Source organism: Parasteatoda tepidariorum, chromosome 10 (assembly GCF_982258835.1).
Source record: "Parasteatoda tepidariorum strain Cologne lab strain chromosome 10, Ptep-v5.0, whole genome shotgun sequence".
NCBI classification, from domain to species: domain Eukaryota; kingdom Metazoa; phylum Arthropoda; class Arachnida; order Araneae; family Theridiidae; genus Parasteatoda; species Parasteatoda tepidariorum.
Window position 1 is genome coordinate 37,892,804 of NC_141764.1, and position 141,812 is coordinate 38,034,615.

Consider the following 141,812-nt stretch of genomic DNA (forward strand, 5'->3'; position numbering starts at 1 on the left):
CATCAATCTATATTATATAAAACTCTAATACGTATGTATCAATAAAACCGATGATATTTCTTTTCTCGCGTTGGCAACAGTTTTCATTTTTGATTGATAGAATTCGGCGCGCAAGAGCACGTAGTGATCATCATATGGCTAATCTGTATTATATAAAACGCTAATACGTTTTAATTGATAGGCTTCGGCGCGCAAGAGCACGTAGTGAGCATCATATGTCTAATCGGGTGAATTCTCACCGAATTATGTATCAGAAAAATTCTCACAAAATTACCTTCATCGAAGCCGATGCTTTACATCCGGCGTTCAGTACTATTTCATATTGTTTTACAACACATGGTTTTAGCCCTCTGGTGGGAAAGACTTTAAAACGAAACTTACAACAATTACTTTTCTCAACAACTGAAGCTTAGAATAGTGTGATTAAGAAAAATATGCGAACTGTTTGCAATTTCAAATTAATATTGAAATGCACAGGTTTAGAATTTTCTACAGTGAAAAGTTTTCGGAACTTCAGTGTTCGAAAAAGTATACAAAAGCTAGACGTTAAGAACGTATCCAATGAGCGAGCAAAGCGAGCATCGAATTGCGAAAGCAGCTCCGGGGGTTGGTGAGCGCCAGCGAGCAGGAGGCGAAGCCTCCTAGTATTAAATAAAACAAGTATCTTTCCACTTTACTTTTAAACATTTTTGAATGCCATGCTTAACTAAAATTTCTAAAATTTATGACATTATTTTCTACATTTCCACATTTATATTTGCAGACACACGGTTACATTATTACAGAGCAATAATTGGAACGTTATGCTGGTTTTGAAAGCAATCTATTTTCATAAAAGTTCTCGACTCTTCAAACTTTTTCTATACTTTAACGTTACGAAAAAAACATTATTTAAATACACTACTGCCTTAGGATCTGATTTTTCGCATCCATCAGCATTAAGGAAAAACATCTTTAAATGGAATTACTTCTTAATTAGCTACCCTGCAACTTTTTCGAAGGTTACGTTGAAAAGCGATCTAAGTCCAGGAGATACGCTCCTGCATTTTTTTAATCATTATAACCTTATAGAGACACGTTCGCTGACTACGACAATTTATTGGGCTCGATTTTTGATAAATTATGGTGGCGAAAACGTGGTAAATTAGATATCTTCCGCATCTGTATCTTCGCCTTTCAATGACGAACGTGGGCTGAAACGTTATGCAGGTTTGAAAGCTACTTTCAATAAGTTTCTCAACAAAAAGTTGCTCAAATTTTTTGTATGCTTTAATGTTTACGATAGAGCATCATTTAAATACATTACTGCTTTAAGAGCTAGGAAAAAACCTTTCTAAATGCCATTACTACTTAATTAGTGGCGTTTCAACCTTTTCGAAAGTTATGTTGAAAAGCGATCTAAATCACAGGGGAATCACTCCCGCATTCCTTCAGACAGTATAACCTTACAGTGACACACTCAAAAAAATACCATTCTGTCGAATTATCCATTTTTCTTGTCATTGCGAGCCACGCTTTACGGCATGTTCCGATGACAACGACAATTTTCTGGGCTTGATTTGTGATAAATTATGGTGGCAAACATGTGGTAAATTAGATATATTCCACATCTGTATCTTCACCTTTCAATGACGAGCATGGGCTGAAACGTTATGCAGGTTTGAAAGCTATTTTCAATAAGTTTCTCAGCAAAAAAAATTTTTAAAGTTTAAGATAGAACATCATTTAAATACATTACTGATTCAGGAACTAATTTTTCGTATCCATCAACATTAGGAAAAACCATCTCTAAATGACATTACTACTTAATTAGTGGCGTTGCAACCTTTTCGAAAGTTGTGTTGAAAAGCGAACTAAATCACAGGGGATTCACTCCCGCATTCTTTCCGACTGTATAACCTTACAGAGACACGTTCAACAAAATACCATTTTGTCGAATTATCCATTTTTCTTGTCATTCCGAGCCACGCTTTACGGCATGTCTCGCTGACAACGACAATTTTCTGGGCTTCATTTTTGATAAATTATGGTGGCAAACATGTGGTAAATTATATATCTTCCTCTTCTGTATCTTCACTTTTCATTGACTAACGTGGGCTGTAAATTAATAGAGCTAATTTTTAATACAAAGAATGGAAACAATAGATCCGTTGATGGTTTGAATTTATTTCAGGTGTACGTGGGATTTTTTTATAGGAAGATAATTTGGCCTCTAGGGTTAAGTACGGTGCGTTTTGAAACAGAAGTTAAAGATTGGAGGAAGGTGATTTATCAAACTAACTTGTTAAACTTCAACTTGTGTAAAGCTTCGACTATTTGAAGAGGATGGAATTCGAAGGATGGCACAAAGCTGATTAATGAACTACGATCTGGAAGAATATTTTAGGGTAGGGGTAAGCTGGAGAAGTTTTGCAACTAAGTTTAGTTTAAAACATGGATGAACGCAATTTTTTTTTAAAAGAAAAAGCTCAGATTGGAATTTATTGCGTTGGTAGAGGTACATTGCAATATGTTGTAATATTATAAGGAATTTTTTATGTACTATGTATTAAAGAATTTGTGCCTTTGACAAAAAATTTATTAATTCAATAATGAAAAACAGGAAAAACACGCATGCACTTCAAATACAGGGAAACTTAAACAACTCGGAGCTGTATTAAAAGTAAAAAAGAAATCAATTTGAGAATCGTGTTAAAAATATTTCTAAAAGTAAAACTATGCGATGTATTGTGGAATATAAATTGTTTTCAGCATGATATTTTAACCAACACGATATTTTAAAACGTTCCGATATATTCGATGATTTTATAATAAATATAAAGTACAGAATAATTATTTATCACGATAATACCACGATCATTATTGGTGACGATAAATTACGATTACGATGGTATCGCTAGTGTTGATAAATTGCATTTGGGTAATTAGAATACTAACCAATACAAATATAATAAAAATTTGTGAAATTTGAAAAATGTCAGAAAGCATTGTAAAATATCTATATTTCTGACGATACATCGTGATATATAAATTGCCCACACCTACTTAAAAGAAAGTAAGAAGAGTCACAGTTAAGATTAAAAAAATCTCAAAATCTAAACTTTGTTAACATTTTTTAAGAAAGTACTTCATTATTCAGTTATCATTCGTATTTATAAAAAATGAGATCTTAAGGTTTAAATCTTTTCAAAGAATTCTAACTTTTAGATAAACCATTTATATCGAACTATGCACTTCATTTTTTACAGATCAAAGCTGATGAATATAAAAACAAACGAGCTCCAATTTTTCCTTTTTAATTTATTATCTCAAAAGCTTTCAAACTTAATGGTTGTTATAATTATTAAATATAGAGAGAAATTTGCGATACGTTTCTCAAGCAAATTGCGAAGTTATTAGTTTGATTTTATTTTTGAATACTAAAAATAGTTCGTAATTGCCAAAATTGTTTAACCCTTTGAAGCAGAATTTTTATTAAATATACTTTTTATACATTTTTTCATTATTTTATTTAGGTCAAAATAAGTAAAAATTATAATATTTAGCATTTTAATAATTTAAGGTTATGAAATACCGGTGTTTTTTTCTGCTTTAAAAGTTTAATCATGCCAAACACAGCTCGATTACATACTGTAATTTTTCAAATTTGCACTTATCTGAAGTTATTTAGATCTGAGAGAAACAGTTATTCATCAATGAAACTTCTTTAATTTACAAAATCAATTATTAAAGTTTTTTTTAAATGAATGAAGAAAGAATTCAACCTACTCTTAGGATTTTATATTTTTATACAAATATAATTCCGATAATCGAACAGATTTTAATCGTAACTACTAGACAGTCTTTCATAATTAAGAAATACCGAAATATATTTTTGTTTGGAATAAAAGCGTCAGAAAATAACTATATACACCGGGGTCCTATCTTCGTCAAAGGGTGAAGTGTTATTTTTGTCTTATCGATGAGATATTTTGTCGATGATATTTTAGTTTGAGAGACAAAAATAACTTTGAATTATTGAAAAAATAAAATACCTAACGTTATAGAAAAATAGTCGATTTTAAAAGGTCTGTGGATTTTAAAATTACCTCGATTTTTTTAAAAGCCAAGTTTTAAGATGCTGGGCTTCCGAAGTCAGACTGCAATGTAAAAGTTTTCCCATCATTCTCTAATCATCATAAAAATAATTTAGCATTTTTCAAAAACATTATTTTATCTTTCATCTTTTTCAAGCTCAATAAATAAATGTTATTTTATTAACCAACTATGACAAACGTTATAGTTAACTATAGCAATTCCGCTAACTAATGACGTGATTTTTAACACAATAATAATGGAATGGAGATTTTACTTTGGTTAGAGAAGATTGACTGCGATGTAATCTGTACTGTTAAATTAATTTCTCAGAGAAAAAATGGTTAAATAAAGATTTATTTAATTTTATTTTATCACATTCAACCAAAACAGTAAAATAACCATAAAAATGGTGTTCAAATGTAAACCATATTGTCCATTTTCAGCTAATATTGTTAAACAACCAGAATTTCATCCGCGCCAACTACACCCTCAGTCAATGAGAAGCGAGCACATTTTTTTAAGGATCACGAATACCTATTTTTATTTTCCATCATCGGATACCTAACCCAAAAGCTGAAGTTTATACGGCGGACCAATTCATACATCCATTCATTCATCCACAGATCGTAATTTTGACCTGAATCAAAGAACGATCGATCTCCAATCCAGTACCCTCAGAGGTATTGATTTGTTATGGGAACATGGAGGACTTTTGCAAGTCGACGGATTTAACGTGCATCAGTCACTTCACTACACGGGGAGTCTTCGGCCGACGAGGTTCGAACCCATGAACTCTAGGACATGGGCCCAGCACCCTACCGACCAGGCTATCCCGGCCTTTCAAAACAGTGTAGTTTGGTAATAGCTATTATTTTAGCCATACCAGTAGTAAATTGTTTCAAACTCGTAAAGGTAAAGAAATGTTCTTAGCTGCTGTTAATTGAATTGCTGACGATCATTATACAGTAAATTTAGATTAAAAATTCTCAACTAAATTTCTTTTCGGAGTTTATTCAACGCTTTCACTTGTCATAAACATCGTAATAGTATTTTTCAAAACCATCATCATAGCTATTTAAATCAAAATTTCTGGATATTTTTTAAATTTTCTTTAAATAAATAAATATGTACGATAATAAATAAATAAATACTTAAATTAATAAATGCGATGGTATTAAGCAATAATAGCGTGATTTATGTTGAAAAACATGATGATATAATGACACAAATAATATAACAATAATAATGATAATCATAATAAACAAAACAGGAAAGCGAAACAGTTTTCTTTTTAATTCTTAGGCAATCAAATAGAAAAACTAAACTCAATATTGTACCATTTCTTTCACGGATCACGTGTAATTTTGTTTTTAAATAAGCTTCTGACAGCTTATTGCCCTTTTAAAAAAAAGATTTGAATCCTTCTCTGATGGATGGGTTGAGCTGAAATGCAATCATCCGCAGATGTATGTGATTAATAAGAGTTGAGTTTAGCTATTCTCACTTTTAAAAAACCATTGTCAAATGATTTTGTAAGAGCCAGCTGTTCGAACTACCTGTAGGAGTTCCGCATATAAAATCGATTCTTTTGTAAAACTGTAAAACAATAGGTGCATCCTTGTTCTACTTAAAAGTATCTTTTTTATTTCTTTTTTTACGTATTGAAAAATAAGCAGTTTATGTCAACAACAAAATAAAAACTTGGATGATTTCTTTTTTACGAAATGTATTATATCACATATGATTTGGTTACAGCTACTGTACCACCAAGGAAAGCACTTTAAGTCGCCAATCGAGCTGCATTTTTATATATTAAAAGAATTTTGAAGTTAGGAATAAAAATATGAGAAGTTTTTTTTTATTACGAAGATATTAATTTTACAATTGGAAAAATGAAAAACTTTTTAAAATCAGTTTTTCTTTGCGCACTTTGAAAAGAGTAAATTAATATGAAATTTTTGTCAAACCTAAAAAAAAATGTGAAACGCATCTGTTTCGAAAATACTAATAGATTTATTTGGTGATGAAAGTTCATTGCTGTTCATTGTTGTTTTGATGACATCATCCATGTATGCATCAAATCAAAACGCGCTTAACTCAAAGGCGGAAGCGTTCTCAATTATAAAGACCGACAAATTTAATTAAAAAAGGGGGAAAATGCTATTTGTTTTATAATTACATACTTTGTTTCTCAGCTGTTGTGTCCGTTTAAAAGAAGAAGACAAAGATGACGATTGTCTAAAAAACGATTTGTTTTTCTCAGTGAAATTTAGAACAGCACAATAGTAAAAACACTTTACTATACTCAGCATTTAATTTTACATTATTCTATATGCTTTGAAATATATTTAAATTATGCCTCTATCACACGAGAGAAAAATAAGTGCAACCATAAGTGTAACTGCAAGTGTAAGTGAAACTCTAAGCGCAATTCCTCCGTTCGGAATTGCCGATAGGGTTGCTTAATTGCCTGAACGGTTGCATGTAATTGGGTTACCATATTTTGTTATTTATCTTTACTTTTGGCTCATATTTAATTTTATCATATAATTCTATTATTCATAGTTTCTCAACGATGTTCGTAAAGGGAGAAAAAAGAAATCACAGAGGCAGAATATTGATTGATTTTGATTTAATTTTTTACATTTGTATTTGTGTTAAGTCTTTTTTTCAGCAGCAAATTAAAATTCTGAAAACTTTATTTCCTCATTAGTGAAGTAGCATAGTATAAAAAGGATTATGATTTCTACCTTATAATATGAGATGATATTAAGATATCATTGAATTTCATGCTGCGTCCCTAAAAAGATAAGGGGGTGAAAGGGGGATGAACTTAAATACTATCTAGAATTTTGACGATTTTTTTACGTTGATTTGAGTGACTAATGCATAAAACATGGTGCGTAGCATTTTTAAAAAGTGCTTTTTAAGTGAAGTAGCATAGTATAAAAAGGATTATGATTTCTATCTCATAATATAAAATGATATTAAGATATCAATGAATTTCATGTTGTGTCCCTAAAAGGATAAGGGGGTGAAAGGGGGATGGACTTAAATACTATCTAGAATTTTGACGATTTTTTTTTTTATCTTGATTTGAGTGACTAAGGTATAAAACATGGTGCGTAGGATTTTTAAAAAGTGCTTAAAGGTGCTTATTTTCGATTTTCATTTTTTAAAGGCCCTTAAAGGTGCTTTTCTTAATAAGTGTTTTTAAAAAGTGCCTTATTTTCCTTTTTCGAAAATGAGATTTATGAAAGAGAATGTCGATTTTCTCCACATATTATGTAAAAACGTACTTTTCACATTTTTCTATTTCACGTTTTCAGAATTCATTCGTCCCGCAGTGGACTGATCGTTAAGATACTGTTCCCAGCAGATCACCGAAGTCAAGCATCACTGGCTATGGTCAATGTGCGGGTGGGTGACCACTTGGATCAGTCTGCGTAGGGACCGAGGGTGTGCGGTATTGGTCCTCGTTAAACTGTGCTACCGCAAAGTGCTCAACTTCGCTCGCAGGTCGTCGGGCTACCGAGGCGGGGGTGCCATCCCCTCCGCAGAGGATCAAAATTGTGATGGCATGTCTTCGGATCATCCTCCGAGATGTTTCCCAGACCATCGCCAATAGCCCATTGTGCAGCTCTAGTGCGACTTAAATTAACAACAGCAACAGAATTCATTCAACCATGATCAATTTCAGCGTACCGTCAGTCCATAGCGTATGAAAGCGCCAATCATTTTACGGGTTTGGTGAAATACTTGCAAGTCCGCATGTGCGTCTAGTGAGCTGGGTTCGGTGAGATTCTTGCTCTCTCATGCTGCATTTTGCTGCACTCTGCTGCATTTTGCAAGATATTCTCAATTTCAGTTTTTATTTTCCACCCTCTGAAATCGAACCGAAAAATCTCTTGGTCATTTTTTTAATGGCTAATATAATCAAGAAAACCGTTCTTTGTCAAATTCTAGTTATTTTATCATGATCATATAAAGTCTGAGAATTATTTTGCATTTTGTCAATTTACCTAGTGCTTTAAAATATTTTTTGAGTGCCTAAAATGTTCTTAAAAGTTGCTTATTTTTTATTGAAAGATTTGGCTCCGCACCCGGTAAAAGCATAGTTTATTTATATATATTTACTATCTAATATGCTAGCTAGGCAAGTGCGGTATCATTATCTATGTAAACACTAAATCGAATGTGAATAAAAACAAGCTGTCTGATTTAATAGTTTAACAATTCGAAAATTTATAAAAAGTTTCATGTGTAGAAAGGACAATTTTATGACTTATACCACTTTATGCAACTGACATTGCTATCTAATCAAGTAAGGCATTTCTTCAAATTTAATTTTTTAAGCTTAATTCAAAAACATAGTCCTTTGAAATAATTCTTTAGAAGAAATGATGGTTTAATGTATGAAATATAAAATTTTTGAATTACCTTTCACTCATAAAATATTTATAACATCAAAACTATTAGATCTATCAAATCAATTCTATTTTTTTAATTGAGTCTAAAAAATACATAATAAATAATGTCAGACTTGTCTATACTACAATGTCTCAGAGTTTTATTTTCATCAAATTAATTTACATTGCATGAAGGGATCATCAATTTTATTCATTTACACATTGCATATCAGGAATATCACTTTTATGAAAATTATTTTTTCCAATTTCTTAGTAAAATTGCTTTTTAAATATAAGAGTATTTTCAATGTCATACTTACATTTTATTATTGTAAAATTTAAAGTATTCATTATTGGTATAAGATAATTTAATTAAAAATTATAGGATTTATTTTAGGACAAATTTATTGTAATATACAGTATATAGATTAAAATCTATTAATAACTAAGAAAAAAACAATATTTTATTAAGAACATACTTTTTATGTATCATATTATTTTGTTATAGCCTTTTACGTGTTTTGTTTTGCATTTTAAATAATACAAGAATCAATTTAAAAAATAAAACATTTATTGTCAAGTGAAACATTTAGAACATTATTCATTTTTATTTCTTATTTTTTAATTTCTTCCATAAAAACAGTATTACATCTCTTTCCTTCTTTACCAGACAAACCTTACAGGATTATACGAAATATCTGAAATAAAAGAAAGAAATCACTTTTATGATAAAATTTTACCAACACATTATTAGAATAAGGAAGATTAAATGCCATTAATTTGAAATCATTTAAGTCCTTAGGTATCCCTTTTAAACTTATTTTAAGTTTGACAGATATTTTGATTATAGTTCTAAGATTATTCTATACACTAATGAAAGATGGCAGGTGTGTTTGGTTTTGTAGTTCTTATGTTTGGATTGAAATTTGTTTCAAGAAAAATAATTTGTATTTATAAACGAAGACTCTTAAAAATGTAAGTAATATTGAAAAATTAGTAAGGTACACTTACATACTTACTGTCATTATAGAAAAGCTAAGTATTAAAAGATAAATGTGAAGTATAAATAAAAAGTAAAGTATCATTAGTTAACTTTGAATAATTATAAACAAAATATTATGCAAATCATCATACACAAAAAAAAAAATAGAGGGGATGAATGTAGAAACAGACAAGGAGATTGGGAATTTGCATTTTTAATAATTACTTTTTATATATAATATACTACCTTTCTTGTAATACTTTTCAATAATTACTGGAAAATGGGGTAACTTTGTGAGAAACAAGGTAAATATTTACTACACATATTTTCTAACTTGTTTTAAAATGAGATTTTCAAAAATTAAAAGAATTCTTAGGGAAGAATAAAATAATTATTTCACTAATAATTATAATAATAAAAAATTTTCAAATAATCGGACACATGCTTTTAAAATCAACAGAAATAAAGATTAAAATTTAAAAATAAAGAAATATAATCATTATTATATTTTATGTTATAATAATGTAACAAAGTTTGGCGAGATGCTTGGCGAATATTTCAAAGTAAAGCTTTTCGCCAGTATAATTCTTTACATATATAAAAATAGAAATTATTTCTATTTAAAGTAATTAAAACTTTGATCTGAACAAATTATAATAAGTTTTAATTTTATTAGCTTAAAATAAATAAATATTTTAAAAGAAAATTTATCGCAAAAATAATGCACTATACTCACCGATACTAAAATCGTGTGCAGGTTCCTGTTATGGTAGTACATCAACTGCATTGAGATGGTCATCTCATAGTGCGAAAGTATTTTTAATGCTTTCATTTTAAAGGAAATGTTATTATTAAACTTAAAACTTGTTCCGTCTCATCTATAAAAAAATTTCATCCGATCATCCTCTTCCTAACGTCGCCACCATTTTTATTTACATTTGTATATGTCATCACATAAAATTGAAACGTCATAAAAAGCAAACGATCTGATTGGTTCATGAAAGAAATTGCCTGAACGGTTGCAGATATTTCGTGCAACCGTGATTTCCATATCACACGAGGATATTTTTGAAGAAATTTAACTTACAGTTGCACTTACACTTACAGTTACACTGGCAGTTGCACTTATTTTCTCTCGTGTGATATAGCCATTACTCTAAAGGAGAAAAACTGGCGAAAAAGTGTCAAAAGTAGAGAGAAGTGGATTCGAATTCAAAGGAAGGCACTGGCCCACCCAGGGCTGTCAAGCCAGGTATGATGATGATATCTTCATTTTGAACTTATCTAATGAGTTCTGTTTACTTGCAGCTTAAGCGCAATAAATGAAACTTATTGTTTTTCTTAACTTTCTTCGTGTTTTCTTGTATTTATATATATATATATATATATATATATATATATATATATATATATATATATATATATATATATATATATATATATATATATATATATATATATATGGTGTCAGTCCCTGAAAGCTAAAAGCTAATCCCTGTTGTGAGAAGCAAGACTAATCCTTTAGACACCTCCAGCGCATGACAACAGAAACAGCACAAGAAGACGGTGTGGATTGGAGATAGAAAGACGTACGTACTTCAAAGAGAAGTACAGGCCCAATTCTAAGATGAACACTTTCGAATCTATCATTTGTTTGTTATGTTATTCGTCCATATTCGTGCAAAGTTCTTTGTCAATATATAATTTTGTTTACTGGTAGAATTCCTTATTTTCATATTCTGACCACTCCTGCCATCCCACACACACACTATATAAATATTGCCATCAATATATGAAATACTGCCATTCTGAAAAATGATCAGTCATTTTATTTTATTTTATTTTATAACCGGCACTGAACAGCCGTCCCAATTCTGAGTTTACGACTATTAAACTTTAAATCCATAGCCTTGTAATTTTGAATCCTATCCAGAAGACATCCTAGATCAAGTATCGAGACTAACTAGGCTTCGTGGAAAACATTTTTACGGAACTAACCCTCATTTGCATTACATGGACAGACAAATCATAAAATCTCTCACGGTTAGTCTCACGGCAACGGGATTCTAACTCATGAACTGGCAACCACTGAGGATATTTTACACCAGCTGTGTGGTCAGTATGAGCCGGAAGCAGAATACGTATCGATCAGCCATTACTGTGATTCGAACCTGGGAAACCACTTTGGCAGGCAAGTGCCACCACAGCTCTGCGACTATGAGAAAACAGTCCGCATCTATGTATTACATCATATTTAGCTTTATAATACATGCATTAAAATTATAATTATTTTCCTGCAAGCCGCAAACTTGAAAATTCTAAACAAAAATTTTAAAATTTGCGTTTTGATAGTTTTCTGGTAAATAAAATTTTTATGACTGTTTTCTTAATTTTTGATTGATTGTATGATAGAATCAACATTTCGAGAAAGAATGGTTTGAGTTATCGTAAAAATGTCTGTATTTGTATCATGAAAAATTTTTGTATTGGTTATTTTGCAACACCCGCGTAAACATTAAAAACCAAGAATTTTTCTTAATTTATTCTTTTATTTTTTGCGTCATTTGTAATGGAAAAAATATTAAGCTATTTAGTTCAATTACTTTGGAGTCCTGGGACCTAAAAGATTATTGCTTATTCTACTCACAAGAATTCCTTTTTTATTTGTTTTCTTCCTTTCCCTCCTTATTTTGCTTTCACAGATGGTTTTCATTGAAAACGTGTTGTCAGATATCCTTATCATCTGCCAACTTTACAAATAAGATAAAATCAATAAGAAATAAATTTCAATCAATAAAAACAGTTTACAATTAATTTTATTGATGGATTGAAACTGACGATAATTTTATTTCAGAATTAATGTTTCCAGCATTTTTTATAATCCTGAAAAAAACAGATTAATTATTCATATTCTTTTTGTTCCTTCGAGCTATTGAAAATGCGAGAATATTGAATTGAATGAAGAAATTAGTCAAAAAATAAACAAGCTGTATTTTTGTTATATTAGTTTATTAATAAACTAGAAACAATTACAATCATATTACTATAAGTTATAATCCTATACATATACTTTTGTTTAAATGTGCTATTTTTTGTGTTATTAACAATTGAAAAAATCAGTTTAATTTGTTTTGAGCTTTTTGTACCTTCCATTAATTAAAAGTCTTATAGGGAATTGTTGAATAAAAGTAATTAAAGAATCTATTAGCAAATTGAATGTATATATGTATATTTTATGTGTATTATTAATAGTTACCTTAATCAACTAATAAATTAACTACATTTATTATTATTATATATATATATATATATATATATATATATATATATATATATATATATATTTCATCAAATTTTTAATTTTACGTTGAAATAGTTGAAACAAATATATAAGTCAATAAATTAAACAATTTAAAAGTTGCAAGTGTTTTTACATATAAAAATGCCACTTTTAACAAGTTTTAGTACACTTTTTACTTTTCTATTTAGGAACTATCAAAAGAATGTGAGGCGCAATTTTGTGGATTAAAATTTTATACTAAATTGAATAAGATAAAATTCGAGTTAATAGGACTAATAGTTTTGAAATTATAATAGTATTCTTCTTAAGAAGCGCCAATAAAATATGGTGCATTTACTACAAAAAAATACATTTAAATTTTTATAATATAAGTCATTTCGATTCGCGTTTGGTCTCCTTCAATTAGACTAGAAAAAATACTAAAGCAACTGTAAAGTATTTGTAACAAAATAAGTTACATAAACAATTGCAAGTACGTAAACGTGTTTTATATAAAAATCATATAACTTTTACATCATTAGTCCGATTACGCACGAATTATGGCATTCAATTTAGATGCATAAAATGCATCAGAAAATACATACGCATCTAAAGAAGTAACATTTATATGTAAATACTATTGGAAATATATGTTTTTTTTTACATCATGTATAGTCTCATTCAATTCGGTTGGCAAAAATATATCGAAAAAAGCGGCTCACTAACATCAATTGAAAAATTCAATTTAATCTTAAAAATCATGTGATTTCCCTCAAATTATTGGAAAGTGAACAGAAGAGAGTAGATTCATTAGGTTTTATTTCTACATAAAAACACAATTAAGTTTCCCATAAAAAAAGTCTTGGGTATTAAATTTCCGAAGATAAAATCTTATTTTTATGGAAAAATAAGCAGTTTTACAAAATTTATAAAATTTCAAACTAAGAAAAGAATTTATTTACATTATGATTTCATCTTATTTAATCAAGTCAAATCATGTACAGTGATGTGAAATAATGTCATGTGCATTACATGAAGAATATCAATAATAAAACAATAATTTTGGTTTTTTTTATTTTTTATTTTTATTTTTTATTTTTATTCTTTTTTTTTTCAATTTTTAGTATTATTTAAGAAAAAGCTGTAACTTATCAAACAGAAAAGTATAGAGAATTTTTTTTTTTACAAAAATTGTCGTTATAAAAGTCTATCCCTTTAGGGGCTCATATCACGCAATAGTCATAAGTCTTTCAAAATATTAAAACAATTTTTCACATTTTTGAACAGAGTCCACCCTTTTAGGGGCTCAAAAAAAGAGTCCACCTTTTGTAAGGCCTCATATCACACAATCGTCATCAGTCTTTCAAAATCTTTGAACAATTTACCAACTTATTAAATAGAGTCCAACCTCTTAGGGGCTCAGAAAAAAGAGTCCACCCTCTTAAGGGCTCAAAAACAGAGTCCACTCTTTTCGGGGCTCTTATCACACAATAGTCACGAATCTTTTAAATCCTTAGGATTTTCAGAAAATATCGGGAAAGCTTGCAGGTTCAGAAGTAGAGTCCACCTTTATAATGGCTTTTCTCATACATTCGTCATCAGTCTTTCAAAATCTTTAAACAGTTTTCTAATTTTTTAAGAGTCCAGCCATATAGGGGCTCAAAAAGAGAGTCCACCCTTATAGGGCTCATATCACACAATCGTCATCATTCTGTCAAAACAGTTTTTTAACTTCTTAAACAGAATCCACCTCCTCAGAGGCTCATGTCACACACAAGTTTTACGTCACATTCCTCATATGCCGTCAGAATATTTCTCAAAGGCATTGATGTTCAATGTGTGGGCAATTTAATTCTGAAAGTCATTTGGATCCTTTTTGATCTCAGAACCACCAGTATGATTAGGATCACCCAAACTTGTATTAGGAACATCAAACGCATCAAGATTTTCTGGCTGTAAAAAGACAATAGAATGTAAATAATATGATATTAAGCATATAAGGAAAATTTTGTTTTAATTAAAAGGCTAATATTTAAAGAGAAAAAACTAAAAACAAAAAACAGTGAACCAATTAATTTTTGAGCAACTACTTAGTCGAATGCGTACATTGCAAGAATTGTGGTGTAAACCCATCCAAATTTGACGTTGAAATGCACTTTACTCTCCTAGTGTGGTTATTGAATGTCGCGTAAGTTTAACTAAATAAAAATAAGATAAATTGCGATTTTTACTTAAACTATAAGAGATATAATCGAAATTAGAATACTTTAGTTGCACACAAAGAATGAGCTTACTTAATTAGAAACTACATTTCTGAAGATAAGAATTTTTTAAGTGTTTGATGTTTGAAAGATTCCAAGTATTTCTCTTTATTTAACAGGAATGTTGAGAAATAACGAATTTAAAAGGCAAAAAGTAATTTTAAAAATAAGTTCTTAATAATGGTACTTATAGCTTTTTTTATAGACTGCATGAAGAGTAATTTCATTTTTAAAGTTTCAATTATTCAATTTACCTTTCATTTAAAAGTACATAAAATATTTTAATTAAAAAAACTAGTTTCTCTTTTTGTATAATTTTTATCAATCTTATATCTGCTAATTTTACATTGTGCATTTTACAATAAGCTCTAATTTTTACATTAATAATAATCTCTCTCTGGTTGTTTTAGTTGGAAATTTAATTAAGATCTGTAGCACATTAATTCGGTAAACTTATCTACCTGGGTAACATGGATATATAAAGGTGGAGCAAAAAATCCATTTGTTGAGATTTATGAAATAGAATCAAGAACTGAAATTAATTTTTAAATAAAATAAACATGCATGAATAAACCTTACTAAATTACCTGTGCCAGATTGAGATCCAGAAATTCCGAACCAATTCGTCCCACGAATGGTTTAATCACATCATAGTTGTCTAAAACAACATCTTTGAAATACGATTTGTGATTGAAGGGTTTTCCCTTCTTTTTCACAACTCCATCATCCACCAAATAGTCATACTTTTTGACGCCAGATCTTTTGACGTTGACTCTAAAAGGGAAATTAAAAATGACATAAAGTGAACTCATTCCATCCATTTATCCCAATAACTATGTGATTTCACATTTTAAAATTTTAAATAAATAGTATGCACTAAGTACATAAAAATCATTTGAAAAATGACCTGCGAACCGAGTTTTCAGAAAAATGAAGCAACTTAAGATTTTCAAAAAAATTTTCCGGGCTTTTTTTTAAAATTTAATTGAAAGCTTTTTTAACTACTGTGTCAAACATTCTTCTTCAATAGTGCAAAATAGCTTCGCCAATAAAATGAATTTTTGACTGCTCTCCTCCCTGACAGCAACCCTATTTTCCCCATATTGATGCAATCCCCAAATACACTGTTAGAAATTTCTCTGAAAAAATGGTTAAATAACAATTTGTTGAATGGTTAATTCACCATATTCAATCAAAACAGTCAAATAACCATAAATTAAATGGTAATCAAACTTTAAAGTTTGAGAAAAACTGTTTATTGACTGCTTCCACCTAATACGGTTAAACAACCAGAATTTTATCGCATCAACTAGAACCACCTAATGAATCTACTTTGTTCTTTTCAACTGCGTACTTATCATAGCCGCTTATCTGTCAATCGAATTACCGGCAGAACTGGAGTTCGAGTCCTAGTGTTGCTACCACACTATTTCCTTCAACACATGAAGAATTTCCAGTGTTCGGCGCTCTCCAATGTCCTTTACCTAACGAAAAGCCGATCTCCCATGTCTAGTTAAATAATTATTCTTTTTTACGTTTTTGAAAAATGCTAGTAGTAAATTTTTAAGTAACCGTATAGTTTTGTATTTATGGTTTTATAATCATACTTTTCGTAAATCGTTTCAAAATCATAAAGGAAAAAAATGTTCTTTACCGTAAACAAAACGGTTAATCGGAGGGACAGACAGCTGCCATTTATTTTACCATAATTTTAGAATGAAAATTTTAACAGTGTAGGTTGAGGATCTAAAATGGAAACTAATCTAACAATGATATGCTTATTCAGAGAAAAAATGTTTTTTTACTTCATTTCATAATTTAAATTATGATTTTTAATATTTGTATATCAAAGACTAACATTGAGATTAAAAATTATTCACTGGTTTATTTTGTTCAACTCTTATATAAATACTTCCGAGATAAGAGAATGATATTTTGGTATAGAAATATTGCCTTTTTAAGTTAAGAATTTAAAAAAAGTCTCGAGTTATTTCTTGATCTGAAGAGAATTACAATAGTTGATTTCAAATTTATTAAAATAGTATACCAAAAAAAATTTCAATCATTTAGTTTTTATCACCCATATTAGAAATGCTTTTTATTAAATGTTTTACAGTTTTTAAAGATCTTATGTAAAACTTTTTCACTGTTGAAATGATTTTTCTTTTTCTCTTATTGTATACACCAGTGCAAAATCATTTCTTCTGTGGTGTATTTTAAAAAAAATAAAAAGTAAATTAAGTAAGAAGTGAAAGTAAAGAAGTAAATTAAATGCTCTATGCACTAATTATTGGCATCATATCCACTGCCCTATACAATGATATTACCACTAAATCAAGTGTTTCATATTCAGAGTACTGGCACTTAAAAATGCCCGATACTATGATACTGGTACTATACCTAATCCTCTATACTCCGTAATGTTCCCTTCTCAGATTGTGGTACAAAACCAAATGCTCTCTAATTTGCTAATACCACTAAATATAAAACTCAATATTCCAATATCAGGTCAAACTCTAAAAGCTCTTAGGCGCATTAAAAATTACATCACTTAATTTGGCGAGAGTTCAGCATTATTTTAGAAATTTTTTTTAATCATTTAAATAAAAACAGTAACATAAGCTCCAATAATAAATTGTTGTATTTTTACATCAAATTTCATAGTGATAGGGAATCCAATTAGGGAAGAAACTGAAAAAAATTATAAACGTGGTTACTTTTATTAAATTCATTATTTCATGAGAATTAATTAAGCATGTGTTAGAATTTTTTTTTCAAAGGCACTCATGAATTGAATTACCTCATATGCAATTATTTGGATTTCAACTGAAAAATAAAAGTAACGCAATATCCTAAGCACAATAGATAATATTATATACTAGATTATTCAGAAAAATTTTTGACACTATTTGTATAATATGAGACTGTAATACAAATAAATATCCCAAAATATGATAAAGCATGTAATTAGTTGACTTACATTTGCTTTCTTATCCACTTTTTTACACCAAAAGGCATTTTGAAATATATCAAAGCACTTAATCAAACCTCTTTTTATAGCAGTTCAATCAAGAATGACAGTTTTTTTAGAATATCGCAATTTCAACAATTTGATTGTTACAATAATTACTTTGTTCAAAATTGCATATCATTGTTTAAAATTAAAAAGTTGTATTATTGAAGAAATACCATTGTTGTACTATCCGATATAACAATGAAATATTGTACCAAATACCTTTAGTTGCTTAGCTATTCTTAGGCAATATATATATATATATATATATATATATATATATATATATATATATATATATATATATATATATATATATATATATATATATATATATATATATATATATATATATATATATCCAAGTAGCACTAAGTCTTGTGAGGTAATTTCTTATTCTAATCACATGAATTGCCGGAAGAAGGAAGAAAATTACTGTAATGATATTATGGTAATGATATTTCAAATGAAAAAAGAAACAGAATATCTATTAAAAAATAAAATCAATGTGAACAATAATCCCATATCAATAATAAAACTAAAATATACGGTATTTAAACCATTCATTTGGTAATTTTCCCGGTCATATGGTAACTGCTTACCAGATATTTTTATTTTTAAAATTATAGTTCTCATTCCAATACATTTAATAAAAAATTCTAAATTGAAAAGTAAATTTAAATTGAATTTTCATGCAATGTTAAGGTATAAAATAAAATTACCTAATTTTAACGCACATTATGCAACAATATTGTATGGTTAATTTTTTTCCAAATCATTACCAAAGCACTTCGATAAAATTTACCGAACTTTTTTGTTCAACCCAAACATTTTAAAAGTAGAGGCAAAAAATGGGGCTTATTATCAATCAAAATAAAACGGAAATTTATAACGCTAATCCTAAACAATGAAATGACATATTCTTAGAAAATAATATACTAGAGTAAGCAGTTTTACCGATCTTGGAAGTATAATTAACAACAGCGGAAAAACGAATGAAGCTATACTAAATAGATTGAACAAAGCCAGAATCAATTACACTATTCTCAATGAATTCTGAACTGTTGTGTCCGCATAAGAGAAGAAGACAACAATGATGATTGTCTAAAAAATGGTTTGTTTTTCTCAATGAAATTTAGAACAGCACAATAGTAAAAACACTTTACTACACACAGCATTTAATTTTACATTATTCAATATGCTTTGAAATGCATTTAAATTAGTTAACTCCAAGTTGATTGTCTAAAATATGGCTTGCTTTTGTTAATAAAATTAAAAATGACAAAACAAATGAAAACAAATACAATACTCGTTCAGAAAAAAAACGTATGGTGAAAATTACCAGAATTTACAATCCTGGTTCCATGGGAACACCGAAAAACATAGGATTTCTTACCGAAGTGCTTTGCTAATAGTTTTGATAAAATCAACAATTAAACATGGTTTTATAATATGAGATAAAATTTGGTAACTGTGGTAAAATTTGGTAGTTTTATGATGATACCATAGTGCATAGCATAAAAAGTATATATTCAATTAAATTTAATTTTAAGTTTTGTATTTTTTACTCAATGCAGGGCAATAAGAAACGTAATTTTGAAAAGTAGAATTTCCATTAAGCCGTTACTATTTTAAAGGAAAAATTGACAAATGAATGGTTTGAATACCTTAATTTATGGTTTTTATTTCCTAGATTTTGTTTGTTTTTTCAGCAGAAATGTCATAACCATACAGTACATTATATTTACTGAAAAAAATTTCTCTGTCCGTTTTTACATTTTCATATACGTTTTGAAATTAATTAATACAAAATAATTCTCTAAATAACGACTAGTTTTTTCGCAATGAAATTATAAGGAACATAATTAAAAACATATACAATGTGTTGATTTAACATTATTCTACTTGTTTAGAAATAGATTTTAATTAGTTGTTCAGGCATTTTATGTAACACATAATTGCTACATGGCCGATAATTTTAGACTTCATTTAAGAAATTACTGAAAACGTAAGAAGAAATTTCCATTAATTTTTATACAATTCGTATCAAAATTACAGAATTCTTTTTCAATAAATCGCTGTTTTTGTTCTTTTTTTTCTTTTTTCTTTTACAAAATGGCACCATATCGTGTAATCTCTAAAAATCAATGTAAACATTTTAATATCAAAAAGTATAGAACCAATAAAGAACAATACTGCGACAAAAAGTAACTACATTAACTGTATTCATGCTAGGAAATTTTCCAGTTAATCAAATGAAAATTGTTGGAGTTATCGTGTTTGTGAGTACAAAAGCGCTATTTTCGGAAAATTTGAATATAGCGAAAGCCAATACCATATATTCTATACGTCAAAGCGATAACTATTTATATAATTTATATGAATTCTGACTTAAATTTTAGACCTAAATAATATATTTATGTGTTGATGAAGTTACATCAAAAGCAATTTTGTCAATGATTCACTTATGATATTAATGTCATTGAGTACTTATAGTCATTTTATTTTACAGAAAATGCGAAAACATATTCATTTAATTTTTGTGTCCCAATTAAAAATTCGAGAGTTTTTTTTTAGTTCATTACCGAAGTAAATGAATAACTTAAAAAAACGTATATAAATCTTAATTGCTCTTCATGTTAAAAAAATCCTTCACAGCTTTGCTTCCCTTAGATAATTTAGACAATCTGTTTTTTATAAAAATTAATTTCTTTTTTACTTTAATGGACAACATAACAACAAGTTTGCAGTTTTTAAAACAATAAAAACGCTTGTAAATATATGTGAGATTCGTTTCGTAAAGATGCATAGAAGAACTAAGATTTACATTCTGAATAATTCTTGACCGTAATTGAAAACATATGTTGGAAACGAAATTAAGTTATTGTTATCATTATTTTAATGTAACTGAGTATTTAATGAATCTTAACCATGTAACTGAGGTTCTTTATGTAAAAATGCATAGAAGAACAAAAATTTTTATTCTGAATTATCCTTGAGCGTAATTGAAAATACATGTTGGAGATGAAATAAACTTCTTGTTTTCATTATTTTAATTCTAATTAAATGTCAGAGTTTATTGATAGAATGATTGAAATCCATGGCTAGTCTGTTTAGATTATAAAATATTTTCGTAAAAAGAAGTTTCTGGAATTTTTGCAAGTCATATTTTGATGAGAAGAGAATTTGATACATAATAGAGATAGTTAGAAAAAAATATAATTCTTGAAGCAATCCATCTTGCAAGAAATAAGATTCAAGGTTATGTTTGACACACTTGAAATCTCTATTAAGGTAGCTAAATACTGACATGAGCATCTTAATTGTCAGATCAGAAACAATTGTAGCATACATTTTCAAACCAGCAAACATACTATTGATATCAAAAAAATTCAATTTCCTTGCTAAAAAATTTAAAATATTTTAATAATAAAAATCTGATGGAATTTGTCACATATTTTGGTATTTGATCCGAAATAATAAATTTCAAAAATATTTTAGAAGCAATCAATTTTATGTTTATTATATAAAACACTATATCAGTGGCACAATATCAATAATATTTCCTTACTCGCTTTGGCAATGGAAAGCTGGCACAAACTGGGTTATAATTTGGGCAGAAATGAAAGACTAAATGTGAATTTGTTCATTTGAACAAATATAATTCTTTATATTTTAGTTTTTTAATTTATTTATTAACTAATTAACTCTATTTTTAAATTTTATGATATACATTTATAATTTTTTTTATCTTTAGACATTAGAGTACATGGCATCAAAAAGATTTTTTTCCAACTAAAAAGCCCAAAAACCATAAATTTCATACTTCAAATATATGAAATAAGAAATTCAAAACAAAGTGAGACTTTTTGTTCATCTTCAGACAAGAATGTACGTAGATTAAAAGAAAAATATCCATAATTCCAATGCTAATAGTTTTCGCTCAGCCGAATACATAGTACAAGAAATAATTGATAGGTTGATGTAATGTTGATAGGTTTGATGTAAAATGACTAAAGAGCCAAAAAACCATCAATTTCATACTTCAAATATATAAAATGAGAAATTCAAAACAAAGTGAAACTTTTTGCTCATCTTCAAACAAGAATGTACGTAGATTAAAAAAAAAATATCGATAATTCTAATGCTAATAGTTTTCGCTCAGCCGAATACATAGTACAAGAAATAATTGATAGGTTGATGCAATATTGATAGGTTTGATGCAAAATAACTTAAAGCTGATCATAAAAATTCAATGTCAGGGTATTTTTAAAAATCTCTCCTAAAATGTTCTATATTTTCTTTTTTTTTATTTCCATACCGTCATGTGGGGCTATTTGGTGCAAATTCGAATTTGGCACTTTTCAAGTGCTGATAATCAGTATTATGTTTTTTTCACGTTAAAAATGTGTGGAATTTGAAGATAAAAGTCTCCTTTATTACTACAAAAAATTTCCGAATTTTAAAACAATCTCAGAGTGTGTTTTGTTTATCCAATGTCAACAACTTTCAGAGAACGTTGGACGTCGAAAAGTGTGCGTGGAAACTTTAGCTGTGAAATGAAAGACGAAAGAGACAAAGAAATGCAAAGACAAAAACAGTTGTAGTAAGTGCAAAATATTTTATTTATATATTAATAAACAATTATATCATGTTAGCGTTAAAAAAAATTGAAAATGACGGAAAATGAAAAAAAAATTCACTGTGGGGCTACTTTGTGCAAAGTTTTATTCGTTTTTTTTTTCGACAGAAAAATTGTCAGACGTTATAAAAAAAATACCTGGAACGAGAAACTACCGTGATTACACTTTAAAAAAGCTGCAACAATGTTTGCAAGCAGTTGTTGGTGGTATGTCGATTGCAGAAGCTTCTCGGAAGTACAAAATCCACAGAAATACTACCTCTGGGCAATTCCACGAAAGTGTCAACTTTTAAGTGAAATTTTTTTTTTACGAATTGCATATTTTAATTTTAAAAATATGTTCAAAAATAGCCAAAGTCTACATATTACTGTTTAATTTTTGATAATTTTAAGTTTTTTGAATCTGGCAGCATTCTAAAGTAATCACATGGCTGACAAGTGAATTCTTCACATTTGTGCTCAAATTGTTTTCTTGAAAAATACTTATAAAATAAAAGAAATGTATCTTTCTTTTGCAATATTTTGATAAAAATATGCATATAGTACAAAATTTAAACATTTAAAACATAACCTTTAAGTCATTTTAAGTTTAATATATTAAATAAAAGTAACTTTTTTTTGTGTCATTCCGTCACATGTTTTAGTATATTTTTTTAAATAGCAACTGCGTTTTTGAATGAAAATGTGTATATTTTGGAATATAAAGCAGATGTGGCATAAGAATCAATGAGAAATTGTAAAATTCTATGCATTTGATTATTAACTTCCAATAATTAGCGTGACGGAATGACACATCTTCGGCGATGGAATGACAAAACGAGTCCTTGAGAAGCTTAGTCAAAAACTAGGGAATTATTTTTTTTCAATTAACCTAATGGCTAAAACAGCTGTTGAAAGACAGATAAAATGTTGAAAAAGACCAAGATCCCCATGATATGATGAAGAAAAAAAACATAGAAAGAAAGGAAGAGAAGAAAGCTTCCGCGACAAATGTTGGACTTAAAAAACTCAGAAGTGCAAACGCTGTTGTGCAGAGATTGTGTAAACAAAGAAAAAATCAAATTCTACCAATCTCTTCACATACAAATAATTTAAATTCCCCATACAAATTCCTGCGGAGTCTTGGTAAAGCCATAAAAAAATTGTACACTCACCATAAAAAAATTGTACACTCACTTCCAAAATCACCAATAGAGGTAAAAAAATTAATTCAGTCTTTATGTGAGAAGTATTTAACATCGAACTCAAAAGAAACTAAGTGAGAAAAGTAATGTTGATGAGCTGTTTAATTTGGTTAAAAAAATTTTACTTTTAAGATGATGTTAGTTACAAGCCCCCAAGTATGAAGGATTCAGTCATAATACAAACTCTGACAGAGTAACGAAGAGTGCAGATGCAATATATACTTATGGCCTTAAAAGAGGCTTTTCATAAAGAAGCATATATTGATGCAAAGTGTGTCTTATCTCATTTTTGGTCTTATTCTCATTTTTGTTAAGTGTATTTCATTAATACCTCACAGCACATGCACCTATAAATACCATGTAATTGTGATGTTGTTCTAAAAGGCCTACCAAGATGTTGACTGCTGTAAAACGGCACATAATATGTAAAAGAATTTTACGATTTTATAAAGTCGAAGCAACAAATCGTTGAAGTTTTGTTTTTGTCCAGCTATTCTATTTAAGAGAGGGCAAAAGAGAATGACTTCAGCTAGACACTTGCTACATTAGCATTGCCAGGAACAAGAGACCTGCACTAGATGCTCATGTAGTTGAGAAGCGAATCATCAAAATTGGAATGCTTTCTAATTTTAACCAAAACCAAGTGTATGATTTGAAAAGCCACTGTTTTGAAGAGGAAATGGAAAATACGATTGAAGAGTATGCAGTCGGCTCTTTAATCATTGTCCCATACTGCGAAAAAAAAGAAGGCACATTTATATGCAGCGCAAATTACTTTGATAAACCAAGACGATTTAGATGTTAAAGTATTTAAAGAACATGGGACAAAAATTGATTTATGCATAAATTTCCTGAGAACGAAGATAAAATGTGACATTGGCAAGTTAGATATAAAACCTCTTCTGAGACAACCTAATTTTCAAATTGTGGAAATTTTAACTGATTCTTACGTAAATATTAATTCTGTTTATCTGTTACATTCTGTTTATCATTTACATATTAATAAAACATTTTTTAAATGAAGACTTTCTTCCACTAAACTTTTTGTCATTCCGTCACGGTCATTCCGTCACAGCAAATAGATGTTAATAACTGCTAGCCAACCTGAGGTTAATTTTCCAAATTCACAATTTACATTGCTTACACATTATACTAAAAGTAAAAAATAGTTCAGGAAAATAATAGTTGCAAAATTCACAGAAACTACCAGTTCTAAGCGGCATGCCGAAAGCTTGGTTGCCAAAATGTCATTCCGTCACACAAGTAAAAAGTTCATAAAATTAAAAATAAAAAAAATACAAAATTCTTTTTTTTTTAGTTTATGAATCACATTATACCAATAATAATGATATGCATGAGAAAAAATCATGTTTATTTGAAATTAGATGCATAGAAACTTCAATTAATTGTCATCATGCAAGTCAAAATGTCATTCCGTCACATATGGAATTGCCCCTCTAATAAAATTCACAGGAAACACGTGAAACGTGCTGGTAAACTACTATTTTTCTTCTACAAAGATTTTTCTAATGAATTAATCAAACGATTTAACACATAAAAATATATTTTATAGGACATCAGGTGATTTTGACAGAAACTGAAGAGCAAGTTCTGTCATGTTCATTCAAGCATGTTATGTTCAAATTTATCAATATTATAAATGTTAATGAATATGTAATAATTATTATTTTTGAAATTTCATCCATTTCAATGTTCAAAATGTATATGGTTTCCTTTTGTTTAAACTTTAATGTTTTGAAACAAACATTCTTTTTAAGAAAAAATTCTTTATAAAAAATGGTTTTTAAAAGGCTGAAAATTATTTTTCAAACTGTTATCTTTACATATCTTGATGTTTTTGTTATTAAAAATGTCAACAATTAACTTTCTTAAACAATTTTATATCAATATTTTACTAAACACATGATTATTAAACTGAATTCCTATCACTGCACAATGTAGCCCCTCTTGGGGGCTACTTTGTGCAAGGTATGTTTTGATTTATTATTTTTAAATATTACATACAAATAATGCCAATATTGATCAAATTCCCTAGTCTGAGTCCAGTTATGGATATAATATTGATAAATTTTACTTAAGTTTGAATTAACATAGTTTTTTTACATGTCAAAGTTCAAAGACTGCGAAATCCAGCACAAATTAGCCCCACATGACAGTACTACAAGTTTTGCTTTATGAGAATGTGAAGTGCGCGAGGTGTAATTTTTCTGAAAGAACTGCATTGACAGCGTTGGCAATAACTCTTCTTGCTTTAATCAGAGATTTTTTTAAATTCAAAACCACAACTTTCAATTGCTTATAATGCTTCATGAATATTGGTTTGTTAGGAAAAAAATCTCTCAGCGAACTCACGAAATTGCAGCACACCAGCTTGCAACAGTTAATACTTCTATTGCGTCTTCAACAGCCTAAACTTGACGTGGTGCATTTTAAGCGAAATTTTGCCGGATCGGCATTTTGCAAACCAGTTTTGTTACTGGCGTACTGTCAATGCATCTTCTTCATACACATCGGAAAATTATTCTCTTTCTTGATCAGCATTCTTACATTTTCGATAGTAAATAAGTAAAATATGCCGATAGTGTTGTTTTTCCCGTTTTATATTTGAATGGGCAACAAACAGAAACTACTGAATAGTATCAAGCGATCTTTTTTACAAGTGGGCCTTTCTATATCAGCATTCAACATTTATCATGATATTACTACTTAAGTGTGAAGTTGAATGTCAGAAAATACAATGAAGGCATCTGTTCAAAAAACACGAAATTTCTTTTCGAACAACCCAATAATAGGATAAGAAAACAAACATGAAAAATTACAATTAAATAAAAAAAAGTGCGTGGAGTCCCTCCGCGTGGAAGAAGTTAAACTTCGCAACCTGCGACGTTAATAGTAGAAGAATCAGCAGTCGTAGAAGGATCACTAGTTCTATTCAACGACTGTTTTTCCTGCTCCGCTCGCTTCCGTGCTCTGTAATCACGTTAACATTGTACATTTTTCCCTTGTGGTTGCCTCATCGCCTCGCCCAGGAAAATATATTTGTATTAATAATGTTTGTGAATGCGTCATAATGTAATTTCAGAAGAGAAAACCTAACAATCAATTGATATTCACAAGAGACGTACCATGACATATCCTTAAATCCGTCGCATTGTCCGTGGGATTGTTTTCACTCATTTTTTACAATTGTTATCCACTAAATTTGAAAATAAAAAATACTACCCTATTAAATTATATGTGTATCAAAACAAACTAAAAAAATATTTATAGAAAAACAATACCTTTATTATTTTTATGCTAGTGAGAATCAAAACAATATGGAAATGAATGAGGGAAAACTGGATCCTACCACGTGGTTTCCCGGCCAATAAAAATGTAGCGTTAAACGTTTAACGCAACCTTGTTGGAAGTTGCATAAGAAGTATAACTTCAAAAAAATCACCTCTTTATTCGGACTTTTAAGAGTTTTTTTCACATTATTTTATAACAACAAAGAGATAACCTCAAAATGTATGATTGGATCAAACACATATGATATAGGTCTACTGTACTTTTAATACCTAAACCAATCCACATCTTTGGAATCGTGATTCATATATTCTTCTAAAACAGTAAAAAAAAAAGAGTTTATTCCCGTCAAAAACAAGAACGACTCAAAAAAATATTTTCAAATATCGAAAACAAACAGGCTTGCACGCGGAAAGAACGTGCCGTTAATTTAAACTGGATGCAAAATTAGTCCAGAGAGAAAATTGAATAGCGTATGTTAAGCGTTTCAAGCGCGTTCGTGACTTTTTGCATACAATAAGCATTATGAAATCCAGGTTGCCGCTTAAATTATGAGATGCCATTTAAGGATAATTTGGCTTAGAGACCAGTTGAAAAAATACACTCGAAATAAATACTGACAGGTTGTAGTTATTGTGGAAAAATGTGTTGTAAAACTGTTGCATACACTTTATGATGCTATCGGAGAAGTATATATAAAGCATGTAAAGTAATAATTATTAACTGATTTATTGTTTTAAGCAGTAAACTCTAGATTTGATTTTCGCAGTTGTAGTTCCGTATTCTGGTAACAATTTGTTTAAAGTAGTAATAAATGATACATATCGGCATGTCCAGAAACAATGTCATCGTTCATGATAAAAAAAATTGAAAAAAAAAAAATATTAAAGCGAATGACCTAAATTATTTTCCATGCATTCAAAATTAACAATTTTTTTAACTACAGGTATTCCGCCAACGAAGCATTGCTTTTCAGATTTAACTAAATCAACTTATTGAAGATTTTTAATTATTTAATTCATGAATGCCCAATGATTACTTAAAAATGATTTCTTAACAATGTCTTCAAAAACTTCATTAAGGAAACCCACCTCTAACTCTCTGATCACGCCAAATCACTAGACTGTTTTGTAATTTCTTGTGGATCTCTCCGCAATTTGAATTCGCTCTCTCATTTTATACTTCTGTATTTTAGTCTAGCTGATACTCTTAGTAAAATAAAGTGCTAAAATTATGCCTCAACCTTTGATTTATTAGTATCTTCAATTCCTGTACATTATGACTTAATTTACATTCTACATGTTAATGTTACTTGTAAATTACATATAAAACAAATTGCATATAAAATTGGAACTCGTTATCTCCTTGTAGTCTAGCTGATACTCTTAGCAAAATAAAGTTCTAAAATTATGCATCAACCTTTGATTTATGAATATCTTATTCAATTCCTATACATTATGAATTAATTTATATACTACATTTTGATGCTACTTGTAAATTACATAAAAAACAAATTATTAATATAATTTCTCGACGCAAAAGAATAACAGAATCCAGTATTTGGTGCTAAAACAGCTTTAATTTATTTTTTCTGATGCAAAAAAAACGAGAAAAATGTTAGAAACGAGAAAAAAACAACATAGCAACAAAACAAGTAAAAATAAAAGAATGAATATTAATGAAATGAAAGCATAATGCCACTTTTAATGAAAGCACCTTTTTTTGCCTGTGATTTATTACTGTGTGCTATCAAAATACGTTTACTCGTTTAGCCAAATGGCTGATTTTTAAAAAATTATGAGCAATAAGAAAAAAAAATAATTACGAATTCTTCTTTTTCAACCAATAATATTGGCGAATTATTAATGTCACCAATATGTCAAAATAGAGGAAAAAAGTACTTTTACTCCATTTATCTGGTTTGTGGAAATACGATGAATAGAACATCTTTTCCGCTTTCCTGTCGCCAATAAAACTGGGTGATCTAACGCCCCACTGCTGTAGGTCTTGTTATAACCATTATTTCATTTATCTTAATTTTGAATTTTGAAAGAGATAAAATATATAAATAATAGAAAATAGTACAAATCACTTAATAAAAGCTACTATGGAAGAAGATATTCCTTAAATTAAACTTACAATAAAATATAAGAGTGACAGATTTTTAAAAAATAAAGACCAAGAATTTTTTTTTTTTTAAATTAGGAAAATAATTTCAGAAATGCTAGTTTAAGTCTTATTTAGACGCAATATACCATAAATAATTCATACAGACACTAATTGAAATATTTCTTCCTAAAGATAATATTTAATCAAAAATTAATACGAAAAATCAGGTTACCTTAATATTTTTAAACAAATCAGAATATGTTTTAATATCAAAATTCTAATCATAACTTGTTTTTAAACTTTAAATTTTGCTTGTTCTCAAAATGTTACTTAACATATTCCTCGTATTATGTCCTTAACTAAATATGTTCATTATGATTTGTAATATTGCATTTTTAATAATTTATTTTACTAAAACGCTATATTCATTTTAAATTTTAATGCTTCTTTAAATTATATTTTCAACTAAATAAATTCATTATGATTCGTAAGATTGTATTTTTAATAAGTTATTTTACAAACACACTATGCATATTAAATTTTAATACTTCTTCCAATAATTTATGTCACTTAATAAGTACATTATGATTCGCAAGATTGTTTTTTTGGTACTTTTTTTTCTTAAAACCATATGCATATTAAATTTTAATACTTCTTCAAATTACGTTTTTACCTAAATAAGTTCATTATGATTGCCAATATTGTATTTTTAATAAGTTATTTTACTGAAGCATTATGCATATTAAATTTCAATACTTCTTCCAATGATTTCTTTTTTTAATAATCTCATTATGATTTGTAAGATTGTATTTTTAACAAGTTAATTTACTGAAACACTGAATAAGTTCGTTTGTCATTTGTAAGATTGTATTTTTGATAATTTATCTATTTTAAAACACTATATGCATTTTAAATTTCAAGGATTCTTCAGATTAAATTTTAATACTTCTTCAAATGCTTCTACAAATTTTTAACTTAATAAGTTCATTATGATTTGTAAGTGTGCATTTTTAACTATTCATTTTTAAAACACTATGTACTCCCTAAATCTAAATGTTTCTTGAAATTAGGTCTTTAATTAAGTAAGTTTATTATGATTTATAAGATTATAATTTTAATCATTGCTTACGACTTATAATGGAAAACAATATAGAACTATTATGTCTGATAAATCTTATCGGATCTAATTATTATCAGTATAAGAACAATTAACAATGTTATTAAACAAAAATAATGATAAATTTATTTAGTTATTATCATATATTAAGAGTACATAACAATTATAATATCTGGCCATTTTTTGAAATTATTTTTGTTTTAATATATGTTTGATAACATGTAATAATTAGAACAAGTATAAATTTATTAAATCTAATTATAACATGTTAATTAGATTTAATAAATCTTTATAATATTTATATAAAAAAGTGACACAATACTATTCCAAAAACTATCAGCTGCTATTGCTGTTATCTAATAAAGCTATAAATTTATGGTATGTTCAAACAAAAGACATTTTATGACGCATTATTCTTTATTTAAGACGTGCTGAATTAAAAACTCTAAAGTTATCTTTTATCAAATTAAGACTTTTTATTCTAATCATGCATTCTAAAATTAACTCTCATCAAACAAAAACTTCGCATTTTACTCGTGTATTCTGAAATACTAACAATGTCAATGCAAGCAAATTAAAGTAAATGTATTTCGAAAAAGTAATTAACATTCTCATATGGTGCTAAACGTGAGTAAGCATGTTGAGTTTCTTCAGTCAATAATCTTGTAACAATAGTAAAACGAAACAATATGAATAGCACAAGGTAAATCGTAAATAAAAACGCAAACATCTGAACTGTTTTCAACTAGAACAACGTTTACTGCCATTTTCTTGTTCAGATAATTTTTTTAAATTATTCCACGTGATGTATGTACCGTTGAAACGTTTTATTTTAATATCTTTGTTACAACTTTTCTGTTATGAGAAAGTGGTTTAAGGATTGTTGATAGTAATTTTTGTGTGCATATTTTCTTTCAGCTAAGGAACTGAAAAATACTTTTATTTAAAATATAAAGATATTTCAATGCTTTTTTCAGACTTATTCTTCTTAGTTATAAAATAACCATTGGTCTATTTTCCATAGACATAATGACTACAAAATCCTCTTGCATCATCGATTACTATGTATTCCGTAAGGACGATTATTGGTCAGCTCTTTTAATTTTTTAATTTGTATATATTTTACGACATTCGGTTCCTCATATATTTTTTATAGAATTTACAATAAAATCTCAGTCTCTAAGAGACTTCGGGACATAAATGTGTCTTTGATCAACTTTTTTAATTCTCCTATTTGCAGGCATTTTACGACATCCAGTTCTTCATATATTTTTTAAAGAAGTTCATAGTAAGATATCTCCCTCTAAGAGACTTTGAGACATAAATGTATCATTGATAAGCCCTTTTAATTTTCCCATTTGTAGATTAACGACATCCCGTTCTTCATACATTTTTTTTACGGAGTTCATACTAAGATGTCCCCCTCTAAGAGACTTTGAGACAGAAACGTATTATTCATCAGCATTTTTAATTCTCCCATTTGTATGTATTTTACGACATCCTGTTCTTCATATATTTTTTACGGAGTTCATACTAAGATGTCCCCCTCTAGGAGACTTTGAGACAGAAACGTATTATTCATCAGCTTTTTTAATTCTCCCATTTGTATGTATTTTACGACATCCTGTTCTTCATATATTTTTTACGGAGTTCATACTAAGATGTCCCCCTCTAAGAGACTTTGAGACAGAAACGTATCATTCATCAGCTTTTTTAATTCTCCCATTTGTATGTATTTTACGACATCCTGTTCTTCATATATTTTTTACAGAGTTCATACTAAGATGTCCCCCTCTAAGAGACTTTGAAACAGAAGCGTATTATTCATCAGCTTTTTTAATTCTCCCATTTGTATGCATTTTACGACATCCTGTTCTTCATATATTTTTTACGGAGTTCATACTAAGATGTCTCCCTCTAAGAGACTTTGAGACAGAAACGTATTATTCATCAGCTTTTTTAATTCTCCCATTTGTATGTATTTTACGACATCCTGTTCTTCATATATTTTTTACGGAGTTCATACTAAGATGTCCCCCTCTAAGAGACTTTGAGACAGAAACGTATCATTCATCAGCTTTTTTAATTCTCCCATTTGTATGTATTTTGCGATATCCTGTTCTTCATATATTTTTTGCGGAGTTCATAGTAAGATTTCCCTCTCTAAGACACTGTGATGCATAAATATATCATTGATCATGTCTCTTAGTTCTCCCACTTGTATGTATCTTACGATTCTGGTTCTTAATATACTTTTTTACGGAGTTAAAAAGATCTACATCTTTAAGAACTTTTGAGAAATAAATACATCATTGATCAACTTTTTTAATTCCCTTATTTTATGTATTTTACGACATCCGGTTCTTCATGTCCCTTTTACGGAATTTAGTGTAAGATCTCCGTCTCTAAAAGACTATGAAACACAAATATCATAGATGAACTATTTTATTCTGAACTTAGCTTAAAATGTGCTTTTTAAGAAAGTTGACATCAACAAATGCGTTTTTGAAACAATGGTTATATCTCAAAAAACGCTTAAAAGAAATTAAAAAAATATTTTGATATTCGTGTTTAAAAAACAAACAGAGCATAAAGCGCGAACATAAACGCGTAAAAAGTAAGAATCAGAAATTTATTTTGCATGCATATGCTAATTCTTGAAATAGGTTTGCAAATCACGAGAATATTAAGACTAATTCGAACTAGAAACGACTAGACTGATTCGAACATAGAGCAGGAGCGGACAGAGATTATAATATAATGCATTTTGAAATAATTTGATGCAATTTACATAGACTTGAAAACTAAGACATAAATATCATTATTAAACAACTAAAAATATACGTACATGTTTTCAAGTTGTTTTTACAGATAAAAAGCAACATTGAAAACAGTCACAAAAGCTCGCCAACTCGTTATTGATTGTAAGCAATATTACAGACGAAATCAAAACGCGCCGGGATTGAAGTTTTTGGAAGTGAAAATATTTAACGTATAGTATAAAGGCGCGTGATCTCAGTGTAAACCTTTTGCATTTTTGCTGTATCGAGCTTTCTTACGCCTTTTAAACTATATGTGAACGCTTAATTTGGTGTTAACTTGAAAAAAAGTGTAACGTAACACAAGTGTCAGTACTGCTTAACATCAAACTCGGAGAGATACTACAAGGCAGTTTTGACCGTGTACATTAAAAAAAGGTAGTAAAAATGTGTTTATATTTAAGTGAATATTCCTTTCTATTGCCTGCAACTTTAGTTTCCAAAACTCAGGTCAAAGATTAATTATTTATATTATTAATACCCATCAAGTTAAAGCTAAATTTGGTGTTAACTTAAAGAAAAGATGTACCTTAACATAACTTATAAGGTAGTTTAACATTAAACTCGGAGAGATATTACACCGCAGTTTTTACAGTGTACATTTTAAAAAAAAGTAGTTCATATTTATTTATATTTAACGAATATTCCTTTGTTTGGGATAATACGCATCAAATGAAAACTCAATTTGGTGTTAACTTAAAAAAAGATGTACCTTAACACAACTTAAAAGGTAGTTTAACATTAAGCTCGGAGAGATATTACACCGCAGTTTTTACAGTGTACATTTAAAAAAAAGGTACTACATTTTTATTTATATTTAATGAATATTCCTTTGTTTGGGATAATACGCATCAAGTGAAAGCTCAATTTGGTGTTAACTTAAAAAAAAGATGGACCTTAACACTATTTATAAGGTAGTTTAACATTAAACTCGGAGAGATATCACACCGCAGTTTTTACAGCGTACATTTAAAAAAAAGGTACTACATTTTTATTTATATTTAATGAATATTCCTTTGTTTGGGATAATACGCATCAAGTGAAAGCTCAATTTGGTGTTAACTTAAAAAAAAGATGGACCTTAACACTATTTATAAGGTAGTTTAACATTAAACTCGGAGAGATATTACAACGCAGTGTACATTTAAAAAAAAGGTACTACATTTTTATTTATATTTAATGAATATTCCTTTGTTTGGGATAATACGCATCAAGTGAAAGCTCAATTTGGTGTTAACTTAAAAAAAGATGTACCTTAACACAACTTAAAAGGTAGTTTAACATTAAGCTCGGAGAGATATTACACCACAGTTTTTACAGTGCACATTAAAAAAAAGGTAGTACATATTTATTTATATTTAATGAATATTCCTTTGCTTTGTCTACAATTTTAGTTTATTAAAAACACTGTTAATTGACCTCAGTTCCAAGTTTAAATATATTGTTAAAATCCATCATAATTCGAATCACAGAAAAGTGTTTTATTTTTGATTTTAGATTCAATTTAATACCCATCCTTAAAAAAAGCGTTACACATGAATGCGTAAAACTAAACAACAATAAACTAATCAACAAAATTTTTGAATATTTATCAAAAAATATTGGAAACGCAAGAAAAAAACTCTTAACAAATGTTTATTTTTTATGATGGACAAAACTGAAAGGAAGAAAAAAACTTATCACGTTTTGAACGTGCGACCTACAACGACACTCAACCGTTCAATGATCCGAAGTTTTTTTACCTTCTGTTTTTTCAGAGATAATGTATAGAATGTACTTTACGAACTGCCTTACTTATAACACTGGAAAGTGTCATAGGTATTAGGGTAAATGAGGTCTTTCGAAAAAGTGAAAGTTGAAGGTGAGATTACCGTCATTTTTTTTTTAACTTAATCGTGTTCTTACGGACAAAACTATATTTTTTATGGGGTAAGATTTTTAGATTAGAGCAGTTGGGGTTTTCCCATACGGAAAAAGTTAAACTTGTCATCTGTCTTGAATTCGCGAACGTAAGATGCATTTATTGTAAACATTTTAAAAATGTATTTGTAAGCATTTTTTAAAAAACAAAATATATTTTAAATAAAAGAAAAAGGGTTGTATGGTTAAAATATTTATTGTAAATATTTGTAAATATGAACCATTTCCAGGATCTTGTTTTTAAATATTAATAACCGATTCGTATTTTTTAAATTCATTTTCAGATTTAAAAAAAAAGGGGGAAACTTGAAATCCCTATCTTTTTCATCATTAAACTTTGTTTTACATTATTTTTCTGTGTCATCTTTCATTAACAAACATACGTGGAGAGAAATGTTGAATTCATAAACAGAAAGTTTTTGTAATTATTGCTTACATATACATATTATGCACACTAAATTTATAAGACTTTGGAACTTTACAAAGATTTAAAATATTAAAGTACATAAGAACAAACGTCATTTTTTACTTTCCTTCTTTTCACTGTTTCTTAATTTTGTTTTCTTGCAATAAAGCTAATAAGGGACGGGATAAAATAGAATAAAATCTCTTTGATAAAAAGGGTAATTCGCAATTTAAGTAGAAAATGAACAGAGGTCAAAATTCTTTACGCTATTTAGTGATGTTACTATTTTTATTAAGAAGAACTAACTGGACAAATATTTTTAAAAAATGTAGTCAAACTTTCATTGTTTCCTTTATTAATTTCAATGTACAATTGGATGTTAAATCTGCGGCATATCTTGTATTCTCATTTATAATTAACTTATTTTAGGTTATCATAAATATTAATTTATTTTAATTGTCTTTAAAGATTATGGGCTTAGGCAAATCATTCACACGTACATCAGAAAAAAATTTTAAAAACTCTCAAACGATTAAATTTAAAAGAAGAGCTTGCGAAAATGTAATGGTAAGACACACTTTGCCCAAAAAGGACCAATAACCAAACTGTTCTTTATTGTTTAAAGGTAGATACTTTACAAATTTCAGGAACTTATACTGGATAAAATTACAATACGCAGAAATAGCTTAATGTTCTCACAGAAATCATGGTGTTTACATCAGAAAACTTCCATCGGAAGAATTGCAATTTTTGTGCTATAATTGCTAAGAATATGAATATTTTTATTCAATTGAAGCTCTTTCGTAGAATGCGGGATAAAATGTCACAAAAGTCGTTTGGGGCAATATTACACCGAAAATATCGAAATGATCTTTTGTACCCAAAATAATTGCACCACTTCCGATATCACGTATTCAGCGTAATGTGACAAAATTAAAAGAGGCTTAAACTATATCTTACGCGAAAAGCAATATTTGATAAAAGAAGACACAAACGTCGTTCCCATATTTAACTATTTGCAGATAAGCCTAACAAAATGATGCTCCTCCAAAAAAAAGAAAAAAAAACGAGTTTTTGATGTAATGAACTGAGCATGCTTTTTAAATCACCTTTTACGAAAATAAAATTACAATGCTAAGAAATTATAATGCTTACAAACAATGCTAAGAGCTTGCTAATGTATTCCAAGAGCAAGCAATGCTTTTAGAATACATATTTTAATACTGTATTTTATACTTATATTTAAGATAACTTCATCAGATCATAAATGTATAACTCACATTTCTTTAATCATCAAACTCAAAATTTTAAGTTGTACTCTTATGAGAAATAATTTTAAGAATAATCTCAAATAGTCTTTTTATGTTTGATTTATTTCATTGATTGCATTTTTTATTCAAAGCTGTTTCGCGTAAAGGTTAGCAAAGGCCAGAATCTTCGAGTTTATTGTGGAAAATTAAAGGATAACTCTTGTAGGCTGATATTATTCTTATTTAAAATACAAAACAGAAAAGTTAAACTTTTAATTGACGAAACAATGTAAATCATTCCATCTATCAAAAAATATCATAATGCCCTTGGGTTTTAAAATTTATTAATATCTAAACTTCACGAAACATAAATATTTTTCACTTATTACTGAAAAAAATTTTACTACATATCTGCACTTATTTTGACCTTCTGTTACCCCATCACTAATTTACAAAAGCCAAATATTGAATTTTTACTGCAGGTCTGAACTACTCAATATTACGGAGTAACCTATGAAACTTTATTTTTACTCCTAAATATATATATTTAGATAACTTTAAGGCATCCAAAATTTTACAAGCACTAATCAGTCTCTAAGACGCCCAGTGGCTGAGCGGTAGCGCTTCGCGCTGACGTTCCACAGGTCCGTGGTTCGATCCTTGGGCCGGGCAAGGTTGAATCAGCCTTTCATCCCTTCAGTGGGTCGATAAATGAGTACCAAGCATGCTTGGGAACTAAACACTGGGGGTTTCGCGTTCGGCTGACCACTTAACCGGAACATCTGCTCCTGCACCCCAGAGCCCAAAGGTCAAGAAAACTGAGATGGACGCAGTAGGCCTTGGCCCTCTATGGGCTGTCACGCCGCTGAGTTTAGTTTAATCAATCTCTAATGTAAATGCTCTTAAATTGGTAGACATTATAAATTGAGAACTGACATTTTTCAATTAAATAATAACACAAAGCACATTATCATTTTATTCTGCAAGGGGATCATATTTTTTCACAAAGGAAATAATTTGCATATTTTTTGAATCTGCGTCAAGAAAAATGCGTCTCCGTAGAATTGCAATTAAAAAAAATTTTAAAAATCAGAATAGTGTATCAGTCACTATGCAAAACAAAATCGCATACCAAGTATTATTTAAACTACTCCTTAATATATTACTTCAATGGTAAAATTTCTCAATTCTTACCCAATTGATTTCACTAAACCTATTTGTGGTGCTCAACGAGTTATTTTAATCACAAAGGATTATCACAACAGTTTCTTTCGACACTAAAGAAAGTCAAAGAATCGTGAATGAGCAGTTATTTATACGAAAAAAAGCTGCTTATGAAATAACCTCGACTCAGTCAAAAATAGAGAGGTAGTTTTAAAACGAAACGTATTATTTGATACTCACAAAAGAAAAATGTCCCACTCATCCGTGTCTAATCTGAAAACAAAGTAGTGACTGAAAATGCTGACAAATAATCGTTTTTCTGCAGAAGAATTGAGGTCAACCCAATAACTTCTGTAAATAGAATTATAAAAACCAGATTATTATAAATATTAAATTTCTTTATTGTAGTAAAAGCATGTTTTAAATTTTTTTGAAGTTTAGTGGTTTTTCTATATAACTTTTGTTTCCAATTGACGATATCCTTAAAAAAACTCTTGATTTAAGAATTTTACTCTGATGTTGATAATTTACTTTATTCTCAAGTAAATATTCTTTATTTTGAGTATTGAGTATAGTAAAGTGCGGCGAGCTCTCTGCTTATCGCTTATAGCTCTGCGTTTCAATAGGTAAGGCTTAATGTAGCCTATCAAGATTTATATGAGCTCTGAGGCTCTTCTTCAAATTCAACATGCTTCCACCGAGTCCAACAGCAGAAAAACCTATTCCTTATTTTTGCGAATGATGTAAAGATGAAAATAATCTAATTGAATGTAAAAATAGCTTAAAGAGCCTAATAATTTCCGAAGTAATTTTTTCCAAAAAAAGTGAACAATAACATGCTCGCAAAACAATCGAATCTTTCTTACAATAAATTCCACTACAATTTACTTCAAATTTCTTTTAACAAATTTTACTATAATATTGTCACTTATCATCACTCAAAGATTCCAATTCTTATTTGAGTTTCTGAGTTATTTGGGAATAGACTTATGGCACCGTTAGAAAGATTATTTTCAAAGCACCCTAGTCTTATAATCTATGTAATATATTGCATAAATAGCTTAAGTGATAAACACAGTCTTTTTCATTGGGAACATATTTTTTTCTCCAAACTGTTTCTAAGTATTGTTACCCGTAGGTATTTTACTAGCTTACAGAATTATCTTTCAATGTTATTATCATATTTGGCATGATAGTATTGTCATATTTTTCACTTTAAAATCAGATTCAACAAAAACGAACCATCGTAGTTTTAGCCTTTCTGGAACAGGGAAGGGTTTTTAACTAACAAAAATTTTTTCAGACAGGATAATTTTCCATCCACTCTAACAAACAACAAGAGAAGCCTAATTAATTTTCTTTAATACTTTCAGTTGTATAGGGCAATAAAAAACAGCACAACCTATAGAACATTTTATTGCCTGCCTTCAAACAGTGTGTTTTACCAAAATTCTTTAAAATATTCAGTTTAATGTTCAGCGCTTAATATTTCCGAAAGTTTGAATGATGGATCTTGAGAAATAGGGTGCGTGAAGACTGTATATGATGTCCTCTGGTGGTAAGAAGAGTTTTAAAAGTGCAGTTAAAATGTCTGATAGATGAAAATGTATCCTGGCGAGAATACGGTTTGGAGAAAATTTTTCATTTGGTTTGATAGCCCCGAATATTTATTGATCTTTAATGAATTAATTTTATGTATAACACAGATAAGTATCTAGCTATATTAGAAGTTCAGAAGGGCCACGGTTTGAGCCGTCCATGTGTTGAGTGTTCAACTAAACGTTGTATTTCATTCTGCTGCGCAAAAGCTATAGGACTTAGAAACTTGAAATTACTAAGGTGTGTAGGAAATCGTTAAAGTAGATCGAGGGAGTAAAAAAAATATGATCATGGGCCTGCCAACAACTACGCTTTTTGTAAAAATATTTTATAGAATGGTAGATATTTCAAACCCAAAGTTTTCAGAATTTTTTGTAATTCTGCTATCATTTTAAAAGCCTCACCACGAAGAAGATAGAAAAAAGTGACCTTGCATATGAACTTTAAAATCATTTATATGTAGTGGTGTAAAAAATAGGATTAAATTAATAAAAATATTACATTAAGACATCAACATAACTACCACTAGAATAAATTTTCACAAAGAGCGTGGAAACTTCACAGTCCTGAGATTCGATTATTTTAAGAATTATTAACTATTAAATTTTTACTATGTTGGTCGACCGACCAACCGCTGAAATAAAACTACTGGAGTTGATTTTTAACGCGCTGGTGAACCTTTTATATAACAAGATATTTTCAAAAATTCCTATTAGTTTCAAAAATTATGAGAAAAAAAAATTACTGCAAAATTAGGTGCTAAGTTTTTTTTTTTTTTTTTTACTTTAGACATTGACTATTACGTCGTTTTAGTAAATAATTTTGCCCTTAATTATTTCCCTCAGTTTGTTTTCCACAAGACATCCTTATTTTATAAGCTCACACTCAAGTAGATGTTAAAAGTAGCAATAAAGGGAGACTACATGTTACCAGTTATAAATCTTAACATTCATGCAGTGAAATTTTAAAGAATAAAATAGCGATAAAAAGAATTCCATCTTTGAATTGTTATAAGTCTCTTCCACTAGTAAATTTACTTCTAATGTATTTCATCTTATTGAGCCTCTTTAAGTACAGATTATTAATTTTCAAATCCAAGTAATCATCCATTTCATTACGATTAACGTATTTACAAAATGATCTTACAAAAGATTTCAATAATTGCACAGTACGAAATCAAATTGTTCTGAGCTTTGTGAAAAATGTTGAAAAATATCTAAATACATTTAAGAAATAAAAAATTATGTATGAGATTAAATTGAGAGGGTTGGTAGGAAAAGGCAGCAGAGAGGCTGTGCTTCGAAGTTTTTTTTAAGTTTTTGCTCAGAAAAAAACTATGCCCATTTTAATATGCAAATGTATATCTGTCGTACACTGTTTTCCGTAATCATTCTTTTTCTTAAGTTCTCATGAATTTATAATTTTTTTTAAATTATTGAATATTTTCTTTTTTACACTAAATTCTACATGGAATCAAATTTTAAAACTCCGAAAAAATTAAGTTTAATTGAAGAGTTTGTGGTAATATAAAGATTAGTCACGCTTTTAAAAAATATTTATGAAGCGGAAAAGTGATGGAAGAATATCAGAATAAGAAATCAACTAAAGCTCGAATTTTGTTCAATAAATTAAGTAGCTTTGGTTTTCGAATTCTTTCAAAGCACGAATTTTAAGCCAGATTGAGAAATTAACAGTTAACTTACACTAATATTAAATGTTTATGCAAAAAATATTCTAATTTCATACCAAAATATTAAATACCGAACTAGTGCAGGATGAGTGATATAAATAGTATGATAGTAAAAAAGACAAAATATAAAAATTTTAGTTTATTGTACATGAAACAAATGCACATATACAAATATAATGAAACGTATAGAAAATTAAGCCAATCAGGAACCCAACCATTACCGCATGCAGTAAAACTTCATCAAAAATGTCTTCGATTAAAGAATTAGAAATACCATTTGAAACTACATTAAACATTATTCAATGTCTTATAGTATCAATTGTTAAATTTCTTAGAAGGTTCACTGTTCCCAATCTTAATACGTGGATTCTTTAAGCATGTCTAAAACTACATCATATAAATTCTTTAGCAATGTTTTTGAACTTTCATAAACAAGTAACAGTTATATTATAAAAAATAATTTTTAAATTCTGATATGTAGTTTTACTAAAAACTACATGGCGTAAAATGTCTTACATTACATGTTAACAATATTAAAAATATCGTATATTACTAAAAATGTCTTATATTATATGTTGCATAATTTTGATATTTTTAACTTACACCTGTCAAAAAGACTGGTTTTTGTATGTTGTATTATAGAGTTTTGGTACGTTCAGTGCTAATTCAATGCAATAATTAATGTTACTCAGGACATTTACAATGTGAAGACATTTGTAATGTGAAGACATTTTTATGTCAAGAGATTACAAATGTCTTGACATATTACATATTCAAGATATTTACAATAATTTCAGACATTTATGATGCAGTTTTAATGATCAAAAGAAATTTTTGTATACATGTTCTTACCAAGCGAAAAACCAATTATTGCACAAGAAAAAACTATGTACACAAATCGAGAATTTATATCAGCCTCTAATATTTGTGCAGATATACTTGTCATTGCCCTTAGAAATAGTCATGCACACAGAATACTAGTTTTATTTTCTGCTTAAAATAGACTTTCTTAGTTATAGAATAAGCAGAAAATAGAAGCAATTCTATAAATGACTATTTTTAAGTAACGATTATGTACAAATGTACAAACAGAGGGTTAAAGCACAAAGAAATCTTAATAAGCAAACAAACAAGCATAGAGGATAGTGTTAGTTTGGCACTTTTTAATCTCAAGGGTATTAGATAAAAGATTCTGTCTTAAGAATTATCAAGGGATACAAGAAACATCTACATTAAAAGTCAAAATAATCTTTTAATTCTTAATCTCAGTCATAGTTCCAGATAAAATTACTATAATTTCCCATATCAAAAATTGGTATATACTACGTAACTTAATACAGTAAAAGATGTATGGAGATGTAACCTATAAACAGTTTTGACGCTGAGAAACATTTAAGGTTTTCTATGTTCCTTAAAAAGTTTCAATTCAGTTTTAATTCAAAATATGAATAGTTATCTATTATCCCTTTTTAAAGATGCACATATAAATATCTACAGTTTCTTAAACACTAAATATTAACCAATAAATTATTTTTCGCTTGCTAAGAGTAAACAAGGTACAATTCATAAAAAGCCACATTAAAAGATATAAAAGCAAAGAGTTTAAAATCTAATCCAGTGTCCTTGTGTTCCAGTCAGCACCGTAAGTTCTTCTTTAAAAGCATATTTGCTTCCTGCAATTAATCCCTTAGAAAGTAGCAGTCCCAATTGCTGTTGCTGAGCAACGAAGTTTGGCAGCACCAGAAAGTTTGTAAAAGCAAAAGTTTGGCAAACTGAAGCGTACTAAATAGTTTTAACTTCTGCTCATAATTTTTAAGTTCAAAAATTTTTAGTTAAGAGATAGTCTTGCGATGTAATAACTTAAAATGATTATCAACTGTCCTTGTAGATTCAAAAGTTAAAACAAAATAGTACTCGTGGAAAAAACTTCAGCAAATATTGGCGAAATAAGACAATAACAATGACGAATTCAATCTACAAACTATATTATGGCAAAAAAAGTGGACTCTTTTTTTAGAAACATGAATCAGCCAGACATACATGTTGGCGTTTTATCGTTTTGTCCATTAAAGTTTTGAGGAACAAGTAAGGTGCAATTAAATAAGGATCTTCATCACATTTTATGTTGTTCTTTAAAATACGAATTAAATTAATAACACTAAACAAAAAATCTAAATCACATAGTTTCGCTATCCACGACCGCCGGCAGCTTCGTAACCCGTGCTACCGACCCATGGATATTTGGCGGGGCATGGTTGGCAAGTCTTCATGTACCTGACACCACCTTGGTACCAAACATTGCACACCGTTGGAGAAGGACACGGGGGTGGTCTTTCAAATTTCCTGCAATCGAATGGTTCGAAGTTCTTTAATTGATTGGATGGTCGTGGATTTCGCATCCACTGAATAAGTTGGTGATTTGTAACAAACCACACATCATCCTTCTGGAGAATTTCATCCAAAAATTTCATAAAACCACGCCTATGGTGCTGTGTATTAAACCAAGCAGAATGGTAAAATAAACCAAATGGAGCTCTGTTTGTTTTATAGTGACGGTTAAAGTTCTTCATCAGCATTTTTGTAACAGCTTCTTCATCTGGAGGGTTAGAACAAGCATCACCCATAGAGCAGCGTCCACCCCTAAGGTCGACCCACATGACCATGCCCACTTCCCACAATCCAGGGAAAGACTTCGTGGGGCAAGGGAAAATCATGCATTCATGACTTTGGGCATAATCGAGTGTGTAAGGCCAAAAGGGTGGATTGTTCTCGTATACCGGCATGGAGGAGTCATATGTAAAATTAGCATCGTAAAGCATTTCGAACATTTTGTTCCCGCCAATTTGAAGGAAAGGTGCACGCATCCCACGTATGTCTTCCATTTTGACGCCTCCGTACAGGTGCAGAATCTCCCGCTGTCCGTGAATTTCACGCATCCATTGATTCTTCGAAAACTTTTCACCGTAGCTATGACTGTAAAAAAATATAAGCAAATGTTAGAAAAATGTAGAGGAAGTTAAAAATGGTCATAAAGCAGATTGATTAGTAAAAAAATTAGTAAAAATTTTAAAACAATACAAGTAAACATTAGTGCAGATTGATATATAACATTTAAATTGTGGTATTTAACTTTAGAAACAAGACTAAACTCATTGAAACTGAGTTGATTTATTAACATTATGTGCTTTTTAAAAATTAAACACCAAGCCAAAATAACTTGTTCTACAAAGTTATTTTGGCAATCTGCAAATCTTTTTTAAAATACTTAAGTGCAAGGAAATATTTACAATGTATTATACAAGGATTATTTAAATCATTTCAAAGAACTTTATTATTTTAATAAATTTATTGCAAAAAGTAGAGATAAAATTATAGATCTAAAGATCCAGTTAGTGATTTTTTTTCTTCCGTACTTATGAAGCTAACAAGCCTGAAACTCAAATTCGAATTCAAATTTACTGAATGAAGAGGATAAATGCTAACTCGTTCATCTTAGTAATTTATACCTTTATAAACTAACTTTTGAAAGTGTTAATAGTACACCACAGCTGCCAACTTTAAACAGCTGTCTGACTTTTAAACATATAAAGCATAATTTTCAGACTTTTCAAACCCAGAGTAGTATATCAAAGCATGAAATTTGCAAAAAGTAGAAAATATCGTTCTTAAAAATTTTAAAAGCTGGAAGGTATGCTATACCCATTCGTAGCTGTCAACTATTCTTAGGGCATTTTTATTTCATTAATTGATGGCTAAATTTATGATTTGATATTTTCTCCCCGATCTAATAAATTTTATTTACGAATGATAATGACCACCATTATATCGAATTAGTTTAAACATATAAAAAAAAGCTCTGGTAATCACACAATGTGGTTTTAAGCGCATTAGAAAATTTATGCTTACATTTATCACTACTACAATAAAATCTTTTTAAAGCCTAAATGTTGGGAGTTTTGTATATTTAGCTCCAATATGCTGGATAAAATTCACATTTGAATGTCTCACAATGAAAATACTTAAATTAAAGCACTTACGTGATGGAATGTGATGCTATTTCATGTCCTTGAGCATACAGGCTCTGCACTTGACCATAGTCAGTCCATTCATGTGAAACATAGAAAGTGGCTAGGATGGGGCAACCATTAGGATTAGCTCTTCCAGTGTTAAACAATTCGTCATACAAGTCGTTGTTGAGGTCATTTACGGCATCGTCGAAAGTCAAAAGCACAAGTTGTGGACTTTCACTGGGCCTTAGACCCTCGGGGATGTCAGAACCTCCGCAGCGACAATCTGGCAAACGGCACTTCCTAGGATCACACTTTTGGGCAGTTGTATACGGTTCTGGAGTTGGAAACTGACTTGGTGGTCTCGATGGAGGAGCTGCATGTTTGGATGAGGCAACATTTGCGGGTTTAGTAGGTTTTGTAGCTTGGTTTATAGGGGCTCTTGATCTTATTTTAATTGGTGCAGGTGTAGTGGTGGTTGTAGTCGTGGTTGTTGTCGTTGTGGATTTTCGAGGTCGAGTAGGGCGAGTTCTGGCTATTGTGGTCGGTCTAGTTGTAGCTTCTTGAATATCCTCTTGAGTATTATAACCGCTTGTAAATTGTCGTTTCAAATTACCAAATCCATCAACCACGTCACTGTTGTCTGGAATTTCACTTTTTGATTTCGGTTCTTCAAATATTTTCTTATCAGATCCCGGTCGAGGTCTATTAGGATGTCGCTGTTGCGTTTGCTTTTGAATGTCTATTAAGCTTGCAGAGTCTTGCAGGGCTGAGACATCTGAAGGAGTATCTACTTTCTTAGCTTGGCGCTGATTTCCAGTATAAACTCCAAAATCAGCCTCTAATGGTTGATCAGGAAATGTTAATTCATGATCATTATTTACATTTACTGGATGGTCATCATATACGTTCTCTTCTGACACAGAGCTCCCTAAATTAAACGAATTGCTATTTCCTAAACTTGAAGGGATTCTTAAATTGTCCTCTGGTATAGCATCATTCTGTATTCTAGAGTCATCAATTATTATGCGACTAGATTCTTGAGGTGATGAAGGTTTGGGACGGTTATTTCTTGAGGGTTCCCTATTTCCTTTTGGCTCAATTAATTCTGCAGTGTCAATAATTCTAGTAAACTGTGTATTTGCATTGGAATTTTTATTTTCAGAAATATATGCTTCCGTTTCCTTTTTAGGTAACTGTAAGCTAGGACTACGTGGTCTTGATAGGTCTATTACTCTGATTTCAGGACTTTCCCTAGAATCATATCTAATATTATGGGGGGCGGATGGAATTTCTTTGCTGGAGAGTTGATCATCGAAAAGAACAGAAGGAAGTGAAACATTTATTTGAGGTTTCCGATCATTGCCGAAGTTTAAATTTTGAAAGTTTTGTGTATTAGAGTCAACTGGATTTCTCTTTAGCGTGTCTATCTCTTTAGTGAGTTTTTTCTCTAATCTAGGTAGATCTGGAATTGATAAAGGATTGAAGAACTCTGCCTCAGGTTTTGAATCTTCATTCTGAGTTCGTTTTGGAGAGTCGCGATTTGGGCTTTGCTCTTTTCTTAGAGGAGTTATGATGTCGAAGCCACCGTAATCTTTGTGATCTGCATTGTCATCGAAAATCGTTGGTGGAGGTGTTCCGAAGTCCTTTCGATCAGAATAGTCATATTTTACATCTTTGTTTTTTCCATTCGAGTAGTCTATTACCACATCTGGATCTTTCAAATTTTCATTGCTGTTTGGATAATTTTCTAAGCTTCGAGGTTTGGTTGAAAGCGTCAGATCTTTCTTTCGTTGATAATCTTCATCGTGATCTTGATTCCCATTATTTCCATTGTAAATTGGTTTTTCAAGTACGCTGAAATCGCCAAGACCAGGAAGATGCGCCAAACCAGCAAAAGCATCCAATCCATGTCCACCATCTGCTATATGGATTCCACCTTCTGAATCTACTAAAGGAGGTGCAGCTTCTTCATATTTTGGTTCTTGAGGATCATAATTATCCAGTAGTATCTGATAAATAAAAATATGCTTACTAACATGAATTAATAAATACTAATCTATTTTCAAAAATATCATAAGAATATGTAATTTGATTACTTATTTTTCAGTTCAAAAATAAACTTAGAATCTTTCCTTTCTATGAAGGATGTTTTTTTAATATATATTCGATGAACATGACCTTAATCAATTTAAAAGTGGGCCTTAAGAAAATGTTTTCTCTTGAACGCAACATAATGAACACAAGCGTTGAGCATAATGCAGAGATGCCAAATGCTCCGGATTTGTCAAAATTTATAAAACAGTAAGAAACTACAAACTAGTATTTAATGTTTTTTGGCTAATTTTGTCAACTTTTTAGAATGCTCACCATGGCTTTACCATAACAAAGCGTCGAACCACATTAAAAGCAGTGGTGAATAAAAAACCTTTAAATAAAATTTGCTAAATCGAAAATTATACATGAAAAGACAACCAGCCGAAAATATTTATCCGTTGTCCGGAGCAAATTGGCATCTCTGATAACATAAGCGAAGATCATAATTGTTCAAAAAGTATAAATTTTTGAAGACCAATACGCCAAGGAATATCCCGAACTCTTCGATTAAGGAAATTCCTGCATTTTTATTCCTGCATTCCTACAAATTTGCATGAGTATTTTACTTATACATCCAAAATAGGAGCTGCAAGCTACTATCACGAGCTGAAAAAGCAACTATCACGAGCTGAAAAAGCACCTATCACGAGCTGAAAAAGCAACTATCACGAACTGAAAAAGCACCTATCACGAGCAGTAAGTAAATATCACGAGCTGTAAGTAAATATTACGAGCTGTAAATAAGTGTAGGGTGATAGAAAAATTACGGTGAAAGAAAATTTACGACATAAGCCAAAAAAATAGTAATACATACTTTTCTGTCTTCATCACTTCCATACAAAGGATCGTCAGACGAGCTATCAGACTGATCTTGATCTTCAGACAATGCTTTATCAACAAACTCAGGCCGGCTGGTTTGAAAATGAGGAGACTGTGTCGTACTCTCTGTTGGAGAAAACCTCTGTGAAGTTCGGCTCTGATCTGGGCTTTCAGTTCTGGATCTAGACTCTTCCTTCTCCAACTCAGCACTGCTTTGCGAGTTCTTCGATTCTTCACCACTATTGTCTTCAAATGATTGGTAGTTGGACACTGGATCACTTTCGACTATTTGTGGCTTCAGTTGAGGAGGTGGGTTTTCTTTAGCCAGTGTGGACGAGGCTCTTCTACTTGAACTGAATACTTCGTCTTTGATTTCTATCACTTTTTCCTCCAATAGACTTTCATCTATAAGACGAAGTTTTATATAAACGTCAATGAAAGTATAGTATTGTATGGAATATCTAAAACTGACAGACAAATTACAATTTCCCACATTGACTAGGAATTCTAAATTATTATTGAATCACCTACATGAATTTCTTTAAAATAACTAGGCCAAGTATATCATAATTTTCATATTTTATACTCTACCATCAGAGCATTTGTCATTCTACAGGCATTCAATACCACGAGTGAGCAAAGTATAGAATATTTTTCATACATTGTCAAAAATCGTCATTAATTCTAAAAGAATATTGGCATTTCATTCATTAACAATAACCTACGTAAGAATACATATATACAATCGTCTACATATCTAGAAGAATATATAAAATGCATAAGAATAAATATAATATAATTAAGAACAAATATTATATGTAAAAATATATATTCTTTTATATATGTAAGAACATATATAATGAAAAGTTAAACCGAAATTCTGCTGATGCCCACAAATTGGTTCTAAACATACCTAAACTACAAACCATAACTTAAATATAATTTTAATTAGGCTGATGTTCATAAATAGATTTTTACAAAAATGGAAATTAAAATAAAAAAAATGCATTAAATTACAATGAATTTAAAATTGAATCAAAATCAAAAATTAATAATCTTAGCGACTTGTTTATCTGTAGCATTGAATTACCCTGCTTATTTTAAAGATATTCCCAGTGAAGCATGAAAGTTAACAAAAATTTAGTACCTATTAAAATTTTCTTTTAATTTTATGGAGTTATTTTTAAGTAAATTTAGTTTTTCAAGATGTGGAAAAAAATCTTGTATGATGCAATTACTTTCAAAATTACAACCAGATAAATATGAACTTATAATAGGAACTACGAGGACATAAAAAGTAAAGTTACTTATGATCGTACCAATTCAAACAAGCTACAAGAAACCCTTATTTACGCTGTTATCGGTGCATTGTGAATAAAAACAATTATGAGTCAAATAAGACTCCAAAGCTTGTCAGCATTATCTTCACTGTGCTATAATATATCATTTATCTAGAGTATAATGTGGAGTTTTTTAAAAGCCTTATTTACCTTTCATGCAGTTAACATTCCTTGGCCAATCACATGTCTGTAATTCTAGGCTGAAATGTAGACCACCGGTACACTTCTCGTGAAGGGCATCTCCAAAAACGCAGACATAATACTTTGAGCAATCATTAGAATCCCTGTAGTAGCCAAATTGTTCCGGACATTTAAAAAGTTCCTCAGCAGAAGAGAAGTAGGAAAAAAAGCAAGCTGAAACAAAAGAAAAACATAAGTTTCTCTAATAATTATCAAAATTACATGTTTCAAAAAATTGCACCTTATACATACAGTAAGGAGTTTCGTTTCGTAATCAACTAAACGCTGACACAAAACAAAATAATTAAAATTAGTTGCACATGAGAATTAGTTCTAAGTGATTGTCTCACCGCATGGAAGATAATAGCAGGTTTCGAAACTAAAAATATTTCATTCTTAGAGGTTTTACTACAAATACTCTAAACAATATATTTTTAAAACTTCATGTAGGATAGAACGAGACATTTAGTTTCAAATTAAGCAAAATATATCCACAAAATAACAGTTGCACTAAAAAATGTGTAAGTTTTTAACGTTTCTCACAAAACATCACAGTATGGAAGTTGAATAGAAAGGAATGGGAATTGAGCAATTGCTAATATTTCCTCAGTCAAAATACAAATAATCTCTTCAAAATCGTATTTATTTGTGACACGATAAGTGTTCGTTTTCCAACATATCTGAAGGACAACTTGCAAGTTAAACTTATTTTGTTTTCTATTAACTGCGACACAGAAAAAATAATTTAAGTTTCAAAAATCAATTAAGAATATCAGCTTTTTGAAGCAAAATTTACACAAACCAAATACTTTTCCGAACTCCACAAAAACTTTACTCTTCATTTAGACATAAGCTAGCAAAACGAAAACCATTTTAAGTGTTAATGCAAGGCTCATTTGAGAAATAATTTTAAGTCGCCTGTATTCGGGAGGAAATTGCAATCACTTATGAAAAATGAACTTATTCTGAACCTTGCTGGTCGAATTAATTTAATTGCACATTTTAATTTCCCAAGGGGCTGCATCAGCTATACTTTTATAAACAAAAACGTCAAATACGTATTCTATGTAAGTTTTTATTGGTCCTATAAACTAAGTCTGATGCTAAAAAGCGTAAAAAAAAACAACGATATCTGAATAATAGATTTAAGAATAGTAATGACTAATCATTAAAATGCTTGCAAAAAGAAGCTAAGTTTTATCTCAAATAGTGTGCGGGTTTAATACCTATTTCAAACGGTGCGTTAAAGTATGAAAGATCCATTTCACTAGATCTTATAATCTACAAAAAATGATAGAATACGCCTAGAATTGATAGTTTTATTTGTATAACTCAACATCAACCGATAGTAAAAGTTCTTGGTACTTCTTTATGTGGCCGATAAATATGTTGAATACAGGACTACATAGAGAGATAAAACACAAAGAAATGAATCATAACAATAAAACATACGCCCAATAAAACAACTCTCAATTCGATAAAACTATCTCACATCAAAAACGTGTAACTGAAGTTATCAAACTGACAAATCTTCATCGATAGAAACTAGTTTTTATATAGTTTAAAAAAAAATTCCAGTAAGTTGTAATCAAATGAAACTGATAAAATGTTTCAACAGTTTCAAATTGTGATTTGCAATTCTAAAATTTAACCCTTGTCCATTAAACAAAAAAAATCGTTCTGATTAATGTGAAACATGTTTTCAGACACACAGACGTCTACATATGTCACTATCGTACATCGCGTACGACAATCACACAAATCGTATGACATTTTTATTGCAGGCAAAGCATTCCACTTTACGTAGCGTAGGTAACTCTGTAGGTAGTTTTAGGTAAATTTATTGATGTACTCAAAATTCAAGACGAATTCGTTTTAGACTACAGATGTAGGAGTCGAAAGTCACCCAGACACTGACATTTTAATGACTCAATAAATGCTGAGACAGTCTGGTTAAACTAGATAATGTTGCGAGCGGAACTGAATTATTTTCTTTTTTAATACCGAGAATGTTTTCTCGACCCCCCCCCCCATAGAATTTATACATTTCATGTTCAAAATTGAAATTTCACAAATAAACTCTTTTAAAGCATATTTTAATAAAAATAGTTTAGGTTGTATTTTATTAAAACAGAAATACGCAAACAAAAACTTTTTTCTGGGAGAATTAAGGATCTTTACGTGATCACGCCATTCTCCCTTCATTGTCCACGGCATCATAAATTGAGCCTTTCTGATCCTAGAGGTCCGGAGTATACTATACTGGTCAGGGCATACGGTACTGGTTGTTGTTGCCGTCGGACATTAAGGCAAAAGGGTGCGATTGTTCTTATTTTCCAGTGGCGTCATTTGCGGCCAAGAATTTGACCTTCTCCACACCCATACGTCACACCCGTTTGTAGGGTGGACCCAGTCATACATCCATTCATTCGTCCACAAATTATAATTTTGATCTGAACCGAAGAACGATCAATCTCCTATTCAGTACTCCAGAGGTATTGATTTGTTATGGGGACATGCAGGATTTTGTGACCCGACAGATTTAACGTGCTCCTGTCACCATTTACTACAAGGGGAATCGTGGGTCGGCTGGATTCGAACTCCCGTTCTGACAAACGTGAGTCCAGCGCCCTGTTTATCCCGTACACTAGAAAGCCTGGTGAAGCGCTTATTTCTCTTTCGGACTGTCCTGAAGAAGTTGTGAAGTTCGATAATATCGGGGTCAATGGTCATTTATTCTCCTTCGTGAATCCATATTTCGGTAATCCATATAAGATGGGCGAGCTGCATTTGTTAACGCCTTATGATAGAAAAATATATTTAATTACAATAAGATTGAATGATTTTAACTTTACAGTGTCGGAATGGAATCTAAATATTAATTAATAGTATATCACTATACAGAGGGCGATCTGTAAGAAAGAGAAATATTAGCATGCGTTAGCAAAATCGGAAAGGTGCAGATATGTAATTATATACTCAAAGAGTAAGATAAAATGTTATGAAATGCCTGGCGCAAAAACAAAATACAAGTCAAAATAAAATCAAGAAAATATCACTTAGGGATCTATATTTGTAGAAGCCTACTTTAGTAGACTACTTAAAAAGCATATTTTGGATTTAATGATGTATATTTCAGATAGTTGTATTTTGTTGAAGACTAACTTCTAGGCAGCAGATTGCGAAAACGTAAACGTTTTTGTGCCAAAGTTCATCTAATGATAATAAGCAGATATTTTTTGTCATATTACTGAGATAACAATTTTGGAAACCTAATTGCTAAGTCTAATAAATTTGATTCAATTTTCAGTCGGTGGAATAAATCGCATATTTTAGTTAAATCTTAGTCTTTTAAATAACTATAATAACAATAATTGACATTGCTTCGATTCTGATTGAGTGCATGTTAAAGTGCTCAAAAATATATGCATTAAAATAATAATTACTAAATCAATCGAAGTTTTCACTAATATATTTAATATCAACTGAATCAAACTAAACTTTCTAATTACTTTAAAAAGCGATGGAATCAATTTTTAAAATACAGTATTAATTCTTTCAAATGTTGAAACCTAAAATATTCAGGAAATTAAAAAACTAACTTTTTTATTTCTACAATTAGAAGAATTACTATCTTAGAAACTTTGTTTTCGATTTATATATTAGAATTACTTAATAGTTTCATTTTTTACATTTGATATTTTAATTGATCATTGAATGTAAATGATATAATTATAAATTCACCCGGAAGCTTTTAACCACTAATACTCAATTTGAAATCCACTAATTATGAAACAGTGCCGTTTTGATTAAATTATAATTAAATATTCATATTTTATTAGCATTTAGTAGGTAGTGGCTTCACTTTCTTTTTAATATCTGCAATTTTACCAACTACAGATTTTACTTGGCAATTAAGACAAGGTCGCTCCATCGCTAAAATGTAAAAGGACGGAAAACAGCTTATTGTCAAATATGTCTCATTTAAAATATTCAAAACCTCAATAAATGATCTAAAACATCCTTGAAAAGCTGAGTGCTAATTATTAAATATCAACCTTCAAAATCAATCAGAAAAATTTCCCATACTAACACAATGTGAATTAAAATTTGTTTCTCTATCAAACAGGCCATAAGGAGATAGCTGCAATTTAATTGAAATAACATCCTAATGGTTTGGATTAATTTTAACGCCCGTAGTATCAAGGTCAACATTGTGGATGACAAATTATTTAAATAATTGTCATTTTCCAGGAAAATTAAAAAAATTATTTCTTTAAGGATAATTTTCTAGCTTTCCGACCAACACTTGCAAATTCAATCAATAAATTTTCCCACACATGAATTAAATTTGGTATTTTACCAATGAACAGTCCACATAAAGACAATTATTGTCATTTAATTAAAATAAATCCTAATGATTTGATTACTTGTGATCCTTGGCACCCGTTATATTTAGGCCAACACTATAGATGTTCAAACATTTAAATAATTATTTTCCTGGAAAATTAAAAAAATATTTCTTTAATGATACTGTTCTTGCTTCCCAGCCAGAATTTTTAAAATAACTTATATTAATGCTTTGTTTTTGTGAAGGTCTTTTGTATTAATGAAGCTATTTTAACTAGTTTCATATATTTTAATTGATTAAGCGGCCTTGAGACTTTGACAATTAGTAAAAAGAAGTGATATGTTTAGTTACTGTTCATTTTAGACGCGGCAGCGAAACTTCATTCCTGATATAAGAATTGCTTAGTTACACCTTTTCTTTATAGATATTGCAGTAAGCTTTCGCTCCTGATACAAGAATTGTTTAGTTACTACAGTATTATAAAGAAAAAGTAACTACACACTTATTGTATCAAAAACGAATGCTTACTTTAGTATCTATGAAGAAAAAGTGCAAGACATCATTCCTGATATAAGAAGTACTTGCACTTCTTTACAGATTTCGAAATAATCCTTAGATCCTGATACGTAATGCTGTAATCAGTCCAAATGTATATGATTAAAAAGAGCAAAATCACCTTCACGCCTGGATTCGAAACTTATTTACTTGAAAAATATCCTAATGGTTCGATTGGATTAACTTTGGTAATTTGCGGCTTCTAAACTGCTGTTTGTAGAAAATGCAACACCATGAAAGAATCATCAGAATCAAATGAAATTTAATGCAGAAACGACTTGTACTGATACAAATAAATGATGAAATTTTCAAAACAAAAGAAACAAATTAAGCGTCCGAAATCAGTATTTGGTGCAGCCACCACGCGCTGCAATAAGTGCTGCTATACGACGTGGCATGGAGTCAAACAGATGTTGAATATCTGCTTGAGGAAGAGAATTCCATATCGCTTGTATGCGCAACCAAAGTTCGTCTTTGGAAACTGCAGGACGCGGATCACGAGTGAGACGCCGACCAACCATATCCCACACGTGCTCAATAGGCGACATATCCGACGAATAAGCAGGCCAAGGAAGAAGTTGCATGCGTTGTGCTGAACAGAAGTCTCTAACAGTCCGCGCAACATGTGGGCGTGCATTATCCTGCTGAAAGATAGCTCCAGGGATGCCTTGAAGGAAAGGAACGACTTCGGGCTGTAGCACTTCACGGACGTATCTGTTGCTATTGAGATTACCCTCAATTCGTATCAAATTGGATCGTCCATGATACGAAATCGCACCCCAGACCATAACTCCGGGTGTTCGACCACTATGTCGTTCAATAATACACTCAGGAAGGCAGCGTTGACCGGCATAACGTCTAACACGAACACGGCCATCATGGGTCCACAAATTGAAGCGTGATTCATCTGAAAAGACAACTTGGTGCCAATCAGCTCGCCAGTCTCTGTGCTCAAGAGCCCACTGCCGACGCAGCCGTCGATGATCCGCCGTGAGGGGAATCCTGTATAATGGCACCCTTGCACGCAATCCACGGCGCAGCAGACGACGACGAATTGACGAAGGCGACAATTGTACACCTGTAGCAGTAGACCAATGTGCTGCCAGCTGCCTGGAGGAAGCTGTGCGATCATTCACCGCCATGCGGAGCAGGTGTCGATCATCGCGCTCTGACGTCACCTTCTGTCGTCCAGTGCCTGTTTTTCGAGTTGTTCGGTGCTCGTCGGTCCACTGCTTCCAAACTCGCATCACTGTGGAACTGTTCCGCTGCATACGAGCTGCTATTGCGCGATAGGAAAATCCTCCTTCTCGAAGGCCGATTATCCTCCCTCGTTCAAACTCCGTAAGTTGCTTGAATTTCTTATTCTTCCGTCGTGGAGGCATACTCAGGTCTCACTAAACGTTTGCCGCTAACAAATAATCATAGACTATTTTCAACGTCCCGCTACAGCACTTTATTTATACGCTTTCAGCATCAATTCAGAGGGCGCTGCGCGCGCCACGCACGCGCGATGGCTCTGAAACTTTATTAATTTGCATAATATCCTATAATTGACATTTGCTGCGAATTTCATTTGATTCTGATGATTCCTTCATGGTGTTGCATTTTCTACAAACAGCAGTTTATATTTAGATCAAAATCAAGAATGTTCGAATATTTAAAATCAAATTTAATTTTCACAAAAATCGAAAGAGTTTTTCACTGATAATATCCTTGCTTTCCAGCGTTGCTTTGCTTACCAGCATTTTTAATTAGTTGAATCCTATTAATTTATGTTTTTTTAGTGAAGACTTAGTTATAATCGGAATATTTAAATTAATCATTTCAAACATTTTAATATATTAAGCGGTATTGAAGCACAATATGATAATGAATACAATTTTTAAAAAAATTGGGAAAAGAAAACGAATTTTTTGCGCTATTACCGTGTCATATCAGGGCAAAACATTCAACATGTACGCTGCTTGTGTGCCTGAAACATTTTTTCTAATTTTTTCCTATTTAGGCTATTGTGACAAAAAATCGATTATAGTAAGAAATAATAAATGTTGTAATTAGCTGGCTGTTGTTGTCAGTTTCGTGTAATTTATGAAATTCCAAACTTTCGATCTTACTATTTACGAAACTGTTAAGACAATTGTAGATTAAATGGAATGGGATAACAAATGATGTAGTAGAACTTCGATTATCCGAAAATTTTTCATCGGTATGTTTCTGCAAACCGAAATCCATTCCGAAATTGCTCTTTCACAAGGAGGAAATTTTTTTTCTCGCCTTTAGAAGTACACTGCTATGCATGAAAGCATTCTTTGTTGAATAAATTTTTCGTAAGTAACAAATAACAGTTTTGTTACTATAGAATGTTATTTTCTAAATACAAAAAAACTGCATTCTTATAAATTAATTGATGAATATAGATTAAAAAAACATTTCCTCGATAATCAGAAATTTGATTATCAAGGGTAGTTTTCGAGATTGAAGTAACTGCAAACATGACTTTCACAAAGTCATTGTATTTTCACACTTATTATATTGCGAATTTAAACAAGTCATATCACGTCTCGCACAATGTTTTTTTTGAAAACTCCGTCGTAATAGGAAATGCTTTTTGGGGCGAATTATATGCTATAACTGTTACTCATGACTGTTAGGTTAAGTTTAGTCTATCTAACTCCAGCGCTGTCCACACTAAATGAAATGGCGCAATACGTCAATATGGAGAAAAGCTACAGTTTTGTGAAAATGAAAAGCGTTTGTGGTCTAATTTTTTTAATATATAAAAACTTACGCTAATGCTGCATTATTTGGGCTCATAAAGATTTCCCAAAATAGATTGCCACAGCGATAGTTTTGCATTTGCAAAACAGAGAAAGGTATAGTGATTTTGATCATTTTCATCTAGGTGGAAAAATATCTCCTAATTGGCGTGTTATAAAATTGTTTAATAACTTTTAAAGTATTTTAACTTAGTTAATTGTCTGTTAATTGTCAGTTAATTGCTTAGTTAATTGTCTTAGTTAAGTGTCGAAAACTTAGTTAATTGTCTGTTCTAAAGTCCAGATAATTCTACATGGCGAGATTATATATTTAGTTTAAAATCATAGCACTGCTTCAAGTCTATGGTACTTAAACTACGACTTTTTTATTTTCCTTGGCGACAAAACGAAAAACAGCGACCAGCGAAAACAAACTTTCTCGAAGAATACCATAGTTGCAGTTAAAACTAATTTTCACGATTGAAGTAGAATTTTGTGGCAGAAGAACCCAGATGTGGCTGTTTTACAAACTAATTCGAGGAGCCAACCTTAAACAGACAACCTTAATTTTAGACAACTTAAAATAGTCTCCAATTAACTAGGATATTTCAGATTGGATCATCTTAAACCATATAGATTTCATTTTAGTACATTACAAATAGATAAAATCAAAATTTATAAAAGTTACCCATTCTTTCTTCTACATTAAACATATTTGGTTTAAACTAGTTTTTTCAATTACGAATTATATATAGCATAAATCGTCAGGTTAGTTATTGTTTGATTATTTTCATAACAAATATTTTTAATAAAAAAATGCAAACTTTTCCCATCAAATTGTTTCAACAACTTCGTGTGTAAAATCAAAATTTTCATATTTACAACATGATGTAAGTCAACTTTATTTTATCGTATTTTCAGGTAAGCAGATATTCCACAATTGCACAGCAGCCTTATTAAAAAAAAATCATCCCTTCATCAACATAAATCCAGTGTTACTGAAATTCCTATCTATTTCCACATTCAGAAAATTAATATTATGAAACAAGATCATTCTTCACAATAAACGCTCATTATCCGCATTTAAATAATTGAAAAAGAAAAATGGGTCGCCATATCAAAAAAGTTTTTCACATGTCTGTCTGGGAGAAAGCTATCTCACTTCCGTCAAACGGTTGAGAAAGTCATCTTTAAGAACGAAAACTTTTCCACCTACAAGGCGATCCGAAGACCTCTGACCCATCTGAACAATTTTTTCCCAAATAGTGGAAGGTGAGGACCAAGAGTGACAAAGGGTTTTAAAGAAGATTCCTCTTTGACAATGCCAGCGATAGATGTCGTGAGGAAGATCAGTCACGATTATTACCGAGGTAGATAACATTGTTTTTGGAAGGTAATTATGTCGAATGGATCGTTTCTTTTTCAATAGTGATGCAATATTTTTGAGAAACAAGAAATAAATGCAAAGATGCTAGTTTTCGGTTTTATTGTTTCCTTTTTACCTATCTTTTCTCCTGATACAAACATTCTTTCTGTTTTGTTTAGATTTCGGTCAATGTTGAGGAGGGTTTAAGAGAAGAGAACTTTCTTTGTTTGGATGGATTAATTTGAATAAGAGAGAAATTTCTAAATTTTGAAAAATATTTATCTCACCGAAATGACTCTAGATGCTACTACGAAATTTAATTTAAGATTAACGGTGTCCTTCATATCAATTTAAAGAACATTCGAAAATTTGGTGACAAATGCAAAATAATGTCATTATCTTATAGACAATCACGAATTAAGCACAGACATAGATACGCCCACAGGGCAAGAATGATCTGAACTAAGACTTCTCCTTAGATTTGAACTCTAAAATGATTCCCCGAAGCAGCGCCCTCTAGGTAACACGGATATAAATATTAAACATAAATTTTGTAAATTAATCAGCAATATTCAAGAGATAAAATTTTAAGATAATTAAGAATAAGTATGCCCCAAACTTTACTGTAAGCAGATTACAATTAAGAGGTATTAAAAAGAAGTAAAAAATAAACATTCTTTTTTCTTTCATAAAAGAAATTTAATTTTTATCCGATTAAAAAAAAATTACAATAGTCATTTTATAATTTTACTTTGTAAAAAATAGAGCATTTTCAAGTCCTTTACGATTTTCATAAAACAATCTATAAATTTTCTTCAGACACATGGCACGAAAGTAGAATTCGAAAATAACCAGTAAAATTAATAAGACTTGATCGATTTTTAACAATTTTAAAGCCTCTATATACCAGATTTCAAAACTAATAGAAAACAAGTATTCCTTTTCTTATTTTTTATTCTTTATTTAAAATATTTCAGATCCTTAATTATAAATAAAATTTACTTTCTAGTTTTAAGTTAATACTTTGAGGACTGTTGAGACTAAATTAACAATTCAGATTAAACTACGCTTAAACTAGTACTGAATTTATGTTTAAAATAAAAATTATACTAAAAATAAATGGTACATTAAAAATAAATTAGATGCAAGTCTAAAAATATTTTAATACGAAAATCATTTTAATATTTTTTATGAAAAACATTTTAATACCATCCACTACGTAAATCAATTATTGATCAAATACAATAAAATATAATCATCAGTGTGAATGATAAGGATAAGAGCTCTCATTGGTTAAGGAATTCATTCATAAAATCTATATACTATAACTTTAGTAATATAAAATATACCTCATTAAATATGTATCGTAGATAAAACTTATCGCTGATTGCTTCTTAGTTTTTATCCCATACGACACAAATGTGTCACAGATGACAGAAGTCATGACACATTTACCCTAAAAATCTTTATTGAATTGAGAGTTTTAAGGCCTAAAAACTGGAAGTGCTTACACTGCGCCAAGCACATTTAACAATATGGACTATACGCAAAAAAAGCAAACTATTATAAACTAGGTCTGATGAGTTAATGGGGCAAATTTTTATCTGAAGATGGAAAACTCTCTGAGGGGGCAAAACTGAGGAAACAAAGCACAAAAAAGGGAACGTGTAACCTGCATTTACTTGAATACGAAACAAATCCCTCACATATTGAGCGTAATTCAATAGTTTGACTTAAGAGATCATTTTAAAATTTTGGAGAATTTATACTGAATGGACAATAGCGCGAAAAATAAAAAGGGAAAGAAACGAAATGTTTTAATAACTTTTGATCTAGTGATCTGATTTTCAACTACTAAAATCCAATTTCATTGATTGGAGAGGCCAACCTAAAAACGCTGTTTTCCTAGTGCGGTTAACGTACAGAATCAGACCAAAACATACTTTTTCTGAACATACATTCTTTCGGTCGAATTATGATTTATATTCTGGATTTACCTCCTTAGCTTCTGGATTGGGTTTAAAATTATAAGGCTACGAAGTTGAACATTAGTAGTCGTAAACCCTAAACATTGGATGGTCTGTTCAACGACGGTTATAGAAAAGAAAAGAAAAAAAAGGAAAAAGAAAAAAAGAAAGAAAAAAAATAAAAATAAAAATAAACCTATAGCCACAATCCTAAAAATATGGTTCCGATAATTTGGGCAAGACAACGGTTAGCAATTTTAATACATTAATGATAATTTTAATTTTTGTACATATCACCATATTCCTGGAACTATCCCTATAATGCATTTAATATTATTCTCTTTATGAATTATTTGATTAATTTTAGTTTGGGTTTATGCATTCTTTGATATAAATCTAATGCAGCAATGAAAGGGAATTCTAACATTAAAAAAAAAATTATATAACGTTGCATTCAAATTTTGAGCCTTTTTCTTTAAACACTAACATCTCATGCATATAAGCTGACATATTTACAAATTACTAATCTTTTAGCCTTTTAAATAGTATATGGTCAACGACTTATAGCTTATCAGCGGAAATAAATCTGGCCATTAAAAGTGTATTACTAGACATAAAAAGCCGTCATTAGCCTAAATTTTACAACACGTTTTGGAAGAATAAATGTATCGTTTTTATAAATCTTCTGATGTAAACTAATTTACGATTTATGGTGGTTCTTAAATACAAACTGTGCTCTTCCAAGATCATGAAACAGATGAAGAAAATAAGTTTCTTCTTTTACGAAACAATTGGTCATTTAGTTGAAAGTTGGATGAAAAACGTTCCATCTTCTTAACTCTAATGCATAATGCATGAGGATGGCCAGTCTTTCGTCATTCTTACAATTGTTCGATGTTTCACTGTTGTGACATACACATCGAGTATTTTTAACGTCAAACACAATTTTAGATACACAAGGAAATGTTTTTAACCCACCCACGTATGAGTCTAAAAGTATGGGATCGTTAAAATATTGCACTGACTTATTTTATAAAAGTATGGGATTTGGTCCCCTCTTTAGAAAATAAAGTAAGCGAATGCTTTCCCAATTCTTAAGTGTTTTATCCAAGTTCAATTACTTTTGTAATTTAAAGGGAATTATTTTTTTAATAAAAGAATTTTTATGTACAAATTGATCATAGCCTCTTGTTTATGTCATATCCTAATTTATCACGTCCTAAGGAACTAAAAACACAAATTAACAATTCTTGTACCCATGTCCGAAATCAGTTTATCAAAAGATGATTTATTAAAATGTATTTTTAATGTAGCTATCCTTTATTTTTTTAATTAAATAACTATCGAACATTTCAGTTTTAAAATATGTAATTTTCTTTATCTCCTAAAATAAATTAAATCCTAAAATTATGCAATAAGTAGAAAAAAACTCCATTGACATTTTTTTTCGTAATTTCATTCTCCAATTTTATTACAACGATTTAATTTAAATAATTAACCATTTTCAACTCTGCACTCTATTTTTTTTTCAATCAAAATTTGTGATATATAGCAAAATTAAATTGGTAAGAATCATTATGGTAGTTATTATTTGCTACCCCTTAATACGATCTGCACATTCCTATGTATTTCTATAAGATTTCTATCTACCTATTTCTGTACGTTCTGCATACTACTATCAAGGTCTATACGATCTGCTTACTATTACCAATTTCTTTGCTATCTGCATACTGTTACCAATTTCAATGCGTGTTTCTTGGTAAATTTTACCATTTAAAGAGAAGCATTCAATTAAATTTAAACAAGTGGCTCAAGTGAGCCAACTATTTTATACTTTTTTAAAATAAAAAATGTTTCAATTTAAATTCAATGACGTAACAATTAGATGAAAAAATTTAAAACGCTTTGTAGTATTATGAACATCAAATAACTAAATGTTAATCTTTACTTATTAAACAAAAACAACAACTTTGTTTTTTTTACCAAAAAAGCAAAATGTCAAGGTCGTAGGGTTGAGAGATTAATAAAGGCTCGAATATGCATGGAACGTGCTCAAAATCGAGGCTACCGAATGTAGAACACCGGTTTTCCTGCTCAAAGGAGTGGCGTTTTTTTCTCAAATTATACATAACTGAAGTTAAGAAAAGTGTTTTGATGACTAATAAGTTTCTCTGGTAATTTTTGAATTTATCACTAATTATGCAGTTTAGATTTTTGTTGATAATTTAAATATATGTACAAGTATGCTCAATCAAGCAATATGAGTTTTTAATTACACTTCTTTTTCAGTTTTGATAAATAGGCATTTAAAATAAAATTATTTTTAGTAAGAATACCTGTTTTTTTTTTTGTAGGGAGATTATCATTAAACTTAAATATGTGTGACAGATTTACAGATTATGTAGCGCCACAAATGGACTGTATCCAGTGCAATATTGCCACTACTAGACATTTTAGCAACCAGCACACTCGAAGGAAAATTGAAAACACGTTCAAATTGTAAGAGAATGACCTTGAATCTGTTAATAAAGTTTAAACTTAAATCCAAGCTATAGCTTCGATTTAAAAATAATTTAATTTTAATATAATATAATTATACAGAAATATTAAGTAATAGCAATTTCAAGTTGTACCAAATTTTTCATCATAATCTAATTTTCTTTAAGCCTATATCTAACAGTATTTTCAAATTTGATCAAATTTAAGTCCTTAATATTTAAACCTAAATCTAAATAATTAACTAATTTGTGACACCGAAAAATTATATAGTGTATTAGAAACTATAATTGTAAATAAATTACACGTTAGTGTAATAACATAAGAAACGTGTAATAACATGTTTCTTACATGTAAGAAACATGTAAGAAACATGTATTACATGTAAAAAAATGTTAGTGTTTATACTAAAATTTCTTACTATAATACACATAAATTGAAAGTAGAATAAACCATGGTCAAGCACTTAGTTTCGTTTTTTAAGGCTTCATCTTCTTACCTCGGTCAGACGACGTGGGCAACGCCTGAGCTTGTACCCCTCCCTTAAAGCTTTTATACCACAACCAACGAGGAGTTTCAGCCAAGACAGATTTATGGTGTTCCTTGCTGCTATACACGCCGGTTGTTTAGTCGGCTTCAAGGGTCGAGCTTATGACCCTTGACTTTTCAGTGGAGCGAACGCCTTTACCGAATTTAACAAATTTAAGTTATACCAGTTTTGTCGGAATGATATATATAAACCTAAATCAAAATAATCGATATACCTAAATTTACAGTCATAATTTAATAGATTTAAACCTAAATGTGAGAGAGTCGTAACTCTCACTACCAGTTGGAAAAAATAAAAAAAAAAACGTAAGAGGGAAATGAAATGTTATCAGATGCTCTTGACTAACCAAGGGTGAACCCAGAAACAGAGAAAAAGAAATACATTACAGAAGCCTTGATTGTAAACATCAAAAAATATTGTCTGCAAGGTTTAAAACTGAAACAAAAAAAAAGTCGCAGATCATTGAAAACTTATGTCAATTAGCCACTGAAAAAGTTCAAAGAAAACTCATTGTTCCATCATTTTTCTTCTTGGTTTCCAGATTGGTATTTTAATTATAAAGAAAGTGAATAACTATTAAACTAAAGTTCAATGTCTTTAAATGGATTGCATGCGATTGCAAGACAGTTGTGTCTGGTAAAATATTCTTTGTTATTTGGTTTAAAAATAGCGCTGATGAAAGAAGTGAAAAGACGTCTAAAGGTTGTTAGTTAAAATTCGTTTCGATTCATTACGCAATTGTAGAAAATTGTGAACTTTTTATTAGGCTTTATCAGCCAAGGCTAAGAAAGTCTCCAATAATAATATTCCACGCATAAGTGTAACCAATTTATTCAATTCTTTTGCTGAAACTTTAGATGGAAATTGAGTTCAGTATCAAGATTGTTAAGAATGGAAAAACAGTTGGGAAGAATGGCAAAACAGCTGGAAAGTATAGGGAAATAATTACAATTTAAAAATATAAAAAAAGCTAAGATTTAAACGCTATAAAACATTTTATTAAAAAACTTTCGTTACAAATCATTTTATTAAAACGTTTGGACAAGCATTTTCAGGCTTATGACTTTTTCAAACATGTTATATTTCTTTCAACATAAAAATGCATACACCCTTTTAAAAATTATTTGTAATGTTTCGTTTAAAAGCTACAGTTTATATTAGTTTAACTATAATCTTATAACGTAAGTTTGTTTTCAATCAATAATAGGGAAATTTAATAGGAAAAATTTTGAAAATAGTTGGAATAAGTTGAGAATTTTTTTTTTAGTCAATTTTAATGTTTATAGCTATCGGGAATATTTGGGAAACGGGAAAAGTCAGTTGGGAAACGGGGAAAAATAGTTTAAAAAGTGGAAAAATAGTTGAGCACTGATCAAGTACCACGTTGGATCAAGCCACAATATTCTTTTATCGATGTACTAATTTGAAGCCCGGTATCTCAACAGAAGGTCGTACAGAATTAACAAAGGTGATATGCACTGTAGCTGAACACTTCAACTAAAATACTAGCCACAATACCCAAGGAAAATTTAGTCAAAATCTAATTTTTTTTTTTAAATTTCAAATTCCAACATTTTTTAATAAAAAGTCTTAGATCATTTCGTACAAGAATAAGATCTATCACTTTTTGCAACTACAAGAGAATGAATACAACAAATATGCTTTTGAACTCTATATATTATTTTTATATTAAGAACTTGTTCCTCGCTATAATTAAAATGCGTGAACTAGTTATGTTATTTTGACCGTTAGTTAAGAGAAATTTCAAATTTCATTCCTTTTCTTTTCTTCGAAATGAGAGAAAGAAATTGAATTTTATATACTAATGTAAGGCATATAATTTATAATAAATCAAAAGATTTATGAAAAAAATTAACTAAATGACAAAAATTTCGCATCATATGCATAATTTTTAATGAATAAAGTAATTAATCTTGATGCAATATTTTTCAAAATAAAATATTAAGAAAAGTGGGTAGTAATTATGCTTTGGTTTATTAAAATTGTCAGATGTTGTAAGAGAAAGCATATGTTTGAATTTAAGAATTCTGAATTTTTTTGTCCTTACTGTTTTCTTTGTCGATGCTGAGACAGATTTATTTGATATTCATTTTTTTTCTAAGATTATAACCAGTAAGAAAGATTGTTGATAGAAAACTATTCTATATTCTCTGTCATTTTAATTTTTATCTATTTTCTTCAGCCATATGGACCCTCACTGTCATACATATATACTCACAAGAGCCTTAAAATTTATATATAGAATAAAAAATTATTTTAGAAGGGTAACTTATAAACAATAGTTGGTTGGTTATAAACAATAGCAGGTCTACAGCCAGGTGAAATGAAAATCAGTTCAAAGATATAATCACGCTTTTAACTTTTTCCTTAAAACTATTAATGTTTGCTTCCTATAAATTTCAAATTCTGTTTAAAATAGCTACAAGTAAAATTGCTAATGAATTTAAAGCCTGTCGGAATCTATAAAATTGCATTAAAAAATTTTTTGCATATTAAAACCAATTAATTTTGATTAAAATATTTTCAATGAAATAATTATGGTCAATGTAATTCAAGTAATTCAAATATTCGTCATATAGTCAGAAACAAATCATTTCTTAATACTAAAAATAATATGTATAGTCAAAAGGCATAATTGTTTTGGGGTTCCTTGTCGATTTAAAGTGATATCTAATCATTTCTATATGAAAAGATCTTCACTTTTATTTTTAAGAAAATTTAATTTCAGACTTAGGTTTTAATTCAACTTTCCGTAAGTATTGTGTTTAATATCTTAGTTGCATTGCATATCACTTTTCTTAATTGTGTACAACCTTCCTGTTGACTACAAATTGGTACATGCGTAGAAAAATATTGTGGCAAAAAAAAATTTAAATTTTTTTAATGACCCATGTTTTTAGATATTTAAGGTCAAAAGTCAACTCTGGTCACATTCATAGTTTGACGTTAGAGCTAGCGTAGTAAGGTCAAATAGGGTATTGAGCAAAATGGCAACTTCTTTTCTCTGTATATTTGAAATTTTCTTCTATTACAGTTTTTTAAAAAAAATCAACAATTTATATGCTTGCAAGTTCGTCATTTTCATGAAAATTACATATTTTCACATGTCTATAACTTTGATAATTTTCGTATTAAAAATCTAAAAATCAGTAATTATTTTTTTCATTGCACCAAATTTCATTAAAATAGAAGGGGGGGACTATTCCAAAATTGATTTATGGAAAAACTCAATGGAAAAAGTTGGAGAAAATAGTTGAGAAAAACGGAAAAAACAGTTGAAATAAATTGGAAAATAAGTTAGATTATAACATTTATGTTTAGTTCGTGAACAACATAGTTGATTACGAAAGTATGAACAAAAATGAGAAAACAGTTGGAGTTGAAGAAATAATGACAAATAGGAAAACTGCTCTCTGAAAATTATTCGGAAGCTTTTCCGTAAAGAAATCAACACAGAAGGCGAACATTTCATACTTGAGTAAGTAAGGTAAATGATTCAAAGAAACGTTCCTATCGCCCAATGACATCATTTAAAACGTTTTTTAAACTGAAGAGTGGCGGAGAATGTGTCACCTAACCTGGTGACACCCAATTTTTTTTCCTAATGTTTTACTGCTAAATAACCACCTGAAAAACAATCACTTGTCGGAAATGTCAAATTATGATTAATTTTGAAATATCGTTGAAGCGTGCCTATAAAGCTTAAACACAATTTAAGCATTTTTTTTAGTAAATGTAGATTTGATTATAAAGTTTAGAAAAAAAAACTCATTTATAATCTAGTTTAAACTATACTACTTTTAAGTAAAAAAAAAAAACTTTACACAATCCACTGAATTTTCCAAAAAAATAACCCAAATAATTTCTAATACACTTGTTGACAAAATATGTTCTAATTAAAGAAATGAAAGAAAAAAAATTAAGTAAATTCCTATACTTAGGATCAACAAAGAAAACGTCATATTAGTTACTTTTTATTAAATAATTTTCTCTCATATAAAACTAAAATTAATAATTAATTAATAATTATTTGGAAAAACTGTATTTACTTGTAGTGGATGACACTTGATTTTAAAAAAAATGTATTTGAAGTTGAGTGGGGGAATAAAAAGTATTTTATTAACAATTTAAAATTTGAACAAGATATAGGGAGAATGTGAACTAATAGTAGGAATTGAACGAATTAAATTGTAGTCAAATGAAACATAAGTTACTTTAAAGCAGCTGTTTCCAATTGTTTTTGGCTGCAGAAATTATCAACATTTCAAAAATATTAATCAACTAAAGATCACTATTTCAAAAATATTAATCAACTAAAGATCACTATTTCAAAAATATTAATCAACTAAAGATCACTATTTCAAAAATATTAATCAACTAAAGATCACTATTTCAAAAATATTAATCAACTAAAGATCACTATTTCAAAAATATTAATCAACTAAAGATCACTATTTTAAAAATATTAATCAACTAAAGATCACTATTTTAAAAATATTAATCAACTAAAGATCACTATTTTAAAAATATTAATCAACTAAAGATCACTATTTTAAAAATATTAATCAACTAAAGATCACTATTTCGAAAATATTAATCAACTAAAGATCACTATTTCAAAAATATTAATCATCTACAAATCACTATTTTAAAAATATTAATCAACTAAAGATTACTATTTTAAAAATATTAATCAACTAAAGATTACTATTTTAAAAATATTAATCAACTAAAGATCACTATTTTAAAAATATTAATCAACTAAAGATCACTATTTTAAAAATATTAATCAACTAAAGATCACTATTTTAAAAATATTAATCAACTAAAGATCACTATTTTAAAAATATTAATCAACTAAAGATCACTATTTTAAAAATATTAATCAACTAAAGATCACTATTTTAAAAATATTAATCAACTAAAGATCACTATTTTAAAAATATTAATCAACTAAAGATCACTATTTTAAAAATATTAATCAACTAAAAATCACTATTTTAAAAATATTAATCAACTAAAAATCACTATTTTAAAAATATTAATCAACTAAAAATCACTATTTTAAAAATATTAATCAACTAAAGATCACTATTTTAAAAATATTAATCAACTAAAAATCACTATTTTAAAAATATTAATCAACTAAAAATCACTATTTTAAAAATATTTTATATTAAATTTTATAAATTATTTTGAAAATATTTAATAGAAAGTTTTTTTTTACGTTTTGTTTTAACAGTACAAGTCTCAAAATTTTGTTTTACGTCACAATGACCACATTGGAAAATAGATCAATGTTTAGGATAACAATTAAGAATTATAAAAAATAGCTTATCTAAAAAGCGTTTTATATTAATACATAGCCATTGAAAAACCACCTTAAGTTTAATAGAAGATAAATTTATTTCTTAACAAGAACATTAAATTGTTTGCATTACAAAAATCATTTAGTTTTTTCTCCGGTTTTAAATTTGATAGCTAGTCTGAAAAGCAAAGCAGTGTCGAAATTTAAATATTTTTGACTAATAAAAAACTTGCTCCCATAGGTCTATTTTCCAGTGTGATCACTTTACGCCACCACATTTTTAAGGAATGCATAAAAACACTAAGATGTAGTATTTAGTTACAAGTGTTTACTAAAATGTAGTGTAACGCAACGATAACAAAAAAATTTGAACTACAGACATGACCATCACTTTAGTAATTTTAGTAGATTCTCTGCCCTATGTTTCTTTTTAAGACCCTTTTGTTCTAAATATTCATTCCACCTTAATAACCTGAGAATCAGTTTTATTTAACCCTTAGCACTCCGACTACCTCAAAATGCTGTTTGAACTAATCTATGCACTAAATCATTGAAAAAGCATACAGTATGTAATTTTTAAGCTTTTAAAAATAATTTCGTTACTAATTAAGGTGTAAGCGCCAGGATGGCTCAGGGGATAGAGCGTTCGCCTTCCAATGAGGTGAACCGGGTTCAAAACCCAACGATGGCTGGTCTATACGAATTCCGCATCAGGCTTGCACCGACTATAGGGCTGACGTAAAATTTCCTCAGTCCCCTTGCCGTGGGAGGTTTTCCGTGTTTTTCCCTCTCCATGTCAAGCAAATGCGGGTTAGTTCCAATCAAAAAGTCCTCTACGAAGGAATTTCTCCCAATACTTGATTCCCCAGTCTTCTGGATTGGGTTCAAAATAACAAGGCTACGGAATTGAGCAATAGTAGTCGTAAACCCAAAAATTGGATCGGCTGTTCAATGACGGTTACGAAATAAAATAATTAAGGCATAAAAAATTTTAATTTTAAAGGGGTGACTATTGATGGCGCTTCAGAGGAGAGATTGGAGTGCAAAGGATTAATATTTTTATTACGAAAATAGGTTTTATAATATAAAAGTACATTCCAATTTTTTAACTATAAATTTTCATAATGCAATTTATAATGTTAATTGTTTAAAACATTTAATGATCATTTTTAAGAAATTTACTTTTAATTTTGTTTATTTTAATATTCTTTTTGTAATGGTATTCAGTGTGAAAATTTTATTAAGGAATTTAATGTTCACGAAAATGAAGTTAACTTAAAAAGTGAAGAAAAAAATTTACAGTAAAATAATGATTTAAAACTTGTGTAAGAAATACTTTCTTTTGAACTGCTACATTTTTGGAATCAAAAGATACAAGCTAGCCAATTGGTGAGTTAAAAATCAACTTCCTTTTGCCCGTCTTACATTTAAACATATATATAAAAGATTCCTAGCCTACAAATGAAACATTTTTAACACATTTGACAACTAAAAAAACCTAATATCACCCAAATAATCATTAGTCAGATCTTTCGATAAGAAGCCTGTCATCTGAATTTAAAATAACTTAGCACTTTGAACTCTTTTTCGAAAAATCATTCAGAAAAAAGCGCTATTTTTACCCAGTTAAAAAATTTCCTTTAGCCTATGCTCACGCGTAAGCAATTATCTCAATACATTCAAAAATAAAACTACTGTGCATGCCAGTCCACAAGGAAAATAATACTCCTGGAAAACTAAGTAAGAAGGATTACCAACTGGTGAACAAAGAAAGGACACTTGACCCCTGAAACATCTTCCGACGCTAAGGGCTACTTATAACCTGCACTTCAACACTTACACCACATTTCTATTTTTCGTTCCTTCTTTCAATTAGATGGTATTAATTTTTTTGGAATCATGTCAAAGGGTAAAAGATCGCAAATGGTGGTGATAAATAGCTATATTTGTAGTAAGCTCAAACTTTTCATTTTCTTATAAGTCACCTGCTACTAAGTCTAACTTTGTTTAATCCAAGCCTATACGGAATAAATAAAATTTAGCCTGACGAATCTTGAGTAATTTGGCTCAATTATAATATAAAACCTACGTTATTCTCATTATATGTTAACATTTTGATAAATTGAGAAGCTTATTTTTATAAGGGGGTGGCATCGATTTTTATTGCGCTGAAAAATAAGTTGCATTTTTATTTACTTCCTTACTGTCATGGTTTCTTTTATTTATTCGATTTTTTTTTTGCATGTTTGTTTATTGTCAATACATATCTTCATGCGCATTAAAATAAATTTAACAGCTTCATTACAAAAACATTTCATTTAACGAACAGCACTATATTTACTTTAATTTTTCAAGCAACTAATATTTCGTCAATTTCAGAAAAATTTTTTTTGTGCGATAACTGCAATTCGGTATTTAAAAACATATGAGAAGCAACGATATTTGAAGTTGTTACAAATATATTACGTCACTGTAAATAAACAAGGATCCGTATTTACCTCTAAAACAGATACACAAGTGGCAGGATTATGTACCTACCTTTACTATATCAGTACAAACTCAGCTTCAGATATACAGGGTCATTCATAATTCCCTCCGGGGTTTCGAAGTGTTATAGTAAAAAAGCGAAGACGAATATGGCAAAAAAGAACATATGAAATTTTTCCGAAAATACTAAAGTTTCAACTTAAGCAGTTGCCGGTAGATGGCAGTAACATGTACCACTGAAGCCAGTTGTAGTAAAGAAAAATGACGTTTACAGGCAGAGGGAATTATGAATAACCCTGTATGATAAAGGGGGGAATTCATTATGGAACCCTAGAACCCACGCTCACCTATAGGATATAAAACTTTTTAGGGTTAATCCCCATTTTTTACTAATACCCAATACTATTAAACGTTGGACAAACCTTAACTTTGATAAATTATGAAAATTATTATCTATTAGGATACGGATTTACAAAAAATATTAATATTAGATTTATTTTTATCTTTATTAGTTTCGGTAAAGACTGAAGCTACGTTTAATGAATTCTACGTCATTTCTTAAAGTTTTTACCAATCTTCCTACCACACGCGGACTGTAGTGAAATTTTAGGTTATGAAACACCATATGAATATACTTGTATAAACAATCATTCTCAACTAATCGATCAGAAATAGGTGAAAGATTCGAGGATGATGTGTTCTTTTTAACCTTTACGAACGGTTCTCAAGGAAACAATGAGTATTATAAGCCGGTTAAAAAGTGAAAACCATCACTATACTTCAACTAAAAACGAAACAGACCGGAAAAGAGATTTTTTTTGTTTTTGTTATCCTCGTTCACAAACCCATTCAGTGGTGGTATAGCACGAATTGTTTACTTTTTGCCAGGTGCATCTTGTGAGATTGGTAGATAAACCATAAGCTTCTAACGATTAAACGTACTTTTTCTTCTTTTATTAAATTTATCTAGTCTAATATAATGAGGTATTGATTGAAGAATGAATACATAATCATTTGATTAAATTCGGAGCTGAAAGAGGCACGAATTACAACAGGAGCTGTTGTATTTCCAGTGTTAAATCTCTTTGTTTTATTTAATCAGTTTTACGTATTCTTGGACTCCTTTGGGTTTTACGTAAGATCAAACATAGAATATCATATGTTGAATATACTTTTATTTAATCAATCTATACCTATTTCTTTAAAATTTCTCTAATATTTCTGGAAGTAAATATGAAACTTTCTTTAATTTTTTAAGACTGGTGTCTTGTCTATGGAATTCTTAGCCCGTTAATGGTTCGGATAAAAATTAGATTCACATTTTCGTTGACTGTTTTTCATCACCGTATCGATGATGTCATCTAGTCGCAACACAGCTCATTTCCATAAAACAAAGTTATTTTGGTCGTAATAATAGCACATATTCACGGACAATGGGCCAAAGCTAGCTCGCGACTTTCCATCTGTGGCCCTTCAGCACCAATAAAGGACATACACTTTTGATTAGATATATCACTTAGTGATAAAAAGTAACCATAAAAAAAGGAGAACTTTGTTTTTTAAGCTCAATATTGCATCTTAAATTCAAATAAATTGTTCGTCCTAGTAATTTCCTATAATCCTGTAATTATCGGCATCTCTAACAACCTTTATTATAAATTAATGAGAAATTGTATCTCGATACCGTATTACCTAACTTTCAGTCTGAACATTTGAAATATCGTAATTTTTTCGAAGATATGATTTTATTAATGTGCTTTTCAAATCTCTTTTGGAACAACGTTACTTACACATCGCAACGGGAGCAGTAAGAAAAATTATTTTTAATTAACTTTTTTCGCTACGGTTGCCTCTCGGATTGATACCACTGAATGGTGCAACGCACCGCGAAGTGTTCACATTGCATGTTAAGATTTCTCATGTTTTATTTTTGTTCCAACAAATCTTTTATCGTAAATAATGGAGTAGAGACGTAAAGAAACTTGTTACGTATTAAGCACATTCAAAAGATACCTTTAGTGGAATTAATCTAATATAGGTCAATGAAATAGTAATCAGTGATAGTTTGAAGCAGATTCGGCTGGTTATCAAACAGTATCGCGCTGCCGGCGCTCGTGCACACAGGGCATCACGTGAATGCCAGTTAAATACGTCGCTCGTACATGCAGGGTACCACGTGAATGCCAGCTAAATAGGGCCCTGGTACCTCACAGGGCATCACGGGAATGCCGGTTAAACACGGCTCTCGTAACAAACTGGTTAAATAAACAACATAGCCAGACAAACAAAAAATTATCAATATGCAGTAATTTTAATACTTATGTTTTAAAAGTCATACGCATGACGAAAATTAAATAAGTTTGCTGTAAAACTCTTAAACAAATCAGAGAAAAAATTAAATTTCCAAGCGTCTAATTAATGTTTTTATTTGTAGTGCATTTAATAAGCAACGTTGTTTATTTTCATTTTTACCAATCACAGACTGGTACCCCCTTAAACACAGAAGCACTATAAGCATTTAATTTCTCGTAACACAAAATAAAAAGAACAGTTAATTTAATAAAATTAATCTAGAGATGGAACGATGACCTATAAATTAAATAAAAATCTTATTTGGCCTGATTCATCAATAGCTGAAGGAAGTAGAGACAAAAGGGAAAAGCTTAATTTCTCTACTCGTGACGAAAACCCATTTCATAATACAGGATACGCGGATTTAAATTTAAGGAACAATTAATCGATTTCCATTTATGAAATAATCGATTCATTGTTTCATTACTAAAACGGATATTGGATTAAAATTTAAAAATGCCTTGAAACCAGGAAAATTATACCCTTTCCTACTAGTGATTAATTGGAATTTTTAGGTGCCCTCTCATAGCGAGGAATTGAACTTAATTGCCCTCTCGTCTAAGCGACAGATTGGAATTTTTAATTGCCCTCTCGTATAAGAGATCGATTGCAATTTTTAATTGCCCTCTCGTGTTAGAGACCGATTGGAAATTTTAATTGCCCTCTCGTGTTAGAGACCGATTGGAAATTTTAATTGCCCTCTCGTGTTAGAGACCGATTGGAAATTTTAATTGCCCTCTCGTATGAGAGACCGATTGGAAATTTTAATTGCCTTCTGAGTTTAAAAAATCAAATCTCTATAGTTTCTAGAACAAGAGTTAGTACAAACTGGTCTTTGTGGAAGACTTTATGATAGAACGACCCAAATTTGCGTTACAATCAGAAAACCATGAAAACCTCCCACGGTTAGCCCGACGGCAATGGGATTCTAATGATCCGTTTACGGCAGTGGCTATTTTACATCAGCACTGTGATTGTTATGAACTGGGATAATTTGTATCAACCGCTGAAATTTGAACTTTGGTTCCTCATAGGAAGGCTCACGCTCTATCCCTTGAGACACTTTGGCTCATGTGATTTTGCATTGTGATCTTTTAGCGTCGGTTTTCCTTTTGTTTGAGAATAGTTAATTTCTCAATACTTCAAAAATATCGCACTGCTTTTCCAAAATCTGCACAATTACATGAACAAGTAGCCCAATAAATTTAGCCACATATTTGCCAGCATTTTTTTATTATATCATTGTGAACTTTGTTTCTAAAAGTTAGTACGGCTTTTAAAAACCAGATTAGTTTTTTAGAAATGCAAAGTATACTTTTGAAATAAACATTGCGAAGTTTTGAAAAAAAAGTAAATTTATTCAATATTCTAAATGTTTAAAAAAATTGAAGCTTTATTAAGATTCTGAACATGCGAGAATGCAATCCATCAAGTTTCAGGACTTAACCGTTAGACACCGGTATCCCTTTTATACATACTTTTTTCTAACGCTGTAATTACAAGGAAAAATAAATTAATATTTTTTTTATTTATGAAATACCGTTTGATAGTTATTGAAAAAAATCTGTTCGAAATATTCGAATTATATTTGTACTAAAATATAAAATCCAAAAAAAGTTTTTAAAAAATTTCCTTCATATTCAAAAATTTATCAATATTTGATTTTGCAGATTAAAGAAATTTCAATGATGAATAACTGTTTCTCTTACCTCTAAATAAATGCAAATAAGCGCAAATTTGAAAAATGATTGAAAGTGAGCCATGTTAGGACGATTTTACCTTTAACGCTGAAAGTAACAGCGGTGATTCAGGCATTTCATATCTATAATCTTTAAATTTCATATCTATACATTATTAAAATGCTAAAATAATATTTTTCACTCATTTTGACCTAAGTTAATACAAAATAATTAAAATAATATGAAAACTGTTTAATAAAAATTCTGAATCAAAAAAATATTAGGCTTAAAAAATTAGGCTTAAGAAATATGAATGATTTTCGGGAAAAATTTATTCCAAACTAATGTTATATCTCAAAAAATGTTTTTACAGTCAAGCTTATTGATGCTAGATAGAATATTGATCAAACCAAGAAACAAAAAAATAATTAATATTTAGTTCTCAAGCTACTCGGAAAGTGGTCGATATTTCCAATGGAAGATATCAACCCTCGGTATTAATAACTAGTCCTAATATAGATTTAATCTTCTCTCGAAAACAAAATTATAAACCTGTAGAGGAAATGATTTCTACCATTTCAAGTTAGGAATTAAAACAAATCCTAGTAACATCTATAAAACTTCAATGTTAAGCGAAACAATTTAAGCCAAAAGGTCAAAGCCAAACAATCCATAACATCGCCAAGCATCCCTTGGAACAAGCTACTCAATACACACTTCCGCGTAAACTTTCAAAATAATGAAAGTTTATTTTTACATAACTCTCACTAAAGGCATCCCTGTTCTGGTAGAATCTTTGAAGGATGAACTTTCTACTTGCAAATCCGTGACAGCCGAAAAGCGAAAGAACCTGCTTGATCCTAAGGATGATCTGAACCTTGTCCCCCTGACCCATTAAAAATCATGCATGAGTTGTTGATGAACAAGATTTGCCTACAAGAAGGATGAGATCTAATAAAATAAGAATAACTTAAAGTTCGATTTTTTTTTATTTATTCTATGTGTCTAGCGAGTAATTTAAGAGCCCTTTGCTGAGAGGTTAAGATCTGATTTGTTAACGCATAAGCAGATTAAATTATTACACTGATGATCTTGGGTAATTTCACTGCAGCGATAATGTTTTTTTATTTGATGCTACAATGTTTGAATAATGCATGATGAGAGAATTGGGTGTTTATTTTTCATTAAAATTTTAAATGAACATTTAGGCTTTTCAACAAAAAAAAAAAGGTTTGTTTTAAACTTTTCGCTTTTTAGAGAAATTTATAGAAGTTTTTGAAGTTATACTGCTTATGCGACTTCTAACAAGGTTTCGTTAAACGTTTAACGCTACATTTTTATTGGCTGAGAAATCACGTGGTAGGATCCAGTTTTCCCTCATTCATTTCCATTTTTTTTTGGTTCTCACTAGCATAAAAATAATAAAAGTCATAAAATTATTGTTTTTCTATAAATATTTTTTTAGTTTGTTTTGAAACACATATAATTTAATAGGGTAGTATTTTTTATTTTCAAATTTAGTGGATAACAATTGTAAAAAATGAGTGAAAACAATCCCACGGACAATGCGACGGATTTAAGGTTATGTCAAGGTACGTCTCTTGTGAATATCAATTGATTGTTAGGTTTTCTCTTCTGAAATTACATTATGACGCATTCACATACATTATTAATGCAAATACATTTTCCAGGATGAGACGCTGAGGCAACCACAAGCACTTCCACTGGTTCAAGAGGTCTACGAGGGAAAAATGCACAATATTACCGTGATTACAGAGCACGGAAGCGAGCGGAGCAGGAAAAAAAGGTTTAACGTTTAACGCTACATTTTTATTGGCCGGGAAATCACGTGGCAGGATCCAGTTTTCCCTCATTCATTTAAATATTGTTTTGGTTCTCACTAGCATTAAAATAATAAAAGTCATAAAAGTATTGTTTTTCTATAAATATTATTTAAGTTTGATTTGATACACATACAATTTAATAGGATTGTATTTTCTATTTTCAAATTTAGTGGATAACAATTGGGTATAATATAAAAAAAACACAACTACTTCCACTTAGTAGGAATAACATTTACCATGACGCAATGCTAAATTCTTCGCCACTATCCACATAAATGCCACTATCCACATAAATCAATTGTTAATCAAAAATCGAACATCAATTACTTTTCTTTATAATGCAATAAAATCTGGCGAGCAGCTATTTAAACGATCAAACACTTCGTTTGTTTATTTGTGGCTTGAAGTTAGGCTCGCAGAAAATGCCGTTCATGGGTTAAATTTAGTAAGAATAACACAACCTGTGACGTAGGCCCAATTGTAAAAAATAAGTGAAAACAGTACCACGGACAATGCGACGGATTTAAGGTTAAATCAAGATACGTCTCTTGTGAATAGCAATTGATTGTTAGGTTTTCTCTTTTGAAATTACATTATGACGCATTCACATACATTATTAATACAAATACATTTTCCATGGCGAGACGGTGAGGCAACCACAAGGCCACACTTCCACTGGTTCAAGAGGTCCACAAGGGAAAAATGCACAATATTACCGTGATTACAGAGCACGGAAGCGAGCGGAGCAGGAAAAAAAGTCGTTGAATACAACTAGTGATCCTTCTACGACTGCTGATTCTTCTACAATTAACGTCGCAGGTTGCGAAGTTTAACTTCTTCCGCGAGGAGGGACTCCACGCACTATCTTTTATTGCTAATTGCACAAGCAGTCGAAATATTTTGGACGATAATACTAAAGTCCAGTGATATTAACGAGTCTAGCTAAAGTAGAACTAATCATTTTTTAAAGTTAAATTTTAGGTTTATGTTAGGTTATGCGTAGCTGCTAACTTACACAGCCTTTGAGAAATATTTTTCTTGTGGTAGCAACTATAACGTTTTGTTATAAACCTAAAGAAACCTAAAGTTCCAAAAAATTTAAACTACGGTGAAACAATTAAAAAAAATATGTAGATAGATCTATTTGTTGGCTAACTACGCTAATAGATGTCTGAATAGTTTCATTTTTAGAAAATTCTTCCAGACTTACTTGTCTTATTACCACTTTATAAAATCTTTTTCAACTATACAAGTTCACAGGTATGGGTCATGTTACGGTAGGTCTGGTTAAGTTATGTCTAACAGTATCCACCCACCAAAATGGTTGGTTTATGTTTGATACCACAAGAAAAATAACAGTTGCACTGTATCAAACTCATACGGTATTATGTACAAGGCAAAGTAAAGAGTGATGTTAACTAAATCTGGCTCAAAAAAAGAAACAAAATATAGGGAGAAAATAATGTTGCACGCGTGTTAACTGTTTGACAAAATATTTTCAAATTAATAATAAAATAAATTAATGAAATGTAGTTTTGCAATAAGAGGTAAAATTCGGTAATTTTTTCACCCTACCTAAGAGTATGGAATAAAAACCAGTTATTCGGTTAAATTAGCTTTCCTATTTTGTATTTTTTTCGAAAAGTGAAGTAATAAGAACTGCAGTTTTGAAAACCAGAATTTCTGGTAAATCGTCATCATATGAACATAAAAATCACCAAATAAATTATTCAAATTCAGAATATTTTAGTTTTATTTATCTGGAATTTGATTTTTTACCAGAAAGGTCATTATCATACAGTATGGTAATTTTACCAGAATTTTTTTCTCTTAGTGCTATTTTATAAATTCTTTTATGAAAGTTTATAATCTATGAAGTTATTCAATAAACAGTGATATCTTTAACGATACTAAGGACGATACCACTCATCTTAATGTGTTGACACTCCTTGTCAAACATGAAACATTCACAAAGAGTGAGGACAGCATGCCTTGTGGTCTAATGTCGTCTTGAAGCATTAGCCAAACAGTTAAGATGTTCTAATTTCATTCATTTTAATTATAAAATCGAGAGATTCAAATATTAGAGTTTAAACTTCCGTGGTTCTGAATTCAATTTGATGTAATTTCTTCTGAATATGACAATATGCGGTTTGTTTTGCAACAACGGCAGCTACGAATATAAACAATGATAAACGATGAATGTGAGCAACGGAATACACTTGCTATTTTTATTTATGTAAAAGAAAAAAAATTCCAAATTTTCGAAGTATTTTTCGGCTTAAGATTGCACACATGTAAGAAATCTAAATTTATGAAAAATATAAGATTTAAAACTGTGGCTTGTAATTGTTTCACTTAAAGCCTATCAAATTCAAATTTCAGAACAAAAGCAAAATATTAAAAGTTCTTTAAAAATATTCCCTACAACTCTAGGAAATTTTTTACTATAACAAAATAAATATTAAGAAATTTAGTAATGTATGAAATAGGCGTTTCAACATTTGCATAACCTGAAATAATGACCAACTTCATTTTATTGCATTATCACTTCAACGCTCTCAGAGCACTAAAGTTATTAAAAATAAATATTCTTTAAGAAATAAATTCATAAATTAAAATTTTACTTTGCTTGGATGGTTTACCGTTGTTTCCCAACACAAACTATTATTGAAACTTAAAATAAAACTCTTAATCTGAAATAAAGCAGTCATTCAAAAACGCGAAGACTGCACTCCTCAGCGCGCTTCATAGATTCTTACATAACCCTAGTGTCTTAAAAACAATCGTTGGCAATAGCGGAAAAATATTTTTATGAAAAAATAAAACACCTGTTAACTACACACAAAACCATAAAAGGGAAACACCTTAGATAGGTGCGTGTGGCAGCTGCTCGCATGGATGCGTTTAAGTCTTTGAACGAATTAAAGCGCTCTGTAATTAGTGCATATGTAAGTTCAAGGACTTTTATGAAGAGATCTCGCCCTTGCCTTTGAAAAGGTAGCCCCAAAGGTAAATAAATGGTGCATGTCCAACTCTTTTTACACCAAAAGTAGACACTTTCGCCAATGCTTTCCAGTCTGCATAAATTATGTGACCATTTTGGAAGTGTTCTTGGAGTCATTGCTTCGAATCCAAAGGAATGGAATTATATTCGAAACTTCTTAACTTATAAGTTTAAAAATACCATGAACATTCAATACTCTAAGCTATTTATGAAAATAAGATTGACAAATCAAATTTTTTATTCCTACTTGAAGATTCATTCTGGAATAAAATAATTTTCTAAAAAATAAGCACATTTCACTAATTTTGTCGAAAATTTGATTTTACTTTTTAAAGTTATTAAACATAGCTTTATCATATTGTAAGAATTATGATATATCGATTATACTTGTTTAAATCCTCTTGTACCATCGATTATACTAGTCCTAATAAATTGCAGAAGTTTATTAAAGTTGAATGTAGAGTTCAATGGGACTGATCCAAACGTGAAAGATATTAAACCTAAGTACTTTAATATCGATAGAATATTATTAACAAAGTTTGACAAAAAAAATTAAAAAAACGGAAGAAAGACAAAAGATTAAAGAAGAAACTTTTGGTCATAGGAAGCAGAAGGCAAGTGCCTTAAAAGTTTACATTTTTCCTACAAAATTTAGTGTAAAAATTTCAAGTAACTTAAATGCAATATTTGGTTGCTGATGAACTTATTCAAACTTAGTAAATTCATTCAAAAAACTTTTTAAAAAGCCATCAGTTACCGAAATCCTTACTAAATTTCGTACCCTAGATATTTAAGATTAATTTAGAAATAAAATTCAAAACATTTCGTTCTGCACAAATATTGAAATAAGCATATCAACTTTATCAAGTAATTGATACAATGATCTTAAATCTTAACTTCTGTAAAAATCGACATTTTCAAGAGCATTATTTTTTTCTTTTAAAATGTTTCAACTGTAAATGTTAATAGCAGTAAAATTAAGATATCTACATTCTAAATTTATATTACATATAAATTATATCATATTTATAGGTAATAGATATACTACCTATAAATATGAAAAAGTTATGGATAAATGCATCTACATATTCTATTTGATAAACTTGCCGATAAGTCGAAGGTTTAATGAAAAATCCAGATTTGCAAATTTCGCAGTTATTTTGCAATGTACCAGGTTAATTTAAAAAGTTTCCCGTATTTTTTAAAAAGCCTAGTAATTTTCAGGATTTTCAAAAACCTTACGTTTTCAGCCAAATTTAAAGAATTATTCAGCCTTTATTTGTTCAAACTTATTTGCAATCATCTTTGTTTAATGCTAGAGCTTTAAATAGTAAATTGTAGTGACTGATAAGGATATGAACAACACATTTTAATTCGCCTAAAAGTATGCTTGGACTCATAACTTCTGAAATAAATCAGGCTAATTTAGCAATGAATGTTATATTTCATTAACCTAAAAATATCTGGCTTATTATTATAAGTAAATTGGTGTTATGCTGAGTAAAGAATACCAATTGGCCTGTAATATTGCAAAATAATGGGGAGAGTTCACTATAAGTCGAATTAGCCTATGACAAACATATTAATGAGCTAACTGCTGATATAAATATTTAACTTAGGTGATGACTCAAAAAAAATGAATGATGTATCAGTAAAACTTAAATTAATATATGTAAATAGAATGATAAAATAGTAAATTAAAAAATAAATTTTAATAACTTTTAAACACATAAAATATTTCGAAACAAAGCTTTTTTAAAATTCCAAAAATTATCACCATTGTATTAAATTGTGGGCAACAATTTGGAAAGAAATACTTCCTGTTTTTAATGTACGCTTAAATATTTAAACAATTTCAAAAATCCAACTTTTCGCCGGTTCGGATTATGAGTCATACAATGACGAAAAAAGAAAATTTTTTTTTGTAAAAAAATTATTCATTTGGAACTACCAATCAACGCGCAGTCTTCAATATAAAATCAACTATTTCAATAAAGAATGGAATGTCCAGGTTATAACCTAAGCAGAAATAATTATTCCTAACTGGACACTATAGGCGAGTTTTCTTGACATAATATGTTATTCCACTTTCTCTTCAAATGACAAAGCAAATAAAATGCTATCAACTGGTTCAGGGTTTTCCCCATTTTACGAACAGGTTCCAAACAATATATCTACTAAAATATATTAAATAGAGAAACCACACACACTGGGAGAGAATGAGAAGGTCATGGAAAAGTTAATCCGGTTTCTTCAGTTTTCTTTTACGACTTACAATGCCATATAACACCACTGACCTTAAGTGTAAAATACGCTTTTGATTACCTAGTTTTGCTACATAATTTTATCTCTTCCGAATCAAGCATAAGCAAAGCACAAATTGCAACACATGCTCATCCCATAAATCAAGGATTAAGTGTTAACTGCTTGAAACTTCAATTACGGTGAGTTTCTAACTTTAATAAAAGGAATGTTGTAAAGTCAGCGCCAATGATATTTCAGCTGTAGATGATGGGGCTTGAAAGTTGGCAAAATGCAAGCAACTCGGAATCTTTATCATTATTTCCAAAAAGGAATGCAGAATTTTTGTCCATTGTAGCGGACTTTCGAATTAAACTATTCTCTGCTAATGAATAAACACAAGAAAAATTTCTTATTTTATTAATTAGAAATAAGCATTTCATTCGGTAATAAAAATATTGTTACTTCTTCGAATCATATTTAATAAGATTATTTTTAGCGTATTCTTAATCTCCATATTTTATTTATAAAAAATTTAAACATTAAAAAAATTAAAGTGCTTCCGTTGTGCGGAAAACCATCGAAAATTGAATTTTCGTTAGGCACTTAGCCGTTCAGCTTTAGAGAATGTTTAAATTATATTTTTACATAAAGATAAATTTTATCGCTTGCTGTGATTCCGTTGTGAACGATAAAAGTGTTTGAATCACGGTGGCTCAGGGGGAGCATTCACCTAAGTTCGAATCTCAGTCATGGCTAGTCAATATGAATTTTTCACAGGGCTCGCACCAACCACAGAGTGCTGACGTAAAATATCTCCAGTTGCGGACGGATCATGAATTAGAGTCAATTATCCGTCGGGATAACCATGGGAGGTTTTAGGGATTTTTGTTTGATCCGTGTAACGCACATGCGTGTTAGCTCCATAAGAAATCATCCACGAAGGCTAGTTTTCCCAAATGCTGAATCCACGAGTTTCCTTGTCTTTTAGATTGGGTTCAAAATTGCAAGACTACGAAGTTGGAAATTGATAGTTGTAAACTCAAAATTGTTGGCTGTTCAATGTCTGTCATAAAATAAAAGTGTTCCACCATGACTATAGAGTTTTACAATTTAAAATCTACAAATTCTTAATTTTTATCAAATGATATCTTCACCTACGAAATAAAAAGTTGCCCTGCCAATGGCTGCATAGAAAAGTAGTGGTAACCGTAATGACGGCAGCTGTTAATCCTTAACTAAATCATGTTTTTTCCATTAACTTGACTATATTTGATTACAAGAAAGAAAATTTTCAACTTACTTAATGTTATAATTAGTTTAGAAATAATTTACCCAATTAAAGGTAGAGTTGGGTTTAAAATAGATGTCTCAAGATCAAAAATTAACCATTATTGACCAAACATTGCGTTGCACATGTAAGCTAATCAAATGAGACCATGAAGTAAATAAACATCAAAAATCACGGGGAACACTGTGGAAGTGTTAGACATATCTAAAACAATCATCATCATAGTTGGCCAGACAGCCCAATGTGAGCCAATGCCTTCCTCTGAAGATTTCTCCATGAAGACTTCCGATTTATATCTAAAATCAAACCCCCTTAATTCAAGCAAAAGCAATTTATTTCGTTGAAATTACTTTTCTTAATTGAAAAGGATGAATTAATCAGAATATCTTGATCCTTATATTATTAATAGACAATAAATTTTGCAAGTTTTTATCAGGAAAGATCTGAGAAACCAATCAGCACTAGGAATGCATACATACCAGAAAGCAGATGTTGCAAAGAAAGGCCCTTTAATTTACGTGCATAAGTTAAGATTAAGATTTTAAATAGTTAAGAAATATAATATAAAGTGCATTTAACTTTTCTACATTAAATACATTGCTCATCACCTTGTCGACGATTACAGATTTTGTTTAAATTTTATTCAAATATTTTTTTAATAAGTCTCGCGCAAATAGGATAACCTCTTCTCATGCTTTTAAGTGTCAGTTAGCTACTATTCATTTACTGGAAATTCGAAATTTTTGGCTTCAAGATTGTCTGGTTTTTGGATGTCCGATGGCACCCTTAGTCTTTAACGTTAATTAGAGTTAAGAATATTTATAGGATGGATGTCCTAAAAGAAACTCTAAAATGAATAGCTGCTTAATATTTTATGCTGACTTAACATATTTTTCGAATTTTTGATTGCAGCCATATTTGTTTCATTAACTTTAAAAAAAATGCTGTCTAATAAAAGCAGGAAACTTGTTTGATATATCTCTACAGTATCCCTCCTTCAACAATCTACAAAAGAAATCTGCTACTGCACCAAAACTTTCCACTATCATCATCATCACTGGCTCGACAGCACAGGGTGGGCCTTGGCCTTCAAGAATTTTTTCATGGCTAACCATTTTTTTTTGTTAGTGTTTTCCAATTTTTAGTTTTTAATACCAGATGATCTCCCTCTAGGCCATCTATCCATCTCAAATTCGGCATGCCTCTTTTTCGTGTGCCAACTGGCATTGAAAACTCTTTGTGGTACGGTCTTCGTACATTCTGATAACGTGGCCTGCCCATTTTATTTTTTGTAGTTTAATAAAGTTAATGTCAGGTTCATTATATGAGTGATAAGGCTCTAGATTTGATCTTCTAAGCCACACGCCATTTTTTTTTTTTTTTTTAATTCCTCCAAAAATACTTTTCAAGACCTTTCCCTCAAAGGTACCAAACATAGCCTCATCCGTACAAGATATGGTTTAGATTTCACAAGCATGTTAAAACTGATGTTAAAATTCCCACTATACCAAATTATTTTACCATAGTAACCATGCCTGGGACAAGCTAAATATAAAACAAAGATTCTAGCCATCTAAACCAGAGCTATATGAAAACTATAATATCGAAACCAAAGCACTTTAGCAAACTTTTCTTAACCCGCTACCCTCACTCATACAAATTATCTAAAGCGAAATAAAATTGTTGTTCCGCTATTTCTATTATTACAATTATGACATTCGTGTGATTAAAAAGTATAGTCTGAAACTATTGCATCATAAATGAAACTTCATATAAGAAAAGTTACGTCTTAACTTGGAATTCAACCATTTCTCATTTATTAATGATCAGGAAAAATTAATTAAGTTTGGAAATAATGAAAATTAGAATTATATTAATGTTTTAGCAAAGTGTTTTCAAATGAATCAGACTCTCTGCTTCAGTTAGTCCTTATAAAATAAAATAAAAAAGGATTAATATAAAGTTTTTGTAATAACTACATTGTATCTTTTGAATGCATAGTTAATCAATGTAAATCCATTAACCACTGTTGAATTTAGATCACAACATTGTTAACTTTCAAACTTTGATAAATCAATATGGCCTTGATAAGTGAACAGCTTTTGTCAAGAATAAGTCTATTAAGTATACATTTGAAAAGTTAATGTTTTCTCAATTCGTGATTAATAAAAAGTTATTATATGATGTGTATTACTTTGTTAATGTGTTTAAGTCTACTGATTAATTTTATGCTTTACATAATGAATGTCTACATAATGTAAGGGAGTCTGTTTTTGTATATGTTTTTGCAGCTGTTTCTTATATAAGCTTCGGAAGTATAAATACTAAGCAGGGAATGCGAATATACTTAGCAGTCAAATATAGTATATAATAAGAATGTTGTACTTTATATAAGAGTGCTAATTAAATTTCCTAAAATGAAAAAAAGAACAATCTTGGTTTTTTTTTATTTAAATGTCGCTAGGAACAAAAATTTATTAAAAACATTTGCTTTAAGTTAGCTGCACGCAGAGATCATAAATTAGCACTTAATAATTTTAACATGTTGACGCAGATGGGACATTGGTACCCCTTTTACATATATTTTTCTGAAACTCGAATTGCAAGCAAAGAACATCTTTTGGTGCTTTTTTATTAATTATATAATACAGTAATGGTTATTAAAAAAATCTGTTAGATTATCGGAATTAGATTTATAATAAAATATAGAATCCAAAAGAAAAAAACTAGTTTAAAATAACTTTTTTCATTAAGAAATGGATTTGTAAATTAAAGAAATTTCAATGATGAATAAGTGTTTTTCTTAAATCTAAATAACTGCAAATATGTGCAAATTTGAAAAATTAGTGTTTTGGAAGAGCCATATTTAGAAGATTTTACCTTTAACGTAAAAAGGGACACGGGTGTTTCATACTGTATTTAATAACCATTAATTGGTAAAATTCTAAATATTTTTCACTTATTCTGACCTAAATTAATAGAAAATAGTGAAAAAGGGAATGAGCAATATATTTAATAAAAATTCTGCTTCAAAGGTGCAGACCAAATTCAAACTATAAATAATTATAATAATTCCGCTTTTATGACTGCGTGATTTATGCTTTAGATAATACTTTTATTTTAATTAAATTATTCTGGCAATTATGTAATTCATAACCCTTAATTTAGAGACGTCTGCATCATTACCCTGGAGCTAGTTTACAATCCAGTGATCTTTAACGACTTGCTTTCTTTTTTGGTTATTTTCCGCTGGGTTGTAGTTGGACGCATTTAAAATTCAAACTTTTATTTCATTTAAAATTTGTTATGTAAATTTTTAAAAAAAATTTTTTTACTTAAGAAAATGCCAAACTCTGCCGGATTGGAAAATCAGTCCCATGAATGAAGAATATCCCCATTCCCGACGCGAAAAAAACTTTCCATATTTCCTAGTTTCTTTTTTGACAACGAAGCCGATACTTCAAACTTTTACACTACGCAATACAATACCAAGGAATAGCAAAAGTGGTAGTCAATATGCTTCTACGTATCTAATAAATAGTTGAACATCTAAAATATTATGCAGTTTCCTAAATGAATATTTATCGTAAAAAAGAAAACTAAAGTATCGTGATGTATCCTTTAGCAGAATGATTCTTCATTGTGAATTCTTCACACTCTGGAGGTCATGAGGAACAAGACGGTCTCTTTGGAATATAATTTAGACATTACTTGCAAACTTTCGTGTCATGAATGCTTTGGGAATGGATTCGTTACAAGCACGCAATCTTCACACCTTTGAATCACCAATAAAAAAGATTTATAACAGTTACGCTACATCAACCCTTTCCTTTAGGTGATTATCGTTCACAATCTTATTTCGTGTAAAATTAATACGAAGTATTTTTAAATATCTATCACATTTTTAACTGATTTTAAGCATGTTTGAGTAAACCGAAAAACATTTTTAAAAATATTTCGAATTCATTAGATACATTTTAAAGTTGAATTTTATAACTCAACTTTGATTAAATATAAGTTTAATGGTGCAAGAACCAAGACCAGGAATATTGCGCCAACTACAACTGACATTACGTATTAGATATAGTGAAATAACTAGATATAGTGCAAGGTGACCAGATTCATAAACCATGATTTGAGTACAAATCAGCGAAGCGCCCACGAAAAATTTCAAAATTTGAGGGCACCCATATACTTACGGAAAAAATTTATATGTGCAACACTTCTTTTGAATTGATAACTAATATCAGGTTCATAGCGATCATTATTAAACTTTATTTCATTACTTAGCAGTTTTGAAATATCATAATATTCTGAATTTAAACATGCCAAGTAGAAGAGTTCATGATTATTTGTTTATTTTTTACTGAAATTTTTTGAAAACGAGTGTGGCGCTTTTATCTTAGTTTCAGCAGGATGCTTTGTTTTTAGATTGCATTATCTGTAAGACAAAAAAAATGCTTATTTAAAAAAACATGCGCATTTCTGATTTTTGATATATCGCAATATATAAAAATATATGTTTTAGGAAAAATTCAAGAACATTTGAAACGACGTGTTAAAATTTGGACCCATATTCTGTCCTCAAAGTGTGAAAGTTTTTGAGGACAATCCATAAAAATAGAGGACTGTCCTCAAGATTTGAGGACATCTGTTTTAATATAGTACAATGCAAGGGTAAAAAGAAAAAAAGCAACAAATGCATGAAAAATCACTTAGATACCCCAAATGAAACTAATTACCTGAATAATGCGAATCTCCTATGGGTCATTTAAAAGTAATCTAAATTTACAAACGAAGTAATATTATTATACTCTCAAATTGATTATTAAATTGACTTAAAATAATGGTTAGAAAGCTAAGAAATATAAAAATTACTTTGATATTATATTTGCAAACAAGTAAAACTTCTCTACTGCTGAAATTTGATTTTCAGTTTCAAAAAAAAGGAAAATTTAGTCTAAATATTTTTAATACACACCTCTCAAGTCAGAAAACATTTTTTACTTTTTACAAAGCAAGCTACAAAATCTTACGCTATTTGTTAATTCTTCATATCTAAAGAAAAAGTTAAATCTCAATGCAATAGCAAATAAACATATATGTAACATTTTTATTTCTCAAATTAATGCTACAACCGTCATAATACCCAGGGCTAAAGAGAATACAAGGGCTAGTTCACTCCGCTCTTAGAGCTGAAGCTACGATTTCCCTCCTCATGACGTCACTGTGTCCACAGATCTCGGAGATCGCAAGCAAAGATATGATAACTTTGCATCTTTCTCTTTGTAAAAATAAATTAGACTTTTTCTGGTTATTAGCCTTCAAACTTTACGTAATTAACACATTATTTCCGTTCATAAACATAGTTCAAAAAAAAACTTTCTTGGTTATTATATTTAAAAAAAATATACCATTTTAAACTTATAAAAATGTTTTGCTAGTTGGTGAAAATGACACGATAAATACTTTATTTTAAAAAGTTTAGTTTTAACTTTAACTATTAAGAAAAATGAAGGCATATATCGGCACTTTTTTTATCTACACATTCTTTTATAACGATAAGTTAAATTTAGAATCCCTGATTTTAAAATATGTCATTAATAGCAATTTGTTCATACTTAATCATTAGGAAACATCAACCTTAAACGCTAAATACTGAAACAAAATAATAATTTAGGTTCATAATGACATTAGAAATTTTACAATTGCTTATAGACATTTAAATTTACGATGATATAATTTATAGATATTTAAGTTGAAGAGAATATAATTTTTAAAAAAATCATAAATATTTAGAATAACTACATTAAAAAATATGTTATGAAATTAGGAGAATTTCAACTATATACTATATATTTTATTTATACTTTTTACTTACATTTTAATTTTCTTTGACTTTATCCATTTTACTTACATTTTAATTTTCTTTGACTTTATCCATTTTTTAATTCTTTTCACCTGCCTTTCTTTATGAGGTAACGAGGCGGTTTCTATTTAGATAATGAATTTTTATAAAAGTTCTTTACGGCAGAATAAACGTATTGCTGTTTTATATTAACTGTGTCATTTCGGAATCCATTCTTTACATAGTTCTTCATTTACTTTAGGGAACACGCGAAAAATTACACTTTTTCCTTTTGTTTTTGTATCAGAATTTTTGCAAGTTGCAATCGCGCAAACTGGCATTTCGATAATAGTTTTAAATTCTTGTAAATTCACTGTAAAAACTGAGGAAAGTCATTATGGAAAATAACAAATGTCTTAGAATATCTCGCAAAAGGAAATGATCCAATATTAGTTAGAGCTAGTAAGGCCAAACGCTACGTTCTTGAAGTAAAAGTGCGAGCTTTGCGTCAAAGTGACGTCACTAGAGTGACGTCGGATGATCGGCGCGGCGAGAGATACTTCAAAGGAGTGAACCAGCCCTTCTATTCTCTTTAGCCCTGCATAATACCCCTCTGTGGGGAATATAATATTAGACATAAAGATATATCTTTATCGAAAAAGCTTGAAATTTGTTCTGCAATTTAAGTCTAGTCTAAATTGAAGAATTGTTTGGAAATTGTAGTTTTTCGGAAGAAAAAAAAAAGCTTATTCTCTCTAAACCTTGAACATATAAAAAATAGGTTGAAAAAGGCTGTACAATTTTCCAATGTCGCCAATTTTATTTACAAAACAAGAATATTTATATAAACTTGTTCTCAATCAATTAATTTGGTATAGAAAATTGTTTTGCCTATATTTTAAAGCTTAGATTTCTAGTTATTCAAGTGCGTAATTTTTTTTACCGATAAATATACATTTTCAATCATTTTGCTAGAGAATGTGACTAGGTATAAGAAATAATAGCAATCAAAAATTAAATAGATGAACTAGTTTTATGAGAAATTATACCAATAATTAAGAGTGTTGAGATTTATTTAATATTTTACTACTTTTACTAATATCATTTATAATCACGATATGTTTTAGTGAAATTTAAATTTATTTTAAAAGATTTAAATAACACTTTGCAAGTTACCAATGTGAAATATTTTAATTGCACAAAATTTATATTTTGTTAAATAAAGAAAATTAAAATGCACGTCTCTGACGAAAACAAACAATATTTGCAAACCAAACGTGGCAAATTATTGAAACAATTTGCAAAAACATTATAAGTAAATAAAACAAAAAAATAAGTCTTATTTCTCAATAACATTAAAATCATTGATAATTTTTAAAAAAAAAACAAATCGAGACCATCAGAGAAATTTACCGAAGGTTAATCTTATAAGTCTTGAATAACCATTGCAACAAACTTCAACACGAATTAAAATCATGCTCTTCAATTGCAACGTAAATAAAAAATACCAGCAGGTTACGAATCCGATTAGAATGAATCCTCTGTTTATTTGGCTCTGCAAGAGGTCATGTAATCTTTGCAAAATAGAACCCCCAACTGTGCAGAACCGTGTCAAGATGCAGGAATTTAATTTCAGTGAGAGCGTTAAGTCAAGTGTACGATCTGCTAAAAAGAGCACGATTTTCGGATTATGCATCATCACTTTTAAGGAATGAATCCTTTGCTTGCTCGTTAATGAATATCGTGCTGTGCAGGGATTACAGGTGAATTTCGAGATAAACTTCAAATAGTTACATTTTGTTGAAAGTATGAATTGCTAGTGGAAATGCGGTTAAACCTTCGGTAATGTATTTAAAAAGAAAATTATCTTTTTGCTTAAAAAAATTCCGCCATCCCCACGAACCTTGGAATATTATTGGACCTATTCCATATGGGGAATCGAATGAATGGAATTTAAGGTTCAGCAGTACTAAATCATTTCCTTTAAAGAATTTAGGATTTAAAAAGTCTTGTTATTTGGCGAATTCTCAGAAAGAATATCAAATTCTCCATATGAAAAGTTTTTAATCGAATTATGCATCATCGCTTTTAAAAAAGTCCATCACCTGCCCGTTAAGAAATACCCTGATGAGTACAGATAGCAGGTGAATTTCGAAATAAAATTTTTAAAGAGTTGTATTTGTTAATTATAAAAGCTTAAACATAACCTTGGTAATATTTGATAATCCTTTGAAGAAAGAACTCTAACGTTTGACAAGATTCGTCATATTCACGTACATAATAAAGCATGTTTCATTTGGAGAATGGAATGAAATGCAGGATTTAATGGCACTGAGTCACTTACTTAGGAGAATTTACAGCTAAAATGTGATGAAATTTAGCAATGATCAATTTGCACTAAGTTTAAGTTGGCAATCTTTCTGAAACAAAATAAGTTGGAAATCTTTCTAGGACAAAATATTTAAAAATTGCATTTTGCAGATATATCTTAACACTTATATAAGGGGCCACAGGGGCTATTAAAACTACTTACCCTTAGTGTGTGCAAAGGTATAATGGTTAAAAAAGATTGGGTTTATAAATTTTAATTACAAGTTATCCGGCAAATTCTTAATTATCTAACAATGTACTTTTCCAGCAAAAAATATGTCAAAACAGGAGTCATTGAAAAATGCTTTCATAGTAAAATATTTTAACGAATAAGTTTTTTTAAACTTCTGTTGCAAATTCATGATGCAAAAATGTTTCAATACTTTTGGTTTAATAAGTTGTAAGAAAAGATACAGTAAATTTAGCCATTTTAATGTGGAAAGTATAGGTTTTATTAATAAATCCCCCAAATAACATTGAAAAAAAGTTAAGTGATTCTTAATTACATAAAAATCAAATCAGCTGTACTAAATTAGAAAATGTATTGCTACTACACGGTAAAAACGAAAGTATTAATACATTTATAATTAATAATCTAAAAAGCTAATTTAAATAATAAGTTATTATTTAAAACTCAATTTTCTAGCCGATTGAGTTTCTTTCTTCAAGGTATTCGTGTCTGAAATCTCAAACTAATATTTTTATTCAAATTTGTTCGAGGCGGGTGCAGCAAGTTGTAGACAAAAATCGTTATTTCTCGTATTGCCGTAAGGCGAACATGCCTGTCTACCCGCATAAGTAAATCACCCAGTAATTCTAGTTAGACGCTTCGCAACTAACGACGCTGAAACATTGACGCTTATCAGGAGATTGCAAGGATTTTCAAAACGCCGATTTCAATGAACTTTCAACAAGGTCCAAATGGAAAAAATAGAAATGCAGATTTAAGAAAATGAGATAGTTTTATTCAAATAACTTTAAAAAATACACCACAGTTAAGCTGTTAGACTTTTTAATGACTCCAAAAAAAACGCAGATTGTCGTGTCTGGTGGTTGGTAATTTCTTTGGGTTGAATGAAACACAAATCGATGGTTTATAAAGATACCGGCGCATCTGCAAATTTATAGTTTTGAGATTTGATTCATTTAAAGTTATTAATGAAAACTCTCCTGGTAAAAATGCTCCTATTCATTCAGTTTTCATTCAATCTGTATAATTTTTTGCACTTACCTATATTTCTACATTATCTACGAGGAAAATGAAACAAATTTCATATAAACCTTTAAATTTTGAAAATATTTGCAGATGTGTCATTATAAGATTTAAAGTTTTGCCCTGTAAGTGAGGCAAGTTTTATCTAGTACCGCTGTATTCCATGTTATTAAGTTATTCAATGTTAATAGTAAGGGGGAAATTGAAACGTATAATGACATATTTGCAAGAAGTGTCGGTATAGCATAAAAACAATATCAATATACAGAGAGACTTTAAAAAGATAATGACACAACAACCATTAGTTAAATTTACTCACCAGCTGCGTGACTTCTCCCATCAATGTTTTGCGAACGACTGACACAACGGACAAAGCGTCACTATCGGCTGCTGGTATAGGCTCAAAATCGCGCGTAAAATTAAAAACACTAAAGACACTAGTGCCTCCAGGAGGTACATTTTTGAAGTTACAAAACTGTCGTTATCCTAGTAAAATAGAGCATAAAATTACAAATATTTTGATACCAAATACTCAAAAAGTCATTTTTTGCACTTGTGCCGGTATCTTTATAAACCATCGAAATGTCGGAAGACAAACTTATATTCAGATTCTTAAACTGATCTTTCAAAAACAGTTATTTTTAAAATAAAAATGGTTATTATACACACTTCTAATTTGGATAGTGTTTATTTGATAAAAAAAAACAATTTCTTTCCAGCATAAGTATATTACGCATAAAAAAAAACTATAATACAATTTATTTAAAACTAAAATAACTCAATATTTCACACTGCCAGAAATATAATACACATTTTTAATTGTTTAAAATCGCATTGTTACACTAAAAGTTGCCTTGAATTTTGCTAACTTTACTTTCTAAGTCATTTAACTTTTGTTTCAAGATAAAATTATTAAGTAAGAAATTTAATGAAATAATTTTTTTAAACAAATGCTTTCATAGCTTGCGATAGTCTTACTGTGGCGAACTGATATTAATTGCTATAAGACATTCAAATGATTGTCAAAAAATGAAGGAAAAAAAATTGAGAAATTCAAATTACACTTAAATATTGGTAAACAAAAATCATACAATTTAAGGGAGAAAAACATGTGAACTCTTTTGCTCACCGAACGAGTTGTGCCAGAGAACTCCCCCTCACACCCCCCCAAATGGGGGGAATTCCCCCAATCTGTCTTGTACTGATAAGGTGGGCTAAGTGTTGAAACTGCTTTTTATACTAAGTGATTTTCTCTACAAATTTAATATTTCTTTTCTAGAAGGATTGACAGGATACACAGTATTAACAATATCGCTTAAGAACATAAGATCCGGATGCGACTATTTTGCGTCAAATTCGATGCAAAATTTTAATAAGTACACACTGTATGGAAATTGAATGGAGTTTAAAAATATAGCTCTCTCAGCCATCAATTAATTTTAATATTAAATTCATCATTTCTAAAATAAGAGCATTTTTGAAATCATCTCAGTTAATAACAGTAGACTCTTTCTTACATAGTATTCACGGAATTGGAGGTATATTTGAAAATTGTGATCATGGATCACCCGTTATCATGGATCACCCACTACAACACCTGTTATTTGTTAACATATCGTCAAAATCAGACGGCTGTAGCAGTGATAAGCAAGATTGTAAAAAACCATGAAGTTTTACAACACCTACAACAAAGCTTCCGAAATTCAAATTCTTTCAAACGAAGTGGAAAATGCATGAAATACTGGCTTTTCAACTTCTTATCACTATGTTTATACACAAGGCTATCAAATCATTGCTATGTTTTACGAATTAAAACTTTGCGAATCTTATTCACGTGATTTGCCAACGACGTAAATCGTACTCTTGTAGTTTACAAAACGCAAAAGAGCATAATATTCACGTAATTTATAAATTACGTATGGCGAATCGCATTCACGTAATTTACTAACATAAAGCAGATCATATACATTTAAATTACAAATCATGCATTATGAATTGTAAATGTTAGCTGTTAAGTTATAAAATTATAATTTGTAAAACAGTCATTTGCACACGATCGTGATTTATGTATAATAATTTCTTGTCAAAAGTTTACATAGTTGTCATAGCTTTTATGAATCTTAACAAACCGTATTTTTGACGGTTCGGCATCGGTAATCGCAACACTTACCAAAATACTCGACACAATGATCAGAGAACTGAGCGATATGAATGTGCTAATTTTAAAAATGCTGAAACATGCAACTTTTTTAAAGAATTGAAACCTTTTAGACCAGAAATTTTGAAAAACACCACTAGCAGTACACATATAAAACAGAGAGTGCTCAATAGATGAATGTATCGTAAAAGTTAATCGGGTGTTTACTATTCAAATATTTTTTTTCCTTCCACTACCAAATCTGCAAGTCTTTCACTTTGGTATTGAATCAAAACTATATTTCCGCCAACAGAAAGATCTAATTAAATCTTTTGTATTTCCCAATTGAAGAAAACTGACAAATGGGCGACCTTGTTCTAGTTTGAAGATTAAAATGCAGAAGTAGTTAAATCAGTAATTAAAATATTGCAAATTAACCATTTAAACTGCAGCAGTTTGAACTGATGAACCCAAGATGACGCTAAGCCTAATACGATATTAACTAAGCCTAAAATTCTTATTTCTCAAACTAAAACTGTAAATTATACACAATGAATGTAGAAAATATTGCAATTAATTTATGTAGCGATTTCTACCTACCAACGCCTTTTTTTTTCAATTCAACACATTCGCATTCGAAGTATGTACAAACAATGAGACATTTAACTAATAAACATCGAATAATATCTCTTTTTCTGATCTATTTAGCACATTTAATATCCATGTAAGCGGCAGCAATTAAACAACCACGTTCCTTTTTTTCTCGCTGCTGAATTTACGGCAAACCCCATGCTGATTCGGAAGTGTTCTAAAAACAAGTTCGAGTTCACTAATTAATTTTCAAAGTCACAGTGTAAAGCCACACCCCTCAAATAACTATCGTTTTACTTCGTAATTTCTTTTTCTTAAATCTTGAACTCAATTAACTGACAGAGTAACATTTTAGTGAAAGTGCGTAATTGCTTAAATAAACTAGCATAAATATAAAACTTAGATAGCGGGAAAAAGATTTTATTACTGCGTGTAAATTGTTTAATAACCATTATTCTATTTTATTTATGGAAATGTTTATAGTCTCAGTCGAGATTTTTATCTCTTATTTCTACAACCAAGTAGGTCAACTTTGATAATTTTCAGAAAATAAAATTTTTGTTCGTTCTTGGTCATTTACCTTTTCCGTTGATTATTAATTCAAACTTACTATTGTATTGTTCTGTACACGAAAAATGCATTAGATTTTTATTAGTATTTTAACTTAGAGAATTGTATGGGTTTCAAAAATTAAATAAATTTTCACGAGCCATTGGAAAATATACCTTGATTCGATTTAATTTCAAAATTTTTATTATATATTCATTTTTTTATGTATTACATAATTATTTATAATTCTTTGATTTCACAAATTACCCTTTATCAGTGTTTTAAATAGTTCGAAAAAAAAACGTACTGTATAAAATTAGAAATTTTTTACGCCTTTTTTGAAACACCAAAATTTAAAAGCAAGATTTTGTAATTTGTAAAGGAGAGCACTAACGATCACGATTGTAAAAGACTGCCCGTTACGAGCTACAGGATTGCTTCGAAACTTTTAGCTATACCAAGCTATGATATGGTGAGCTATTACAATTCATTTTTGCACGGGGGATACGATATACTAATTAAAATACTTTAATTTAAAATAGTTTTGATAGCTAACTTTTACATCCTCCTAGAACGAGTTTATTTATCTTTAATAAAACTAGAATTAACAAGTATAAACATAAATGATTTATAAATCGCCGACACCTCAAAATAGGACTGATTAAGTATTGATATTTTCATATAAATATTTAAATTGTATAGACATTAATGGGCTGATTTAAGAATGATTTTAAGTATGATATTTAAGAATTCCTCTTCCACTTTAATTTAGAAATTCCACCTTCCGAAAAATTGCGATGAAATGGCAGTCAAAAAGCAAGTAAACTTTTGTCATAGCACCAAAAATATAAATTAGTGAAAGCATTTACAGTTTCTGAATGGTATTAAACATGCTATGTTTAAACCGTTAATAAACACTTTTTTAACACTGATCTTCTAAATATCGACAGATTTTGCATTATTCTGAATCAAAACTTGAAACCTGGTGCAATTATGAAATTTTTATTCATATATTTCACAGAAATTTTGCTAATAATTAGATACCTACAAGTGACGTTATCGTAGATAATTCGTGGCAATTTTCGATTCAGAAGCCATGCAGGATTCACTAACGCGCGTGAACGTCGCTTGCAATTTTCTAATTAAATCTGATTTAAATCACATGGTTAGGCACAATCACTTTACATTAGGGTTGAATTTAACTTATCTTCACGTAAATTTCAACAAATATTACGAAAATGATTTTTTTATTTCAAACTTTTCAGCGTCGCACGACGCAATTTCCTTTCAGTCTGGTAACAAATTAGACCTATCTTCATCAATCTGCAGCACTGAGGCTTTAAAAATAGATCCTTGGATTTTTACTAGAACACTTATCGTTGAAACCACTGCTCAATTAAATATTTTCTAACCTTAGAACGCCAAAAAAAAATTCGATGCAGTCCACATTCACGAATCAAGTTAAACAAAGTAATTGGATGGTTGAGTGGATAAAAAGAAGTATTAAATCAATTAAATCATTTTTTGTCAGACAATGCGAGGAAAGATAAAATGCTTATGCGACTTTAAATATTCATTACCGGAAACCCCGATTTTCACGAAGTTCTCGCCAATTTTTCGTCACGAAGGTTTAGTTCTTTTCTTTTCCCTTTTTCGCTTGAACAGATACATTTAATTTCATTTGCTTGGAAAGTTAACAAACCGTACGCAAAAGCTTAAAAGCCATTCACACCCCAGCGATCTTGTCAATAAGGCAGTCACAAGGTACGTACGGTATCGCAGAAGTGAGTCCCGAGAAGTGCTTTGTTTTATTTAACTTTATTTACAAAAAGGAAATAGCTACAAAAAATTCTTGTATTCTATGAAAAATTCTGGTATTCTACAAAGAATTCTGGTATTCTACGAAGAATTCTGGTATTCTACGAAGAATTCTGGTATTCTACGAAGAATTCTGGTATTCTACGAAGAATTCTGGTATTCTACGAAGAATTCTGGTATTCTACGAAGAATTCTGGTATTCTACGAAGAATTCTGGTATTCTACGAAGAATTCTGGTATTCTACGAAGAATTCTGGTATTCTACGAAGAATTCTGGTATTCTACGAAGAATTCTGGTATTCTACGAAGAATTCTGGTATTCTACGAAGAATTCTGGTATTCTACGAAGAATTCTGGTATTCCTTGAGATCCGTACGAAATTACTGAAAGCTGAAGTCATGCTAATAGCTTTTTGAAAAAATAAGTTGCAAAATACATGTTGTTAACTTGGTTCCATGGATACGTCACGTAAACACGATATTAAAATTAGCACAAAATTGTGATGGCGTTCATTTCTGAATTAATATTTCAATTATACAAAGAGTTCCAAATTTAGACGGATAATAAAAGGTATCAAGAAGAAAATTTACCATAGGACATTGGATCTGGAACCACATTGACGGGGCAAAATTGCAAAAACTGCATGCAGAAGAAACTAAAGTTAGAGTTAAGTTACAGTTAGCCCAAACCTTATTAAGCACTTGCATGCTATTAGCTTTAACTGGGATTTATGATGTTGCAGACCGAAATGGCGTTAGCGAGCAGCAATTCAAACAACTCCTGGAATTATAAAAAATATTTATAGTTGGCAAGTTTATCATTTGTTGTTTGCCAGTCGCAACTTGTGTGAACATTTTGTGACTTTCACCCTCTCAACCTGTTTTACAGGCCTATGCTCCATGGTAAATTTTAATATTGTTTAATGATCTTTAGAAACGCCTCTGAATTTGTCGGTCAAATATTGAAACAACCCTGTATTAAAATAAGCAGGTCTGCAAAATTTAAATTTGTCAGTTTCTTAAAAGTTCTTTTGCTTTTAATTTTGAGCCCAAATCTGAAGACACATTCTTAAGGAACAAGAAATAGTTTAAGATTTGGGATCGTTGATTACTGTGTCACAAGTTACAGGTTTATAACTTTATTTACTGATTCACTGAATCACCCAGGCACTGATTCATCGATTCACTTTGTTACCTCGTTCGTTTATTTACTTATATTCTTTCGATTCCTTACTCACGCTGTTATGGTAATGATTTCATTAGAGAAGTGCACCGATACGTTTTTAAAAGTAAACAATTTTACAATTAACTGCGAGTAAAATGAATGTTTAAAAAATCATATTGAATAACAAACACTTTTAAAAAATATTAAAGTATCTAAAAAATATTAAAGGATCTAAAAATTAATAAAGATCCTAAAAATAAAGTATTTCCGCAACAAATGAAATTTACAAAAGAAAAGAAAATAAACTTTAAACTTAAAATAAATTTTAACCTTATATGTTTAGAAACAGAAAATATCGAAATAAACCATTTAAGCCGTATTATCTAAACCAGGGTTCGGTACGCGGGCTCATTAGAATCATACTTAAGACTCTTGAGTAGTTTAATATTGAAAAATTAGATGCCATATAGCCATTGCCGAACGAAATTTAATAATCCCTTACACGGGATCCAGGAGATCCCTTGTCTTCTGTATTGAGTTCAAAATTACGAGGCTACGGAGTTGAACATTGGTAACAGTAAACTCAAATTTGGTTCAGCTGTTCAACGACGGTTATAAAATAATCCTGCACAGGCATCAAACTGTGATGGCAGATATCATGCATGTTAACGTAACTTCATCTAACCTAGCCTTCCTTTTCACTGACTTGTCGCTCGGAACTAATATTTGAAATATGTCTTTCTGATTTTTATGACCAAGTGAAAACCTGTGAGTTTGATTTCATAGCAGTTTTTGATTCTACCATATCATAATCAAAAACAACCAAGAAAAGCTCCTTGTGGCGTAAAAGAATATGAAGTTGCATGTAGCTGTGAAAATTGTATGAAGTTAAATAATTCTATTTAACAAATTTTGAACAATTTGATACTTCCAAGCGACGTCATGGCTGGATCAGACAATCAGGTACGACACATACGCAAGGAAGTCACTTGCAAGAATCCAGCTAAATTTGATCCGAAAATTGATTCTGCGTCATAATAAACTGAAGTCTTACAGCTGTAACGGTAACATGCCATGCAAAACCACGTGATTAAACACAAACATGTGATAAATTGCGAGCATTCAATTATAGACTTCTAATGAATCAGAAATCTTCCTGGCATGACGCATGTGTTTTGATTATACTTAATTTGTATTTAGCAAAGCTATTTAACCAACTGAAATTAGGTTTTTTCTATTAGATTTATTTAATTAGTTAAAAAGGAATTATCAGGTTTTCCTTTGATACGTTCACATGATTCACAGAAAAATAACTTCTTTTTTTAAATTTTTTAGACATGAATTTTTATTTTGCTCCCTTAAAAATTAATTCTCCACATGGAAAAAAAAGCTCAAGTCCAAAAAGATTACAGATTACCAACAGAACCAGATGCATATTTCTGGATTTTCATAATTTTGTCCAGAAAAGATAACAGATTATTTGCCGTAAAACAACTGTTGCAAAAAAAAAATTCTGCGATAGTTTTTAAAACAAAATCAAAATTAAAATTCAAACATCATTTATTTCAATTTATCACCTTCACTTTACGCAATATTTCTAAATAAGAAAATAAACGTCTTGTCTAATGATAAATTATGCATTTTACTTTCTTTTAAAACAACGTTTCAAAACAAGTCTAAAATAATAAAAAAAATAAACACCAAGAATTAAAACATTACTATTCGAAGATATCTCATTTAAAGACAAGCGAGGAAAAAAAATCTGATACAAGCATGAAATACAAGTATAATTTTCAGCTAACAGTCACAAAAGTTAATTACTGAGAAACAGGGAGAAAAAAAAGCATTTTTATAGAAAAGATACAGGTTTTTAAAGACTTTAGTGACCTATGAGAATCCATCAAAATCAGTGTTAAAATGACTGACTCAGCGTGAATGCTACTAGCATCATTTATTAATAACCTGTAAATAGTTGTTTTTGCGTTTACTGACTTTTTGAGCTCCTGCTGATAGTTGACCTGCTAAACTACGCAAATCAGCAAGTCTTTGAAGAAATCTATTGCGATACTTTAAGATTTAAAATAAATGTTTGTCATTGAAAACTAAATGTCATATGCTGGCAAAAATATTTAGTTTTTTTTTACTTTTTGTAAGCTGTAGACATTTAAAATTTTAAAAAAAATATGTTTATATGATAGATAAACAATGATATAAAACTTTAAGAATATATATACACACATTTTTATATTTATGATACTATAAAATTTAGATCATATAAGCTTAAATATTTCTCTATGAGCAATAAAGTTTTTATAAGCCAATAGACTTAAATTTAAAACTCTGAGCAATATAGTGGAAAGCTATACTTCTCTCAAAACTTTTTAGACAAACTGTTCCTTTATAATATTTCCAGGTACAAACATGCAAATTTCTTTACCAGCATGAAGATCTTGTTTCTCACCAATTACATTCTTAAGAGAAAAAAAAAAGAAAACGCACTTTTGAGCTATTTAAAACTGACTTGTTATATAGCCCCAAGCCTGTCATACATCTATTTAAATTTATATTTATATTGTTACGTGTAAGCTTTAAACTATAGACGTTAAATTTGAACTATCTGTCTATACAATTCAGGCAGACTGCATTTTGTTAAGGGGTCGACGCTGTAGAAAGTAAAAAGAAAATTTAAAACAAAATACAAAGCATTTGTTTTTGTATCCGTAAAGTACTTTTGATAAAGTGCAGTTTTGAAATTTTTTTTAAAAAAATTATTTCATTCCATTTTTTATATCATCTTTCTAATGAAAAAATTTTAAAAATTTAATATAAATTTGATTCTGGGATCTAAGTTTATAATCAATTTACTCTTCTGGAGGTCACATAAAACAGCAATTTAACAGTATAAAAAAATTATATTGACTTATTTCATTCTAAGGACAGTAAGCATAAATACTTAAAATGTTTAAAAACATTTTGCTTATAGCTTATCACTGTAATGCCCCATTCTATATTTTGCGCTCTTTTCACTAGCTAGTTACTGAAATAAATTAAATTGATTTTTTTACGTAAAACATGGGTACTTGTGCTGCCAGTTTGCTGTCGTTGCATCGGGTTTTCGATTATTTCCTGAATGGACTAGGATAGAATTTCTTGTTTCTAATGCTACTTGTCAATACCAGTAAGCCTGCTTAAAGAAACCAGGCAGAGGGTGCGTTTCTTGTTTTTCAATGGTGCCATCCATACCCAAGAATAAGTCTTCAGCCACACACACACACATCACAGTCTGTTTTAAAGAAATGACCCATTCATACATCCATTTATTCACAGACAGTTGTTCGGGCCTGATCCAGAGAACGATCAATCTCCAATTTAGTACTCCCAATGGTATTGTGTTGTTATGGGAACTTCGAGGACTTTATGATACGACAGGTTTAAAGAGCACCAGTCACCATTTACTATACTGAGAGTCTTCAGTCGGCGAGGATCGAACTTATGATCTCTTGGGCATAGGCCCAAAGCCCTACTAACCAGGCTATCCTAGTCCAGGAGAGGACATGACTCTTACTTAAAAAGTAAATTTCGTATGCTTTATTCAAGTAAGAAGAAAACATTTTTTTTCATGCAATACAGCTATTAAAAATAACTTAAACTCATAAACCAAAGGAGAAAATTTATTTAAATAAAATGAAGCTTATTTTAGATACTGTCTAAAGTTTAATACTAAATATCTTTATTTTAAGGCACTAAAATGACTAAAATATTTAAGTTTCTAAATAAGGCGCGAAATTGATTTCAACGCTTTAGCCATTGCGTAGTTTCTAAAACTAAGTACCATTTGATATAGCAGCTTATCTTAACTCAAAATATACTACATCAAATAGATATAAAACACGAAAAGAAAACCAAACGTTATGTACTTACTGAAACGAAATCAGGAGAACGTCAATTAACTACTTTGAATACAGCTCAAAGTGTACAGCTTGATATATGCTTTTGAAAAACAGTGTACCTTTCTTTCAAACAGACATTTTGAGAAATACCTTTTAATTATTATTATTAAACGAGTTCAGTCCATCTTCTTAAGCTTGCAAATTTGGACTATAAGTTAAAGTTGCCGATGAATTGTGGAAAACAGAACTATCACCCAAGTCTTACTAAAGACTAAAAAGGAAATAACACAAAAAACATAAATATTATTTTGTCGTTTTAGGATATTAAGCGTTCCAAATATAGAGGCACGTTTAAAAATCTTTTATTTTTAACATTTAAAGAAATTCGAATGCTTGTTCAATTAAAGAAATAAATTGTGAAACTTTCGAAAACTGGTATCCTTTAAAAATAACCTACGTTAGCTGCAACATAAATTAAAGATGACATCCCCGTAACATAATGCGGATAAACAGTACCTCAACAACATCAATTTAGGCAGGCGTGACGTAGCTTTCATATTTTGAGAGGTATTAAATATCAAATCACACGTGTAGCCGATGGATATACTCCATACTATAATTAAAAATAAAACCAGCTGGATATTAATAAAAGAGGCCAAGCGTATTCTTAAAGGAAGGCAGCCCTTTCCGGATTGTTTTTATTTATTTTGAGGTGCCTTTGGCGGCAGAGGGCGTTTTCAGTATGATAAAAGCATCTGCCTACAGATGACCTCATCACTATTTGACTGAAAAGACAAGGATGGCATGTTTTGACAATCATATCACATAACAGTGTCCCTAAAGGATTATTTGACTTAAAACTGCAAATGGCGTGTGTTGGCGACAATTCAATTTATTCGCAACTTTCTTTTTTATAATTAAATTCAAGAAACCAGTTTATTCTCAATAGTTAGAAAGTGTGAAACTTGGCGAAGCATTGACCGTTATAGGATCGTGATTAGAATAGCAGAAATTGCTGCTACACCTGAAAATAACAGTAAGCCACTGAAGCATAACAATGCTTTTGATTGTAGTTAGTTCGCTCATTTCTGAAACCAAGATTGAATCATTTTTCCCTCTTTTGTTGACAAACGGTTTTGAGAAGGGAATATGACAGTTTGTATTGAAACTAAAATATGCCAAATGCGGAAACTTTTTAAGAAAATTTATCATTTTCCGAGGTTGTGTTACCCAAGGTGAGCTACTTTTCACAGTCAGGGCCATTCAATTTAACATGCCATAAATTTGAAAAGAACACAAAAAAAAAAACATTTGAAAGTATTATATATGTTACGAAATAATCTGTAATTTCTTGAAAGGAAAAATATAATACTTAACAGACACTAAGTAAAACAAAATAACAAGTTTACCTAGACAAGTATTAGTTTGGAGCAAAACTTGATCTAATGTTTGGAATTTCAAGAGCTATGATGCTGTCTCAATCATACATGGAGACCAACTTTATGTTAAACTAATAGTTTATCGACGTCAATTATGCGAAAAATTGGACATAAGGAAAAATATTTTCCCTGTATGAAAATGCCTTTATCCCTCTAAATTTGGATTATCATTCTCACGAACTGAGAAATAAATTGAATCTGCAAAATGTAGTCCCAATTGTTTAGTCGGGAAACTTACACTGAAGAGCCATTACATAATGACCACCCTGCTAATAACATGTAGGACCCCTTTAGCCCTCAAAACTGCTAGCACCCGCCGTGGCATTGATTCCACAAGGTGCTGATAGGTAGTCTGAGGTATCTGGTATCAAGCGCTCACCAATTGGTCCTGCAATTCCCTCACATTGCGAGGTGGTAGCGTGGCAGCACGAATTTGGTTTTCCAAGTAGGACCACAAATGCTCTATTGGATTAAGATCAGGTGAATTTGGGGGCCAAGACATGACTTGAAAGTCACCATCCCCCACAGGAAAAACTGTTGCCATGAATGGGTGAACCTGGTCTGCAACTATGTTCAAGTAGCTTACAGACGTCAGGGATTGTTCTTTGAGGATTATGGGTCCTAATTTTCCCCATGAAAACATAATGTAATAGCTCTTCGGTGTATATCGGGTCCTTTCTAAGTTTTCTGCATTGTTCATGATATCACACAAAGACACGAATAAAACTTTTTACTTTCTTTGTTATTTTTCTGCTCCTTTGTGATGCAGTGAGCTGTCAAATTTTCTGGATTGAATTCCTAATAAAGCTATATGAAACACACTTTTTACTTTCATTATTTAGACAAAGTTATTTGAATGTAAAAATATTTAATGAATATTTTAATGACTAATAAGACATATTGAACTGAATGATAAATTGTTTACTTAATCTGAAATAAATAATTTAAATGATAAAATCTGAAAACATTAACCAAATAGATTGATTAGCCCGAGAAAAAAATATTTATATTTTCAGGAAATAAATATCCCATACCCACTGTTTTAAAGCAAAAAAATTAAATCTGTGAAAAAGAAATGTTTATTCAAATAATCAATAAAAAATAGATGTCCAAATCAGAAGCTGTACTATATCAGTTTTCTATCATTCAATCAATTTCAGTTTTCACTATTCCTATTGGATTATTGTTATACCTATCACAATAAAAACTTATTCTTATTCTTATTTGTTACAACTGTCACTGATTGATTATTGATGGATTTCCAGTGGACAGGAAAGTGAATTGACGTCATCTCTATTTTGGAAGACTAAAATTTTTCATAAGCAAAAGTACGCAAATCAGAAATTAAAATAAATAACTCAAAATGTTTTACTAAAATGAAGTTTATAAAACATAAAATGACAAATCTAATTAAAAGTAACGCTTATTTTTAAAAATTAACGCTTTATTTTTAGAAATATTTTTTCGTTATATTTTATTAACAAACTACATACTATCAAGTTCAAACATAAATAGACAGAGACATTGATTTCCAAATATTTGGTCATATTAACGAAGAAAACGTTTCATTAAAACTACAGTCAATATTACTTTTTAGATTTTCCTTTTTGGCGAGAGGGTTACTTTGTTAACTACCACAATTTTCTGCTAACTACCTTTTTCAGAACTTAATTGTTTCTATCCAATCCAATGAGAAAATTACAAAAGTTGCTTAACGGAATGTAATCAAACTTAAACTAAACTTTAATCAACCTTGTTTTGTGGCTGGGAGACTTTTTTGCTCATTTAAAAAAAAAAAAATCAATGGAATAAAAATTAAAAAACACTCAAATAGGTTAAATAATAGGTTAAATAAATTATATTTTTGACTTTCACTAAGAGTTGTTATTGATTTTCATTAAGCTCATTTTCATGCAAACTATTAATACTTTAAGAAATTTATTACTATTAATATATTTTGCTAAACTTTACTCTGATATTTCCCCAAATAGTATTTTTAATTCAAAAAAAAGTATTGAAAGCTAATTTTAAAATTGTTAAGAGATACGAGATATAATTTCTGAAAGCACTTGCTAAATAAAAATTATTTTTTTACTCCGCAAGAGTAAACTTTTATTTCATATGTTATGAAAAAAATAGTTCAAATCTATGTTTTTGTTCTTTTACTATTGAAATCTCAAGGATAGTCCTTCAAGACGTTGTACTGTAAGGAAACTTTCACGAAATTTCTAGTTCAAGGTTAATATTTTTAATTATACCTCAAAAATGAATTTGATTGTTTGACAAACATTTTTCTCATTTAACAGGGTGTTCCGTTTCCCATTAATTTTCTTGTTTCTTTTTCAAAAGTATTAACTTATCCCGAATAAATTGTTACGTATATTGGTAAAATTTTGAATAATAGATTGCGGTGCAATAGATGTTTCAGATCTTGTTACCCATAGGGAAAATAATGTTCTCCGTTTTTAATGCTTATACATTTATCGACGAGATCAACTTAAACATCACAAAGAGTTGTAAGAATCAAATAAAATAAGGTTAGCACAAGCATTAGTAAAAAAAACAGCACAACAGGATCAAATAAGAAAGGTAGGCGATAATTTTAGAACTTTTAGGCGTTAATTGTTTTTTTTATTTATTTTCCCCATCTTACATTTAATGATTTTACATAATATATATTATGTTCTCTTATAATTAACGTGTTCATTATTACTCACTCAGCGATTTTAACACACATTTGAATATTGAAGAAAAATAAATTTATTAAATTAAAAAACGTATATTTACTGGAATTAAACGATCCAATCCAATAGATGACAAGGAAAAAAATTACTTGATGCAATTTCTGCGACCCTAGACTTTAAATGCTGCTGGGTTTTATGAAGGTGCATGTAGGAAAAAAAACATTTGAATAAGTGGTAACCTGTGATCATAATGAGATCACATAATTATATTTTGCTAATCATATGTAATTAATTTATACTTTGTTTCATTTTTCTAGTTATGTTTGAATAAAGAGGAAAATAAATTAAATTAAAAATCATTTTCAAGTAGACTAGAAAGAGAAATTCTATTTGTCACATCCAAACTGAAAAACAAAAGGAAGATTTTTCTGGAATAGTTAATTGTGAATTTTAAGTACCACACGTTCTTCGTTTAAAGTGGCAAAAATGAAATTTTTATTTCTTAGTCCACTTTAAAAACTTTGTTTTTAAAAACTTTTCAATTATTTTCATTTTAGTCTAATGTTTTATCTATTCAGGAAAGTGGTTTAAAGTTTGAATAGGAGCCAAAAAATTCTGCTATGCTGGTAGGGGTTGAATTTTAAGTGATCCAGCGTCAATGATCCATTTTAAGTATTCTATTTACTGAAAAATTGGTCGAAATTTTGATAAGAGATTAATTCTATTTTACAATAAAACAGAGATAGATTTTGCTTGTAGTGATCAAGAAACAATATAAACTTCGATTTTCATCACGCCGAGCAAAAACTAATTTTCCGTAATATTTACTTCATTTTTCAGTAATAAAATCCTAATTAAAATCCTAATCCTATTTAATAATAAAATCCTATCCTAACCCTATTAAAATCCTAATCCTATTTTAAAAAAAAAACTAATTAGTACACAAAACAAATTTACTTAGCACCTATCTTAAACTTTAGAGTCAATGAAAATATAAACTATAATTACCACATCAATTTCAAACACAGTTGTATTGAAATAATTTCAACATTGCCTACTTTTTTTTTTCAAAGAACGAATACCTTGAGTAAATATTCTGTTTTTTTTTAACTGAAATTAATTTTGTTTTTATAACTGAAATAATTCTATCAGCCATTCCTCCACGAAATGTAAAAAATAGCTACAGTTTAATGAAGTGGAACAAAAGAACTATTTGGCACGATATTCTACAGTTAGATGTTTACAAATGCAGTACACGATCCTGCCCGACATAATCTATTCTATATAGATACTTAATCGCATTCCACCGTTTGACAATAACAATTCAATCAAGGTCCCAGCAATCAGTAACTTGCATTTTTTCTCAAGAAGTAACTTCGTGTGTTCCGTGACTTTTGTTCAGAGCTTTTATCATATTACATAATTATTCAAAGAGTTAAATATATGTTACATAAGCGTATTAAACTATTTAGCAATAATCTTATCGGTAATGAAAAGCTCAAAATAAGTTCGGTCTTTTCTATTTGATCTATGATAAAGATTCTAAATGGTTTTGCAAAGTTAAAATGTTTTAAGCTGAATCCTATTTGAAGCAGAAGCCACTGGGAGTATTTAACTTTATTGAACTTCATTTTCAGGAAATTATTAAGACATTTATTTATTTAATCTTTCTTTATCTGTCTTGGTGAAGCATCAGATTAAACTTGAAGGATTTCGCCATTAGAGTGACGCGAAAAAAAAACGAACTTTGATGTGCCTGTCCTAATAGTTGACTTAAAAGCTTTAAACTATTGTGTAAAAATTAGGAAAAACTTCAATTTTCGTACTTCATTTGAAATTTATCCCTTAATTAAATTAGGCCAGGCAAAGACTGTTAGAGTTAAATTAAACACTTTGTATTAAACTGAGTCTGAATCAAGCGATACTTAAACTCAAATAAAAAACTATTTCGCAAACCTGCGACAACTTAAGAATCCTCCTTATAGTAAGTGGTAAAAAGTTCTGATCTCGCACATTTGGCTTTTGTGGAAAGTGTAAATGGTGAAACTAATATACTGCTATTTAGAAATAAGATATACTGATTGTGTTTTATGCTAAATAGTAGGAAGCCAATCCAGAAACAATAGGATTAATAGTTTAGAAGTAAAAAGTTATGAATAAAAAGTTCGTAAGTTCGTTTTTTGTGCCCATTTATTCATTGCTATCTAAACTAACGATGTATTCTTTCCCATGTGTTTTACAATGCTGAGTTTAACACGATTTACCCAAATAAAAAATAGTTAAGAATTTTTAGGTATTAAAAAGAGCTATTTTTAACTTATTTACGCGATTGACATTTTCATCCAGTTGCTATAGAGAAAAAGTATATTTAGTATAAAAGTCAGGTGAAGTATAAAGTTTATTCACAAATGAGATATTAGAAAGCAATGCTTAAAAAGTTCTCAAAATTTCAGTTATTTCTGTCACAAAATATTAAAGAATTAGACTATTCAGGAATTCTAAAAAGTGAAATGCAAACATTTACTCTCAGGAACTGAACGAATTTGATTATCAAAACCTCAATCACCTAATAAAAGTAGTAAATTAAGTCACTACTTAATATTTTTATTTTGTCAAAAGTCAACATTCCCAATGTCATAGAATTCGCAGGTTAATATAATGAATATGGTAGTTAAATGTGCTCTAACAAAACAGTTTTTAAAAAAAAAAAATTAAGACATTTATTCTTAAATTCACAATATAGTAGTACCGAAACTATAAAATAAAAAATTCTGAATGAAATACTGTTTTAGAAAAATAAACTAATATATTTAACTCTAGTTCGTACTTTAATCTTAGACAACACGACTAGAGTCATCTTCATCTTTAAGATCCATAATTGTTATTTCACTTACGTGAGCACAAGACCATTTTGAGGGAAAAAAATTATGTTAACCATTAGGCTGTAGTTAGTTAATATTTACTTCTCACTATTTTACCGTTATCAATATAATAGATTTTAAAGATATTTTAACAATTACAATAGCAATTTTACATTACTTAAGTTAGATTTTTATCAGTATACTTTTTTTTTAGTTTCTCTTTTATTTTTAACCTTATCTCTCAGCTTTCTATTGATTTCTCTGAAAACGTCTGATAAGCTTCATGCATTAACTATTTAAAAGATGGCTTTTAATTATATTGGTTGAAATAATCATTACGAAACTGTTGTGATTCCACGGCATCGAAACACAATTTCGCAAAAAAAGAGCGACAAAAGTTACTTTACTTCTCAAGCACTGCTAGAGTTAAACGAAAACTGATTTACATATCAAAAGTAAAGATTTTTATTAAATATACTAAGAAACTTACTTTAAAAAAAATATATAAAAGTTTCAAGTTCTCTAAATTCTAAAAAAATTCCATTTTTAGAAAAAATTGATGTGCTTTAATGTATTGTGAGATGCATAAAAGTCATTTAATTTTATAACCGTCGTTGAAAAGTCGACCCAATTTTATGGGTTTACGACTACTAATGTTCAACTCCGTAGCCTTGTAATTTTGAACCCTATCCAGAAGACAAGGGAACTCCTGGATCGAGTATTGGGAAAAATTTTACCTTCGTGGAGGACTTTTTGATGGAACTAACCCGCATTTGCGTTACATGGAGAGGAAGACCACGAGAACCTCCCACGGTTAGCCTGACGGCAAGGGGACTCTAACCCATGATTCATCGACCACTGAGGATATTTCAAGTCAGCACTGCGGTCGGTGCAAGCCGGATGCGGTATTCGTATAGACTGGGATTCGAACCCGGTTCGCCGTCAAGTGTAAAAAGTTTATGGGTAAAATTTTACCTCATTTTAATAAAAAGGTTGTAAGTATATTTTAAGTAAAAATTTCAGACAATTAAATTATCGCCTTATCTTTTATAAGTAAATATTGATTTTGTCATAACTCCTAGATCTAATGATTTCTATCAAAGCAAAATCTTTAAATATTTTTTAAGATTTAAAATCAGTGTACTTTGAAAAATCAAATGTTTATATTTCTTGCATACACATTCTTGTAAATATTTATGAAATATACAAATTTTAGATTAAAAATATTAAAATGACAATTACAATTTGAATCATCTCTGTTTGCATCTCTTTTGGTGTGTAACCCTAAAATTCACTCGTCGTTTAGAACTCGCTTATTGCAATAAATGAAGAAAATACCTAAAAGTTTAAAATTTTTGTGCTGAAGTTTTTAATTATTTGCTGTACGATAAATATTTGCAAGACAAAAAAAGACAAATATTTTCAGATTTTCTTTGTTATTTGAAATAAAATGAAAAAAAATACTCAAAAACAAATCAGATTCAGCTGGAATTTTTCTTTTATACTTCAAAAAAAATCATGTATCGTAAAATAGGAACTATTAACTTAATATTTAAATATAAAAAAATATAAGTTTTATTTCTTTAAACTAAACAGGATAAAAATAACCCACTTTCCATCATTATTAATGTTTAATTACTCGTAAAATATTTTCAAAAACAATACAGTAATATATTTTAAGAGATAGATAAATGCAATCATCGTGAAAAAAAGAGAAGATGATCAAATACTTAGTATAAAATTTGTATTTTTTCCTTTTTTTACAGAGCTTTAATCGGTTTATTAACCTGAAATGAACTGACAGAATTGAACTAATTTTAATTACTCATAAAACAATTTTAGAAACAGTATTCAATGCATTTTAAAACATAAAATTTGTTATAGCATCCAATAGATAAACAAATTAAAAGCAATTATCCTGAAAAAATATGCGAAGTGACGGTCAAACAGTTCATTGCGTGTTTGTTTTCTGTCAGTTTAATAGCCCGTTATGGACTATTGTATTCATCTGCATTTTACGTCTTTTCCTTAAACAGTTTCCATTATTTTCAGAGTCAACATTGAATTTTTCCTTTTAATTATAAACAAAAATACTTTAATGGAAATCGTGTGGATACTTTCTAAAGATAAAAAATATCATTCCTTTAATTAAATTAAACTATTAGGCATAAACGTTTTTATTATTTTTTTTTTTTCGTCGAGTTTCCTTTACACGAAATCAAATTGTTAAACAATAGTTATTACTTTGTGTAAATATCAAATACGGTTTGCTATTGCAATTAAAACAAAAAATAATTAACAATAGTTGCAGGAAATATGATTCTGAAACCACACCAAAATTAAACGTCCAAATTAAATTCAGGATAATTCATAGGGATTTATACATTTAATAAGAGATATTTATTACTTGAGGAAAGTGAGTTTAAGGTTTAATGATCTCAGAGCATGAAACCGTTTGTCTTATGAATCTTAAACGGCAATAAATTTATAAGTTTCAAATTTTATTGACATAGTGCTAGACCAAAGAAACTTATCTGTGTTCCATTTTTATTAAAATTTTATTTGTAGTCAAACTTATAAATCCGAAGCCTTGAATATGGTTTTAAAATGATGCTACAAATATCTAAATTAACGATGCTTTAAGATAGTTGAAAATTTAATATGAATTTTTAATACTCTTATGAATATTTATGAATAAGCAAATATGCTTATTCATTAATGATCTCAGAACATGAAACCGTTTGTCTTATAAATTTATTGCCGTTTAAGATTCATAAGTTTCAAATTTTATTGACATAATGCTAGTCTCTAAAGAAACTTATCTGTACCCCATTTTTATTAAACTTTTATTTGTAGTCAAACTTATAAATCCGAATCTTAGAATATGGTTTTGAAATTATGCTACAAACATCTAAATTAACGAAGATTTAAGATAGTTGAAAATTTAATATGAATTTTTAACACTCTTATGAATATTTATGAATAAGCAAATATGCGGAGAACTTTTTAAAAGTAATCCAATTATCTTCAACTGAATTAAATCAAATTTATCAATAATTTGAACTTCTTTTGTAATATATCGTATACATCAAAAAAATATCGAACAGTATTTATTGAACCAAATTATATAATTTCGGAGTAAAACGTATTAATGTCGAAACTTTCACAGTTAAATTCTATAGCTGCTTTGAATATTTAAAGTAAATCACCAGATATATTTAAAACTTAACTAAAGCTGTGTAGCTAATTAATTTTTTAACTCTTGTGAACAGACTTATTTAAATCTATAATCTTGACATGAAACTATTTTAATGAATAGAACAAACACTATTTTCCAAAATATCTGACAAGTATGCACATAAATATTTCTGAAAAATTGCAATATTTTTTATATAAATGCTGAAGTAGTTCATGCGTGCAAATTTTTCCTATTTTTTTTGGAAAATTTCTCTTTATTATTTAAATCAGGTGAAAATTCAATGTTCTAACTTTATTTTTGATTAAACTTGATTTGCAAAGATTTTGGTCACCATAACATTCAAGTTTTAGGTACATATTTTCGATGTTTCTAATTTCTTTTATAAATTAAGTACATCGAAAATATGTACTTAATTTGTTAAAGAAAATTAAACACTTAAAAGACCTTATATTTACTCAATTTTTAAAATGCAGACAGAATTAAGCAGATTTGTTGACTGTTCTTTTGCCACTATTCTCAATAATACTTTTGAGTATCAATTTTTAGACTGGCATCTACGATTGTTACTTTTCTTAAAATTATATTTAAAAGAAATATTGCAGTTTTTAAAGACCATTTTTGTATATTATTTTTCTAAACTGCTTAGAATCGATGTGGAAGTTTTATTTCTTTCACTTATTTTCTATAAAGCTTACTTAATTATGAAAACTTCAATGTTTAAAGGTTTTGAATATCAAATTTCTTTTTAATTTTAAAATAAAGCAAATAGGGGAAATGCAATGCTTACTACTAACAGTTTTAGCAAAAAATATATTGTACAGTGGCATTTTTGAATTAAAAAATATTTCCCATCTAGCCAGTAATTTTCTGATTATGAAGTCCCAATTCACATATTGGACTGAATAATGCTTTTGAATCGAACGTAAATATTAAGTAATATTAACACATTATAAACGTAATATTAAACGTAAGAACGTAATTATATGAACATAATATTAAGTAATATGAACGTAAATATTAAAACTATTCATGTAATTCGCTATTTTTCCAGTATGCTCAAGAGATTAAGTGTTATTTATAGAGATTAGTGTTTAAGGTAAATTTATGGTTCTTTACGCAAATAGCACTTCTTTCCTATAAGTTTGAGCTCAAATTAGAAAATTAAACAGAAAAGTAGAAATTAAATTTAAGAAACAAACACTTCAAAGTTTGTCAGGTTATACACAAAATAAAAATGAATAGCAAGAAATATTGAATATATTGAAAATAATTATTTATTCGCTACTTAATGTGACTTTCCCAATTCGTCAACAAATCATCTAAATCATCAAATCATTTAACAAGTCATCTAATTTAAGATTAGAAAAATTATACAAACAGAACTTAAAAATAACTTGCTTTAGATGTATATCTTGAACAATTGCTTAATTTTTAATAATTTGAGCAGTTTGTCTCCATCATTTTGAAGAATAGTTATCTTCATGACAGAAAACATCAGTTCACAAATATTTGAAGATTTAAACTTACATAAATCTGTCTTGACGAATTTTGAATTTGGCTAGTTGATAAAAATTTCCTATACTCAATATAAATTTACAATTAAGGTTTGTTTCCGGTTAGTCAGAAATTTCCTGGAAATATTTTTTCAATAAATTTTATTCTTATTTCAATTCTTATTTTCTTACTTCAATTTGCCACTAAATTTTAATTTGACAATCAATTTAAACTTGACAGTAAGTCTTCGCGTACCACTTTTAAAACTCCGCAGTCTCACACCTTGACGCATGTACCATCCATGCTCTGCAAAGAACTTTGAAGGGAAATTGTCTAATTTTGAGCAGAAATATATAAAACCTTAGCAAAAGAAGTGAAATCTATCTAATCTGCTTTAAATTGTGCAAAGCAAAGAAATGCTTACAAAAACATCCTTAAGTTAAAAACAGCCGTATTTAAAATGTTTAGGTTTAACTATTCTATTTATAGCTGATTGTAGCATGTTCGTAAATTTAGAAATTGAAAATATTACTTAAGATATTTTCACACACATAAAATTAGTTCATCTTTTTTTTTAAGAATTAATTTGAAATCGATCTTAAAAAATTTTAGATGATTCATATTACTCATTTATAAAGAACAAAATTTTGGCTCAAACTTTTTAAATTCTAATTTCAACTCTTTATTTTTACAGTGTTTTTTATTTCGGTAAATAGTTTAGTAAAAGATTGAACTTGTTAAAGTTTTCAATAAATATTATATTTAGACCAAAAAACTTGTGTTAGTTTCCCTTCCAACGATGGCAACTACATTAAAAAGTAGAGTACTTTCACTGAATCGGATGTTGCCTAGATTTCACGTGCAGCTGATCACGGAATGTTTTCGCCTATGCGCTGTATCCTAAAAGAACGAATTACGGGAAAAGTTCACGGATTCGAACAGTTCCTTCTACCAAGCGCAACAACGATACGAAAAGAGCATTCAGTACAGTTAACTTCAGAAATTCAACGTTAAAAATTCATTTATGTTAAAACTACATTTAAACAGAATTTGCCCTTCAAAATACTTTGTTACAGCCATTTTCCAAAAGAACTGATAAAACATGAAATTTAACAAAAATGCAGACAAACTTTTAAAACATAGTAAAAGGCTTATAAACGATTTTAAAAATTTTATATAAACCAGAAATTTAATACAGTTGGGAAAGTAATAAATTAAACGAAAAACTTCAATGCAAGTTTAGTTTCCAGTTAAAAAATTTCATAAATTTTTCCAACAAACATACTTAAAGCACAATAAAGCTTTTAAATAAACTGTATCCAGAAATTGAAGATTTCTTTTAAGTAAGTATTCAGTAATAGCAGGAAAATCTCAGTTTAAGTTCAGTAAATCATATAGTACATTTAAGTACTGGATTCAGATTAGAATTTGATTAAAACAAATGTAAAGATCGTTTAAGAAAACCTAATTAAAACTCAAAATCACGGTACTGTTTTCACAAAAAAATTTGAACTAGTTGAAAAAAATGTATTAAGAAAATATGCAACACATTTGAAGTGAATGTCAAAAAAAAATAAAGTTTAAACTAAAATAGTAATTTTTAAGTTCAAATTTTCATTTGGGACACAAACTTAAAAAGAATGCAAACTTCAGAATAAAAAAAACTAAATTCAATTAATAAATTAAAATTTAAAATAAAAATTTGACAATGTTTAAAATTACTGCGACAAGAGCAAATGCTTCAAAACAAAATGACTAATTCAAAGGAAATGCACTAAATTTAAAAATAAAATTTACAATAAACATAAAATTTGACTTACCAATAACGCCAAACAAGCACAGCAAACTGTAGTTGGACAGAAATCTCATGTTTATTCTTTTTGAAGCGAAATTTTTAAGTTATAAAAAAAAACTAATAATCATATAATATGTTCCCAAAACTAATGTGCAATTTTTGATTTTTGCAAAGCAGCATAAAGCAGGTTTAAAGACAATGAAGACTTGCTAAATTTCACATGACCCGTTGCACTAACTAAATTCACACCAACCAAGATATAAAATCAACAAATGTCCTGAACCATGGACAAAACTGTCCACTTCTTCCTATAATCCTTTCGCATCGTGGACTATAGCAATTCACCGACATTTATAAACGCATGGAACGCGGTTTTGATACACGGTTATTGCAATTCACGGATCACCTGGGAATATAACACCTGACTTGCTAACCAGAAAACAAGCAACCCACTGACACAATGTTCCTCATCTACCTCGAACAGAAACTAATAGTGAAAAGAACCGTTACTCGCAGTTTCTGCTAACTTAACGGGGCCACGAGATCGTCGCCTTCCTTCACCAGGTGGCGTTCCGATTTGTAAAGCCAGGTAGAAAGGCTTTCGGTTTCATTATTGAAATGAATCGTCTTGTTAAAAGAAGTTAAACAAGTCATGAAAGGTGGGGTTGGATTTGTAGCATCCTTCCGTTCGACAAGGTTGACAGACGCATTGTGTTTTCAAGGAGCTTTACAGCCCGATGCAACATAACTTATATCACTTTTTTTAACGATAATCGTTGTTTTCCTGAAACTAGTTGATTCGATCACTACATGAAGGTTGTTTAAAAAAATAACCTTATTTGTAAATAAGTATTGAATAATTATCAGTTACCAAGTACACAAACGAAGTTTATAAATAAAATTCCTTTCTATGCTAGAAATCGCAAATATCGATAGTTTACACGACAATGTTTTTTTTCTTCAATTTCTACGATTCAGCACTTGCATGTTCGTTTGCATTTAGCAATTTTATAAAAGCGCCAAGGGCCTGCAGTGACTTATGGACACAAATCTAAGAGCACCTCTGACATGGTCCAGAATAGTAATATCGTGGATAGTCAACATTTTCTTAACGATAATAATAGATTAGACAATAGTTTCTTAACAATAGCTTAAATAATTTTCTCTTGACCAATAATTTTAAGTTTTCATTGTTACTATAAAGTTAGCACTACTTCAATAAAGCTTTTCTTGAAAACTCACTCGTAAGCGCCGTCCGGCAGTGGACTGATCGTTAAGACACGGTTCCCAGCAGATCACCGAAGTCAAGCATCACTGGCTGCGGTCAGTGTGCGGGTGGGTGACCACTTGGATCAGTCTGCGTAGGGACCAAGGGTGTGCGGTATTGGTCCTCGTTAAACTGTTCTACCTTAAAATGCTCGACTTCGTGTGCAGGTCGTCGGGATACCGAAGTTGGGGTGCCATCCCCTCTGTAGAGGATCAAAATTGTGATGGCATGTCTTCGGATCATCCTCAGGGATGTTTCCCAAATCGTCGCCAATAGCCCATTGTGCAGCTCTAGTGCGACGTAAATGAACAACAACAACACTAATAAGCGACAAAATTTATTGCCTCTGAATCTGTATCCGGAACCTTAATCTTTGGCACATCCATATTTACGCTTTAAAGCATATAAATTCTTCTGTAACTTGAGTATTCATATCTGTGGTTTTAGTTCAGCTGTAAGGATGGTGAGTGGCTGAAAGACTAGGATTTTGTACTGCTACAGAGGATGGTAGGTAGATATAGCTCGTTCACCAGGAGTTGGCACTTGGCTCCGCCTTCATCACGTGGTATGCGACGATACTATTTCGCTATTTTTGGGAGAAGGTTGTCAGCAATCCTGAATAATCTTGCTATTTGGCGATCGTTTAGCAAAAATATTTATTTCGCAAGCTTTATGTACATTTTTTTAACAATAAATATTTCATAAATTTGATGATATTTTGCACCATTTCTTATGATATTTCTTTCTTTTGAGTGAATACTTTGTCCTTTATGAGTCATTTCGCTGGGAGTACAGCAGTTTTTAAATTTAAAATATATTTAATTAGCTAGTGTAACAAAATGTATAATAGTAGATGATAAAGCAAAGTAAGTGACTGAAAAAGAATTCACCTTTCGTGTTTGGCGCAAATTAAGGGTTGTCTCAATTTCAACAACGGAGATGTTTCTCTTCTAACTCCCGCGCTGAAATGAACTCTGCGTCCCAGGAGGTGGAGCCAAGTCTCAACTTCTGGTGAACGAACTATACTTTATTTACGTCGCACTAGAGCGGCAAAATGGACTATTGGCGACTGTCTAGGAAACATCCCTGAGGATGATCCGAAGACAAAAAATCTCAATTTTTATTATCTGCAGAGGAGATACTGCTACAAAGAAAATCACCAAAGAATCACATCGCTTACAAGCAAATAACATATAAACACTTTAATGAAGTATAAATAAAACTTAAATGACCAACCTCTGGATAGTAAAGTTTTAAACAGTATGTCACCTGCGTTTCTAAGGGTTATGGTTCTTCTTCCAGATGCCGCAAATTGAACGTAGCGGGTTCAATTTCTATCATAACTTTGAACGTATCCTTTATTCTCTCTTCTTGATACTCTGTAATTTGTGCTACTTGTTCTTCGATATGAAAAAGGCTTATAAGTCATTTGAGAATTGTAGATTTTCGTATGATTAAATAAAAATATAAATATGACTTAGGTAGGTAAGTACTTTATTTGCGTCGCAGAAGAGCTGCACAATGGGCTATTGGCGACTAAGACATGCTATCGCAATTTTGATCCACTGCAGAGGGGATAGCTCCTCCCTTTGGTAGCCGGACGACCTGCGCGCGAAGTCGAGCACTTAACAGTAGAAAAGTTTAACGAGGACCGATACCACGCACCCTCGGTCACTAAACAGACTTATCAAAGTGGTCACCCCCCCGCTTACTGACCGCAGCCAGTGATGCTTGACTTCGGTGTTCTACTGGAAACAGTGTCTGTACGATGAGTCCACTACGAGACAAAATAAGACTTGGACTGTTGGTAATGTGATCAATAGAACTTAATTTAATTAAAACCATCTGAATAGTGATAAGGAAGTAAATTTGGATTACTAAGCAGAATGCCTGAGAACACCCAATATATTTTCCGTCTGTCAGATGTTCTGGATCTTGATGGAGATACCAGATAAGACTTCCAATAAATCTTAAATTGATACCTTTAGAATGTTTTCATTTTTATGCATTATATGAAGAATTCAACTGTTTTGCCCCTGTTATAAGCCCCTCTTGCCATTTTGTTCCATTCCAGTTATTTTGAAGAAAAAAAACATATAGCATGAATTAATTTTATAATACATCATAACGATGTGTTTACTTGCAAGTAGCAAACTATCGTTTAATTGAAGTAGAACCAAATTTATAAATTTGGTATTATAAAACGGTATTATTTTCAAATTGGTCAAGATAGTAGGTAGGTACTTCATTTAAATCACACTTGAGTTGAACAATGGGCTACTGCGACGTTCTGGGAAATATCCAAAAAGGATAATCCGGAAACATGCCATCACAAATTTTGTGAGGCCACTTCAATTTAAAGATAGATCTGAAGGGGAAGGAAATTTTCTCCAGATTTCTGTGCCCATGGGACTGCTCAGCGACTGACTACAGGACTTTCGATTTCGCAGATTTTTCGAGAACATATATCGCATATACTCGGTGAGTCTGGACGAAGTCGAGGATCAAACCCCTGCCCCTTCGTATCGGATTCTGATTCTCCGACCACTGAGATACCATTACCCTAAATTGGTCAAGAGACTAAGGTCCTGGACAGCGATAGAGAGTGTGGTAAGTTCGTGCATGAAATCATCTTTAGAACCTTGGAGTTTAAAAATGGAAACATTTTCTGATAAATTTTGAAATTAAAACTAGTAAAGCTAGGAAAGATGAGGCAACCTAGTGGCTACTGTGACAGACTTCGACAGTTTGGGCTCCGAGATTACTAAAGAATCTCAGTGCCTTACTAGGGAATAAATATACAAGCACTTCACTAGAGTAAAAACGTAGACTCTCTCCAAAACACAGAGATAGGTAAGTACATTATTTACGTTGCACTAGAGCTTCCCAATGGGCTATTGGCGACGGTCTAGGAAACATCAATGAGGAGGATTCGAAGACATGCCATCGCAATTTTGATCCACTGCAAAGGGGGTGGCTCCTCTGCTTTGGTAGCCCAACGATTTGCACGTGAAATCTAGCACTATTCGGTAGAACAGTTTAACGTGGACCGATATCGCACACCCTCTGTCTTTACGCAGGCTCATCAAAGTGGTCACCCACCAGCTTACTGACCGCAGTCAGTGGTGCTTGACTCCGGTGTTCTACTGGAAACCATGTCTTTACGATAAGTCCACTGCGGGACCAAAAGCACAGAGTGTAAAAGCAAATAGCACAGATCCTCTTCATCATCCCCAACTAAGCTCAAAACATTGATATTGTTGAAGAAAGGAGTGTCGAGAAATTAAGATCCTATAGGACTCAATGTTTGCGCTCCTATTCACACTACAATTGTGTGCCCTGGGGATATTCAGTGCTTACTTAAATGTACTTTTTTTATTGGAAAATGGACAAGGTTATTACAAAACGACCCTTAAACTAATCATAATGCACATGATCTGAGATTCGAAACTTGGGATGATTGCGCTCACAGTTACAAAATAATTTTAAGATGATAATGATAGTAATAATTAGCCATACTTCGATTGCCTTAAATCTGAACTACGTCCAGTAATAAAATTAACTAAAAATGAATTTAAAGATCTATTCTCTTTATAGCATGCATGCAAGCATAAAATGAAACCAATTGAAGTGCTATTTGGGGAAATCAAACATTGGCACACCAAGCATACAAGTTTGATGATACAAAAATGCACCTTCCAATTGCAGAAATTGAATAAATTAGATAAGCAGAGACCTAAAAAGAGAACAAACTCTCTTAATTTTAACTCTCTTTTTTTCTAAAGAATACATAGTTGTGAAACGTACTTCAATTGGAAACATATTTTTCAGTGATTTTTATTGATACTTTAAAACAATTTTAAAACTATCATTGATGCATCGAATTTTGAAATTTCTTTGCTTTTAAGTTCCATTTTTTATGCGAAAATGGAAGGAAAAAAATACATTTTTGAAGCATTTCAAAGCACATTTTAAATTAAAAATAGCAAAATAATTACCTTAATGGAATAATGTAAATCAGATGAATAGTTTGAGGTAATGATGAAACAATACTAAAATCTGAAGCTTCCGTGCATTTTATATTCCAATATTTTAGATTATAGATTTTACAAGAAAGAAAAAAAATATTTGATTTTCCAAAAAACATGGTTAATATTTTCATTTATTAAGACCTTGAAATAGTAAAATTAAAAGGTTTGTAACAATTTAGTGAAGAAATTTTTTTATAAGACACTCATAGAAAGAAACAATTTTAGTATTGTTGTAATTATCTTTGATTAATTACGCGTAAGATCATTCGTTAAAGATAATTATGGGAGATAACTTATGCTTAGAAAAATAAGAGTTATTAATTTAGAAAGCATATGGGCGTTTTCAGAAACAGTGTCATTTTTGTGACACTGTTTTTGTTAAGAATTATAATTATGTTAAGAAATATATTCTGTTTGAAAAATGGAATTTTAATACAGAAAATTGTTTAACTTTCTTAAACGCGTTGCGCTTACATTTTTTTAATACGATTCAAAAACCAATCGAAATTTATGAAAAATCGTGCTTTTTATGTGTCACAACTGCTATGTTTGTTGTTTTTAAGTACTATCAATATTTTTTGTTCTCCTATAATGGAAACAGTTAACAGTTATGAGCGTTGATGGAAACACAAATTGAATCAAGATTCACAAATTGTCGTTGAGATTCAATTAAAAATTTTATGATTTTGCGTAATTTGACCTTACGTGAGAAGACAGATTTCATGGCTGAAACTGTTTCTTGCATTTATTGAAACAGTTAAGTTATTCAACGTCAAAAACGCAGTATAACAAAAGAAACGGAGTTTACCTAAAATTAATGTGCCAATTTCCTAACTGTGCACATAAGGTTTTCCGTAAACATCTCTCTTAATGTGCATTTTTAAAATCATTATCAAAAATAAAAGCAAAAAAGTATGCTTGTTGTTAGTGAGAGAAAAAACAACACTATCGATAACTGGAAAATTGTAGTAAATGTGGGTGGATATAATAGACATTAAAACAAATTTAATTGGCTGTTGAAAGTTGAAATAATTTATGATAATCGTCCTTCAACTACTGTTTCTTTTTTACCTTAGGTTTTACTTGTAATGACATGATTTTTAAAAAATTTTGATTCTTTATTTTTAATTAAGGAGCACGGTTTTAGAATCATCCCACATTCATTTTTTTAAACATTTAAAACCTAGTTATTTATTAAATCCTCTTTAGTGGCTTATCTATTTATTTTAAGCTCTTTAAGCAATTCAACTAAAAAACAATTTCTTGCGTTTTTCAATCGTTATTATTTCTTAATTATTAACTTAAATCATTTTTTCAAAAATATTGCAAAACTAAAGCAAGTATAAACATATGAAGGAACAATATAAAAATTCTTTAGTTATTTTTAATTTTATAAAAACGTTATTTAAGTATTTTTTAATTTTTTTTTTTTTTTTTTTAGAAATACAGGTTAACCACGAAATAAAGTAGGTAACGTAACTTGTTTCTGTTAAACGAAACGAACATTGTCCAGTACAAATCTCAACATATTAGCAATTGTGAGTAAATGTGCACCTCATCTTTCTTAATATAAAAGTGCTACTTTTTACTTAAATAAAAAAAAATTCAAATTTAAGCTTTTTCAAAAATTTCATGGAATTCAATTCTTTTTTATAACACTAAAGATAATAACGTTTACGCACTAAAAATAATAACGAAATCAAAACAATCACTTTAATTCAGCCGACTTCTCTAACGACGTGGTTAAACTATAAAAATGAAAGATATTTTTTCTACTTATATTGTTCATAGAAAGGTTTAAAAGCCAATCGCCTTGTTTGTGTGTGACCAAAACCCTATTTTATTTTTCATGTAAAATGCATTCAAAATTTAGAACCACACACTCCAAAAAAAAAAAATCAGTTTTTTTTTCCTCATGCAAGAAAAAAAATATCCGTATTCTGAGCAATTTATTATACAGATTTATTTTTGACCTATGCGCATGTTTTTATTGAAAATATCATTAGAGAGTAAATTTTCTTATCTTCCGTTTCTATAATGATACAATGATTATTTTTAAAATCACTTAAAAATAAACTTGATGACATTAGTAATGCAGTCTATATAATTCTTAGGAGGTATTCTTTTTATGAAAATATTTATGTAACATTTTAAAATACTCTATAAATATCCGGTATCTTCTGTCGCAAGTGAATTAGTTTTGTTATTTTTCAATAGCCTCTAACTGTATTTTCATCAATATGACGTAACAAGTATTCAACCAATCGAACGTAACAACTTACCTATCTCAAGGCTAAAGAACTAACGGGTTTCGCTTGTCCAGCCAGATCTGAATTATTTTTTTTCTTTCTTTTCTTTACTCCATTATAAATCGTGAAAGTTGGTTTTTTTGACAACAATGATAAAAATAAATAATTAAAAAGAATCAGGATAGTTCTAGAATTTCAAGTGAGTTGAAGGCAAAACTGAATTTTTGTTTTCAAGTAATATTTCTCAGAAATGCCGTAATTATCGTCTGCCATTCATGAAACAAGAAAAAAATATCAAAAAGAATTCCTTTTGAATTAGATTCGGATTATTGATTTTTATCTCATTTGGGTTAATTACGTAAACATTATTATTTTAATGATGGATCAAGCCTTCTGTTTGAGCTTCTTCAACTAAATAACAGTTTTCGGAATTAAAGAGTCGGAATTGATTATTTTTTTCTATTTCTTTTCTTCCTGTTGGCAACTTATGAAATCGTTTGCAACTCTTATTCCGTGATTATGTCATGATGTCATTTTCAATTATAAAATCTTAAAAAACTAAAACAGTTATTAGTTCGGGGGATTATTGTATTTTAAAATGGAGCGTGATATATTCATTAAAAATGTGTTACAGAATATATCAAATATATATTAAAAAAACTGCACTCGCTGTGTATTTTAAGAATGCATATACCTTTAAACATACGTTTTCCTATCGAATTTCCTTGGTGACCTCGGACTTTAAAAACAACAAATTGCAAACTTTAGAATAATTGCTGATTGAGGTAAGAGAAAATATCTTATTATGTTCCGCTTTTTTTTTTACCTCTAGCACATCGGAGCTTGTAATTTTGGCGTTTGCTTCCTTATTTCACTTTTTATTAGGTGGTTGATTTTAAAGCCAGTTCTTTTTCTTCCTAATTTTGAGGTATAGGTAAACTGTCTTCGAAATCTGAAAAACTTAAAATAGTAGAAAAATGTTTTCTGCTAAACAATAGATAAAGCAAACTTAAAAATTATGGATTTCATACCAATGCCTTAACCATAATGTAAAGGTATAAGTAAACTATTACTATTTTCTTTTGAAAATGTGTTAAAATTAGCTTCTGATTTTGCCACTCTAAGCAGTTATTGCCAGACATAAAAGTATACTAACTCTGAATAAGTGTTTTTCTCTCTCTGTATTAAAAAAATTGTAAGCGTTGCCGTTGTTTTCAGTGTTTACCTTAACGTTGCATTTTATTATTCCTTACAACTATTAAACTTAGAAACTTAAATATACAAAGGTGAGTAGAAAAATGTGTAGGGAGTACGATAAAGTAAAAAAAATTAAAACTTCATAATTAATTCGAGAATTATCAACGTAATATCAAGTAAATAATAGCATGCGGGCAGCTCTACAAACGGCACAAATGCAATAGCAAAGATGAAATTTGGCATTCTGAAAGTGTCTTATTTGTTTTTAAACTTAACCGGAATTTTTTTTAATTGCAATTTGTTCGAAAGTGATTGCAATTTTAAATTCTTTTTTGTGATTTTTTCCCTTTTTATCTTTATATTACTTTTTGTTTTTCTTCCTAAAAACTAAAAGACTCGAAATTACTGTAAAATATAGAAAATTTTTCAGGAAGTAGGGAGGGATAAATTAATTTAACATTCGATAATTTGTTCGAAGATTATTCACTGCTTAACTTAAAGTTAAAAATACTATGTTAAAAATTAACTGTTAAAATTACTATGTGGATCTATCTGTAGTCCAATGAAATACAATTGCAAAGTTGAAAGTTGACATGCTGAAAGAGGTATTTTTATTAATTAATTTAACCGGAGGTTCGTTTGTTTCTTCGAAATTCCAATTTGTTTGAAATTTATTGCAATTCTTAGTACATTTTCAGCTGTTTTTGCTTTAAATAGTGACTATTAACATCCATTGTTGCAGAAAAATTTCTTTTTTTCTCTCGAAGTTCACGCTTAAGTTGTCCATCGAAAGTTACGAAAAAGAGAGAGATTAGATATTGCCAGATATAAATATCAACTTTTATATTAAAGTTTCTGAAAATAAAAAAAATTTATACAAGAGTTCACTTTTTGAATTGTTCTAAGTCTCTTTAGCGAGTAAAATTACTTTTAAATTAATTCCTCTTATTGAGTCTCACAATTTATATTCTACAGGTCAAATTTTTCTTTCAAGCACTGATAATTATTTCCACTTCGTTGCGATTTTTTGGAAACATTTTTCAGAAAACATCGAGAAAACAATTCTATGCAATGAGAATTTCGGATATAGTTTTTTAAGTTTTGAATGTTTGTTTTGAAATAAAATGAGTAATATCAAGTAGCATTTAAGGTTTAAAAGAAATAACAGAGCCATATACATTCAACTAAATTTTTTTATAAATTGGTGTAGCAATACAGAGTGGAGAATTAAACTGTGCAAAAATAAGAGGCTCATATTAGCATAACTCTTGTGAAAAAAACAAATATACATGAAGAGTCTTCATATACTTAAACATAAAGTGACAATTGTTTTAAGGTACACGAAAATTTAACTGGTACCTACTTAGAATTATTTTATCGTGCAAGTTTGCGACAACTGCAACACTGTTTACAGGGTGCGTAGCCAAATTATTCAACAAAAAATAAGCACTTTTTAAGCACTTTTCATGCACTCAAAAAATATTTTTAAACACTTAAAAATATCATAATTAGGCAAGGTTGGACAGTTTTTGACAATTGACTGTTTTATCTTGTTTTAACTGTCATGCCAAAAAAAAGCTTTTGGCATTGTTTTTGACAATTGTCAAAAATCATGAAATTTTGAATCATGTATAACGAATGGCGTTTTTATACGCTACGGACTGACAATACGCAGAAATAGATTGGGTTGAATTAATTGTGAAAACGTTGAATAGCACAATGTGAGCTGCGTCTTTTTGCATGATTCGGAGCAATAATCAACATAGTAAAGGAAAAATCTCATTTTGAAAAAAAGGAAAATTAAGCAATTTTTAAAAACACTCAATGAAAAACGCACCTTTAAGGGCTTTTAAAAAATGAAAATCGAAAATAAGCACCTTTAAGCACTTTTTAAAAACGCTACGCAACCTGTGTTAAATTGAACTATGTTTTCGTTCCGGTAGAACCTCAGCATAGTGTAATACGGTTCAGAAATTTTAAATTTGCGTTGTGCTGTAGTTCAACTTGGTAGCATTTAATCAAATGATATTATATCTCTGCGTCCATATTAAGTCACATGGTCCTACGAGGCTCGAAATTTCAAGCAGCAATATTTTATCATTGCCACTTAAGGTACAAAAAGGATTAATATTAAGCAAAAAGAAGGTTCAAGGAATCCTGTCAAGTTGTCCTACATTATCAGGGACTGAATTTATCCTGTATTGCAAAAAAGTGCAAAACCTTTGCAATCTGACCACCTGTTGTACATGTTGTTAAAATAAATCACACTAGCTATTCTCAACCCTTGATAAGGTGACTAATAATGTTTTCTGAGAAATTTTCTTTGCTATTTATATGTATTAGAGCATTAATGAATTAACGAAATGAAATTAAAATCTAAAATTGCTATCTTAAAAACTAATCAGTTTAGTAGCATGAAATTTATGTGACAAATGTAATGTATTCTTGTAATTAATCTCATTTTTTTAAGATATTTGGGAACTTTTCTAAAGATATTTTTAATTCATCTTAGAATTTTATTACATTTGTCTGTAATTTTTATTATCAATATATAAGAAATATGTTTGTATAACATAAGAAATGATTTTTAAAAAAAACATAACTCGTTATCTCTCCATAAATTCCCCAACTTTTCTTAACCCAATATTTACGAATTTCCAAATTTATCCAATCTAAAAATAAAAGTTTCATCAACAACACGTCATATTGCCGCCTAAAATCTTTCCAATATATCATTATCTAACTGATCACTATAATGATCGTTTCGGTCACCGCCGGGGATGTTTTTGTCCATTGACTTCAAAAAAGAACCTTGAGATAAATAAATAAAAAGAAATCTACGCTTTATACGTCATCGATTGAGATTCCAATCGCTTCAAAAAACTAGCCACCATTATTTTAAACCACTTTGAACATACCATAACCCAAGATGAAAAATTTTGTTTTTATTTCCTCTTTAAAACAAACATCTTTGGAAAAAGAAATTGGATTACAATATATAATCAGAGATTGCCTGTGTGCCTCTTGATAAGTCCAGAACTGTTTGTGATAGTCTTGAAATTTGGATTTTAAGGTGCAATTTTAGCCCCGATCCTAAAAATCGCGGAAATAATTTAATCAGTCCGTTCGGAATAGATATTTGTAAAAATTGCTCTTATAGCTTAAAACATTAGGTATCGTTATAATTTAAACTCTAAGTGATTTTGTTTTTTCAAATGCTCAATCGATAACATCAGTGATGTTTGATAGATCAAAGCTCAATATCTCAAAAAGCGGTGTTTATTGTACGTTCTTTAATAGTTATTTATATTTTTAATCGCTATTTTATTCGTTATTTCGGTTTAATTCAATCATTAACGTGGATGCCATGTGAGAGCTACGTTGCCGAATTGATATTTTCGAACATACCGAATATATAATAATTTAGCAATCTGAAACTTTGCTTTTATTGTGTTTATAGTTACATTTTTGACACACGTTTCTATAAAAGTGAGTTCTTTTAAATCAACACAGCAATTAAAATAAAGAAAAAAGTTATGTAAACAAAATTAAAGGAGAAAAGTTTCTTATTTGTTTCGGGGAACCGTAAAAAATTATTATTCAGTTATTGATGTCAATGATTGTAATAGATACTACTGGTTTCGCGGTAATATGTACAGTTTTAACAAGTACCAAATACTCTGATATGAGTATTCAAATTTATAGGTATTGAATGTTTTGCAACGTCAAATAAAGTAACAAAAAACACCCTGTATAACTCTTGTTCTAATTATCGGATTTTAACGAATTTATGTACCATACAATTAAAAATGACTTCGACCCTTATTAAGTAAAATAAAAAAAAATATTAGTTTAAAAATGTATTTTTGGATAAACCAATTCTCTAAAGTGTGAAAAGTTTTTAATCAATCTAAAAAGTTCCTGTGATTAAAACGATCAAACTTTCGACCTCTGTTTTGCCTAAATGATTTTGACCATAACTTTTTGATTGCAGCTGATGGTCGAAAATTAAAATTTGTCAGAGAAGAAGTGTGTTCATTCAGAGAAAGTAAGTTTATGTGTCTGATTTCTTAATTTATTTACAGTTAAAACGAATTATTAAGATATCTGAGACCAACCCTTAATGGTTCACAATAAGATTGGTACTTGATTTGTAGAAATCTGATAATTAAAGCATAAGATATTCAAGGATTTATTTTCTTCTGCTACGGTAACAAAGAAGCAAAAATATCGAATATTGATATAGTAGTTTCTCAGAAAGACTAAATCCAAGCAGGCCCTTTTGTATAACATGCAAAAAAGGGGCGGAAACGAACACGTTAATAACTTTTAATCTAATGATCAGATTTTCACGTACTAGTACTTAATAGTTCGAAGAACTAAACGTACCTTATTTTCCCGATGCATTTGAATTCCTTAATCTCAAAATATGGAATGTAATTTCAATCTAGAAAATAAGGTCAGGATATTTTAAGCAGAAGAAGGGTCCAAAGCTCGAACACCTCGATGTTAATTTTCCTTTTTGCATATTTCTCGATATCTGAAAACCGAATGAAGCGAATAAATAAAAGTTCTAGTAAACATGTTTATAAACGGGTAATTGCATGAAAAAATATTTTAACAGTTATTTAGAGTATTTTTATTATTTAATTAACAAATGGTCTATAAATAATTTGACTTGTAAGGTATACAAAAATTCCCTGAAAAATTTTTATTTTGAAGCCTATTTATGATGAATTAGAGGTGAGTCAGAAGGGTTTGGTATACTTTTTTTCAAAAAAAGGCTTGTTTTTTCGAAAGTTAGAGAACTTTAGTGCAAAATGCATGTTTTGGTGGAGGCGGGACTTCTTTGTTACAGAAAAAAATTGAAGATGTTTGGTGTAATTTGGTGCAAAAAAATGCTTGTTTTGGAGGAGACTGGAGTACGTTACAGCAAAAAAAGATCTTGTTTTGAAAGTGTTTAGAATAATGCAAAAAAAAATGTTTCCTTGCTGCAAAAAAATGCTTGCTTTGGAGGTGAGTTATGGTATTAAGGAGATTAAAGCAATTTAGATCAGCACACTACCTTTTAAAATGTTGATTTGTTTTTATGAATAGAGGATGGAGAAAAAATAACAAAATTATAAATAAAGCTATCAGGCGTATTCCTTGCACTTTGTTCATTTATCCCTTAGTTCTCATGGTAGAAAAATAGGTTCAGTAATCAAATGATGCAACAGAAGCATCAAATTATGATGTAACAATTGCCTCTTAAGATCACAACACAAACAGAAAAAAAAACTTAACACTTTTTTCACATTACACTCTCATTTTCCAAAAGCATGGACTAATGCGGAGCACAATGGAACCACACAATAGGCCAAAATAAATAACAGCCTGTGAAACAATTTTCACCTTCGGATTGAAAAACTTTCTCGGCCATTTCGAATAATAGCTATCTGGTCCACTCCTATTTGGCTTAAGATGCAATTTGCTTTCAATCAAAAACCTTCGACCTTCGGACCAAAGAATAATAGTTGTTTGATTATAGAGTGAGATGATCGTTGAAGAACCGTAAAAGCTCATAAAAACCAAATGGGGTGTTAATTTGGCAATGAGGTATTCATATTTTTGGCGCCAAGTGTGCATTTTTTTCCAAAAAATGTCACTTTATTAAGATAAAAAATGGTAGTTGTTGTGACAATTTTGAAGTGATACTATTTGGAAAAATATGCAATAAATAAAAAAAGGAAGATACAGTGAGGAAATTGGGTTAGAGAGGCATCACACCCTTTGGGTTTTCAGTTACGGTTACGAGTCACGATCAGCTTTATAAAGAAATCTAGTATCTATTACTTCACTCCCAAAACGAATAGGTTGCTGAATATTCATCATTTTTTTTAGTTTGAATTATTGATGATTTTCGTTTCCATTAATTTTATACATATGACATGAAGGTGAGAAAATGATCTCAACAAATTATGGGGTGAATAAAGCGAAAGCTATTGTATTATTTTAAAAATGTTAATGCTAGTCTTCCTAATATGAAGGAAAAAAGCTGTTTGTTACATAAAAATTTTAGCGCAAGCCTTTCTAGCATGAAGTAGGAAGCTGTTGTGTTACTTAAAATTATAACATTAGCATTTCTTATATAAAGAAAAAAGCTGCTGTGTTACTTGAAAAAATATTTATAATATCCTTTGTAGCATGAAGAAAAAAGCTGTTGTGTTGCATAAAAATGACACATCAGTCCTTTTTATGCAAAGAAAAAAGCTGTTGTGTTACTTGAAAATAATAGTATCAGTTTTTTTATCTTGAGGAAGAAAGCTGCTGTGTTACTTAAAAATTTAACTCTAGCCTTTCTTATATTAAGAAAAAAGCTGTTGTTTTACTTGAAAATAATAGTATCAGCTTTTTTATCTTGAGGAAGAAAGCTGTTGTGTTACTTAAAAATTTAGCACTAGCCTTTTTTATATGAAGAAAAAAGCTGTTGTGTTACTTAAAAATAATAGTATCAGCTTTTTTATCTTGTGGAAGAAAGCTATTGTGTTACTTAAAAATTTAACACTAGCCTTTTTTATATGAAGAAAAAAGCTGTTGTGTTACTTAAAAATAATAGTATCAGCTTTTTTATCTTGTGGAAGAAAGCTATTGTGTTACTTAAAAATTTAACACTAGCCTTTCTTATATGAAGAAAATAGCTGTTGTGTTACTTGAAAATAATAGTATCACCTTTTTTATCTTGAGGAAGAGAGCTATTGTGTCACTTAAAAATTTAGCTCTGGCCTTTCTTATATGAAGAAAAAAGCTGTTGTGTTGCTTGAAACTATTAAAATCAACCTTTTTAGCATGAAGAAGAAAGCTGACATGTTATTTAAAAATATCAACGTTTGCATTTCTAGAATAAAAAAGAAAATAATTATGCTGCTTAAGAGTCTTAACATGTCCTTCTAACATTGACTTTTCTTATATGAAGAAACAAGCTGTTGTGTTGCTAAAAAATATTAATCTTAGCCTTTTTAACTTGAAGAAAAGTAACTCCATGACACTTAGCATTAATGTTATCCTCTCTAACATGGGGAATAAATCTAACGTGGTACTCAAAAATACTAACAATAGCTTTTTAACATAAAGGTGAAATATGTTGTAATACTTTAAAATGTTAAAATATCTAACAAGAACACGTGTTTACCCTAAATTTCACTATAATCCAGTTACAAAAATAAAATTTTAAAAAATGGTTTAAAAAATATGAGCATGACTCTAGACAATACCGAAAAACTTTAAAGAAACGATTGAAGTTAATTGAAAAATAAATCGAAAATTCGGAAATTATATAACTGCACACACAATCGAGCCATGCAACTTGACATGAGACTGACAACTTTGTCCTAAATCATTCAGTCTCATGAAATCAGCGCAACACGCTCTTTCGCTGTCAAATATATAAATCATTTCTATTTATCGCTTTCAATACATGTGATTCAATACTCGAGCTTTCAATACTTACTAAGGTTAAATAAATAAATAAATAAAAATTCTCAACTTATCGCATTGTAGCTGTCAATTCTCACCAATCTCGCCATATTAATTTTTTCTCGCCTTCAAATGGTTTTGATGAAAAGCTTTTTTCAGTTGATTATGTGATAATTTTTATAAATGTTCCTTACACAGTCGGACAAAATAATAGATTAAATATTAATAAAAAAAGCAGCATAGGAAATTATCACGTCTAAAAGAAATTGTTAAAATTGAAAGAATTGTTTACGAAGAAATAAAAAATATGAGATTATTTAATCAATACATCACAAACCGTTCCAATTACGTTTCTTATTAATTGAAAAAAAGGACTAGTTGTCTCACTGGCCTTCTGATATGTAATCTTATAAAAGTTTTATTTCTGTTAACAAAAAAACATGACCTGTACATCACAAATCGTTCCAATTACGTTTCATATCAGTCAAAAAAATACTGATAGTCTCACTGATTTTCTGATATTTAATCTCAAAAAAAAAATTATTTCTGTTAACAAGAAAAATATTTCCCTGTTACGTTTCTGTCATCTTTAAACTACATCCGGGATGCTTTGTTTGAATCATTCCTGTAAGGTTTTGCGAACTTTTTAAAACGTTTTTCTCTTTAAATAAAAAATCCGCTGTTTTTTTGAAAATAACATTTGTTTTACTATTCAAAAACTATATAACTTAGAAATTTGAAATTAGATTACAAATACATAAAAAACGTAGTGGAAACAATATATAGAAAAATGAAATGTAAAGGAAACAATACATAGAACTTTCGATGATATAAAAGAACTTAAAATTCAAAAACTAGTTCGAGGATTATCAACTGTTAGATTTGTAGTTAAAAATACCATGCGTGTCGTTCTGCAAGCCATGGAAACGCTACTATATAGTTGAAATTTAACTTTCTGAAAGAGACATTTTCATTAATGACTTTACATTTCTTTTTATTTGTTCGAAAGGTGCTTTTTTACTAATTTTTGTGTGCTTACTCAAAAATGCTTTTATACTCATTTTTTTTTCACTTTTTTGCTTGATTACTTATTTATTGTGGTAAAAAAATGATTTATCTCTATCGAGATCTTATAAGCTCACGCTTGACTTGATTTAAGATATATAATATAAATGAATAAAATTAAAAAATGAGAGAAAGAGAATGTGCTTAGATGTCGCCTGATATAAATCGTACATTTATAACAAAACTCATAAAAAAATTTAAGAGAGATAAAATCGTTTCCCTTTAACTATTGTATGACATAAGGTTATCTCTGCATACTTGCTAACAAGTAAAATTATTTTCTGTGACACACATTTGGTCTTCCTAAGTGCTTTTAGTTTTCTTCAAGTACATAGTTGACATTTTAGAAATCCAGTTAATCATTTATTTCGTTACAATTTACATATTGACGAAATGTTCTCACGTATAATTATAATTATAATTTTTTTTTAATGAAATAATCCTTTTTGAAAAAAATATATAGACCTTTAAGGAAAGAAAAACAATGATGAATGAGAAAGAAACGTGATGACTATTAAACGGAAGAAGCAAGGATTGAAAAAAAAATTCCGCTCGTTTTTGGTCAGGACCGCTCTTTTGACCAAACTATTGGGACCATATTTCCCAGGTTGCGTCTAACCCCTATATTTCAGGGGTCAGAAATCATAATACTTGGGGAAAAAATATGTTTATTCAGAGAGAGTACGTTTTTTTGTCTGATTTATTAATTTATAATACCGTCTGTACTTACTAATTAGCATATTTGAGGTGACCCCCTTGTAGCATTAAGATTGAGTCCTCTATGTGAAATAATCATTGAAAATCTGATTATTAAATTAAAAATTATTCAGAGTTTTTCTTTTTCTTTTGCGCACTGTACATCTTGCGTGTTAGAAAAAAAGCTGTTGCAGCTAAATTTTTTTAATCAAACAGCTTTTTCTCCACCCTCCCCCCATTCTAAATTGATTAAACTAATAAGAACCGAGACCCACAAAGAATTCAAAAGCAAACACAGAAAATGAAAAAAAGGCAAATTAGAAAAATGCGTATTCATTAAAAATCATATAATCATTTGCATACAAAAGTACTAGAAAAATATTTATTTCCATTTAACATCCAAAACTCAGATTTTATCATAAATACAAATACCAAACTAGATTTCGATCTGTAAAAATCATTATCCTACAATATATCCAATGATTATTTCACTTCTGAATGCATAAATAACGATTTAATGTTTTCAATTTGTTCTACATGTGTAACTGTCTGTAATACAGCCAAATTTTAATGCCAATTGTCTACACATTCAGTGATCGGGAACGGGGTCAATTAGTTGTAAAAATCACCATTGTAAGAAGCTCTCTTAAAGGGCAACTTTCTGTGCCAAATGGATACTTTCTTCGGAATTTTTTTTTTTTCGCTATATCGCCAATCATTGTTTTTTAAGTTGAATAGGCTGAGGTTTGCTTAATACAGCCGACTGATGGTGTACGATATATAACTATAATTACAGAATCGTGATATTTTAGTAATGTCTTATGGGTATTTTACATAAGGGCCCGCGTATTGAGAAGAAAAAGATTTATGACTTTTAAAAGAGAAATTAACCGAGAAAAAAAAAGCTCAATTAGTTCGAAACATAACAAAGCGTGATTCACAATTTTTTTTTCTTTATTTTGGATGGTATTGTTAAGTGTTGTTGAGTCTCAACAATTTCCGGGCGAAAGTTTTTTTTTGAAAATTTCCCGTTCCATGTTGATCATTTTTTAATATCATGTTAAGTTTTTTCAGTGACTTCAAGTTTAAAAACTTTGCATAATTTAAGTAAAAAATTAATTAACTTATCACAATTTACTACTCTCAAATGTTTAATTTTTAAAACAATTGCATATCTATTTACGTCTATTAAGAAACTATTATCTATTAATATCTATTAAGAAGGGCTCGGAATTAACGGTAGTATGTTGTCCGAAACAGCTGAAATTCGACACGAACCATCTTAATACCATAAAGCTGTAAAAGGATAATTTGCTGTTTTGATTTTTAGGTTTTCGGTTCAGCCAGGTTTTTGGTTCATGTTTTGGTCTGTAGTTTAATCACAAAATAGTATGTATTTTATCATAATTGTAATATTACACACTCTATGCATTGTAATTTTTTATTTAAACGCAATTTATTAACTTTTTAAAACAGGTGCAACGGACAAATGAAAATGTGTACTGACTAGTAATGTTTTTAAATCACTGGTCTTTTTGGACCAATGATTAAATTTCCACTCCTGTTTTTAAGTGAGAAAATAACGCTTTTTTTTAAGAAAGTAATTCTATTAATGTTGCGCTTTTCAAGTTATTTCGTTATCAAGTTATTTCAAGTTATTTTAATATTTTGCTTTTAAAAAAAATAACTAAGGAAAATTCAGACACTTTGTGAACAACAAAATATTTAACAACAAAAATTTGCCAGCTACGTTAACTTATGGAAAATATGTACAGAGAGTTTTCCCATTGGTATCAACGTGCAAAACCAACACCTACATGTAACTTGTTAATAACTACATGTATAATAAATACGCAAACAACAAAATGCATAGTTTTTCCATTCACATGTTAGTGTAATATGAAATAATTCTTAAAGTAAAAGCGTATTGAAAAGTAAAGAACAGTAATTGATCTATTATGATTGTTATTAAGTTATCAAGTTATAATGATAGACTTTTTTTTATTCTTTATTTATTAGCACTATGATCATTTATTTTAGAATTTTATTTAAATAAATTAATAAAATATTTATAAAAAACTATTTATAAAATCTAGTCATTTATGTTATAAATTATTCATTAATCTTTTTTTTTATTTTTTACGTTTTAAATCTGTTTAAAGTAGTTTTATAACTTAAGTATATTATCCTCGTCAAAATTTATTTTCTGAGTTGCGTCTAAAATTGTGCTATATTTAAAATTTATGCACATTAATAAAATAAAATAATTGCTTGAACAAATAAGAAAACTTAAACGAAAAAGTACTTTAAATACTTTATTTTATGCATGTGCTTCCAACTACATGTGTATTCTTAACCAAAAAGAAATACTTCTGTTTTTAGGATAGTCATTATAATATTGAGAAAATGCCCTTACGTGCTAACACAATCTTTTTACTAGACCAATTCAGTACTTGAGAACTAAAAAGGTTAAAATGCAGCAATACTATTTCAAGCTCTCTAATAACCATTCGCCGGGGGCACACCCTAAGCGAATCTTAGATTTAATATTACTTCGAATATAAAGATAAAAACCTCTAATGCATTATCAACATTATCATTTTACCGTATTAAAATATTTCAAAGTTTTTCTTAATTTAAGTTATTCTGCATTGGAAGCAACAGCTAACACTAAAAAAATAATGAAAAACATAAATATGAATAAATATAAATAGTGATGCTTAAATAGTCATGCCAAATATGAATACTATTTATATGAATGCGCTTAATAAGTACGAATCCTAATTAAGAATAAATCTATAAATTTGAATATACGTCTGAAATTTTATTTTGCTTATTCAAAAGTATGTCAAGCAAAAGAAATTTTGATTTTTAAAAGAATTTTTTTTGATCTGAAGTTTTACAAAATTTTCAAGCCAAAAAGCCAAGCGTGTAAATACTTAATTCCATAAAATTCCTGCATGTATACAAACCGTACGGAATTATAAAGCAATTATGGGAAAAAATTCTGTCCCTCAAAAAAAAAACTATTTTAAAATTTTTTTAATTTCCTTTTATTTATATAGTATTTAGATACAAATAACTTAAAATTATGTTAAGTAAATTATTAAAATAAAAAAAGAATTGCGTTCATTTTTGTACGAGAATGTATAAATCCAAAATTACAATATTTTCACCACATAAAAATAATAAACACAATGAACAAAATAAATTACAGTAGAGTCCCGATTATCCAAGTTTTCGCTTTAACCAAGCTATCAAATATTTCAACAATTTTTTTGTTTGTTCTAGTTTATTTTTTATTTTTAAAACTACCGCCGAAAAAAATTCTGAATTTTATCTTCCAAACACTCAGGAAAACAAGCTGACGGACAACACAAGATTATCTATGATATTATCGTTAATACAGTCAATAATGAAAATGAATCTAGCGAAGATGATGAAGACAGAGACGATGAAAATCAGCATTTAAAAATCTCTCATACAGATTTACTAAAAGCTATCGAAAGCACTATTGAATATATAGAACAACAAAAAGAGGCGACGACTTTTTTTAAGTAAAAACTTTTTAATTCTCGTAAAGTATGCTCTTTAAGTGTTTTTAAGTAAGCTTTTTTATTTTATAATATGAATTTTATGTGGTTTACTCGAATAAATTTTATAATTGTTAAATATATTGTACAGTATTTAATAAAAGCAAAATATTTGAATTATGCTTTTCCATAAGTATTTATAATATAATTCTTATTACTACTTTCCCATAACTCCATTAAGATTACATTAACCATTTAAGATTATATTGCTATACCACCAACAAGTAAAGTTTTCAAATGAGTTATCAACTTATTCGTTCGTTTTTGCTGAATTTTAAACTCTGCATCAGATTTGCAACTAACGAAACAATTACTTTTCTATCGTATTTCACATCTTTCCCATTTAAACCTTTAGTTTTTCCTTTCCCATTTAAACCTTTACTTGTTTTCTTTCCATTCATGTCTATCATCACGAAATTCAAAATATAATAGTAATAACTACAGATATACTGATAAGTGAATAAAGCAAGAACAATAAAGTCAACAAAATACAAGCTAAAAAGTCAAAATCTGTCAAATGCGTTCGCCTAAACGCCCCAGATATTTGCCTCATTATGTCAGAAATCAAGGCAAAATCAACTTTGAATAACGTTTTCTGTTCACCAACTTTTTGCAGAAAAACGTAGACGATCTGAACCAATTCGGTCATGGAGGCTCTGTTGGAACAATGGATCAAGGTTGATATTGTTATAACAAGCAAATATGTCAGCAAATTGTTTGTGTAAAATAAAATTGTTATTTAATCTTTTATAATTCGTAAAATAAATGTTTTATTTATATTAACTTTTAAATTATAATATTCTATAATTTAAAAACAAAATTATTTGTCTGAATTACATGTTATAGTGACGTCGCATTTTTTATAAGCAAAAAGAAGACCGTGTTACGTCGTTTCAAGAGTTGGCGATGTTGATATTCGCTCGCGCTTGGAGCTTGGCCTCCAGTTAGCGTGCACTTAGATGCAAACAGGCTTCCTCCATAGGAATAATGTTTTTTTCTTAGCTTGCAACGAAGTACAATATTGACGTGTGATTTCTCAGCTAAATTGATTTTTTCTTTCTTTCTTAAAACGTTTAAGTAAGAAAATTTATGTTATTTTTCAGGTTCAGAAGAATTCCCGTTCTTCTTACGGATTTTCTCCGTGTATTTGACGGTTTAAAGCTGTTTTGTTGGCAAAATGGTTTTTCTCCTTTTTTTTTCATCCTTATCATAAATGGATAAAAACCATCAATTCAAATTCCAGTTTTTGCCATGCAGTTTTACCGTACGATAACTCTACTTTTTTTAAAATCATTTTGCAATTATTTTCTATACTTGCGCTTATTTTTCAGCAATTATTTTATGATTTTGAACATCGTATAAATAAAATTGCTACTAAATTTTATTACTAAATTAAACTTTATGCAAATACTGTCAAATTATACTCTATCTGATTATTATATATTTTTTTTTTTTTGATATAATTTTTTGGTAACTTAACTTGCCAGACATTTTCATACTGGTTAGCCGCTATAAATATTATTTCAATAAGACTTTAAGGATAAAAACGGTACAAAATGTTCTTCATACTGAGACACTAGAGCTACGGTAGCTCAGAGATCAGAGTGCTCACATCCTAATGAGGTGGCTAGGTTCAATTCCCAGCATCGATTGGTCGTGCGCATGTTGCTCTTGGCTCCGCACCAACCACAGTGCAGAAACAGCTAATGTACAGAAGTTTTGTTGAAATAAGAGTTTGTTCGTTAAAACAACGAAGTTTGTTAAAATAACAGCACTTATCTAATTAAAAAGCAGACGTCTGTTTCCCTATAACAATATTTTTCAGTTAAATAAATGGTTTTATACTGGCACACCTAATGACAATTTTTTTTCGTAAATTTAACAGATTAATTTACATTGAAATGATTTTTATTTTTATTGTGATTATCAATTTAATTATTGATAGGATCTACCATATCAATTCAAACAATTTTTTTTTTATTATAAATTAATGTAAATGCTTAAAAATACTTTTATTAAAATATTAATTCTTTATTAAAATATTTGATGTTATTTTTTATTTATTTATTTATTTGCAGAATTTTTAAAACAATTTATATTTTTTTTATTATAAATTAATGTAAATATTTACAAATATTTTTTATTAAATATATGTTAAATTCCTTTTTAACCAGAAAATATGAGTACTCAATTTTCCTTATAATTTTTCTCCTGAAAACAAGAACCTGAAGAAGTAACCGTCAATTTTTATCACCGTTAATTATTTAAGTAAAGAAAATAAGAGATATTAAATATAATTTTCTAGTAATCCTACGAAAATAAGCTGTTATTTACGATTACTTTTAAAATTCATTTTTAACATATTTTTTACAAAAAATATAAATGCAAAATTTTTCTCTCTGCTTTTATTTTAGAAAACAACATCTTTAATAAATAACTACCCATTTTTATCGATAAAACTCGGGTCTTATCCAAATAAATTAAGACAATAATATTAATAGACTTTTTTTTAACAAATTATTCTTTGGAAATGAACTGTAAATATGAGAAATTTGAAAGTTTATTTTTAACTCATTTCTTTCAGAAACTATGAATACAAAGTTTCTTAGCTCTTTAATATATTTATTACAAAACTTTCTGAATTTAATATCTGGCAAAAAAGCTTGAATAGAGAAATCTATTTTTTAGTCTTCCAAACTCAACAAATCATCCATATACACTATGGATGGTATTATTAGTAGAAATGTAAACAAAACAATCTCGAGCTGTATGCCTGGTCTAGTTCCGGTTAGAAAGTTTGTAGCTGCTTACTACATGTTATTCTGCGATATTTTCAAACGGATAATTTTGTTTTCAATAAAAGAAATAAATTAGATAATTTCTGAACTCAAATATGCCGTATTTCATAAGATATTAATGTTATTTTGCAATTCCGATGAGTTTGAAGTGAAAATTTGCTTTAGCTATTTAGAGATATATTGTTAAAAAAGGTGACATGGTTGCTATATTTGGAATAACTCGCTTTTTTGGCAGTCTTAATTTGGCCCATTTCCATTTGTTTATTACTGTTTGTTCGTGTTGCAAGCTGTGAACCATCTTACGTTAGTGTTAGGTTGTTCGAGGAGCAAGATTAAGTTTAATAATAAGTATTCAAATACCACATTAGCAAGAATCTTAACATACTGATCACGGTCTGAGCCAAATGGCTTTAAAATACACCGGAAACAGTAACCCGGAAGTATAAGTGGCATACAGCTCGCAG

At 29.6% G+C, this 141,812-nt stretch overlaps 1 protein-coding gene across 1 annotated transcript; it reads right to left on the reverse strand.

Moving 5' to 3' along the window:
• Positions 1-41,355: 41,355 nt before the first annotated feature.
• LOC107442772 (uncharacterized) lies at positions 41,356-117,499 on the reverse strand. The gene is made up of 5 exons (XM_071184566.2): positions 117,023-117,499; positions 49,645-49,848; positions 48,150-48,559; positions 45,269-47,250; positions 41,356-44,204 (listed from the first exon to the last, which is right to left on the reverse strand). The coding sequence occupies exons 1-5, from the start codon at positions 117,069-117,071 to the stop codon at positions 43,421-43,423; spliced, it is 3,429 nt and encodes a 1,142-aa protein (XP_071040667.2). The 5' UTR covers positions 117,072-117,499; the 3' UTR covers positions 41,356-43,420.
• Positions 117,500-141,812: the final 24,313 nt, after the last annotated feature.

What these genes read in the sequence shown, in the direction of transcription:
- LOC107442772 (XM_071184566.2), bottom strand. Translation starts at nt 117,071, where the DNA reads ATGAGATTTCTGTCCAACTACAGTTTGCTGTGCTTGTTTGGCGTTATT. An exon ending in GTGCTTGTTTGGCGTTATTG is followed by an intron (nt 49,849 to 117,022) that starts GTAAGTCAAATT and finishes CTTTTGTTTCAG; the next exon opens with CTTGCTTTTTTTCCTACTTC. An exon ending in GAATGTTAACTGCATGAAAG is followed by an intron (nt 48,560 to 49,644) that starts GTAAATAAGGCT and finishes TTCGTCTTATAG; the next exon opens with ATGAAAGTCTATTGGAGGAA.